We start from the raw sequence: 144,179 nt of genomic DNA on the forward strand, positions 1-144,179 counted from the left end.
CCTTTGTGTACAGAGACAGACAAGTTGCATGAAAAATGCATGACATTCTGAAGACTTTGTGTAAAAAATAGGTATCAGCTTCAGATCAAATACTTGCCTAAATTGCATTCCTTTAATTTTGGAATAGTTCCCTCAACACAAGAGGAAAAACTCTGTGCGTGTGCAAGAGTGTGAGTGAAAGAAAGAGAGAGATTTGGGTATTGAACATCCTTGACCGTGTGATTGTTTTACATTGGCAGGGAATATTTCTTCCTTAATTTATAACACATCTTGCCTCCAATTAGTTGAGGATTGCAGGAATAAATCATTTAACTTGGACTGATTCTGTTTCCCTGCCTCCTCCTTAAATTCTTTCAAAGACTCAGAGGTGCCGGATGTTCAAAGTCAGTTAGGCTAAGATCAAGTATTCTGAGGATGAGTTTAATATCTGATACATGCTTTTGTTTAGGACTGTACCATGCCCTGGAAGGGGAGAACCTCAGGGAATTAATGAATCTTTTTCATCCCTAACTGCCATTATTTGAGGCCCCAGGTGCCCTAGAGAAATCCACACCCCTGCACTTCCACATTTGTAATGACATGGCTGCTACAATGCAAGCTGCACAAAGAGCATGTATGGCAGGGTAACAGAGTTGCAGGGGTAGCATCACCATTTACTGGTATAGTACAGTGCAAATTCAGCTTTATGATGGTGCAGTGCCTCTTTAGCAGGGATGTGTGTTCAGGTGTTACACTAAGCTAGTTATTCCACACTGCTTCACATTTCCTTCCTGTACACTTTATACATGTTATATAGGGCTGCTTCTCAGCAACCAGGTTGAAAGTGAGGAGTTATACATCTTATAGAAAAAGTCTTCAGCAGAAGCATTCATCTGGACCTCAGTTCAGCAAGGCATGTAACCCTAAGACTTCACATAGATGTCAGCAAGGCTTCCTATATGCATACACAGATTAAAATACAATTCTGCAGTGAGAGTTTCAGCATTAACTTTTTTAATGCCTCCCAACACAAAAGCAAATAATACATGCAAAAGAAATCTGTTTTAAAAAATCACCAAGGCATTTGATTAATGAAAGGTTGAATTCAGTCTACACAGCCCTTGTTTTGTCATTTGTTTGGTCTGTATTATTCTGCCACTGAGTGCATTTCCTATTAATGTTCCATTTTAGACAATGTAGAGTACCACACGGATCAGCTAAATGGAGGATGTTACTGCAACAACCACTGCGTTGTGATTCAATGCCTTTTTAATATTTTAAGTACCAGAATGGTGTTCACACTCATTTAAAACTCCCTGGGCTTGGTGGTCTTCCAAGGAGATGAACACTGAATTTGATTCTGCCCCTAGTAAGGCCCTCCTTACTCAACTAGTTAAAAACATGCCAAATGCAGGACTCCAATTGAAAGAGTGACATCATCTTATGGTAGCCCATCAAGAGCAAAAGGATCAGCTCAGGGACTTCTGTGTTATCTTGAGTTGGTAGGGCATGGTGGGGTGAATGAGACCAGGGGCAAAATGCTGGCCTCACTGAAATCAATAGCATCAGACTGTCACCCTGGGAGTCTAATTCTAACTCCTTGTGTAATTTACTGATACTCTCTATCGATGCAAACTCAACATCAGGAATCTGTCCCACAGGAATTATTGCTTTTATCTACAGTAATACATTTTGGAGACAGCATAGTGGAAAGTTTTAGTATCTATTAAAAAGCCAAATAACTAGCTTAAGTCACATCAGTAGGGCTATGTACCACAATCACAGGTGTTTTTGGGGCACTGGACTAAAGCTGCTCTATTTGTAGCAGAAGGAGAGAAGTACATAAATCTCCACTAGCACTTGACAACAACAGGTAAGATGCAGAGTTGTAACTTGTTTAAAGCAGGAACTCAAAGAGCTGATAACAGTACACAAAGAATCATGCCTCAAGAAACATTCCAGAAATAGGCATTTTTTAAAAAAGCAACACAGGAGAAAAATGGTGTGAAGTCTGACATTACAATAAAAAGGACAACTGGAAACTTGGAAAGGAAGCCTTAGTATGTCAACTGAAAAGGAGATGCTGAATTTGGTAGATTTAATGGTGAAGCTTTTAGCAACTGCAAGTAATTGGGACATACAAGGTTTCAGTATTCATGGAGTGAAATCTCCATTTGATTCCTCACGGACAAGGATAGAGGAGATACATAAATGGCAAAAAATAACTCATGCTTCCTGGACTCTAGAGGTGTAGAGAAGTCTGAAAGAGCATACAGTATAGGGATGTAAAAACAGACCTGCAAGGGACCTCTCCTGGATTGTTGAGTTCCCTGAAGTTTTGGATCAGGAGAGATTTTCAGTAGATAAGTCACTTTCATCCAATGACACCATGAAATTGGACTTGTGGCCTCAGAAGCTGTCTGATAAGAACTCTTCTATCTCTCGCCAGGATCCTTTTAGGATGCTAATTATAATTCTAAATAAATACACAAGCCCATTAAGCCCTTTTTAAATGTGTTTCAAAGGGGGCAAAGACCCATCATGTGAGAGTGAGGAAACTCATCCCAGCCAGGATCAGCATGTGAAGGATCATATAAAAAGAAAATCCTCTGGGTGTGCCTACATGAGACATTTCCTTTAGAGCAGACTAACAGCAAATGTCACATATCTACATGTGTGCCCATATTAGGCTGGAGTAAACTAATTAACTCTGCAGCAGAATAGTACTTGTAAACAAGTACTGTCCTGCTGTGTTTTTCAGTCCACAGCAGTCCAGAGGAGAGCCACGCGCATGATCAGAGGTCAGGAAAACAGATCTTACGATGACAGGCTGAGAGCCATGGGACTCTTTAGCCTGGAAAAGCGCAGGCTCAGGGGTGATCTGATGGCCACCTATAAGTTTATCAAGGGTGACCACCAGGATCTGGGGGAACGTTTGTTCACCAGAGTGCCCCAAGGGATGACGAGGTCGAACGGTCACAAACTCCTGCAAGACCGCTTCAGGCTGGACATAAGGAAGAATTTCTTTACTGTCCGAGCCCCCGAGGTCTGGAACAGTCTGCCAGCGGAGGTGGTTCAAGCACCTACATTGAACACCTTCAAGAGCAAATTGGATGCTTATCTTGCTGTGATCCTATGACCCCAGCTGACTTCCTGCCCTTTGGGCAGGGGGCTGGACTTGATGATCTCCCGAGGTCCCTTCCAGCCCAGATGTCTATGAAATCTATGAAATATGTAGACGCTGTCTCGGCTGGCTGGGGCATGAGGGTGCTTCAGTGCGGGGGGTTACCTGCCAGGTAGCCCCACACTAGAGTACTTTCATGGTCCAGCCAGCCCCTCTTCAGCAGGTTGAGCTGAGAGGAGCAGCCCTGGGCTGGAGGCTGACCCTCCAGGCCCTCTGTCAGCTGGGGTTGCTCCAACCTGACTCAATGAGCTGCAGTCCCAGGTATAGATTCAAATGGTGCACCTGGGAACAATAAATTCAGGAACAATAAGCTCTGGAGTTTATTGCTTCACCTTAATTGAACATGTAGAAGTCCCCTTTGTAAGCTTCACCTGACTTCAAGAATAGATGATGGGAGATATTTTCAAAACCAAATCAGAGTCATGTCATTTGCTGTTAGAGTGACTCACTTCATGGTTGTGGTCTTCGTGCGTGCCATGATTTCAATCCAGTTCAACATGTCTGTGGACGAGCAAGGGTTGGGGACATAGGATATATCTAGGAGAAGCCAATCTTGATATGCTGCACTCAACATTGTTTCTTACTTCCTACCTCTTAAATGTTTGAATCAACCTTTTTGGGCCTGAACCAGGAAAACAGTTAAAAGCCTGTCTAATGTGCAGATAATAGGCCTTCAGTTGACAAATCCTTTAAGTATTTTCCTTTTTCATGTCCTTGTGTGACAAGGTATTTAGCAGAATTCATAGATTCATTGGAATCTGACAGTAATGTACTGCTATGAGTACTACTATGGCCTACCCTTTAAGTAGAAAGCGGGTAGATTGGTGAATTTGCATCTTGTGGGATAACCAAAGTAGTCTTTAAGCACAGGATTGCCTCTAATATTGAGTTGTTCCATTGATTTCAATATAAGTCACATAAGCACATGAGACTTATTGCTATTCAGCAAGCATAGGGATAAAATCCCACTGATATCTGGTGTTTAAGTAAGCGCCTTGCTGAATAGGAATGGACTTAAGCATATGCTTACAATTAAGCATCTGCATCAGGGCTTGCAGAACACATCTCTTTACAACCTGGTAAGGCAACTACACTAATACATGAATTGTGTGTGTGGAGTCTGGCCACTCACCAGGTATGTCACAAAGAATATATACAAATTCTTCAACAAGAGGAGCAATATAGCCCCTCTGCTATATGAACACTTGCAACTTGCAAGGGAAAAAAGAAAATAACTACCTGGGTCAGGAGCCAGAGAGTAAATACCATGGCTGTCATGTGCTCCCCATGAGCTCATGTGCAATATAAACAAAAACAGAGCAAGTAAAGGGGTCCAAAAGGCACTGAGTTGGGGGGGAGGGGTTGGGGGTCTGTTTCCACTGGCATCAGTGGGATCCTTGCTTTAAGCAAGCCCCCAGTGTGTAATACGATATGCTCCATCAAAAAGAAACTGCAAATGTGTTTCTGTCTTGAGCAAAGCAATGTCATGACCCAATTAAAACAGCATCTTTGATTACAAAAACAGAGAGAGTAAAGGGGACCTGGTTGAAGACTGCACCTTGCTTCATTCTGATTAGTCCATTTGCAATCCAGGGGCGGAGCCCTCGGAAGGTATAAAAGAGCAGTCTACCCAGCACATGGGTGGCTGCATCGAGGGATGGAGAAGAGCTGGTCAGCAGGGCAGAGCCAGTGCCCTGAAGAGCCAGAAGACCCTTCTTCACTGGATGGGAGTGGCAAGCGGCTGCATCCCCAGCCTGCTATGGAGGAGCGTAGCAAACGATGCACAGGGTCAGACCTCGGGAGCTGCACAACACAGCTCGGGTCTGCAACCCCTGGCGTGCGGCCAGGAATGCGATTCACAGGACAGTGCGTGGAGCAGGACCCTGGGAGCCACTTGAGGTGGCTCACGTCTGCAACCCCTGGCTCAGGGCCAGGCAATTGGTGTCAACACTGTGTCATGGAGTGGTCCTCAAGGGATCAGGACCTTGGGAGTCACTTGCAGGAGCTTGGGTCCGTGTCCCCTGGCACAGAGCCAGCAACCTGGTGCAGACAATACTGCACAGAGGGTCTGGGAATGGACTGAGCCCCAGTGTTACACAAGGTGACCCGGGTCTCCAACCCTTAGCACAGGGGTGGGCAATTATTTTGGGCAAAGGGCCGCTTACTGAGTTTCAGCAAGCCATCGAAGGCTGCATGGCAGGCAGCCCAGGGCAGAGAAATATTAATTTTCTAAAATTTTTAGGGGCCCTGTGGGCCAGATAGAACGGTCTGGCAGGCCACATCCAGCCCCTGGCCGCATTTTGCTCGCCCCTGCCTTAGCAGAAGGCAAAGCCCTGGGAGCACTTGACAATGCTCAGGGCTCCAAATGGGCGAGTGGTCCAGGAGTCAAAGACCCAAGAGGCTGCTGCAGGCAAGGAGCAATGCACCTGAGGGGCCAAGGACCATTCACTCTGGACCCCAGAGTCATGAGTTGCTGGGGAAAAGGATTACCACAGAGGAGGAGAAATTCCTCCTGGTTAGTAAAGGGCTCCAGGAGGGGAGGTCCTAGGGGGAGAGGGCCCCTCTGAGTTCATAAGCTTCATTGGAGTTTGTGGAAGGCCCAGGGGCATTAGGGTTTTTCTCTCCCACTAGTTCGCTGGAGTGCAGCCAAGACCTTAGGGACAGCCTGGGCTTTGGGGACTTTTGAAGAGTCAAGTTTATTTTTTATGTTTATGTGCCTTATATTTCATGAGAGAATGCCTCATATTTTGTAACACTACATCTTATATTTTGTGTATTTTTATAATTGTGTATTGGTAGTTTAATAGAATGTAGAATATATAACTCTTAGCCGGGGGTCTGCTGGGACCCCTTCCTTGATGTTTACCTGTGTTTACCTGTTTCAGATCAACTGCTTACCCATGCATTGTTTGATGCTTTTTGAGGTGGTGGAATCTTTCAGGTTTCATTTGTGGGATGTAATGCTATGTGACAATTGTATATTTTGTATATATGTTCCACACTATTAATTTCTTTAGATTTTGTATATATTAATAAACCTGTACATAGTTAAATGTTACTTGTCTTTGCCTGACTCTATATGGAATAGAGGGAACTGGTTTGCATTTGCAGATCCCTCTCACAGCATTCCTGCCTAGCCACCCATCCCTTCTGTTTAGAGAGGGGATCACATACTAGGTGAACCTGGGTTACACTTCAAATATGTTCGAAGGAATAGAGCAATTTATGCATTGTGCTGGGGCAAAATGCATTAACTTAATGTGCTAATTAATTACTAACTAGACCTCCAGGGGCAACTGAATCAGCAGAGAGTACATAATTAGACCTAAGACTGGCATGCATATATTTTAAATGTTCTTCAAAACTTCTCTTTTTTGAAAACAGGAGAAGAGAGGCACATGGCTGCTAATGAGAAGGCAACAGGAAAGTATACCATGGAATTTCAGCAGTGAGTTGCAAGATGAAGTTTTGGAGTTTACTGGACTATTTTGATTTTCTTCTTTAAAATGATGAAGCATTTGTATCTTCCAAGCAATGTTAAACAACTGCTCAAAGGCCTCATGTGATAAAAGAGTTAACAAAACCACACTGGAAGGCAGGAGCTAGCAAAGCACATAAGCATGGGGTAAATTCTGAACTGATGAACAATTCCAATAGCTTCCAATTTGTCCACAAGACTGTACATGCTGTAAAGTGAAGCATGTGCCAGAGTAGGGGCTATGTAGAGAGTGACAGGCACTGTCATTAAGGACTAGAGAAGAGGAAGAGGGATGGGGTGGCAGAGGAGTGGGAAAGGGTCGAGAAGATATAGGGAGCAGAGGCGGACCAGTGTGATTGTAACAGGTAAGGAGGTGTAGATGGGAGTTCAGGTGCATGGGTACGCAGGTGTGATTATTGTGATGGGAATCTGAGGCTGTAATGCTTTGTGTGCTAAAGCCTGTCAAGTGAACTGGATCAGTCATGAGACAGGGATGTGAAAGTAGAGGGGATGTGTGTATGTGTGTGTTTGTTTCTTAAAAGAGGTTCCCATCAGCATCTTGTCCCTTTGGCTAAGATCAAGCATCTTGGCACCAAGGGGAGGATGACAGAGCTGGCTCTGGCCCTCCCAGTGCTGGCCTCGTTATTGCAGTACTTTCAGGCCCAGGCCCAGGCCCCTCTGGAAGGAACACCCACCATTTTTTGTTTTAAGGGCCAAAAAAAATGGTTCCCATCAGCATTTTTGGCACCAGGGGGAGGGTGTTGTAGCTTCCTGTGGCCTCTCTGAGCAGTAGCCTGAAGGCAGCTGCAGCTCTTTCCCTTCCAGGGGGAGCAACTGCTCCATTTTTTTTTTAAGGGCCACAACAAGAAAAAAAGTTCCTGTCAGCATATTTGCCCAATATAGGCCATGTACTTTATAGTCATGCTCAGTGTTGTCTGCATTTAATCAAAATCATGGTTGGTTTCCATTACTGAGCAAGTGCTGCTTTTAGAAGTGTTTCAAAGATAGGCAATGTATTTAATACAATTTCTTTATATACGAATCTAAGACCCTCATCTTGTATTCAAGTAAATACAGTATTGATGCAAAGAGCAGTTTAATTTATATAGATATTACAACATACACCAAAAACTGACCTCATTTTAGCTCCAAGTAAAAAGCTCAGCCCTGCACTGGTCAGCCTGGAGGAACTTGGAATGGACTTCAGTGGAAAGAGACTCAGACTGTGGTGAGGAAAACAGACTGGATACACCTGTTTTGCCATTTACATTTCAGTGGTGTTTGCCCTTGCCTTCCCCATCTCTTCAGTGAATGCTTGCTGTGATTCCAAATTGTTAATCTGCATTAGGTATCCTTCACAGAGAGTCCTCTCAGACCAAAACACAGTAGCTACACACAGGGATGGGGAGAATAATTGAGGGGAAAACTCTTCCCCCCCCCAGTTCTAGCAGATTCTTATTCAGACTAATCCCATTGAGTCTTGGTGACTGCTTGGGTCAAAGAACAGCAGGGAAGTTGATGTTCTGCTAGACTCTCCTAGACCAAGTGTGCTATCAGGATTAGCTGTACAAGAGAAAAAAACCTAGAGAAAAATGTCACGGACTTAGCTTGAGATGATAAGACTCTGAGCTTCAGGGAGGCAAGAAACTTCTTACCAACCATCCCCAAGGAGAATATCTTGGAGAGACCCATACCTTGTCATGCATCCACAGATGCATCTCAAGCAGTTCCAAGGAGGTGGTCCTCCCCCTCTACGCAGCACTGGTCAGGCCACAGTTGGAGTACCACGTCCAGTTCTGGGTGCTGCATTTCAAGAGGGATGTGGACAACATGGAGAGGGTCCAGAGGAGGGCCACTCACATGATCAGCGGGCCCCACGAGGAGAGGCTCAGGGACCTGAACCTGTTTAAGCCTCCACAAGAGAAGGCTGAGGGAGGATCCAGTGGCCGTTTACAAACTAGTTGTGGGGGGATCAGCAGGCATTGGGAGAGTCCCTATTCCCCCAAGCACTACCAGGAGTGACTAGAAATAAGACTAGAAATAACGGTCACAAGCTGACAGAGGGTAGATTCAGGCTAGATATCAGGAGGCGCTACTTCACTGTCATGGCAGCTAGGATCTGGAACCAACTTCCAAGTGAAGTGGTGCTGGCTCCTACCCGGGGGTCTTCAAGACAAGGTTAGGTGAACACCTTGCTGGGGTTGTTTGACCCCAGTCCTTTTCTTGCCAAGGCAGGGGGTTGGACTTGATGATCTGCTCAGGTCCCTTCCGACCCCACAAACTATGAAACTATGAGGTCTACTGCCTGCCCAGAGCAAAGATTCAGGACATGATGGGGATGATCCAGGCTGTGATCCAGCCCACCGATTACTACCCCATGGTCCTAATCCACGTGGGTACAAATGATGTGTCCAGAAGTCCTGATCACCCGATGACGGACTACCACGCTCTGGGGAATGTGCTGAGGGAGATAGGGGCACAGGTGGCACTTTCTTCTGTCCTACCAGTGAGCGGACGTGGAAGACGACACAAGACCTGCATCAGAGAGACCAACTGGCGGCTTCAGGAATGGTGTCTTGAGGCAGGCTTCGGCTTCCTAGACAACGACCCACACATCAGGTCGAGAGACATGCTCGGGTGAGATGGGCTTCATTTTCCCCCCAAAGGTAAGGGTAAGCGTATGTTCTCTTCTAGGTTGGTGGATATCCTCTGGCAGGCTTAAATTAGGCTCATGGGGGGAAGAGGAAGATGAGGGCAGAGGAAGTCTTGGACCACTAAACTAAGTATCATCCACAAGAACAGCCCAGCCTAGACCAACAACAAGCAGAACAAATACCCAGGTAAGCAACAGGGGCCAGGACAGTACTGAGATTAGGGGGCCAGTGCACACATCATTAGGAGGCCTCAAATGCCTCTACACAAAAGCTCGTAGTACGGGGAACAAGCAGGAGGAACTTACCCTCCTGCTAGCTGACACCAACCCAGACATAGTGGGGCTCACAGAAATGTGGTGGGACCCAGTGCATGACTGGGCGGTGAATATCAAGGGCTATAGGCTGTACAGGAGAGATAGGACTGGTAGGAAAGGCGGGGGTGTGGTGCTGTACGTCACAGAGGAATACACAACCTCATCAAGTAGCACAAGGTCAGAGGAGGGGCACACTGAAGTGCTCTGGGTTAGAATACAAGGCAGTCGAGGGGAAAGAGACTTAATGGTAGGGGTCTACTACAGACCACCCAACCAAGGGAAAGAGCTAGCCCAGGAATTTTTAAGTCAGCTCATGGAGGTAGTTAGGTCAAAGGATGTGGTTATCATGGCTGACCTGAACTTTCCAGACATCTGCTGTGAAGAGCAGTCAGCCAGGTCTGACCGCTCACATAGGTTCCTAGCTGAAATACAGGACCTCCATCTAACCCAGGAGGTGCACAGCCCCACCAGGGGAGATGCCTTGTTGAACCTGGTGCTGGCCATGGGCGATGACCTGGCAAGGGGGCTGCGGGTGCTCAACCACCTGGGCAACAGTGATCATCGCCTGCTGGAATTCACCATCCAGCACAAGGTGGCAAAGGCCTGCAGCAAGGCAGCAGCCCTGGACTTCAGGAGAGCGGGCTTCAGTGAGCTAAGGAGAATAGTCAGGGAAGCACTGAGGTCCCGGAGGGGAGGGGAGGGGAGCCAGGTGTTCAAGAAGAATGGTTGCTCCTTAAGGAGACGATCCTCCAAGCCCAAAGGGAGGTAATCCCAACATGGATCAAAGGGAGCAGAAGGGTGCAAAAGCCCCCATGGCTCACCAAAAGCATCTGGGAACATCTCCTAGCTAAAAGGGAGGCGTACACCCAATGGAAGGGAGGGGCCATCACCAGGGGTGACTATACTTCAGTTGCTCGAGGATGCAGGGGAGCAGTCAGGAAGGCCAAGGCGGAGATGGAATTGGGACTAGCTTCCCAGATCAAGGACAACAAGAAGTCCTTTTTTAAATATATAGGGGGAAAAAGAAGGTTCCGGGTAATGTGGGGCCCCTGCAGGACACACTAGGAAATCTGATCATCACACTAGAGGACAAAGCTAACCTATTTAACAATTTCTTTTACTGCATTTTCCTGAGCAGGGACCGGATCAGCCCCCCATACCAGGACCCCCACAGGCCCCAGGGGAAGTGCACCTAGGCCAAGGGTCAGTGAGGATCTAGGCAGGGAACTTCTAGAGGGACTAAACATATTTAAATCAGCTGGTCCGGACGATCTGCACCCCAGAGTGCTGAGGGAATTAGCAGAGCTCATTGCAGGACCCCTGGCATGGGTTTATGAGCACTCATGGTGCTCTGGTGTGGTGCCAGAGGACTAGAAAAGGGCCAATGTGGTTCCCATTTTCAAGACAGGGAGGAAGGAGAACCCAGGAAATTATAGGCCAGTTAGTCTTACCTCGATCCTGGATAAGCTTTTTGAGAGAATTATCCTGACACTTGTCCGCAAGGGGCCAGCAAGGAAGATTATGCTTAGGGGCAACCAACACAGATTCATTAGAGGCAGGTCCTGTCAGACCAACCTGGAGGCCTTCTATGACCGGGTCACAAAATCCTTAGATGCAGGGATAGCAGCGAACGTAGTCTTTCTGGACTCTTGGAAGGCCTTCAACACTGTCTCTCACCCTGTTCTCATTAAAAAACTGGGGGACTGTGGTGTCTACACCTACAAGTCAAATGGGTCACCAACTGGCTGGAGGACCACACCCAGAGAGTGGGCTCAGTCCTCAGGCCTGCACTGTTCAACATCTTCATCAGGGACTTGATTGAGGGGGTAAAACGCATCCCGTTCAAATTTGCAGATGACACTAAGATGTGGGGGGAAGTGGGCACGCTAGAAGAGAGGAATAGGCTGCAATCGGACCTAGACAGGTTACAGGGGTGGGCGGATGAGAACAGGATGGATTTCAACACTGATAAGTGCAAGGTGATGCACCTGGGGAGGAACAACCGGAACCATACCTACAGGCTGGGGAACTCCCTTCTCATCAGTGCAGAGGCAGAAAAGGATCTTGGAGTCATCACTGATGCCAAAATGAACATGGGCCGGCAGTGTAGGGATGCGGGCAGGAAGGCCAACTGCACCTTGTCATGCATCCACAGATGCATCTCAAGCAGGTCCAAGGAGGTGATCCGCCCTCTCTATGCGGCACTGGTCAGGCCGCAGCTGGAGTACTGTGTCCAGGTCTGGGCGCCGCACTTCAAGAGGGATGTGGACAGCATGGAGAGGGTCCAGAGAAGGGCCACCTGTATGATCGGGGGCAGCAGGGAAGACCCTACGAGGAGAGGCTACGGGACATGAACCTGTTCAGCCTACACAAGAGAAGGCTGAGGGTGGCTGTTTACAAACTAGTCAGGAGGGACCAGCAGGCACTGGGGGAGTCCCTGTTCCCCTGAGCACTCCCAGGAGTGACTAGAAATAACCGTCACAAGCTGGCAGAGGGTAAATTCAGATTAGACATCAGGTGGCGCTACTTCACTCTCAGGGCAGCTGGATCTGGAACTAACTTCCAAGCGAAGTGGTGCTGGCTCCTACCCTGGGGGTCTTTAAGTGGAGTCTGGATGAACATCATGTCAGGGTCATTTGACCCCAATACTTTTTCCTTCCTATGGCAGGGGGTCGGACTTGATGATCTGCTCAGGTCCCTTCCGATCCTACCAGCTATGAAACTATGAAATCTTGCCTATCCATTTTTATCATTCTGGTCCTCAAAGTTATCCAGCTCTTCTTGTTCAATCCTCCTCTACAATGTGTGTGCCTCCCAACATTGTGTTTACCACACATTTCAATCAGCACATTCCCACTTTTTGTCCCACTGTCATTAATGAAAATATTAAACATGATAGATCCAAACACCAACCCTTAAAGAAGTCCACTCATCTCTGCTACAGTCTGACAGTGCCTCTTTCAACACTACCCACTGCTATCTCCCCTTCAGCTAGTTCATAATCCTACTGACAATCTGTATATTCCCACCTTGTCCAGCTTAGTTACCCATGTGTGGCATGTTATCAAATGGTTTACTAAAATCTAGAGATGATGTACACTTCATTGCCTAGAAAATAATTTATATTATCATAGAAAAAGTCCGGTTAGTTTGACAGGATATCTTTTGTAAACCCATTCTCCCATTTTATCCATTTTCCATCAACCTCCATGACTTTCATTTACAATTTGATCTAAAGCCTTGTATACCAGTGAGGGCAGATTAATGGGTCTCAGGATACCTGAACCAGTTTTTGCTCCCTTTCTTAAATACACGTACTACATTTACTCTTCTCCAGTCACATGGTACCACCCCCAAGTTGGCAGAGTTGTTACAAAGGTTTGATACCAGCCTTTGATACCAGAACTGTGATTCCATGTGCCAACTCTTTCAGGATTATCCAAGTTCCTCTAATTTGAGTGCATTAAGCTCTTTGGGACAGATCTTATTCCACCAATTAGGCATCTAACTGCGATCTTATTCTACCCTATTTGAATCCCGGAAAACAACTCAATTAATGCATCTACTTCTGTAACATGCTGGCATCTTAGCCTTAACACTAAGCGTCAAAAAGCAGTAGGAGGACTGGACCCATCTACCTTCTCCATTATGTTTTTCAGAGATTTGAGCATGGTGGGAAAGGATCAAACATTTTCAGTTATAAGACATGTTCATGTTCTCCCCACCCCATGGAGGTTTAAAATTAAGGCACATCTTTGCACACTGAAGCTACAAAACAAAAAATAATTTAAATCACTGTAACAATCTGACCAAATTGCAAATCACATGTGTTAAAAACCTCTCTACAATATTATTCTTTTTCAGGGGTGTCTTACACATAAGGAAATACAGTAAGCAGTAAGAGGTAATATAGGATCTGCTTTGAGTTTTGCTTCTGCCTCAGCTGTGATTTCCAGTTCTACAATCTAATGAGAATGAGAATGAGCTCTCCTATCTTTGTTCTCACCCTCTTTACTGAAAACCAAGATAAAATGTTGACTTAGCTTTTAATCCATATAAAGATCATCTTTCATCTCTTCCCTATCCACTGCATGGCAGCCCCTTTTCCTTCTACCTTGTTCTCTATTTATTCGGCTGATATACAGTTTGCTATTTAGTTTCCTTTTCAAAGCTCCTATGTGGTACCATATTGACTGCTGTACAGAAATTCAGATAGTTCTACCACATTTCCCTTGTACGTAAAATCAGTTATCATAGAAAGCTTATGATGTTAGTCTGGCATGGTCTGCTTTTGGCAACCTAAGATCCCAATTTATCCCATTTTATTCCCTCCTTCAAAATTTTGTCTAAAACTCTGCATACTATTCAAGGTCAAGCTAGTAGGTCTCTATTTGCCTGCATCACTGATCTGGTCCCCCCACACTAATATATTTAGCTGTCTGAACTTTATTCCCATCTCATATGTGACAACAGCCGTTTCTACACGCTTACTCCCAATATCTGTCCTGCCTTTCCCTCTCTGCTCTCCATTACCAAAACATTATTTTCATTGTGTTACCAGTTTGGAGAAGGTGTTCTCATGGGAAGAAACAGAAAAGCTGTCACACTCTGATCTCTCTTCTGTCAATTTATAGAGTTGCTGGGAATTATTAGAAAATATGGTCCAAGACTCAATTGGCAGGTTGATGACAAGTTCATATTTCCAACTGGACAAGAAAAATGGTTCCTTTTCCTTATCACTGGGTTTTCTGGCAGTGTTGCTGTACTTCACCTCTATGCCACTATGCACCAAAGTCAATAGCCCATTGTAGTAACAAGATTTAATAGAATACGTGTGAACTGGATAAATTGGGATACTTTCAAAGGTTCCTGAAAAAACAGGAGTGTACATCATTGCTTAGGTGTATCAACTAGGTGAAAAGAAAATGCTATTATTGTTGTCATCATTGTTATTATTTAGTAACTATTCAAGCAAACTAATTCCCCAGGAAACTGATGGCTGATGTTCTCCTGGCAATTTCAAAATTTATGAGGTTATGAAGTTCATGAGCTGTAAAACAAAAAGGCTGTGCGGTTCCTGGGTCAAAGTCAAGAGTTCAGGATTCTGTTTCCACAATTACTGGTGCCTCAGCTTTGATTCAGGGAGGGAGCACCTATTTTGTTCTACAGTGTGCAGAACAGACATTTAGTTCTTAACATTTAAAAAAGTCTTTTATAACCATGCTGAGGGTTTCTTTGCTCCTTCCTAAATTAACATTTCTCCAGAAGCCAGATTTGTATGTTGCTTCTCTTTTACAGTTACTCTGCTGGGCCAGATCAATTTGCTCTACAAAAAATGTAGAAAATGTACTTAAAAAAAACTAGAAAAAGCACAGCAGAGACAATGGACTATTGTTAACCATAAGCAGCATGAGTTGTTTCACTCCTGAATGAGGAATTACTTCCCAAACAGGCTGGCCACCTTGCACAGAGGCACAGAAGCTATCAAAACTAAAAAGGTGAGGAGTTTTCTGGACATGCACACACCAGGATTTTCAAAAAAGTAGAGGAAATTGACATTTGGCTCCTTTACATGATTTTAAAAAACATCAGGCCACCAACATCTGACACCAGTCACCTTTATATAACTGCCTAAACACGTCCTTAGAAACCTACTATTTTTGCCTGCCTTCAAAAATCTTGGTACCAGATAATGCACAAGTTTTCCACTGTACTGCCTTCATTGTTTTGAGCTTCCATACATCTAAACTGCTGTTACAGGTATTATTCCTTTATAAAGGACTGTAGAGGAGAAGGGCTTTTCCCTTCAGACCTGATGAAGAATATCTTGTGCTCGACAGTTTCTCTAATTTTATTCCACTCATGAAGTTGGTCCAATACAAGAGATCACCGCAAAAATTACTGGCCTCTTGCATCAGGGACTCTAGTAATTGTTGCCCTTGCTAGGCTTACTTATCATTCCTCACATATTTTTCAATTTTTAAAAAGTCCAGTAAAATTAAAAAAACCCTGAAAAGTGTAATACAGTTGATATTTAAAACACATGAATCTTGCATCACTCTGACTCACCCTTAGCCAGCTCCATGGCAGCTATGAGGTCACAGGACAAAGCACACCGGGGCATGTCGGCAGATGGAGAAATGGCCACCTGTAAATTCAGGGGTCTAAAGGAAAAATAAATTACCTTTGTTTCTGTGCTAAATGTCCAACTCTCTAGACTGCGACTCAGGTCACTTTATAAGCTAAGAGGTGAAATCATTAAAAAATGGATGTTGATGTTTCTCAATGTTCTTCTAAGCCTTTCAGGGAAATGCAAATATGTCTCAACGTAAATTCTGATTAGAACTTTAATTCTTCTTTTGCGTAAGATGCTCTGCAATATCCTGAACACTGAGAAAACACGTCCATCACTTTCCAGTGGGATGGAAAATGCTCCTCTTTAGCTCCATGTTCAGCTCCCAAAGCTTCATTTCAGAACAAACGATTTAATAAATTAACATTTACTGAAAATACCACATTAGTTTTTATTTTTCTTATTTAAACCAGTGCAAAATTAAGCTGTTCAACATCTAAATTTTATTGGGCTGAACTGAAGGCAGTTCTGAAAAAAATGAAAGACCAAATACACTTAAAACAGGATCAGACCCTTTAATCTGGTGGATATGAAGGAATGACAGGGAGGGAGGTAAGGGACAGAATTTGTTTGAAAGTCTGATACACAATCTATCATCTTCTTTGATAGGAGTAGGATCACTGTAGGGTACTCCTGTATATTAAAAGCCACTGTTTAGCAGTATAGCATGCATTTAAAATGGACAATATGGGGCATAATCCATTAAATACACCATCTGTAGACAGGAATCATTAGGGATGATAAAAGATTAAAATAAAAACAAAGCACCAGGGCACAATGGCCATTCTAAGGTGAAAATATTCTGCAGGAATGGTTTAATGCCATGGATCAGATTTCTACCGCAACATGCTATAGGGACTGATACTTGGTCCATGTCTTGCACATATTATTGTAGAAATGCACTTCTTTGGAAAAAGTGACATCATAAGCTTCGCAAAGGTCAGGAGGTCACATCACACACCCAGCTTATTGGCCTGGGTAAGCACAACTTTCAGCACTGGCATGAAGGCGGATGTCTCGCTGAAGTTGCTGGTGCTGACAATATGAGTGTGGATGTTCAGTCCCTCTGTGTAGTTTCTCGTTTCGATGCTCTTTGCAATGCTGTGCAAGCCATTGATGATTGTGGGGGAAAGCTGTAATGAAACCAACAAGACAAAAATGTTTAGCAGAAAGAAAAGCATTGAAGGCAGAAGACTGAATTAGCCGAAGCTGGACCTCAAACTGATGACTGTGTGGAAACCTGGATCATCCATCAGAAATGGCAAGCTAAAGCATCATAGGCTTGGACCATAATTTGGTGAAGATAATGGAAGTCTTTTTTCATTGATTTCAATAGACCCCAGAGCTGTCATTAAGAGCAGGGTGGGGGAAATACTCAATTAATCACCAGAATATTAGGGGGGAAAATTGTCTGGAAAACTTTGCTGAGGAGGGCTGGAAGATGAATGAAAGCCTGTATTCTCTACCACTGCAGAAAAGCCCACATGAGATTTCAATGTCACTTTGATATCTTATCTCCATGAGCTTGGAGTACCAATGTTAAATACTATGCTGAATAAATCATATTAGTGGAATTAAGTTACCCAGTTTTTCATTTATTTTCAGGTATGGCAGCTCTCCTGGAATTATTCCACGTATAAATGGAAACAAATATTTGCTGTTAAAGAAAAATGTTGTGGTTCAGGTACCAGACTGGTATTCAGGTGATACATGGTCAATCCTTGGTTCTGCCAAAGTGACCTTGAAAAAATTGCTTAGGCCTGGATCCTCAAGGGTATCTAGGTCCCACTGGTTTCAATATTGGTTAAGTACCTAAAAACCTTTGAGGATCTGGGTTTTTACCTTTCTGTGCCATTTTTGTAAAATGGGGATGTTATTTCCTTAGACTAAACAGACAAGATGGTCAATCAGCTCTCTGGGACACTTACTATAGATTTACCCAATACCTTGCACTATAGGGTCACTACTAGCACAATACACATCCTACTTATAAAATGCAACAGGTATAAAGTAATACCCTTCCCCTCCCCGCCCCCCAAAAGACTTACTGTCTGTTCCCTAAGTTTGTCATATAGAAACTCCAGACGCTTGTTTGCATCATCTAGCTTCCTCTTTGTTTGCTGTAACAGAAAAGAAAAGAAAGTAGAACAACATAGGAATAATAGATAAGCAGGGCAAGAGGGATTTTAGGAGGTCAATCTTGTCCAACTCCTTGCTCAAACTCTAGGTAAACTGTTGTTTTGGTGTTTACCAACCCTCTGAGTTTGGAGGTGGCAAGTTACACTAGTCTGAAGCCAGGCAGAAGATAGGGCAGTGCGGTGCTTGGTTCAGAGAGACATAAGCTCTCATAGGCAACAACCGACTTTGTCAAATACTAAAAGAGTTAGAAAAGTCTTCCTGACACGCAACGTAAGTTTTCTGTTTTTCAGTTACAGACCATTACTTCTAGTCTTGTCCTCTGGATACAGAAAACAGTTGATCACCATTCTCCTAACAACCTATTTTGTGAAGACTGTTGTAAAATCCTTCCTTAGTCTTTTCTTTTCCCCACTAAACAATCCCACTTTCTCAAGCCTTTCCTCACATGGTATGTCATCTAGACCTCTTATCAGCTTTATTGCTCTTCTTTGGACTCTTTCTAATTTATCCATGTCTTTCTTGGACTGTGGAGCTCACAACTAGATTCAGTACTCCAGGTGAGCCTCATCAGTGCTAGATAATGGAAGCAGCACTCCTTGTGACTTGCAAACACACCTGCTAATACATGCTAGTACACTATTAGCTTTTTTTGCATCAAAATTACACTGTTAACTCCTAATTTAGCTTGTGATCCCTGAGAAATCTCATGTCCTTTTTTGCAACATTGCTGCATTTGATTGCTCCTTCTTAAGTGCAGTACTTTGCACTTATCCTTACTAAATTTCATACTGTTTATTTCAAACCATTTTTATTATTTATCAAGGTCACTCTGAATCTTAATCTTCTCCTTTAAAGTGTCTGCTGCTCCACCCAACCTGGCGTTGTCCACAGATTTATTAAGGATATGCTCAATTCTATTCTCCAAGTACTTAATGAAGATATTGAACAATATTTGATTGAGGAAAACAGTCCTGATTTTAATTTGATGAAAGGTTTTAGCTACAAAAGGAACTACATAAATGGATAGCAGAAACTGAGATTCCTTGCTTAGCATTGTTTTAATTATACAGCACCTTCACACTGTTTGATGAGTACCTGTCACCACAGACGTTGCTGACATTATAAAATTTGGTTTTGCAGTTACTGGGAAATACTTTTTTTCAGATACGTAAAAATAATAGTAAGATTAAAATAGCCAGACATGATGAAGAGGGCTGAGGAATAGGCAGTAACAAGGGACAAAAATTGAAGAAATGTAGTTTGCTCATTCAGAACCTATTCTAATTGAAGGCTATTAAGAGTAGAAATAGGTACTTTTGCAAACAAATTCTGATTGTAACTCTGAAAATTAAGCCCTCCCTATCACAAGAAAAACAAAACCCCAACCCCCCACAAAACACCTTTTGTACTTAGTGTGCGTTTGCAATGAGAAGACAATTTACAAACACATTTGTGGTCATTTTGCCACAGCAGTGGTAAAATATTTCTTAGAATGGTGTTTTCTTTCACCTCGGGGAAATTTGTGTTTCTACTCCAGGGATGGGGTGGAATTTCATCATTTGCCACTAAGATCATCACACCATTGAGGGGAGAGGGACAGTGAATTTCATTCCAGATGAGGTTTGCCAACAGCTGTAAAAATATAAGCTTCTACACAAGAATAATCAAAGTATAAACTGCTATTTATAAGGTTTTAAATAGAACATTATGTGCTGCCACAATTGAAACATGAATTAAAATAAGCCAACAGCCCCAGAAGAGAGCATTGTTGTGGAAAGATCTTGGCATTTCTTCTCCTGGCCACTGCAAGAACCTTCTGGAACCAACATACTTTACTTTGCAATGAATAAGACACATATATGTATATAAGATGCACTCTTCCCAAAAAGGATAAGATTCTGGGTGAAAGTTTTAATATAAAATGTATTGAATTTTAGCCAACTTTTATTATACCAATTTCATGCATTCATTGTTACACATCTTCGTTGTATAGAGTTCTTTTTTCAGGGGAAAAAAATTCTGCATCTTATACATCAGAAAATATGGCGTATGCATATATGCACATAATACATTTCACTGAGTCAGAATGCATTCTTGAGTTAAATAATAGCAGAGAGAGAATTAAAAAGTCTAACGGTATGTTCCAGCAGAGATCCGAAGAGTAATGGATGGTTGAGGAATGGCAGAGATTAAAAATGTGACTGCTTCACATGGCAAAAGCATCAGAGATCATCATTCCCACTAGCACCTTTCAGCATCAGTTTGGTGGGATGTTGTATAGTAGCCCACGATTTAAAGGAGACAAAAAATGGGATCTCAAAATGAGTGGATGAAGGAAATGCCTCTTATGACTTGGTCTCTCAGACAAGAATTTGTGATGCTAGTTTCAAAGCACTTAACAGGATGTGGTAATATTCTCATTTTCCAGGTTGGGGGGAATTGAAGACCAAAGGGATGGAGTGAATGTGTATGTTCAGTAAACAGCATGAAGCTATCACCCAAGCCACTGGGACAACTGGAAGTAGATCTCCTGACTCCCAAGCCCCTGTTGAGCATATCAATTTTAGAACAACAGGTCCTGGTAGAGTCTGCTAATATCTGCCCACAAATATATGGATGGAAACAAAAATGCTTTTCCTGCTACTACATGGTGGGATATGTATTGCTCCCAAGAAAGTCTACGGGACTTATAAACAAATGACTATGTTGATATACTAGAAAAAATGTCTCTGATACAGGAAGGGAAAAAAAGGGTGTTGGTGACAGAATATGAATTTAACTCTTTTTTAATGAAGAAGTCATGATAGTGGGAAGAAGAGGACAAAGAGTTTATTATCGTTTATTAGCTGCCTCCCCTCTACACTATTTTCCTTAAAGCTGTAATTCTCAGCTGGGGAACTGGAGCACCCAAGGTGCTGCAAGATCCTTTTAAGGGTGCCATAGGGTGTACGGAGGTAAAGAACACACCCATCCCTGGTCAGCTGCTCCTCCTCCCTTGCCCACAATTGCCTAGCCACTGTGAGAGGAGGTAAGCACTGTCTGTAAGAAGGGTTCATTCTGATTCTGACTGGACACAATTTGTAAGCTTGACAATTTTCAGAGGACAGAAATGACATTCCCTGCCAATTCTTATGGTTCCCTTAATGCTGACTGAACACTGTCCTTCCCTGTCTCTAAGTTACAAACTTTCTTTCTGTTTGCTCTCACAAAGTGCATGTCAACTATTGAGAACTGGTGAATAATCTGGTGCTTCCATTCACTATCTCAGACTCAAGAGGCTGATACTAGTATCTACATTGGCAGATGGTGTTTCTTGCTCCCAGTTAAAGGAGCTGATTAAGCAAGCAAAATAGAAACATGACATACAGAATCAATTTAGTGTAGGGATTAATTTAGTGTAGGGGATACTTCACAGGTGTGTGTGTACGATGGGAAGAGACAGGAAAAGAACCCTTAATGGAGACAGGGGCAGAATTCACTCCACTCCCAAAGCAAGCCCAGTTCTTCCAGTTGGAAAAAGACAAGGGAGTCCCATTTAGTGCCCATCAACACTAGCATGGAAGGAGCTTAATGTTGTGTGACAAAAGGAATTCTTCTCTTCCCTCCCTCTCTCCCTAAAAAGTGGTGCTGTCTTGCCCTACTCCCCCAGAAAGAAAAGTTATGGAGACCTGGAAACTGGCCCCGTAGACAGTCAGGCTGTTCAGCACTACATCAAACAAAAGATCCTGGACAGAATCCTCAATTAATTCAATGGGAGTGTTTAACCCCAGGCTTCAGTGAAATCAGGATTTCACCCCTAGTTGCTTGTTTCCCATTTTACGTTCTTGCTATGTGTTTCTGAACAGCTGTTACACTTCACTCTCAGAACAGTGGTGTCACAGTGGCATGTGGGGCCCTGTGTATAAATTTGAGTTTGTGAAGTTTTCTGGAATTCTTTGGACTGAAAAATTACTATACTAATGAGGGAATATTATCACTGATTAATACACAGTCACCACCCTGTCCCACTAATTACCATATTTATTCATATACATGAGAAGGTCTCCTCCCAAATTGGCATGGGGGAAAAAAGCCCCTCATCTTATAATTATAGACAATTTATTTAGTGAGAGTTCCTTGTATATCATTAAATTCCTGCCAAAAGCAGCATGTACTCAACAATGGAAGCCAACTATAAAGTTGATTAAATGCAGTCAACACTAAGTATGACTATAACACACACGGCCCACGCTAGCTAAACATTGATGGAAACAGACCACAAGGATAGTTACTATAGCCCATATGAGGAAGACATATGGTGCTGCTCATTAAGCGAAGTCCCCCTCACCTCCCCCTCACCACTGACTTTTCAAAGTCATTGTGAGCCACTACATTTCATACATTTCAACTTCCTCTTCATTCCCACAGCTGAGCTGAGCCTCTCTTTCCCATTTCCAGTGATTCCCGTTTCTTCACCACCCTTAAATGTCTGACAAACATCACCAAATGGGGCCCCAAACAGTTCACTCAGCCTGGTGTATATGATTAGTGAAGCCAGATTAGGTTGTCCTGCACCTCATTTGGGAGGATCCCAGGACTAGTGACAAGAACAACCACCTCCAGTCATAAGTGGGGGCTAATTAACTCATGGATCCTTTTTGGGTTATTTGGAGGACACATACTAAGCAATGCTGAGCTGTGGGATCACTGTGGTTTGAAATATTGTTCACTCTGCTGGGGCTCAGCCCAGTGAACTTTGTGGTAAACCATGAGCCTCTGGCCTTGGACTAATAGGATGCACTTTTTATAATAAGTATAAGTAAGTTCTCAAGTGCTGCCCAAAAGTGTGTTTATGGAGTACCTGCGCTAAAACCTGCAGCAGGTTCAAAAAAAAAAAACGTAACATACATCAGTTCTGGATGAACTAAGTCTATGGGTAATACATGCACATTTCTACAGCCATGCTTTATTTCAAATTTATTGTTTTCAAATTTGCTTCTCACTTCTATGTGTTCAGGGAATGCAGGGTCTGAAAGTAAGGAGAGGGAAGCAGCTGCCAAGGGAAAAGACTGGGGGGGAAGCAGAGAGCAAAGGGTTACCTGACCCCCTAGATTTATTTTTTCCTACTGCAGCAGTCAGAGGGGGACAAATTCAAGGCAGACCTACAATAATTAGAGTCTATACCTGGATGTCACAGGATCAAGGAGGTGTCCTGTGACTAATATAGGGTTAAGGAGCTGCCAATCAGCATGGGCAGCTCAGGTGCCGGTTGCCGCAGCAACCAGACAGGTCAGGTGACCATAAGGGGGCCGGGCCGGGCCGGGCCTTTATAAACAGCCCGGCGGGAGCCTAGGGGGCAGTTCCCTTCTGGCAGCTGCAAGAGTAGGAGCTCTGTGGCAGGCCGGGCATATGTTTGCAGCCTGACTACCAGACTGGCTTGAGGATATGGACTAGAGAGAGAACTCTAGAAGAGGCCATGACTAAAGAGCCTAGTGAGTGCAAGCTTTGTGTTATAAGCTGGTAGGCTTCTTGTTTGTGTTGTAGCCGCTTGGCTCATGGTTTTGTTATGGTTAAACCGGAGGACCGGGTGAGGCTGTAGGGGTGTGAGGAGGCCTCACAGGGGCTCCCCAGTAGCTTGGGGGTTCCTAGTGCCCAGCAGGGGCACACTGAGCAGTGCCACAGTGGGCACAGCGTTTTGAGTGCTGGAGAGGCGCTCGGTGTGTGGGGGTTGTAGCCCCAGCTGCAAAAGGGCGCACAGGCTCCAGAGGGGCGAGAGCGCGAAAGGGCGCTCAGGCCCCCAGGGGGGACGAGAAGCACAGGAAGTGCGGCAAAGGCCCTAGAGGGGGCGAGGCGCTCCAGAGAGGGTGAGGAGCGGGGGAAAAATGCAAGACAGGCCCAGTGGGGCGAGGCCTGGGCACAGCAAGCCCTGAGGCACCAGTAGTGGGGTGCAGGTTGCAGCACCGGCCCAGAGGTGCCGGTAACGGGGTGCAGGTTGTTTAACCAGCCCAGAGGTGCTGGTAAAGGGGCGCCAGGTGCATGACCAGCCCAGGGGCACTGGTAAAGGGGTGCCAGGGGTGTGATAGGCCCAGGAGGATCGGAGAGGGGCACCGGGGCGTGATGAGCCCCAGGGGCGCCAGGTGGGTGACAGGCCCAGGGGTGCCAGAGGAGGGGCACCAGGGCGGGACGAGCCCAGGGGGCCCCAGAGAGGGCGCCAGAGGGCAAGGACAGAATAACGTCCAGGAATAGCTGCGAGGGGCAGGCTAAAGGGGAGGTAGGAGGCACGCATTGCCCATAAGGCTGGGGGTGTTGGAGCACCCCACTTGACACTGCACTGGTACTACCTCCGTTCCAAGGTGGAAGCAGGCAGCCTCCCTTACTGAACTTTATAAGAACAAAGACGTGGCGGGCAAGAAGAGGGTGCTGGATCACCTTAATTGACACAGCAGGGGGCACTAGTGAGCTCACAGCCGCTTGCAGGCCCCACTCCGTGGCACTGGATAGCAATAAATTTATATATTTTTCATTTGGAGTCCCTGGTGGTTCAGTGGTAGCATCCTTGCCTACCTTACAGCAGACCTGGGTTCAATGCCCAGACTCTTATACAACTACAGCAATGGAGGCACCAAACATCTGGTCTTTGGATTTTGTCGCAGTGGCCTAAAGGGAGGATGGAAGTTCTGAGCAGCCTCCACTCCTCCAAGAATTCTTGCCCAGGCATATGTATCAAAGGTCTAGGTGGACCTTATGCATACACCATGATCCAGGAGGATCCACAGTTGCCATCAATTTTTTCCATTTATAGACTCTAATTATTGGGAGGTAGTGTTATAAATCAGAGTCATTGTCTATTTGATTACATATGGTATAATACTGTCAGACACAAAATTACCTCACAAATGTATGATATAATGCAGAGACTTACTGGATCAGTGGCAGACAACAAGCATCTCTGGATGAGAGCTTCAAACGTGGTCTTCAGAATTAGATGCTCATCAGGTATAGGCTTCTTTGTTATCTTCTCTGTAGGCAATGACTGGACATGCTAAAGAAGAAGTGGTGTGTGAGCAGGTTGTATTTACTCAGTTATGTGTATTTTTTTTAATTCTAAGCTGGATCCAAGTTACTAACAATCTGAATACACTTATCTACTCCTTGCCTGCATACCTGTGAAGTTGATAACCCTGGGGGGATGGTATTATTGGTCTCTGAGATAAAAGGGGGCATATGATGTGCACTGTTCACAGGGCAGCTGTAACAATTCTTGGAAATACTGTTCATTTGTCTAGGCTGCCAGACTAAGCACTGTACTACATTCAGTGTATCAGCAACTAAACATTTGGTTATAAACACAAAGTTCAGAGTGGGGAGGATGGTTAAAAACTCAGACACTTAGATTCTTCTAGTTAGGAAAGTAAACACCTGCATGGGATTAGTAGTCTTCTTTTTTGAACAAAGGAGATAAATCCATTAACATCCGGGTTAATGGAAACAAACAAAGGATGATTCTTTTCTGGATGCTGCCTTTTCTCTCAGGCTTCATCTGCTTAGGAATACTGCATTTGTTTAACTCAAGGCAGTTTTTAAAGTCATTTAGCTAAACTACTAAATTTAGCAAACCACCATGTAAACACTCCTCACCTTGACTGAAAGAGGCTTGTTTCAGTTACAGTGCAAGAGATGTATTATCAGTTTAATCTAAACATATCATCTAACAAATACACTAGTTACACTTACCTGCATGGTATTGCCAATTGGGGCTCCTGGTGCCCCCTCAGTGCTGGGCTTTGAGACAGCAGGGGGCATGATCAATTGCCCCAGGGGCTGCTGAATAGGCTGGAAAGGGTTTTGTAAAACAGGCTGTCCCGATGGAAGGTGCGAAGGCTGAAAGGCAGCCTGGGCTGCAGGTGGTGCTGAAGTTGGAGGTTGCTGCATCTGGGATTGTGGATCTGCCAGAGGATTCATTATTGGAGATGTGATGGGGACAGGAGGCATGAAATTATCAGGCATCTTAAAATAGGAAAAAAAGGAGAAAGGGCAATAAAAAGTTTGCTTGACATGTGCTGTTTATCATTTCCCCAAAAGGAACTGTTGTACAATAATCCTATCTACTTAATATCCCATAGTAATACAGATATGTAAGATGCAGTCCCTTTCTCCCAGATGCTCACTATAAGTGCACAGGCCAAGAGTTGGCAACCTGTGGGCTGCATTCAGCTTGTGGCTCCAACGCTTTGCCCATGCTGTGGCCAAGTGGCAGGAAGTAGTGGTGGTGGCCAAGACCTTACACTGGCCTGCCCCAGACCTGAGCCAGATCATTGTGGCTGACTACTGTAAAAAGGTTGCTGATCGCTGGCCTAGGCCATGGAGAGTGCCATGCAAACAATGAACCATTCAAATGAGATTCAAGCCTCTGACAAAAATATTTCTATTATATCAAATTATTAGCATGTTTTTGAAATAGCGCCTAATTCTTTGTGGCCCTAGATGTTAAGAGACATTGTTTGACAGAGGAAAGAACAGTGACTAAATGGGATGCTGATCTTTGCTACAACTATAGAACACCAACCCTAAAGAGAATGTTGGTGCTTTTTTGCCTTGAGAGGGAACAATGGATGTTGAGAGGGAACCAAGATGTTGAGTGTTGACTGTTGTGGGAGGAGACATGTTTTGATCATAACTGAATAAAGGCAAAAGCTGTATTTATAGTTAAGTATGTCACAGCACTCAATTCTTAACAAACAAAACACTGAGTCACTAGTCATGGGATAATGATTGAAAAGTTATACCTCGGCTCCAGGAGGCAATGCAAAAACTGGCTCTCTTTATTCTTTAAAAGAATAAAGATTCTTGTAAAACCATTTACTAATATTTAACCAAATAGTTCAAAACTTGTTAAAACCCAATGCTGGACTACACTGAGTATGTGCAGGACCAATGCATAGGTGTTCTTGATGGAGTCTTGTTCAGCAGAAAATAGGGCACAGGGGACAAAGTCCATGACTCCTTACTTCAAAAAAAAAAAAAAAAAAATCCTTAAAAATCAGTTTCTATTACAGCAGTTATGGTGATGACAAAAGCATACCACAAGAACAAGAACAATCCAAGTTAAAAAAATGTTTCCTAATCAGTGTTTATTACTGCATCATCTTTTAGCAGCAGGAAATAATGTAGACTGGTACGTTCTCTCTTTCTATCTGTGAACCTTAGCCCTATCCAAAAGATCCTACTACGTTGACATTTTTGGGTTCTAAAACTCAGGAGCAGGCTCAGCACAGAGGGGAGCAGTGAAAATTTCCCCACTCCATTTTGGCAAAGTTTACAAATCCTGAATTGGAAAGACTACATGGCAGAGGTACAAGTTACTGTTGCTTTGCCTCCATGAACACTCCAAACCTTAGCCAGTGAAAATGCCATAATGGTAAAGATTCTCACAGGTTTTGTGCTAAAGGCATTTGTGCATGAAAATTGATCACAACTACCTAATTTCACCTGGGCTACTATGACTGCTGGCAGATAAAAGTTCAGCCTGAGCCAGTGGCCTGAAAGAGTCTTTCTAGCCTATTAGCATTGACTTTCTGTCCCCTGTGCTGATCATGCTGCAATTCCCCACCCTTGTTCTTTTATAAAAACTGAAGTTGATGTCATGCTCTCCATCACAATGCTTGTCTTATCTTTACTAGAACCTGGGGGCCAGATCCTCAATTATACTGCATGTGAGGTCATTGGAGGTCTGAGAATTTACATAAATTCTGGATCTAGTTGTAAGTAAAATCCCATGCACAACTCAGCAGCTTTTCCACAGACAAAAACAGCCTAAGGTATTGTTGTCATGATGGCTTCCCCAAAAATTTAATTGCTTTTGGATACATACATATTTTAGGAAACAATGTATGGTGAACAGTTATATCTTCCCTGAATGAATGGCAAGAGTTATTCATGGTACTATTAAATTGGCATTGGGCAGTAACGCTTCCTTTTCCTTCTTCCAACAATGGTTTTTGTAACTTTTAGTTAATAGTACTATTTGACTGCATTGCAAGTAATTTAGTAGGGACTGGACTTGATCCAGGTAGTTCCTTCCTGTCTTGTCCAGTAGAGCAGCCCATCCAAGTCCTACCTAGTCATATACCCATCTCTTACAGTACCTTCTTTTTCTTTGCAACTCTGTTCAATGCAGGAGGATCATTCCAACCATTCTGAGGTCCTGGAAGATCAACAAGAAGAAAAGAAATCTCACATTAACTGTTTGCTAGGATCCCAGAAGTTGGGCCAGAGGTCCACTTTCTGCACTACTCCTCTAAACTCACTGCCTCAGCAATATGTGCATCTCTCACATTGAACTGGCTCTCTTCCATAATTGTAAAACTGGCAGTTGGGGACCACCTAACTAAAACTGGGCTTCTCCATTTATGCACCATTAAAATCCATTATAGTAAAAATCACATATTCCCTGCACTATCCAGAAAGTCTTGAAATTCATTATAGTGAAAGTCCTTATGTTCTGAGTACCTTAGGTAGGTTAGGTAATTTTTCTGTTTAACAACTAAGCTGGAAAGACCTTATCATCTTGGGTGAGCAGTCCCCTCTCCTCCTCCTACACAGTATAAATCTTGACCCCATTAAATAATGTTTCTAGGATTCAACATAAAAAACTATTTAGCATTCTCCCATTTTCTAGGAGAGTGATTTTACATATGCAAACCCTCTAAAAATGGTGGCAACTGCTTAATGTGGCAAAAAATGTAGTTACACTTTTGCATCCCTGCCATGCAAGCAATGCAAGTTAACATGGTGTCAGCAATTTTATGAAGGTTTCATTTCTGTCCATTTTCCAACAGAACAAATCAGAATGTAATCAATCAGAGTCCTATTAATGTTACCATAAAAGTAAATCAGCAGCTGGTATCCCAAAAAACTTTGGGGGGAAAAAAGTTAATAAAATTCTTCTGAAAATGTTTTTTGAATCTTGCTACCCTCAATGATTATTGCAAGAGAGAATTAAATGGCCATAAGATGTAGTCCTAAACAACAACAGAAAGGATACTTCTAACAGCAAGAGGAATCTTAAAAATCCTAGGCCAGGTGTATCTGTACACTCTGGAGATACAAGGTGGCTGTCAGCCGGGGGTACCCAGCTCATTAAGTCATGATTACGAACAGAGTGGGTCCTGAAAGTAGGGTACAGTCTACAGGAGCAGACTAGTGAATCTGGTATCTTCTATAACCACAATGAAAGAACAGAAATATAGAAGGTATCTGCACAAAACCATCTTTAAATCATGTTATTTAGTATTTTTCCATAAGAAATCTGAAACATTTAAAAAAAAGCACTTCCTACGCATCCACAAAATTTGCAGTACAAAGCTGACATGAATTAGGAACTGTTCCCATCTTTTCATGATTCCTGTTTAATTGGGAAGAGTGTATTAGAATGCAACATTAATGCTGCCTAACTGAAGTAATTAGAATTGATTGCAGAAAGCCACCAAAAAAAGGCCAAAAGAAAAATTCAATGGACTTTTTCACCACAGTTTTTTAATTAGCACATGCCAAATCCATCTTCATGTAACAGACTGGATTATTTTAGGATAGAATTAACTTGTCTTCAGATTTATCAAGCATTTAAGCTTTTAATTTCATAGCCACTGACACTGAAGGGCCAGATTAAACAATTAAAAATCTCTTTTAGCTGAGTTTTTACTAACTACAGGTCAGTCCTATCCCTTGATGACATGATATCCAAGGTCTTTGTTCTCCTGCCTATCTTGAAGACTAGTTTCCAAAAGGTTTGGGGATGGGAAGCCTGTATACTATGGAAATTATTTTTTTAAACAACATTATGACTACCGTCAACCATTTCATAAAAGAGTACAGTAAAAAAAGCACCAATTTACTTCTGTGGTTAAAAATTCCATTTGTACTGTTACCTTTTAATTAAGATATTATAAAACTTGCTTTGATTAAAAATGTATTGATCATTATAGCACTGAATGTGTCTATATGCTGAGGCTTACATGCATTACTAATGACCATTCAGTTAATTTGATGCTGTGGCTTAATGATTTCAATGTTATGCTGTAGCTAGTTCACCTTGCAGGATAGAGGCCTGGTCTTGAGTAAACTGATTTTCTGCAGATAAAATACAAAAATGACAGATGTTTAAAAAAAAAAAAAAAATAGGACCTGACCTGTATTTGTAAGAAGTTGAGGATTGTGTCACCTGAGACGTGCCTAATCTAATTAAGAAACCAGTTTAAGTCTAGCATTAATTTGTGGTATACGTTGTCCGATCAGATGTGCACAATCACGTCTCCTCTACCCTCCCAGAAAACCAGGCTGCATTCTTTCCCATGGAGCAGATCATAATTTCAAGTTGCTCCTAATAATTGTTGATGAATCCTGGTTTCTTGTAGCCATGGACAGAAAAACAGTTATACTATTTTAAAGAAAGAAGGGGATTTACTATGGTTCATCTGAAAATAATCTTGAAGTTTAGTAAGCATATTTGATGATAACCCTGGTTTTTATAGATTTATGTTCTAGCACCAACATTTCACTGGACTAAGATATGCATTGCAAACAAGAAGAAAAACTAACCAAATGAGCTGGGTCCCATAGATCAGCTCCTTAAGTATCTGCTGTTTGAATTCAAAATAATTCATCTAATCAACCCAGGAAAAATGTATATGGCTCCCAGAAACCAACCTACAAGACTTCTCTTGCCATTCACATCCAAAACTTCAGCTGCGCACAGCTGGGAGACCTTACCTCAATTCTGAAAGTGCTTTACGGAACAGTTCACTGAAACCTTTAACACAAGAAACTTAACAGTGACAAATCTCTTAAGTGCATTATTATGACCCAAATATAATGGGATCCCATATAAAGTACATTAGAGGGGAAAAGTCCTGTTAAAGCAGTTTCCTGTTCCCTGCATTTATCTGAAAGTACAGTGACCATGCTGTCTGTATTATACCATGCATGCTGCTATACTTCTGCAGGGCTAGGAAACTCAGCAAAAGCTCCTACTCTATCCACTTCACTATCATTTCTTCCTCACACGAAAAAAATAAATTGTACACCACCAGTCCCACATGCAAAGGATGCCTTATCCCAACAGGCTAGGGAAAAGACACCCAGCCCAGAGACAGAATACAGGCGATAGATATCCAGAGTCTCCCTATGATACTAGTTCTCAACCTTTTCAAAGCTAGCGCTTCCCTCCACCGCTTCTGAACGTGTCAGCACTCCTGGCTGAGAACCACTACGGCTGCTGATGCAGCTTACCTCAGGGCTTCCCAGCTGGAACTGCCCTAGGCCTGTTGCACAGCCAGCATAGGAAAATCTGTGTCCCATGAACACACTTTTCCTGTATTAGGGCTCCAGTATCTGCTGAAAGCAGGCAGAAAGGCTGCCTTGGGATGCACAGCCCTTCCCAGTCATCCCTGCCCTGCTCTCCCTGCAAAAAGAAGATTGGACACTTTTAACCTACACCCGTGTCCAGATGGAGCGTAGGGGATGCTGGACTGTGAACAGCTACACAACTAATTAGAGCCCTAATGGAGAAATGCATAAGGCACCCTTGAGGGAGCCTCATGGCACCACAGTTGAAAATTGCTGCCCTAGGACATACCATCTACAAACACATTTCCCTACAGTGCTGCTGAGGCCCTGACAGGTCCCAAAACTGACCCCTCTTCCTGTGACAGACTGGATGTCTTCTTCCTACAATGTGTGTGTGTGAATGTAATTCTAATGAGAGGCTTGCATTCAAAAGCCTGTTTATTCAAGTAACAGGTGTCATCAGAACAGTGGCAAAACAAGCTTATCCCATGCTGTCTCATCCACATTCCTGGAGCCACACCATGCCCTTGGGTCAAGGGCACCTCTTTCCTAACCCTACAGACTGCAGGGGGAAGGAGATGTCAAAAAACAGTTCAGTCTCCAGCCCTTTCATCTATGACTTCTCCACCAAGGGACAATGTAACCAATTGGTGCCAAGTCGGGTTTACTGTGCATGCATGTAGATGGCACACTAAGAACTGAACCGAGACCAAATGCGTTTCACATCAATCACTAAAAAGCACTGGCCTTTCGGTCACTCCTAATCTGGGTTGGATTCCACATGGCAACCTGGAGGGCTCTATATCCCATTAATAATGCCCTGCATAATGCATTGTCTTCACTAGGAACACAGTAAGAAAGAGTGCCATGGTGAGGCCTTTGAGGCCTGTTAACCATGACACTAGGATGTTTGCTCAACCAGTGCCATGGTCTCTACTACACACTTTAGAGAGACAGGTCACCATGCAATAAATCACAAAAGCAGCATAAACTGAAAACACCAATCATGAATGCTTAACCTTTCTTGTTGTGTTATTTTGTCCTGTGCTACCTTGATACATTTTGTTACCATGCACACACCCAGAAATGCTCATGCATTCTAGCATCATTCACATGCTGTTTCTCAGCTTACAGAAAACATACCACCTTCAAGCGTTTCTAAACTGCTGAGGATTATCATTTTGGGCATTGGTAAAGTACACTAAATCCCATCACACTTGATGATTAGGAAAACAGAGCCAATGACTGAGAGGGTGCTCAAGAGAAAAGGTTTCTTAAATTAAATTAGCTCCAAACATGACACTTGCTCTGCCTTTCATAATCTTCCTCTTCTGCAGCTTTAACCTTTTGCAGGGTTGGTTGGTGGCTTAAATCTGCCCTCTCCACATTTTTCTGTTGTTGATCAGGATATGAAAAAATATTTTCTTCTTGTTTTCATATAGCCTTTCGTGTGTAAGCACTGTAAATCAGGAATAATATTACTGAGGGATTACACTGGTTAAATTGGGACACAAGAGAAGCATTTGGCTCAATGGCCATGCCACGGCTTCAGAATTTGCTTAAATTTATATACTGGTTCACCAGTCATATCATGCTGGTCTCAGAGGTATATTAATGTAGTCCCAACTCCGTTTTGCTGATTGGTGTTAAAGAAGGGTTCCCTCTTTCAGAAGCATGGTGCAACTTCCAGAACACCCGAGTTCGCAAGCTGCAACTATAGTACTTCCAAACTGTAGCAGACAAGGCTTTCCCACTGCAGGATGCCCAAAAGGATAATGCCATTTTTAGAAACACAGTTCATTAATACTACAGCACTGTAATATTTTATACTAATTAGTTCATCATTCACTGGGCAAACAAACAAACATCATAACCCACACAAAAGCAAAACAATCCCCCCCCTTTCAAGCGCAGACCTGTTCTTTGGGATGCAGGAAGCTCACTGGTGGCAGGCAGAGTACCTGTTGGTCCAGTAGGCAATGCATAAGCCACAGAAGTTGCTGGAGCTCCTGGCCTGCCATGCTGGAAGGATGCACCAGTTGAAGGAAGAGGGAAAGAAGCACCAGGATTCAAGCTTGTTGGAGAGGGCTGAGGCTGTGCTGGGTATAATGGAGAGGGCATGGAATGCGGAGAAGCAGAAGGCATGTAAGGAGGGTTAGGAGAAGGGTTAGGGTACGAAGCTGAAGCAGGAGGCACTGCAGGCTGTTGGGGCTGATAAAGAGCTGGTCCCCCTGTTCCAAAAGAATACTGCTGGGTTGGCTGATACGCTACACAAGGGAAGAAACGGGAGAGAGTTAGTTAGTAAACACATCATGTTAATATTTTTAGATTTGGAAAAAGCTACTCTTCTCAAGTTTTGATGGCCCATTTCCTCTTCCTGACTAAGATCACATCTTTCTTTCTGATTTGATCTGAATGGAAGCCTTCAGCCTCAGACAAGCTTGACAGCTTTCTGGACAGAAAAAACACTCGGTTACAAAAGAAGCCTGCCTTGTGTAGCAAGCTTGAGCTTCTGATATTGGTAGGGTCTCTCCTGAGCTAGCTATGGGTCTTGGTGCTAGTAGGTGATGAACTGGGTTTCCTACTTGTGTAAGGTAAGGATGGTAGCTTGGCCCTTTCTGTGGCTGAGTTTCAGACTGTACCCATCTCAGATTTCCTTAGTGGAAGTATTCACATCCTCCTTTCCCCTTCCTTTTGAATTACCTTTGTGGCAAGCCATTTCCTACAATGATCCAGTGCTTGTACCCTCAGCATCACTTTATTCTGACTTCTTATTGGAAGCAGGGAAAATTACTTACTCTGGCACCAGGCCCCTGACTATCAGAGGGCTATCTGCTTCTTGACAAGAACTTTTAGCTGTAAAACACACTCAGAATGAACACTAAGGGAAACATTTTAGAGAGATCAGGGTCTGTTTCTCTGAGAAACTTCCAGAACAATAATTTAGTCCCCACATTAAGCCTCTGACGCAGGAAAGTACTGTTTCCCTTAGTATGGTGAGTGACCACAAATGGTGTCAGAGAGACTTCAATGGATTATTCAGGGAGGATTGTTTTCCCTACTTGTGTGAACTTCCTAAATACTAGGGGTGTCCGGAGCGGGCCATATTTGATTTGGATTCAGCCTGATTCAGGGGACAGTGATTCAATTCACTGATTCGGATCACTGTCCCAATTCAATTCAGCTGAATCACAATCTGAAGATTCAATGCTGATTCAGAGAATCAGTGATTCAGCCACAGACACAGCTTTAAATGTTTTTTTCTACATACCTCAAGGTACTAGATGCGGCTTGTGAACACTGAGATGGTGGGGCAGATGGAGTGCCCTGCAGGAGCACGCAGAGGCCCCACCGTGTGCTTGGTCGCAGACCCAGAAGTGCTTCTGGTCCACTTCTGTGTTCACCACTGAGTGCGCTGGGGACCCCCTGCGCTCCCATGGGATGCTCCATCCACCCCAGCATCCATGAGCCACCTGGTGCCTTGAGGTATGTAGAAAAAATATTTAAAGCTGTGTCTATGTCCAAATCACTGAATCTCTCCAAATTGATTTGGAGGGTTCTGATTCAATTCAGAGAGATTAAAGGGTCTCCTGATTGGATTCAGAGATTCAGCCGCCAAATCGGGTCGAATCTCCACCGATTGAATCAGTGACCAAAGCTTTGCACAGCCCTACTAAATATAAAGAACAGAAGTGGTTTCCCTAGCAATCTTGCTCTTCTAAACAAACTCTTGAACCCCCTGTTTGCAAGGGAGAGATGAGAGAAGTTGTTGCTACTTACTCTGTGGATAAGTTGATAGTGCCCCAATTTGTGAGTACATGCTGTAGCCAGGAGATGGGGACTGCTGTGATGGCATGTTAGGATTAACAGTCCCTGGCATAATAAAACCTGGAGGTGGTGGATTGTCTCCCTGGGAAACAAGATTGCAGGAAAGAGAGAAAGAAAAAAAGATTAGATTTAGTTTGTGCCTGTAAAGAGTTGCTAAAGTAAAATCTTCCATTTAAAGGACTTGAATCACGAGCCAAAAAAAGCACTCAGCACAAACCATAATTATCTTAATCATTCTACCTCCATCATGTTGCCACTTTTGTGAGCCAAACGTTTTGCACCATAAAAAGGGGAACCACAACCAAAGTGACATAGTGTCATTTAAATAAGTAACTGTGAAGCAGACATTCTTGAAATATGCAGTCATCTATAGAATGAAGAGGTAATATGCACCAATACATGCTTAGTAGGTCACAAAAATCTGCTGTCTAGATTTTTCAAACAAGATTCTTTTTAAGGTGAAACCTCTTAATCCCGAAGTCAGGGAGAAAGGGGAAAGAAAACTCAATTCTTGCCACACCTGAATTACCCTACAGCCAAACAGAAGCTGTGGAAGTTAACATTTGAGCTCAATTTTATTAAGCACTGGCTGAGTGATGCTTTTGCAAAATTAGCCATCTGGAGCAATATTTGGAAATATATTAAGACTCGTGTGGAAAAAAAAAAAAATCAGACTGAACTTGAAAACCTGTTTCTGTCTCCCCCAAAAGCACCAGATTGCAGCAAGCGCACAAACTGTATACGGAATAATAACTGAAATGGTGCAGGAGCTCAAAGAGGAATAATGAATGTTATACCTGTGTGTCAGAGGGAGAGGCTGCAGGAGGATGGCTGGGAAGGGCAGTAGGAGTTTTGTTACTCCAGGTAGTGACAGTAGGGGCAATTCTAACCTGAATTGAACAAAGAAATACCAATCATGGAAAATAAAATTTTTTTAAAAGCTAAATAAAAATTTTAAAAAAAACCCTAAAGGGTATCACAAAACCAGATGCAAAGATGGTTTAGGAGAACTCTGTGAACACACACAATCCAGCATGCCTGCATTTCTAACGCAGCCAGGAAATCAAGTTCGGGGGTAAAAAGGAAAAAGAACCTTTATCACAGCAAACCAAAAAACAAACAGAAAAGAGGTTAGAAGTTCTGATTTCAAAAGGGAACCACAGAGGAAAGACAGAGCTCAGAGAAAGGAAGGAAAGCAGGCTGTGGTGTTAGAACAGTATTATACATGCTACTGAAGCCAGGCCTGCTAGAGTGGTAGTGTTACAGAACCCCTTTTTATCACATTTTCATAACTGCTACAAAAACACACCCCAGGCTAAGGTGTCACACTGAGCTGCACAGAAACCAGAGCCTGAAAGTTATAAATGTACAAGTAAGTGGAAGTTTACTGTCTTTATATAAGTGGGGTTTCTTTCATTAAAGTTTAAGACACTCCAAAGTATATTATTTTAAGAAGTTAATATTTGCAACTCAGCTATTGCACATGCATAATAATCTTCTTTCTTAATGTTAACCCCTTCACACAACAGAATACTCAGAGCCTCCTACTGGAAATGAAATTATCTTTCCTCATCCAAGCTCTCCATTTCAAAGTCCTTTAGCCCCATACTGAAGTCACTACCTTTCTGACTAAGAATAAATCAACAAAAAACTTTCCTTGGGGTCTATCTACTTCTTCTCTCCAGCTGCAGAGGTTGAGTGCTACTTAGCAACAGAAGCTACATTGAAAAACCGATTTTGCATTGCTTACTGCATATCAGTGAAGGGAGATGGGAGATGAGACAAAGCCAGATTTCTGTACACAGTAAAAGTCATAACACTAAGTTACCTACTGGCTTGGGAATGATCTTAGTAGAATGAACAGCAGCACTAGACTGTGTTATATTATAAGCCAAACAACAACAAAAATAAGCTTTTTAATAACACCCAAAATACCTATAAGCATGAGTGGCTTAATAATCTATTTGGCTCAATAACTCCTCCTTGTCTACTGAAAAATGGTGTAACATTCCATCAGAGACCATGGCAAGAAAGTAGCAGTTAAACACATGCTCAGTTGTGGCCCTGAATAGGGACAATGGACTTAACATATGCTTATATGCTTTTCTAAACAGTGCCAAAATGAACAAACCTCAAGGTAAAGACTCAACTGCTCCATTTTATATTGCTCTGTCTGGTCTACCTACTGCTCCACATCTGTCTGTAATAGCCCCTGTTAATTATGCAAAGACATAACTGTGCTTTCAACACAAAGTGCCTTCAGGTCAAAAATTCCTTTGCACAATTGTTGGTTTGTGTTAAAACCATAATTTCACTTGAATGCAAGATTTTTTTTTGTTTTTTTTTTTCTTTAAATAGACCAACACAGTTTTCCTTTCACAGCTCTTAACATTAAAGGTTAGAAAGTAAGCGAAGGTCCAGGAGAAACAGAATTTTCCACAGAAGAACATGAAGGTTATTATGACTACAGTATCACCTCTAAACGCAATTGGTTAGAGAAAGGGAGGTAAGAGACAGAACAAAATACCTGGTTTAATATTTGTAAGATGGTATTTAGAAAAAGATTCAGTGCTGTGAAATTTCCATGTATCTAATGAAGTTTTTTCCTGCCCCACAAGAAAGTTGCCTCTGTTTAATCCTACATCAAGGATGTCTTCTACGGTTAGCCAGTTGTAAGACAACCGAAGCTTTGCTATATGAAGTAACGCAACAAAGCCAGGCTTCTCTCATCCATCAGCCTTACCTTTCTTCTTTCTTTTCCCACCCTCAAGGAAGCAAGTGATTGTTTCCCTGAGGCAATGCAATATGATACAACATGGCCTCCCCCCCAGCCAAAAAACAAAAAAGTACTGGGAGACAGCAAATACTAAATTCTCCGCACAACGGCATTAATGCTGGGGAGATAAAGTGCACTGGTCCATCCATATTTCTGGCATCTGGGACTTGAAGAGGTAGCCCACAGGTAGGCATGATTTCCCTCTTCTCTCTCCAAACACAACCCCCAGTCCACATGCTTTCAGTTCTCACAGAAACAGTTCAAAACAGGTGTATATAGCAAGGCCACCTGATCAGCGCTGTTTTACTAATGATCACCCTGCTGATCGCCCTAAAACCAGGAGGTATCTACTACCAGGTGTGGGGTGCACAACTGCAGCTGTACATCCCACACCCTTTTACAGCAGCAAGAGCAAATCCATCCCACACTGTCTGATGTTGGGCCTCATTAAACTCCATTATGTCAAAGACATCCTACTTATTTATTTCTCATCTTCCTTACTGCACTCCCAACAGCTCCCTCCATAGACAAGGTGAAACTAGGGCATTCTTCTAGTTTATCTCATCCTCCCATGTTCCAAGTGTTCTTGGCTCCATCATCCCAATCCTATCTGTGACACACATGCTTTCCTCACACTGTTTCCACATCACATGACTGGGGCATGAAGTTTGAGGTGCTATATGCTGTACTGGCTACTACCCCTTAGTTCTGGCACCTCCACTCTCTTAATGCCCATCCCTTGTTTTACTGCATGTGCCAACAGAATTGATCTCTCATACTGTAAGTTTGCTACTGCTGCTGTACTGGAATGCCTGTCTCATTAACACAAAATGGGCTCCAGAAAAAGCAGCCAGACAGTCTCTAGCTAAAGGTGTGGTGACTGATACAGCTGAGTCTCAAAGACTGCAAAGCAGAGAAGCTAAATCAGAGAATGAGGCAAATTAAAACATTCTCTGCAGCCATATTTAATACTGCAGTATGCTGCATTAAAATCTTTAAAATACAAAGTAATAATAATAGCAACAAAACTAGGCTTCTTGACAAGGTACATGAGAGTTGTTTCCAAAAGAAGAGTAAAGAAGGTGGCACAAATGAGTTTTGATTTTAAAGGACTTGTGGAAATAGCATGAATACTGTTAAGATTAACAAAAGGGAAGGGGAAGGAAATGACACAATCCATCCTTTTCAAAAATTTGAGTACAGCTTCAGCCTGCCTGACAAAAACCATTTACCTGCTGATAATATTGCTGGGCTGGAACTTGGGGCAATGGCATTTGTCCAGCTGCAGGCCCAACTCTTCCTTTGGGCATGGATTGTCTCTCATAAGGTGACTTTTGTGCCTCTGGTCCCACTGGAAGTTCTCCTTGGGCTTGATAAAGTCTGTCCCGCAACTGCACAATATTCATCTGCAAACAGTAAATGGCAGCAAATGAATTACAGCACCAAAAGGAATCTGTGACATCAAATCAATGGATGGGTCTCATCTATGCTGCTTCCAAAGTATACTCCATCCACACAGATCCCAGAAAGGAGGGAAACTAGCCACTGTGCAGTTGCTCTGACCATGTGCCAATATTCACACCCCAAGACAGAGAGCAATGTTGGGATGTATACTCAAGTGTTCTTCTGAGATTGCTACACTGCCTCATTTCCAGGATTTGGCACAGTGAGAGCAGGAACAAGCGGGCTGGCTGTGTTTTATGGCTACACTCCTGGCCACAGCATAGAAGATATGCCCTAATGGATCAGCTAAAGCATCAAATGACCCTTTGGGAGAGGATAGTCTGCTCTATAGGAATGTGTGTTTCCTTCAGCTGAAATGTGCATATTAAAATTGGTTCAGGGACCAGGTGTCTGAATGGGATTCAGTGATGATTTCCTAAATTTAGTACATTCATTCTGTGTTTGGAACTGGCTGGGAAGTGTGACAGAAGTACAAATGGGAGGGAAAAATTGGGGTTCATGTTATACCTATGTCTGCAGCTAAAAATACAAGTGACTGGTTCTGAAGGAGTTCCCTTCCCACCCTCCCCACCCCCACCACATTGATGGCCACTTAAGCTCCAAAGGAAACTCCTATACTGCTGCCCAAAGGAAACTCCTATACTGCTGCCGAATTAACTGATAAACCAATGGCCACCTGTACAAACTGGGGATTTCATAGTAAGGATTCAAGAACAGGAAGACATTACTGAGGTTCTACAAAGCAGTCTCTTGGCTTTAAAAGCTAATTTCCCAAACTCCTTTTCATTTTTGAGGCTTCAAAAGACCACGTTCCCAAAACAAGCCTGGGTGCCAGTGACATGCATACAGAAATAACCTCACTCAGTACAAACAGACACTGGAGAGTTTAATTGACATAATTTTGTATGTGGCATATGTCACACTGAGGCCTTTGAGACAGTTGAACTGGCTCGGTGAGCAAGAGGGGGAAGCAAAATGAAACCAATTTACCTGGCTGGTGTTTGCAGGGAGGAAAGCCAAAGCAGCAGCAATACTGCCTTGCGCAGCCAACAGATTTGCATACTGGCTCATCTTCTCAGCCAATAGAGCCCCAACAGCATTAGGGTCCACTGCCTGTGTGAGCTGCACAGCCTTACGTAGGATTACTATTTTCTCAATCAAGTCCTGGAAGGTTGTGACAGAAGATGATTAAAATAACAGGCTCTAGAATTTCTACCACCCCAACACCAAAGTTAACTGATGCCCAATTATAACTTGCATAGAATTAGTTTAGAAACTTATTTTATGTTGTTATGCTTTTCTAGCTGAACTTCAGATTACCAAAACGACTTGTCAAACCTTTTTACTCTAGAAATGTCTAAGCTCTTAATTTGCATTTTGATTGCTTTGCTTTATCTGCTCTGACTGTAAAAACTCCACATCCTTTCTCCAACGTACAGTAAATACTGACTTGTGGCAATGCAAGTTGGCTTTACAGTAAACTACTTCTAAAACTAAAATCTAAAGGACATGGAACAAATTCAACTTATTTCATAGGGTGGTACTGTATTAAAAAAGGATGCACCACAGAGGGACTGCAACCCTCTGCAGTGGGAGAGGAGAGATTCACCAAGTGCAATGCTTTGCCTTAACAGAAATTCAGCGATAGCCAACATACTGTAGTCTAAAAATTAAAAACCACTCATAACCACTATTTTAAAAGTTCTCTTTCAGAAACAACTGTGAATATTTGTCTTTTATGTCTTTAAGCCCTGAAATTTCTAAACTATCTATTGTATAAGCAGCTATTTTAAAACATGACAACAAACTGAGGTCTCTATGAACTCAAATAATACACTGCCCATCATAATGAAAGTACATAATCCAAAACTGCATCAGATTTATTTTAGGAATTCAGGTAAATATTTCTGCACATATATTTTGCACTACAGTGTCCATATTTTATATCTGATTAAAAATACATGCGTCTATTACAGCAACAAATAACTTGCAAGCTGAAGAAACTTGCTTGGAGCAACTATGGCAAAAGTCTATATAAAAGTCTCAGGGGTGTAGGTTGTAGCTGTGCTGGTCTAAGGACATAGGCAAACAAGGTTCTTTGGGTAAATCCGATATCTTTTATTAGACCAACTCAAATAGTTGGAAAAATTCTTCTTAGCAAGTTTTCAGACACAAATGTCCTTTGTCAGGCTGAGGAAGCAAAGAACCTTGTCTGCCTATATAAAAGTCTGTACTTTCAAATTCAAACCCACATACTTACCATAAGCACCGTTACCATAGCAGGTCACACAACACTCAACATCTTTTTCACAGGGTCACTAACCTGAAGGGACAAGGGACTGCTTGCATCCTGAGCTTTAGTCCAACATGAAACTAGTTTCTCTACATTCCCAGCACAAATATAACACAGACAAGCCTGTGTTTGCAGGAGATTGTCCCCTTCATTTTCAAGTCTAGTGCCCAGCAAATCTGAGAATAACAAACAGAAAGAGTTGTCTGATTCCAAAACACATAAAACACTATTTATGATGCTTAGTCTAGCTCATTAACACATACACCACCATTCTAAACCCAGCTCAACTCAAACAAACACCAACATTGTAAATTCAGCAACACACAGGATAAAGAGGGGATCATTCTCATTATCTTGTTAGCATCCACCACCAGCAAGCTCCAGCTCCTGAAGGAATTCATACAGTATGAACAAACTCCCCAAAATTCCACTGCCTTCTGAAAGGATGGACAGTCTTACAATTAATGCTCCAAATCAGGCCTTGAGACACCTAAGTTTTGCCACAAGGAGCTATATAAGCATGTGCATAACAAATTCTGTGCACATTTCCACTAAACTCACCAGGATTGCTCTGGCATAGTTACATGTCAGCTTTTGCACCTTCCTGAAGCACAGCTATAGCCTTTTGTGCTTCTCTATTTGTGAACTGGGATAATATTTCCTTTCTCCTGTTTTTTTTCTGTTTTGTCTGCTTAAGTTCTTTTAGGCAAGAGCTGTCTCTTGCTACATATATGAACAGCACAAAGAGGCCCCTATCTCACTGAAAACTCTAGGCACCACAGCAGTACCTAATAGCATCACAGAAAATGAGACTTAGAAGGGACCCCAGAAGGTCATCTAGTCCAACCCCCTGCTCAAAGCAGAACCATCCCCAACTATATAATTCCAGTCAGGGCACTGTCTAGCTGGGTCTTAAAACCCTTCAATAACAGAACTTGCAGATACACAGCACAGCCAAATGGGTCACCAACTGGCTGGAGAGCTGCACCCAGAGAGTGGTGGTGGATGGGTCCTTTTCAACCTGGAGGGATGTGGGCAGTGGGGTTCCTTAGGGCTCAGTCCTCGGACCCGCACCGTTCAACATCTTCATCAGTGACTTGGATGAGAGGGTAAAAAGCACCCTGTTAAAACTTGCTGACGACAATAAGATGTGGGGGGGATGTGGGCACGCTAGAACGGAAGAATAGGCTACAATCAGACCTACCCAAGTTACAGGGGTGGGCGGATCAGAATAGGATGGATTTCAACACTGACAAGTGCAAGGTGATGCACCTGGGCAGGAAGAACCAGCACCATACCTACAGGCTGGGGAACTCCCTTCTCATCAGTGCAGAGGCAGAAAAGGATCTTGGAGTCATCATTGTTGCCAAGATGAACATGGGCCAGCAGTGTGGGGATGCAGTCAGGAAGGCCAACTGCACCTTGTCATGCATCCACAGATGCATCTCAAGCAGGTCCAGGGAGGTGATCCTCCCCCTCTATACGGCACTGGTTGTGCCGCAGCTGGAGTACTGCATCCATTACTGGGCACTGCACTTCAAGAGGGATGTGGAGAACATGGAGAAGGTCCAGAGGAGGGCCACCTGCATGATCAGGGGGCAGGAGGGCAGGCCCTACGAGGAGAGGCTAAGGGACCTGAACCTGTTCAGCCTCCACAAGAGAAGGCTGAGGGGGGATCTAGCGGCCTGTTACAAACTAGTCAGAGGGGACCAGCAGGCATTGGGGGAGTCCCTGTTCCCCCAAGCACTACCAGGAGTGACCAGGAATACCGGTCACAAGCTGGCAGAGGGTAGATTCAGATTAGACATCAGGAGGTGCTACTTCACGGTCAGGGCAGCTAGGATCTGGAACCAACTTCCAAGTGAAGTGGTGCTGGCTCCTACCCTGGGGGTCTTTAACACAAGGCTAAACAATCACCTTGCTGGGGCCGTTTGACCCCATTACTCTTTCCTGCCGTGGCAGGGGGTCGGACTTGATGATCTGCTCAGGTCCCTTCCTATCCTACAAACTATGAAACTATGAAACAACACACCAGGATTTGGTCCCGATCCCAAGTCCACCTGAGAGAATAATCACTATGATAGTCACTGAAAACACACCCCCGTGTATTAAACTTCTTAATGAAGGTAAGTTTGAACAAAAGGATAACATGTTGCTCAGTGCTTGGTTCCACAGAAGTGAGAGGGGGATAGAAATAACTAAAGTAAATTGAATAAACTTTTTGGAAGTGCCCAAGTCATTTGCAAAACCGCTGTCTTGTGTTAAATCAATGGGACTTTAGTTTCTAAGTCACTCAAGTGCTTTGGAAAAATGTCACCTTTGTTGTCTGCAGAGAAAACAGGCATGATGACTCATCACTGGCACCACTCAGCCAAACTGTCACAGAATTTATCCGTCTTGCAATCATTAAAAGTCAAGGGAACTCTCCTGACTGACAATCATGCCAAAAGAAGCACAGAGATGACAAACAATCATGCATTCACTTTAGATTAATGTGGGGGCTAGTTTCTTTCATAGGTCTGGGCCTGGAAATTCCACATGCTTGTACACTATAGTTTGTCCTGTAACAGAGGCAGAACTACCATGCCACTGGATAAAAGTAACACCAAGTCACTATTTGCTAATAAAGTCCCGGCAGATAATCTGGCTAGGATTTATAAGGGACCCATGGTTACAGGCCTTTGTAAATCTCAGACCATGACAATAAGCCCTTTACAAGTTTTGGACAAAAAAATAAATAAATAAATAAATAAAAAATATCAGGATGCAAGTCTGATATATTAGCCACGGCACTCTTGAATTATTATGCTATCAGGCCTAGATAAGGCAACGTAGTTTAGAGGAGTGAACACATGGTGTGGGTGGCTGGATTTCCTGAACATTCCTGGATCTCTTGCTGACTTGCTGCACACTAGTAGGCCAAGTCTCTTAGGACCTGTTCCTTAACCCACTGCTATCAACACAAGCAAAAACGGACCTTTAAACCTTCTGCCCCATCTGTGAACAGGCAGCTAGCTACATGTCCTCCAATTTTCCACCAGTCATTTCAAAACTAATAGATGTGCAAGGCTTTGAAGACTTAACAGTATATCTATACTGTGTTCCTATACTTAGGAAAAGCTGCTTGAGCATAACCCCACCCACCAGCTCCCCCTCTCATATGTCAAACCTGGCTTGGCCAGTAAAACTGCTTTGGGAATGAAGCCCCCCAAAGTCATTTTCAAGCACTCTGGGGACAGAAATCTTAAGAGCAGCCACAGAGGGTGTGCCTGGAGTGTCTCATTTCCAGGCGTGGGCCATGCAAATAGGCTTGCTCAAGAGTGGGCCTTTTCAGGAGCATTGAGAACACAGTGTGTACATATCCATAAAATGCTAAAGCATTGTCATACAGTGGCAACCCAACCAGACGTATTTCTGAAACACTGAGACTGGTATCCCAGACAGCATATTATATGCTATGTCCTCAATGGAGGCAATTGCCATGTTCTAATGGCCACCACTCTTCAGTTTACCAAGAAAGGGAACAATGACTCTTTTATTCTCAAAAACATTTGCAGCAGGAGAGCTATACAGCAATGCCTGATGAAAGGACTGCCTTAACAGATGGTTTATTTTTCTTCTGTTAAAAAAAAGTAATTACTGCAATGTGTTACGGAAAAGGAGGTCCAACCAACAGGCCTGGAGACAAAACAGCCTCCTAACCAGAAGACCAAGGCACTACTGGAAACAGTATGGACAGATTTCGTGGGAAGGAGATGAGAAATAACACTATATTGATTCTGAGTGATTGTCTTTTTTCAAAATTCCAATACTCCAAAATAAAAGAAATACCAATAAAAGAGAATAACCCCACAAATAATTTCACTGGAAGGAAAGTAATTCTGGAGGATTTAAAAACTGTAATTGTGCTAAAATGAAATAAAATAAGTCACCCCCCCATTCCATACAGTTTCCTTACCACAAAGAGCTGCAAACTCATCCGGCCTGGCATAAGTCAGCACAGCAGCCAAAGCCTCTCTCCAGTTTTGCAAGTCACAAGACTGAACTATCTCTTTCCAGTTCTTGGTCACAACAGCAGTGATGAGCTGGGGGGTGGGGAAAACAGAGAAAGATCTGAATGAGGACTGTTGGGGTATCTGGCCATACAGCAGACACCACCAGGATTCCAATTTTTTGGAAGGAACAGTAAGATTTGATTTACATGGGAACCAACGGAGTTAGGAAACAAGGCAAAAGAAACTTATTAACTAATGCATATGACATAAGTACACCTGAAATCACTGGTTTTGTTTCTATACTAATTCTTTGCTAACTGCATGTTTTCAATCCATTTACAAAGCTCAACACCTCTAAAAGAGTACTGAATTGCTGTTAAGAGAAACTGCCCCAAAGAGAAGCAAATTAGATTTGTATGAATAATACACTCTTCAATTAACTGAACAAGCCTGCCCTTTGTCCGGAGACTAAACTGCCAGTCTTGAAAGTCAAATTCAAATTTCCCTTCCCCATCTCCAGTTAACTCAACCTCAGATAAAATATTGATTTATTTGGCAGCTGAAATTATATTTAGTGAACACAGGGCTGATAAGGCCAAGTTTTAAAAGGCTGAACAAGCATCAAGTGAGCAGTTGAGAACCTAACAGAAGCAAAAGCAATTACATCATAAATTAGAAGTGTTATAAGTTTATCATTTCTTCGCTGACAGGATGCATAGGTAACAGGTCACTCTTCCTTGAAACTGTCTTTCTCCAAAGGATGGATTGCAGAAAGGAGTACCTGAAATATTTACATTATTTTTCTTTTCTTTAATCCAACTTTTTAAAGATGGTCTAGAAAAGACCTCAGAAAGATAAATGTTCACTTGCCTCCCACGACTAGTAGTAGAAACTAGAAACAGTGACCATGTATGTGTTGCAACCTTTGGCCCCAAGCCAGTTCACCTTGAAACACAAGGCCAATGCTTCAAGTTGAGCATATGCTTAAGTGTTTGCTAGATCAGAACCTTAAAATGGAAATAAAAATATGCCCAGTTTTGCCTCCTAAAGTTGCAATAAAAGTCCTTCTGATTCAAAGCGTTAGCAAGAAGTGATGCATGAAGATTTCTCCTATGACATGCATAGTGAACTTCAACTAGCAAACTGTGGCACAGTATTTCTTGATGGCTGCTCTTCTTGCTTTCATCACTTGCTGCCATTCTGATGCAAGTGAATGGCAGGAAGTACAGAACTGAAGGAGCACTGTCAGCAACTACCAGCAAAGCAAGAGCTGAAGAGAATAAATAACCAGATGTCCATAACGCTCTTCCTTGCAGATGATGTGCAATTAGATTAGTCATCTCCTGTTATAGTAGTGAAACCATTAAAAACAGAAAAAAAAAATCAGCAAAATCTCTGCTCCACCTGATCAGAGAGAAATGAACACACTGTCTGAGTGCTGAGGATGGACTCATCCTCATACTGTATATCAAAATGATAATCAGAAAAGACGCTGGCACATGCACTCTGCCAGTATTTAAGCTACATTTCTATCTTTTTTTTTATATAAGGGTTTATTTAATTTTATAAGGATAAGGAGAAACAAAAGAAATAAAGGTAAAACCTTTTCTTCCTATCTAATGATCCTTTTCTCTGTTAAATTATACAATAAAGCCAGGAATGCACTTTTATTTCCAAAACATTGTGAAAATTTAACCTTTGACCCATTCTCTTAGAAACCAATCTAAAAAAAAAAAGGAAGGCAACATCATCTACAGTACTAAGTGTCAGAAATGTATTTATATATATATATAGAGGTTCCTTTTTGGTTTTCAGTTGAAAAGCTACATACCCTGGTGATTTTGCTCTGCATCGTAGCAAAGTACTTTTTCTGTGTCTTAGACAGAAGCTCTTGTCCACCTGCTATGGCTAGTATGATAGCATCTGCCATACGGTTATCGTGCAAGCAAAGACTGACTGCACTGTCAAAGTTACCAGTCAGTAAAGCTTGGGTAATCAAACCATCAACATCTGAAACAACAAATAATTCAGTTTTTAAAAAAAAGTATTGCTGTAAAATTAATTTAAAATATAGAGACATGCAGTTAGTTCAGGTAACAACTTCTCATTACCATTCTGTAATGCGTAGCTGCTTTCCTCTCAAAGGCTTTATTTCAGGGAAGTGCATAAGGACAAGTATAAACTCATCTTGGGTCAAAAAGCAATTATGTGCATCTTGGAGAGGCGCTTTCCTGAATAAAAGCTAAAGAGCCTGCAGTATTACAGACCTGTGCTGTGGCTCCAAGAGATTTCATATACACCATGGTCAAGGGAAAAGAAATACTTAAAAGAGACAGGTCCAAGTGTACTTTGTAATTGTCATAGCTGTTGTTTCACTAGGTCAGTGGTTCTTAAACTTTTTAGACTTGAGGTAGACTCCAGGACCCCCCTGGAAAATGCCAGCTTTTCGATTTTTTTTTTTTTTTTTTTACTATGAAAAAATAACACAGCATTTAACCTGTTGCAAAGACCACAACAGGTCAGAATGTTTTTAACGCCATGGATTCCTATTTGAAACATCTGACTTCATCTTGTGAATCATGTTTGCACACCTAACAGTGCTGGGAGCTGGGGTGGTGTGGATGCTAAGGCGTATAGTTGACTACCCAGAGGTCAAAAATTCAAGGCCAAAGCAGAGTTTATGGTACAGCCTGTCAGATTCCAACAAAATCTGCAAATTCTGCTAAATACCTTGTGACAAGGACATGAAAAAGAAAGGATTTAACAGTGCTAACACTGCACAGCACCCTGGAGTATCCCTGGAAGGACCTCAAGGTACCTCAGGCTGCCACAGCACCCTGAGGATCAATGCCACATGATGGATGGGCCACATGCATCTGTCTCTTTCTCCTCTTCTCATCCATCTCGCTCTCTGTGTCTGTCTCTCTCTCTTCCGTCTCTGTTTGTCCGTCTGTCTCTCCCTCCCTTCAGAACCCAGCTGAAATTGTAGTTTGCCAGGAGCCCCAGCGCTCAGCTGTGGACCCAGGCAGGAGCTTCTACTGTGCCTATCAGGTAGCAGCATCACCTTCAGCCAGGTTCAGGAGGGACGGAGGGATGCGGAGAGGAACTGACAGAAGAGACGAGACAGAGAGAGACACTGCCACCCACAAGGTATGACAGCAGCTCCAGCCTGGGTCCATGGCTGACGCCTTTGGCAGGTTCTGAATTGAGGCTCCAGGCAGGAGCTTACACTGTGCTGGGAGGGTGGTGGGTCAGCTGTGGACACCACTGGCAGGTTCTGTGTCTGGGCTCCCACAGCTGATGCTGCCACCTGCCCGCTGTAGCAAAAGCTCTGCCCAGGTCTACACCTGATACCTGATGCTGCTGGGTGGAAGCAGTCCCGCCTGCCCAGCACCATGCGGCCTGCCAGCCTCACTTGCCAGATCCAGTAAGTTGGTGGACATCCACCCATGTGCCAGATCAAATATGTTGGCAGGCTGGACCTGGCACGCAGGCCATATTTTGCCCACCCCTACTCTTAACCAAACCTTTCCTTTAATTCAAGGGTGGGCAATTATTTCAGGCAGAGGGCCACTTACTGAGTATTGGCAAGCTGTTGAGGGCTGCACTGGTAGCCCCACCCTTTCACAGGTGCCCCGTCCCTTGGTTGCCATCTTGTGACTGGAAGTCCCACCCCCTAACTCCTGACCTTTGCCACCAGAAGTCCCTCCCCTTGCCCCAGAAGTCCTCCTTTCAGCAAGAGGTTTTGCCATCTCAGAACCAGAAAAATACCAAATTATATTCTAAAAATCAAACATCTACAGCATTCATTTGTTTGATTTCAAAAAAGATTTCTGACCTGATTTACATGTGTTTGTATAGTGCACATAGAAGTGACTGCACAATACGATAAAATTAAGTTTTATGCTTGTATATTGGGGGGGGGGGGGGGTGGCAGCATGGGAATAGGTTTGTGGGAGGCTGTTAGTGTGTGGGTATGTGGGGTGTGGGTACATGTGGGATGCATCCTGTGAACATGCACAGAATCTCTCCCTCCCTCATTGCTCTCTCTCTCTCTCTGTCTTCCCCTCCCTCATTGCACAGATGGACATCAGCACCCCACCCTCCCTCCCACTCCTGGCCCCAGGGTACCAGCATGGGCTCGTGCTCCTATGGTCTGGTTGGTGATGCATGTGGTGCTGGAGCAGCCTGAAAGTTGTGGCAAGTGGAGACTTCTGGTTGGGGGGTAGGGGTGGGAGGGGCCAGGGAGGTGGGGCAGGGGCACTGGGCTAGCCTTTTTGCTGGCTCCTTTTGGCTCCCCCTGGGTCCTACTTCCCCCGGCTCCTGTCATCTTTGACAGGCAGCCAGGAGCAGGAAAAAAAAAAAAAAAAAAAATTACATTTTCTAAATTTTTAGGGGCTCCACGGGCCAGATATAGTGGTCTGGCAAGCTGGATCTGGCTCACGGGCCATATTTTGCCCACCCCTGCTTTAATTTCAGTGTCAGTTGGCATAATGCCCCTCCTAATGTCCTCTCCTAAATTACCACATTTATTGCATGACACATGCACCTTTCCCCAAACAGTTAGCAATGAAAAATTGGGATGCATGCCCTAAATTAGGTAATTGATTTCCACAAGGGCTAGAGGTTCAAGTCTTGTGGGGCTAGGGCAAGATTCCCCCTTCCTCATCTCCATTCCCCTCCCCCCTGAGGCATGGACAAAAGCTACTGGTTTAACCCTCTCAGAACTGCCGCTGAATTGAGGCTTTACTGTCAAAGTGCCAATCTGCATACAAATAGGCTGTGAGAGAGTTAACCTGTGAGGAAGGAGGCTGATGAGAGGACTCTATGCTCATCCCAGCCCCTACAGAGGTAAGATTGCCCACTTCCTCTACCTTTTTCAAGGAAAAATCTCTTGTCATGGTGCATGTCTTATCTAGGGTGTGCGGTATGCAAATATATATGCTGTGCTGCATTTTCTGCTGTTGAAAAGATTCCATAAATCACTCAAGAGGGGAATGCATTTCAACATTGGGGAAAAGTGAGCTCTTCCTAGTTCCTCACTTGAGCAAAAAGGTTTTATGAAGCACTTTGAGACAGGTACACAGAAGTTGTAATAGCAGTGCAAGAAATTAAAATGTCTGGTACAGAGACAATAAGGGAAGTCATAATCATATTAGACTTTCTGACAGTCAGCACAGAATGCTCCTTATAAAGTAAATTTAGGTAAATGCTACAATTTTTACAGCTCAGTTAGTAAAAAACAAAATAGCTGCAAGTATCATGAAATTTATAACACAATTTTTTTTTACCGCCATTGACAGAGATGTTAAATGTTTCTTTTGCAGATGTCAGATCTTCAGTCTCCTGTTTAGTCTCTTTGGTACTCTATTAGAACAAAAGAGTGCATTTTCTTTAGGTTATGTAAACAATATCACTACATAGTCAAGTTTGAAGACGCACACTCTGTACTCCAGGACACAGTATGCTTTCCTACTGCCATTCTCCTAAGAGGCCATTAACTTCAAACAAAAAAACACTGTCATTGTTGGCATTTATTATAATAATGTTTCAACTTGGTGTAATTAACTTACCCCTGGTACTTCTACAAAGCAAATCCCTGAACACAACAGCAAAGCCCCAAGTGCCCTTAATGATCTACCTAACTATGCAAATGTACAAAAATAAACACAAAGTGCTGACAGACCACGGCTGGGCACTCTTAAAACAAGATAAAAGTGTGGGAAAAACACTAAACCAGGGGCTCATTTCAAAGGGGACTGACCTATTTAAGCATATGCATATATTTAGATGTGAAAAACCAGTTCCTATTCCACTTACTAGGCATCTAAATATACCAACACAAATAGACTTAGACACCTACATGCACTTCTAGTCCAACTTGCTCAAGTCTGTAAAGTTGTTAATATAAAAGATGAGTAATTCTTCCTCCTTGCTATTGTTTTGTGACTTAAACTTAAGGGCAATTTGGCAGTTTTTACAAAAGTAAATACATTAATGGATTTTTGGGACCCGAGCAGGGTGGAAAAGAATCATACTAGATGTCCAAGTCCATTTAGACACCCAACAGGTGGAAGAGAATTGGGTCCTATAAGCAACAGTATTTGAATAAAAAAAAAAGTGTCTGGCATTTCTGTGCATGCTACACAGAACAATAAAACAAAAACGTAGTTTAAAAACATTAACCCATTAATCTTCCCACGCTCACTGTGAAGTGTGTGACCAAACTAGTTGCATCTTGCAGAAACAGAAAACAAAAAAGGAAAGTCACTGGCTGAAGGTCTCAGAGGAGACAGCACCCAGGCATCTAACTGCTCTGGCAAAATGGATCCGGTTGGTGTGTACTGTTTTTAAATAAGCAGTTTCACCAAGAAAAAAATGCTAATCTCTGCACTAATGCTACTCAGCTTTCACTCAACTTTACTACAGGGAGACACTGTACTGCTCATTCTTGTAAGATATTGGGCACGCTGACCCATCCCCTCAAAGCACTCAAGCTTAACTTTGGACACTGAAATCAACTGGACTGCTCTCATGCTTGAAGGGCTTTGTTAGATAAAGGCAAAAATGTTCAGTGTCTTGCAGAAGAGTCCTGTGTGAGATTTTAATAAGACAGCGGAACACATCTATCCAGAAGCTTTTTATCCTAATTCTGGAATTTAAACAAAACCCATCTAAGAAATGCATAATCCCTAGTGAAATTCTCTTCAAATAGTCCTCCAGATTTTTAGAGCAGTGGTTCTTGATTTTTTCAGTCATGACACTCCTCCATCACTTTTCTTTTCAATGCAGTGACAACGCCAACTGAAAACCACTGTTGAGCTCAACTTGCTTCAGTGGTTCTCAACTGGGTGCTACTATAGCCTCAGTCAAGTAAAACTGCCCCATGTGCCTGCTGCACATTCAGACTGGAAAGGGCTGTGGCATGTGCAAACTCCTCCTGCATTAGGGTTCTCTTTTAACCCTAAAGTAAGCAAGAGAGCTGACTTGTACTGCCTACTTCCCAGTCCAACCTTGCACAATCTCTCTTCATAACAGGGGCAGCACATATTTCTGGGAGAAGCGTGCCAGGCAGTGGAACCAGGAAGGGCCAGAGTACAAACCGGCTTTTCTCCCTGTTTTAGCATAAGCAGAGAACCCTAATTCAGAAAGTGCACACGCACTGCAGCCCTGCATACAAGTTAGACTTTTCTGGCCACCACAGCAATGGCAGCACCTGTGTCAGCACCCCTCATGGAGTCTTGCATCACTCCAGTTAAGAACCACTGCTTTAGAGTATCACTCAAACCTATGCATACAACCTGTTCCATGGCCAATCCCTCCCTCCCCTATATCTTATTTGCAAAACAAAGAAATGAATGCAGGGATGTAACAGTGAAAACATACTATGGAAAAACTGCTTTAGGGAAGAAGACAGGTGTGAAATTAAGACAAAAAAAATAGAGGATTTTTGTTTTGGATTGGGGGGGTTTTGGTGAAAAATTAAATTTAATATTTGGTTTTAAGGATGGAACAGTGGTTACGGAACACTCTGATGTGTTAGCACTGACTTGGGGCCAAATCTCAAATATTTACTACTACCATCATACAAACACCTCACTGTTAGCTAATGCTGTGCTTGATTTAAATCTTCTTCTACAGAAAACATTAACTTGTAAGTCAATCATAGCTTCATAATTCAGCAGAGGCTATGTAATGTAATCATTATTTTTTTCCATTAAGGGTTTAATAAAATACAATAAAATATTTAGAATTTCAAATGACAGGCATATATAGACCTTACTGGGCAGTTAGAGGAAATCAAAGTAATTTAATACTGTTACTCTTACAAGCTATTAGCCAGAATTCAACACTTATATCCTAAGTTTGTCTAGTCTGTAAAAAAGGGCATGTTCTTAAATAATTAAGAAGATAAAGTTTTGCTAAAACTAATTCAGCCTCATCCAGAAGCCTGGAGCTGAATTCAAGTGGCTACAACAGAGTTAAAACAGACTCTCTCATCTTCACTGCTAGTTTAACTTATATAGCTAACAAGAATTAGCCAGCCAAATTAAAGACCACACCTTTTCTCTGTAGTGTACTTTAAAAATGGCACTAAAAATATTAGTAGTTCACTTGGCCAGAGTAACAAAAATGGGTGGTCTGGGTATGATGTGCCCAGAATGAATTTTAGCTGTGTAGCAAACTACCTGCATTACCAGAATGAATACCCACAAAACAAGCTGTAGAAGAATTTGGCCAATTTAATTAGTGCCACACTCAAGAGCAATAAGGGCTCTCTCTCTGTCATACTGATTACTGAGATGACTGGGAATAGGCATTCCTAAACTGTTTCACTCTCTTCTGTATAATTTGGAATAATCAAGGGGTTTTGCAGCTGGTAGTTTCATTCTAGACAAACAGCAGGGAGAGAAAAAAGAAAGACAAGAGAAGGAAATGAGGAAGGGAGCAAAACTGAAGAAAAGGACTAGATCAAGTGAAATGACAGCCCAAAACTTTGTGTATGTTTAATAAATGCTAGAGGGTGAAAACTGGTTGACTGAAGTATGCAAGGTTATGCCAACTGTGCTACTGAAGTAAGCCAATCAATCCACTCCCACCAAAATGAACATATACACTATTAGCAAAATCTCAGCCCCACAGGAGTTAATGACAGAACTCCAATCAACTTCACTAGCACTAGGATTTCACCCAATACAGCTTTGCACTTATTATGCAATATATTTATTATTATTATATATACCCACAGCATGTACCCATAAGAAAGCATAAGAAAGAGGCATTAAAAAGGAAGTAAATTGTTAAATGTAGTAGTTGGATGAGGGCAGACAAGGTTCTTCGGGTAAATCTGATATCTTTTATTAGACCACCTCGAATAGTTGGAAAATTCTTCTTATCAAGCTTTTGAGTTTAAAAACCCTTTGTCAGGCTGAGTGAGGAAGCATCTGCAGTTGGTGTGTGCTCTTCCTGGATGGAAACTTTTCCAACTATTTGAGTTGGAAAATTTTTTCCAACTATTTGATTTTGGTTTAATAAAAGATGTCAGATTTACCCAAAGAACTTTGTCTGCTTATGTCCTTAGAGCAACATGGCTACATCCTACATCCCTGTAGTTGGATGAATGAACGCTCAAAATGGTTAATACAGAGGGAATGCATACCTCTCCCAGGAACTGCTCCTCAGTGGTGTGACTTTCTTCACTGTCATTTAGTACTAACTGGTCATATTCTTTAGGAGCCTTATGCAAAGAATAGAAGATGACGTTTGGAGAAGTTATCACGACAGCGGGAAGAAGAAGTTAAGAAACAAAAATGTTTAAGAATGCATATAAAAAAGCACCATGACTGAGATTGCCAACTACCCATAAATGTATGGACAATCCCTAAAGAACAAGCTTAGAAATGCCTGACTGTAAAGTTGATTACAAAATGGAAATATCTGTAAAAAAAAAACTAAGAAACCCTGAGCTTGATTGAACTTTACCCAAAATAAGAGTGGAGGTAAGCCTTGATGCACCTGGTATATGAGTGGGCGTGCAGCACCTGAAGAAAGCACTCTTTCAGGACTTTGAAGCCTGTAACTTCCTCCCTCCTAGTCATGTGCTGTTGCTGCCACATTCAGCCACTTGCCTGTACCACTGGGTCACATGTAAGCAGACAGCAGTACTTCTTTGGAGGCCTGTGCTGAGAAAGGGGGAGTAGGGTTGGCTGGGGGAGGGGAGGTTGCAGCATAGGGTAGGGTGCAGTCAGGGGTGTCAAGGTATGGGGATGAGTGGAGAACCCTTGGGGTGGGGCCACTATAGTGTCAAACCATTTCTGCAGTCAAGCAGGGTTGCCAAGCTGAGAATTATTTTTATTCTTTTTACTGACAATCTACAAGCTTTTTACTGACAACTAAAATTTTTAACTATGGTTGGTGTTAAAATACTAAAGTTTGAACCTGACCCTAGTCCAGGGCCTGGCAGAAGGGCTACATTTACATTATGTAAAACATATCAATAAAAAAGTGTGGCTGTCAACATGAAGTTTGCAGATTGTCAGGATAAATAAATAAATGATTTTGGGCTGGCAACCATAATCTCCACTGACATTCAGGATTAATCTGCCAGCTGCAAGGGGAAATAAATTAATAAAACGCATACACTTCCGTTATCAGTTTTTAAATTAGCTACCTGTAGGCTTTTTCTTCAATTTGAAAAATTTTGATGGGAATAGCCTGAGTCACTCTAATGATGAGGTATGTTTGTAACAGGCAAGACAGAGAGCAAGAAGAAATCTGACAGAGAATGCAGCAAGTTAAGGGCACATTTCATTGCTGCTACAGACCAAAGCAATTAAGTGATGTGAGAACAATGCAAATCATTCCTCCAGGAATCTCAGAGTTAGCCAGTGAAAATGAAACCATCAGACCATATCCATGGCTATACTGTATACAGGAGAACTGAGCTAGAAGATCTTCTGCTATATCTTAATGAACTCCCTCAAGCCCCTACAAGTCAAGTACAGCAATGTATACTCTGCAGGCCACAATGCTCCCTTCGACAGCAGCATAGTGTGCTGACTGCTGATGCAATCCCTTCCTCCTCTCACACCTGAACCTAGCCTGCACTAGCAACATGACCTCTACATCATTATTCTATCCAGAGCTCCCTTCGCCACCTACTTTATTCTAAATGCTCAGGGCAATATTCTCCCTGCTGTCCATCTTGGGAGCAATGAGGGCTTACACAAACACAACTACATTTTTCCTCCAACCTCCCACTATCGTGAGTTACTACTTTTAACTAGATGTAGTCACAGGGCATCACCCTTCATTTTTAGTAGGTTTAAAAGTAGATAAAAACTGGATTACAACAAATGCGACTTGTGGAAAGTGGGAATGCAGGGAGAAGAGCTGCTTAGATTTGGACTAGTTAAGGAGATGGCTATTCGTTCTGTGGTTTCAAAGATGCTGTGGTTCCCCTCAGACCAGCAAAGGGAGGCCATACAACAGAAGTCAGTTTCTGTTGCAGTCCTTTTTGTTAACAATTTGGTGCCTGCAAAGGTGTCCTTTGCTATCTATGAAGTCAATGAAGTTGTCCTACTCTCAGAGGCAACATAAAACTCTGTAGCAGAAATTAACCAATGCATCAACATGGCAGAGCAGAGAAAGCCTCATGTCAAAATGAATCTCTCCCAAGGCAGACAGGGATCATAAAATAAACACAATCTTAACCACTAACTGGATGATAGAAAAAAATAGATAGTGAAATTTACATAGCAAAAATTTCAGTTTAAAAAAAATATATGAAAAGATGCCTTAATTAAATCTACATCAGCATACATATAATCTGGGCCAACTACTGAGCTAAACCAGAATTAAAACAAACATTTCTATTGCTCTTTGCTTACCTCTTCTTTGCTTACCTCTTCTTGCTCACCATCTGCTAGACGCTCTCTATTCAGAGCAGAAGTAATCTAAAAATAATTAAGACTTGTCAGTAAAAAGTCTTTTTATGTTAAGGGGTGTGTTCATAAGAATTAACCTCTCATAGCTCAGGAAACAGCAAAACTGGGGATGCAGCTAATACTAAGTTTGCAAAACAATGAAAATCATGCTGGAATTTTCTTTTATCAGCCTGGAGAAAAATTTACCTGAAAACCCACTGAAATATCTGCACGCTGAACTCAGTTTCTTATCCAGAACAGTATTTAGGGAGCATGCCCAACTACAAAACTAGAAAAATATTAATGGCATTAGAAAATCCACACTGCTAAACAACCTTTGATAGAACTTATTGCTACCATAAGCTTGACTATAGAAGTTTTCCCTTTTGCAACTTTGACTTCTTTGAGGCATAAAATTGTATTTCAATGATATTTTTAGCATAATAGGGCCCAAACTTGTCTGAGGTTTCTGGGTGTTACCACAGTATGAACACTGATAATAATAATACTGCAGAATATCTAAAAATATATATCTATAGTGTCTATAGTCTATAAAAGTGTATATAGTGATTAGTGAAACTGTACCATCAGCAATCATATTTTAGCAGCGGCTGTGCCGGGATGGTTTCAACCACAGCATGGATGAGGCCTTACAATTACATTTTTTTGCAATGTGAATCGTCTGTCTAATTCCCAGGATTCCCTTTGAAAAATCTCACCTTAATATAGAGATATATAAAGTTAAAATTTAAGATAACATCAGTCCATGGATGTTAGCATGGATGGGCAGCATGGATTTTCTAGTATCACTAATGTCATCTATTTTTTTTTTTAGCTTTATAGGCTCAACATTAGCCCTAAATGTTGTTCTAGATCAGAAACTGAGTTCAGTATGCAAATATTTTATGCCGGACCAGTGTTTTTTGCCTTCAGGTTACTACCAATACAGTAATGAAAAGTGATATTTTAGAAGTTCCCAGGGGCTGACCAAAGTGCTAGCTGAAAAAAGAATAAAATAAAGCAGCATGCTACTAGAACTTTATTCTGACAATCTTAAGGCAGTTGTCCTTTTGGTATTTATGGTAAGGTAAGGAAGCTAAAAATAAGTTGAGATTCATATGTCTTCATTTTGAAGAAGTTGTTAACTCTAAAGAAAGACAAGCCACTTTTTGTTGTATCAATAGAACAGAAAACATGGATTCAGTTCAAAGGGCAATTATGGCTGAAAATTTGCTATGAAAAACACTTTCTTCTTGCTCAACAAATATTTGTCTCATATATAGGCTTATAATGCAGTTCAGTATTTCATGTCACTTTACCAATACATATGTATTACTTTTGGTTCTTGTAAGCAGTGGATATGCAACTGAACTGTGGAAGGTGAGATGGATTCTAATTTGGATTATGCATAATTAATAAAGTTGTAAGCAAGGCTCTGAGTGCTAAGTCTCAATTCCCTGGTAGTGCAGAAGCCAGAAAAAATTCATCTGGACTTTCAGACTGCAATCAGACCTTACAGAATGGGCATTTCTCATTACAATGCCATTTGACCTGCATAACAGGATTGAAGGATAAGGTGTTAGGAAAACTCATGTTTTATTTGGAATCGAAAAATGTTTCAAGGGAAATCTGCTGAGACAGTCATGTTTCCTTGAAATCGCATTGTAATTTTATGGAGTTACTTTCTGGAATAGACTCATACTTCAACATTTGGCTAGAATGCAGATTACAATGAGTAAAATGACTGAACCAATTTAGTCCAAACTAAAGGAAGAAATCCAGGAGATTTTATGGGCAAAAGGAAAACTTCACAGAACATACAGCATTAGGGAAGTATGATAATGGCTTGAAGAGCCAGCCCACAAAGGCACATCAAATTTTAAGGGTTCCTAGGGCACAAAGGCACAGAAGATACCGAGAATTTTCTTCTATAGAATACAAAGATGCAAAGTATAGATACAGTGGAGTCATTTCACATTTCAGAACAAAAAAATTCACCTGAAAAATCAGTCAAGTTCTATTTCACTGTAGTTTAAAAATTGCACAGTCTATACAGATATCACTAAATCTAAAGATGTACAATACTGGCACATATTCCAGTACTTTTTAAAATTCTAAACAGTTTTATATTCTCTTAGTAAAATATATGAGCTTCAGTTTTAAAAACAAGAATGCAAAATTGTGGGTTTGCAAACGTCATCCCCTTATCTTACTTAGGCAGATCTTGTTTCTGAAGACCAAACAACTTCATCACTCCAAAAGCAGGATATGTTTTTAGGTTAGAAAGAAGTGAAGTGGTCCTAAATAACTCAAGATGCCAATTGCAAACCAAGGGAAACCTCCTCCCTTTCTGAACGCAGTTATGATTTTTATTACTTTTTCTTTCCTAAAGTTGCCACCAAGTTCCAAAAAGAGGTTCTGCTGTTACTTGTCACCTACAGGCCCCAGCTTGAACACATCACTGAAGGACCTCCAACCCCTCCCAGAAACTGATGACCATTATCAAGGCAGCACTTCGGGATATTCCTGTCCTGGTTCATAGGCCGCCCCCTCCAATCTCAAACAGCAGCTCACCAAGCCAACCAACCTTGCTATAAGCCCAGGTGGGCAGTTGTGGCCCCTCATCAAAACAGACCACATCATGACTGGACCAAGGATAACATCTGGAGTTCATTCATCTGCTCCTTACCAACATCATATTGCCATCACATGTTTACAGTGCCCCTCTGCCGTCTGTATTGGACAGACAGGGCAATCCCTAGGTGAAATAATGAACGGACACTGATCTGAGACCAGTTCTAGAAAGACACAAAAAGCCTGTGACAGAATACTTTAACCCCCCTGGACATTTCATTGCTGACCTCAGAGTGGCTGTCCTTAAACAACTTTAAAAACCAATTTGAACACAAAATTGCAGAACAAGAAATCATCTGCAGACTGGATTGTGTTAAGTATAATCTCAGGAGAGACTCCAGATTTGTGTCCCATTCCTTGGACTAGCTTTATAAACCCCTATGTCCCTCAGTGGGTTAATTGTTTCTCTTTTGACCTCTTCAGACCCCTCCTTTCCATAACCTTTTTAAGTAAATTACTTTATTCCTTTCTATTTTAGTACCCCTTCTCTCTGCAAGTCCATTCATAGCATCTGATAAAATAGGCTGTAGCCCAGGGGCGAGCAATTATTTTGGGTGGAGGGCTGCTTACCAAATTTTGGCAAGCTGCCAAAAGCCACATGGGTAGCTTGCCCCTTGACAGGTACCATGCCCCCTGGTTGTCATCTTGGGACCGCAAGTCCTGCCCCTAACCTCTGACCTTTGCCGTCAGAAGTCCCTCCCCTTGCCCCTGGAAGTACTCCTTTGGGGAAGACAGTCTGCCATCTCAGAATGGAGGAAAAAAAAACAAATTATATACTAAAAATCAAAAAACCAAAATAATAGATTTTAATTTAATTTAAAATAAATATATTTGTCCCGATTTGTGTGTTTGTGCTATATATGTAGAATTGATTGTATAATAGCTCAAAATGCAGTCTTACTCTTGTATAGTGTTTGTGGGTGTGCAGGGGTATTGGGGGTATAGGTGTGTGGGTATGGGAAATTTGTGGGGATGTGTGGATGGGTACGGTATTTGTGGAGCATGTGGGGGAGGGTGTATCTGTGGGGTTTGTGGGAAGGGTTTGAGGATATGTCTGGTGTACATGGAAACCCCCTGCGCATGCTTCCCTGAGCTGGTCAGCACCTGCACCCACCTCGCAACAGCTCAGAGCCCACGTCCTGCAGCCTCCCTGCCACCACCAACAGTACACAGCCCCAGCAGGCTCCACACCTGCTCTGCACAGCCCAGCCATGGCATGTCCTACTGCCCCTGGGCATGCAGCGAGGAGCAAAGCATGCAGCTGCGACCCTGTGCGCCCCATGCCAGCTCCGGGCTCACCCATTGGGGTTGAGCAGCAGTTGGGCAGAAACTGCTGCTTGACACAGGGAAAAGCGGCCCCTTCGCCTTGCTACCACTGGGCAGTTTTTGCTGTGGCTGTCCAGAGCCCACGCTATGCTGGCCTGCCCTGCAGCTCCTTCACCACTGCCTCTGGGCTGCCTGGTATGGCAGCAGTGACAGTGTGGAGCTGCAGGGCAGCTCACAGGTGGCAGTGAAGGAGCCACACCACACCACAGCCTAGCACAAAAACTGCCCAGTGGCAGCAAGGGGGAGGGACCACTACCAACATTCCCTCTAAGGTGCATGTGTGTGCAGTCACGCACAACTAAAAGTGTGGCTGTGCAGAGCCTTTTCAAGGCCACGCACCAGGAGAGGATGGGGCGGGAGCCAACACAGGCTCCGCTGGCTCCGGGGAAGTGCTCCGCTCCCCCACATCAGGGCCAGGGAGTGGAGCACTTCACTGGAGCCAGCAGAGCCCATGCTAGCCGCTCATGCAAGCCTCTATCCCAGCCTTGCCTCACCTTGAGGAGGAGCCACTGCCTGTCCCGAGTGAGGCTCTGCCAGCTCTGGGACGCTGCTCCGCTCCCCCACATCGCCTCGGGGAGTGAGGAGGCACATGGTATCAGGGCCAGGGAGCGAACCAGTGTCCTGGAGCCGGTGGAGCCTCACTGGGGCAGGCAGTGGCTCCTCCCCAAGGTGAGGCAAGGCAGGCATGGAGGCTGGTGTGGGCTCCACCGGCTCCAGGGAAGTGCTCCACCCCCTGGCCCTGATGCGGGGGAGCACAGCACTTCCCTGGAGCTGGGGAGCTTGCACCAGGCTCCAGCTCCAGCCTTTGGTCCCCGGCTCCAGCCACCAGCCCCTGATGCCAGCCTCCAGCCTCAGCTCCAGCTCCTTGGCTCCAGCCTCTGGTCCCAGCCCTTGGCTCCCGGCTCCAGCATCTGGCCTCTGGCCCCAGCCCTCAGCCCCCTTCAGTAAGTGTCCCACACTGGACTGAGGGGGCATGCTCACAGACCGAGGCAGCGCGCTCACGGACCAGTGTGCCTTAGAGGGAACATCCCCCAGGGCTAGGAAGGGCCAGGTGAGCCTTCCTGTTACAGGGTCCTGTCATGGCTTCCCCTGGGTCCTACTGCCCTCAGCTCCTGTCATCTTTGACAGTCAGCCAGGGGCCAATAAATATTAATTTTCTACATTTTTAGGGGTACTGCAGGCCAAACAGAATTGCCTGGCAGGCCGGATCCAGCCTGCGGGCTATGTTTTGCCCACCCCTGCTGTAGCCTCTCTGAAGCAGTTAGTTTATAAGGTAACACCTGTCCCACTTTCTGTCTAAGTTCCAAAAGGAATATCTTAGTATTTAAAACTAGTTAAATAAACAGTGAATGTGCTCAACTGTTCTTTAAACTGGGGCTCACATATATAGAGATGCAATTCTGTAACTCATATCACTAGTTAAAAGAACCAGACTGAAAATTTCAAGGCAGTCTAAACAACTAGACAACTGAGGTTAAAGATGTGCATCTAAATCCCTCAAACTCCTTTAGAATTGCTCAGCTGGAGTGCCAACACCAAGAGAATATACAGCATAAGAATTCTGCCTTGGAAATAATAAGCTCTACAAAGAAACATCCTCTGGATCTCCTGGGGATTTTATATGGTTTATTATTTACATCGTATTTCAAGAGTAGAGGTCGGATTTTTTTTGTGTCTTCTTGAGCAGTGAGCATATTGCTGGTGTTTCTTCAAGTGAGCTGTATTTAAAGAACCTGAGGGGACAACCTAGAAGGTAATAATTGCATTACAGCCTGCACTCTGACCATTTATGCCCTTCTAGTCCTACACCCAAATGACACTCTCTACCGTTTTTTTCAGATTTACAAGCTGTACAGTCAGTACAATTCCTTCAGCACAAATACATGACAATTTTCAAACACATTTACCTTCTTTCCTAGATCATCTTTCCTGTACCCCAAGAGTTCAAGGTACTTGACACGAGAATCTTCTTCAAAATTTACCTTTTAAAAAAAAAAACAAAACCCCAAAAGTTAAAAGAAGCCTATTTTAATTCCTGGTTTTATCTTCCACACTGTACTTTCAACTGATCTAGATAATTACTTATTGAAAATTAATGATCATGGACTTTAAACAAAACATACTAAAAAAGACAATTTAAAGTGGAATCTGGGCATTTGAGTAGCTACATACAGTGTGCGGACTCAGTCAAACAGTTAACAATTCTCCACCGATTCCTTATGTGGAGAAAATAAAGTGTTATAACTAATCATCAAGATGACATCTTCCTGTACCAAATGGTAAACCTAAGATCTTTAGTCATTTTCCCTAATAGAAAGAGGTACAAGAGGTACAAGGTGCCAGGCCAAACCTTTACAAAAGTTTGTAGGTCTTTACTTTTGCTAGAACATCTTCCAAGAGATGGCTTCTTAGATGCAATTTTCAGTCTAACTATTCCACAGACCGAAGTGAAAGTTCCCCCATTATCTTTACATAGTGTTTTCTGTACCATAATTCCGCAAGCACAGGTAGAAATATTTTTGTAATTTAAACTGTCAGACAACTGTTACCTTTAAGAAGGCCCACACATTTTTCTCAAAATCTGTCTGAGCCACTTCCATTTTTTTTTGACAGTAGCTGACAAATCCTTCGGACTGCACAGCTTCCTGCAGCTGATTTGAGCGGCTCAAAAACTCCTTCTCAGTGACAACCTGGCTCACATACACATGGTGGTGTGGTGGCTGCTCAGCTCCTTGCTGCTGCTGGGACTTTGTATTCTCAAATGTAACCAGCTTCCCTCCGAACTGTAATTGAATAAACAATGCACCATGCATTACACAGTGCAGTTATATATCACCACATACATATAAATAGACCCATTTTATCTACAATATATATGTACACATACATTGGAAACACACATGTACACACACAGAATTTGTGTGTGTATGGACAGACAGACAGACAGAGAAAGAGAGAGAGAGAATATGTATGTTTTATTTGAGGTTCTGGTCTTTCAAATGTGTACACATACGAGTACTTCCACTGAGTTCAACGGGATCACCTTCATGAGTAAAGTTATTCAAGTGCCTCTCAGATGAGGCACACAGCTTACAACAGCAGTTGACAATGTTTTTGGGTAGAGTGCCAAAAATACCAGCAACCTCAACTTGTAAGATGTTGGCACACCACTGGCAGATGGTGGGAGAAAAACAAGGGGCCTGGTCCTTGTGGCAGCACAGTGACAGCCCCTTCCTTCTTGGCCACCCTGAGGTACATATGCCAAACAAAATTCCTTCACATGCCACACTCTGGCACCCATGCCAGGGGTTGCCTAACCCTGGTTTATAAGCTCCCAAAAACAGCCACTATATGTAGTTCTACAATATTTAGCATGATGAGGCTCTGATTTTGGTTGGGTTCTTTGGTGCTTTTATAACAATTGTGAAATAAAAACTTTATGTATACACATACATAAATAAGGCATGATACGAGGTACCGAAAAAATATTGAGATATAATTAATAAATAAAATATAGGCAGAAGTAAAAGTAGAAAAGAAAATGCCAAGATCTGAACAGCCGTGAAAGAAAGAAATAAAAATTTTAACTGTTTACAGCTTTATGTAGAACAAGAGCCTACATGCATTGATACAAGTGGTGCAAAAGCCAGCATAATTAAAGGCAAAAATTACCCACAAAAGACAACCTCAAAGTTGGCTATCAAATAACCAGGATGAGGTAATGGGAATAAACAAGTATGTGAATCACTTCTAAAACAGCACAAATTATAGCCTATTGCAGAGGTCAAATTTCACATTAAGGTATCAGCTACCAAGTAAGTATGTACGTAGTGCTGAGAATAGATCAGTATTTTGGCATAGATATCTATTTTGAGTTAATTTAACACTGACAGAGCAAAAGTCTGATAACTATATTTTCTCAACCAAAAAAAAAGCACACCCCTGTGTATAGTATGCACCTGGATTTTGAAGGGAAGTCTGAAGTAAAGAGATCTGACATAAGTAGCAGCAGCTAGGGAACCAAGCCTGGTGTCAAACTCGAGTGCCAGATGGGGCCCACAGACTAACCCAGGGTGCTGGGGCTACGGTCACATGCAGAGTTGGATTCCGCAGGCTGACTCTGGAACTATGTGCTGGGTCAGACCCAGTGCATCGAGTCTGGGACCTCAGGCCAGGTCCTGGGCCATCTGCTGGCTCCAGAACCACATGTTGGGTCTGACCCTGCATGTTGACTCTGGAGCCATGTGCCAAGTCCAGGACCACACTCTGCCTCTGAAGTTACATGCTGAGTCCAAACCAGTACACAGCTCCACAGTCAACGCACAGTTCCAGACAGTGCACTGGGTCTGATCCAACACATGGTTCCAGAGCCAGTGAGGGGTTGGATGCAGTGTGCCAGATCTAGCTGCAGACCATTCCACGTGCCAGCTCAATCCAGCTTGCGGCTGGGGCAGCGGGCTTCCCAGAGATCTAGAAATTTGGCAGCAGGAGGGTGCGGTAATAGGAACAGTGGCAGCATTAATTCCCATGGCTCCCAGAGTCACCACAATTAACACTGCCACCACCCAACTGCAGCCCCCCTTTAAATTTCCAAACCCATGAGGATCCCTTTTCCTCACATATAATGTGCCCTCCAATTTTGCCCAGCTGGTTTTGAGGGAAAAAGGTGCAGGATATATACAAGAAATCATGGTAGTCTTCCTTTCATTAAAACAAAAGTCTGGACTGTTTACTTATTTTCAAAAGTTACAGTCAAAGAAAAGATGGTTCAGATGGACAGGAGAACCTAGGTGAATCTCACCTGGCTAATCTGTGATTTTGATAATCCTTAAGAAATTTAGCAGCCTCAGAGACTCAAAGAACAGCAAAATGCAGAGAGGTCTCCACTACTCTTACTAAGCAGACAGTGTACGTACTAAAACAAGCATCAGAAAACTAAAGCAGGCATATTAAAGTGTATAAACAAAAAGTCCGTGGTGATGCACTGGCTTGTATTAACAATTATTTTGTAAATTTTGTTCACTTGGCTGTCAATCAAGCTTTAAAATGTGGTAATCCACAGTAGACCTCCCAGGCATTACTGTAAATTAGTGAAGCTTTATTATACTAATATGGACCACAAGACTGAATTTCACATCTCTGCTCAACTCTTTATACAGAGTGTATTAGAAAAGTTACTGCAAAGTCAACTGAGTCCAGCCTGTAATCTGCAAAGAAGATCCCACACTTACTGAAAATGATGCACCCACAGGTCGTCGGATCCACTTGGGTGGCTTCTTTAATGGTAGAACACTGCTTTGTGGAGTTGTCTGCTGTGGAAGCTGCAATGGTGGGAGGGGCTGCCCTGTACCAAATGGATCAAGATTTCCAAAGGAGGAGGAGAGCTTTAAAGAGAAAGAAAGTAATTGGACACTGCCTGCCAAATTAAAATAAAAAAAAAAAAGAAATCACTTGCATTCAACAGGCTTCTTCATTACACTGGTTTCTATCCTTTGGCCATTTAAAAATTCTGGCATATGCAGGGCATCATTTTCCTCTGCAACTTCACATGCATAACTTAATACTTTTCAGTACCTTGTCTACCTGCTTTTGCCTCAAACCGTCTGTGCTTCCTCCCATGATGGAGTAAATGCTGATCCGCCCATCAAAAGAAGCTGCTGAAAGGACAGCAGGGTTTCTGGGACACCACTGAATGTCAAAGCACCACTGTGTGTTTGTGGGAAGTTCATACAACACCTGGGACAAAATAAAGGAATTTTATGAACAGTATTAAGATAATAAATAATAGTAAGCAGAACATGCATCTGCAGGACAGGAGACTATGCTTTAAAAGTATTTTATGGTCTGCTGCTTTAAAATAATCTCCAGGGAATAAAGGAAAGATGGGGCTACACTGGAGATAAGGCTTTAAAGAAAAGAAGGATGGCTCTGTGGTGAGACTGCAAAAAAAATGGCACTGGGAGTTCCAGGTTCCATGCCCATCTCTGCCACAGCCTTCCATCTTGGGCAAGTCCCTTAAGGTAACATTTTTACAAATGCTTTGGACACATAAAAGACTAAGTCTCATTGAACATCATACTAAGAAACACTGGCACTTCTGAAAATATCGCTAATTTCTCCGGACCTCACTTTTCCCTCTTTAAAAATGGATACATTACTTCTTTTCTTCTTTCTGTCCATCTCATTCATCTGCTTGGATTACGAACTTTGGCCCTTGGACTATTATCTTTTAAGATTATGGGCAGATAAACAAATTACTTCATGTCTGGACAGCTACAGGGACCCCAGATCATTTAAAGTTAATGCACTACACTAGTCATTTCTGGAACAACATGCAAGTGCCTGAAGCCTTAAAATCTCTATTCTGTCTTCTTCTGGACAGACCAACTGTGTAAATGCAGTATATAAATACACCCTTGTAAGGGGAGTCTTACTTGCACAGAAAAGCATAAAGAAATATTTTTTGTTTGCCGCACTTTAACGGAAAGAGCAAAGGAATAAAGGAAATTTGATTTTTACTAAGTTCTTTTTTAGGAAGAATTTGATCTGAAGCTATCAACTGGCTTCTGCAAGATATGCAGACAGCCCTGAAAATTTCCTAGTCACTATAGCCAGTTCAAAAAAACTTTAGCAACAAAAGCCCAAAACTCTATAAAAACTGTTGTAACTCAAATTCTTAAGGGGTTTTAAATCACTAGTTTTGATCCACAAAGCCTTGGTGTCCCCTTTAATTATGTCTTTTGAGGCACTCTATAAGCCTGGTGGCTGTTGCATGATGTGGGTGCAAGTAAAATGTAAGTCGAGATAAATGCTGGGGTGGGTGCTTTGCTTCATGTTTACTTTCACCAACATTTTGTGCATGGTTTAGGGACTTACAAAAATAAAATCAGACCAACATTTCTGGGCAGCTTGGTACAGGCACATTTAAATACCTAGAAAAAATGCATTTATAAGTTTTAAAACTTATTTTACTTTAAAGTTTTAAAACTTTACTACTACTCTCACTCTGTTTCTTTGGACCTATGAGAGCCCTCTGGTGGGCAGAATGATGTTACCTGTATATTTTCCCACCAATTGTAATCAAACACTCAAGTCTTCTTAATATAGACTCCATGCGCTTCTTTAGGAGTATTCATCTAACATCCTGCTAAGGATGAAAGTATTACGGCTTTTCTGAGCTGTTGGCTGTAGCCATTTTGGTCTAAGGACATAGGCAGACAAGGTTCTTTGGGTAAATGTGGTATCTTTCATTAGACCAACTAAATAGTTAGAAAAATTGTTTTTTGCAAGCTTTCGGGTACAAACACCCTTCTTCAGGCATATTGTGTTTTTTTAAATTTTACATCAATGCAATGAGAAATTAATTTCCACCTCCTCTTCTGCAAAGTAAAACACAGTTTGCAGTCAAAAAACACATTTTGGTAAAAAGTAAAGTCATTAAGGGTGTTTATACACATGCTCCGGGAGGTGGGAACGGAGGCACTTCAGAGTGGCTACAAGAGCTTTTTTAATTAAAGAACCCAGAGTGTCACCTGTATCAGTGTTCCCACACTGTAAAATGCTGGAGGGGGCATTTTAGCTAAAGCTTGTTGAATGAACTTCAGTTAAAACACCCCCACTGCCATTTTTCAGCACAGGGACGCTGATACACATGACGCTGGAGTCTGCTGGAGTGTGGTAACTGCCATGCTCCAGCAGACTCGATTAACCAGGTTTGCTCCAATGCACTGTAATTACAGTGTCAGATCTCCCTTGATGCACATGTATAGTAGGGGTGTGCAAAACGGGCTGTACTCAATTCGTATTCGTCCTGAATTGGAGACAGTGATTCGATTCGTTGATTTGGCTCACTGTCCCAATTTGATTTGGCCAAATCTGAATCCGAAGATTGGATGCCGATTCGGAGAATCAGTGATTTGGTCATAGACACAGCTTTAAATGTTTTTTCTACATACCTCAAGGTACCAGGCATGGCTCGTAAACACTTTGATGGTGGGGCAGATGGAGTGTCCCACAAGTGTGCAGGGGGACCCCCCGTGTACTTGGTGGCAGACCCAGAAATAGACAGGAAGCACTTCCAGTTCACTGCCGAGTGCACAGGGGACACCCCCCCACACACAAAGATTGGCTATTGGGGGACGCCAGGTGCCCCACTTAGACCCAGGAGGCACCAGTTGCCAAGCCAGGGTGGGGGGAAGGGGGTGAGAGAGGAGAGAAGGATACCCCATGCACTCCCCAGCAGACCTGGAAGTGGACCGAAAGTGCTTCCCGTCCACTTCTGGGTCTGCTGCTGAGCCAGATTTGGCCAAATCGGGCCAAATCAAATCAGCGACCAAAGCTTCACACAGCCCTAGTTTACAGGTGCCCATGGGTTCCAACAGAACAAAGCACTTCAGCAAATAGCCAAGTTAAATGGGACTTAGGAAACACGTTTAATCATTTGGATGAGCTGAACCCATAACATTTGGCCACAAAAGCAGCTGTAGTAGAAAAGGGTCTTGTCATTTAAATGGTGAAGTAAACCATGATATAACCAACCCTAACTTGATTTCTCCTTCAAATCAGACTTCTTGCACATGGCTTTGGAGGAAAGCTAAGTCAAGTCAAAAACCAAGAGCCAGAAAGCCCCTTTTCCTTCAAAATTGCCTTTTCTAAGAGCAAGAGCAGAGAAAGGGACTTTTTTAGAGACCACTTTGATGAAAGTCAATGGATGTGGAAGGAGTGTGATGCAGTCAAGACTTTTACTGTGTACACGGGAGAGGAGTTCAGGGTTCCTGTAAACATCACCTGTTTGGTTTGGGTTGCAAAAAGCAGAAGGCCAGACACATCCAGGCAAACATGGACAAAAAAAAGAGTCTGGAAATGGTTACACTTTACAAAATGTTATTAGCAGAGATGGGAGAAATAGACAAAACTGAACTGACAGTGTCCCCAGAAGTGGGAGGAAGTTTTCTGTAGCATGGTCTTATTTTGGTTTAATTTATAGAACTAGCAGTAGCAGCCAACTGATACCACTGGTGTTATGACTCTTAAGACCCTACGTGCTTTTCCTCATTTGGTTTGGCTGAAATGGTTTGGATCCGAGAAGTTAATACTGGCTTGAAGAACACATTAAAAGAACGCTAAATTAGTATGACCTGCTTCGCCCACATCACCATATCGTCTCTGCACAAAGTCAGGTTGTTCACCATAGCTACACACAACAAACGTAAGACAAATATGATCTTGCGTTTTCTGAAATTTAAAGATGGTTTGTACATAGTACCTCTCCTGTGTTAGGGTTAGAACAGAGAATCTTAGCATCCTTTCCGCAGCTGAGTAACAATTCAGAATCTGCCATACTCCAAGCAATGGTCAAAACACCCCTGAGTGAAAAAACAGAGCAAAATAAAAATTAATATAATCAGAAGGTGATTAATGAGGTACTCTTACATGGAAATGTCTAGAATATCTGACCTCTTCCCCTTTCAATGTCAAATTTTCCTCTCCTGTTAGGGTGAATGGGAAAGAAGATGATGCCAAGATTTGTTTTGTCGCAATAGGTTCTCTCTCCTTTCTGCACTGGGAGTCATGAAAGTGCAGCCAGCAGTTAAAAGCCCAATCCAGCAAGGAAGTCAAAATGTCACCTCCAAGGATTAAAAAAAAGATGTGGATATCACCAGTAGATTGTCTAATAAAATGTATCATTGGCATACAGGTACACTACAATATGGCTATATGTTTTCCAAAATAGCAGGGTAAAAACTGTGTCCTTAATAACTTTCTTTTTATTACTAAAAAAGTTAACATTATCAGGTCATCCTTTTGGGTGTGCCTACAGCACATGTTCTTGATGCCTTTTACCCCTAAGAGTAACAAAGTCCTATGCAATGTTTTCAGACTACTCATGCATCATGCTGGCCAGAGAAACCAGAGCCAAGTTTGTGGAAAGCTTTATCAGGGTATGCCCAAATTTAAACAACTCATTATTATAATGAGACAGAGAAAGAGGAGAGAGAGAGATTGGTTAACCAACCCCTTCCACAGAAGTGAAGTCCCACTAATTCTTATTTTGCCTCTAACCTGTCTGTATTTATTATTTTTAAAGTTTCAACATCGTCTTCTTAAAGATGACGAAAAAGAAAAGGGCTAGACGTTATTTTTAAATCATTTTGCTGGGAAATTTTCTTTGCAGTTTTAGTTTACTCAGTCCAGAGAAATGGGTTTTGCTGGATGTGTAGGATAGCTCAACTGTCAGAAATCTGTTAAACCCTACAACAGTTGCTTAGACACCTGCACTGAAGTTTAAAGGTAGGCTTACATTAATACCAAACAATAAAGGGTAGAATTACAATGAAGTCCACAAACCATCACAGCATTAGAATTCTGAACCCAAGATTTGTAGACCACTGGACAACTATACCTGGTATGATTTTCCAAAACACGAAATGGAGAGGAAGCAAACCTAAGATCCCACATCTGAATCACAGGCAACCTGTCATCTTCTGAAGCCAGGACCATCTGTGTAGCCACATCAGGATGCCATGCCAAGCCTGAGCAATGCATCTGATAAACAGAAAAATGCATGATAAGATGATAATCAAGGAATACTACAGAAAAAAGGAACTCTTTGAAACAATTCTAGACTTGTGGAAAAATGTAGGCTTAAACCAGGGGCAGGCAAATATGGCCTGCGAGCTGGATTAGGACCGCCAGGCCATTCTATCCAGCCTGCAGGACCCCTAAAACATTTAGAAAATTAGTATTTATCTGCCCCTGGCTACCTGTCAAAAGACACCAGGAGCCAGCCGCAGTAGGACCCATGGAGAGCCAGCAGCAGGAAGGTAGGCATGACCACCCCCTGCCCCAGTTCCCCTCCACACCGCCAGCCAGAAGCCTCTGCTTAGCAGAGGCTTCTGACCTGGGACCCTAGGGCTGTTCCTGCCTCCTTGTGCCAGAGGGATATTCATATAAGAAGGAGGTGGGGGGAGGGAGGCAGGGGAGGATCATGGACGATCGCCCCAGTCCTCAGGGCTGAGCTGGGCTGGCTCCTGTAGTCAAGGCACTGGAGCCAGTAATCACGTGGTGCCACAGCAACTGGCGGCCAGTGTGGGAGTGGGGAAATGGCTGTGGAAGGCAGGGAGAAGGGGCAGTGAGTACGTGTGTGGAGCACAGGAACAGCTGGGAAGGAGTGCAGGGCCTACACCCATGTGCCAGGGCCAGCGTCAACGGGGGCCCAGAACAGGGTAGTAGGAGCGTAGGGCCTGAGCTGGCAAGGGATCTATGGAGTCAGGCTGGCTCCCTCCTTTCCTGCCTGTCCAGCTGTTGCTGCGCTCTGTGCATTCTATGTCCCCACTGCCTGCCTCAGCCATTTCCCTGCTTTCCTGCCCACAGCTGCTGCCGCTCTAGCACCATGTGGTTGCCAGCTGCAGTACCAGGCTGCAGGACTAAGCAGGAACTGGCCTTGTCCCTGGGATTTTCAGCTGGCTCTGTGCAGTGCCAGGCAGGTTATTCTGGTTCCTGCTGCGTCCTGCGGTTTTGGCCATGCAGCTGGTATGTGGTGCCACAGTAGCAAGTGGGGGTGGGGGAAATGGGGTGGCAGCATGAGAAGGGCAGCAGTGGCAGACGGGAGGGGGAAGTGGTGGTGAGCAGGAGCACAGGACCTGCGCTGGTGCCCTGGGGCCAGAAGCAGGAGGAGCATGGAGCTGAGGCTTGGAGCGGGGTCTCTGCCTGTTGCAGGGGAGCGGGGGGAGGCAGGACAGCTGTGGGCAAACCCTCCCCCTCCACGCATGCCACAACCCTCCCCAGCCACCCTGCCCCTACACTCACATCCCCCCAAACCCCAGACCTACCCACACCCCACATACCCCATGCTCCTCCACCCCATACCCACATCCCCCACAAACCCCACACACCCACAGCCCCCGCCCAAATATACAAGATGAAGGCTTCATTTTAAACTACTGTGTAATCAAGTTAATGAATGATGTACAAATTTGATTTTTAGAACATAATTTGTTATTTTTCTGGTTCTAAGATGGCAAACTCCTCTGCTGAAAGGAGTACTTTTGGGGGACAAGGGAAGGGACTTCTGGTGGCAAAGGTCAGGGGTTAGGGGGTGGGGGAGGCTACCCTTGTGGCCCTCGATGGCTTGCCAAAACTCGATAAGAGGCCTTCCACCCAAAATAATTGCTCACTCCTGGCTGTACTGAACATCTATTGCCAGCATGTAGCTGTATTATTCTGTGACAGGACTGCTGGACATATTACAACAGGTTGTGATCAAAATTCTCTCGTCTTGCTAAAGAACAGATAATTGATGGGTTGTACCCAGCATCCTCAAGTTACCTATGGTAATTCTAGGCACTAGGGTGAAATAAGTTCCCAACTCAGCTCCTTACAATATTCATTTGTATCATCTAGAATGTTATTTGAAATTAGAGCTTCATTGTATCATTCAAAGGATCACTACCACACGGTTCTGGTTCAAATTGTATATTTCAGTACAAAATATAAATGAAAATGCATACATAAAAACATCTATATTTCAGCAGAGAATATTGTATAACTATTTTCACACAAAGTATGCAGATTTTAATGAAAACCATTTGTTGGTATGTAATGGTTCCCTGGCAAACATAATAGCATGACTCAAAGTTGAAAGAGACCAGTCCACCAGTCATGGTCTTTACTGACGTATACACAAAATGCAGATGGTAAAAAGTAAATCATATTAAGACTGAAGTACCTTATTCAAAAGTTTATTTTTAAACTGCTGATTCCTCTCCAAAGGCTGTTACAGGTGTTGAATCCTTTACCAATATAAGCATCTATTTATACAATTAACTATTTTTCTTTATGAATTTGTTCATAAATTTAAGATGGCCAGCAAGCAGCACAAGTCCTTATGTAGAAAGATACTGCCACTGGGTGTCCTATGGCAATCAGCCTGATGTGGAATTCCCCTTTATGCTATCACAGCACAGCTCACTGCTCAGCAATGCATTCAGGTGAGTTCTAGAAGGAACCTTGCTTGAGGAGGTCCTCTCTCTGGGTGAACGGGACATTTCCATTTCTACATCTCCAACATCATGCTCCTCCCCGTCCCCTGCCAACACAGCAACAGGAGGCATGGATTCATACCCCCTCCCCCAACTTCCTGTGGACAGCCTTGAGTAAAATCAGTTCCTGCACTCCTGACTGGCTACTGTGCACCAGAGAAAACAGGAGTTCTTTGAACCTTCCACCTGAGCTACAAGATCCCCTCATTGTAGAAACAAAATATTTAAATCCACTCAGAAATAACAATCCACTTTAGTCTCCTTCAGATGCACAATTTTCAAGACTATGCCATTTCAATCTATTTTAATGAAGTCTTTCTGCTGCAGCACTGAATGAATTAATACTGAATTCATCAATATGGTGCATTTCCCATAACCCACCTAAATTCTCACTGGTGAAAATACTACCCCTTTTCTTTGCTTGAATTCTAAACTTCCAACCATCTGGGCCAAATTTTAACGGACTAATTTGCAAAATTAATAGCCTAAAATACTATACCACCAGATAATTATTCCTTAAAAAACTAACAGATCCTCCATCAGTCTAAAAAGAGAGGCAGATATATAGGTCCCTGAGTCACTTAAGAGTTAAAGGAGAATCTATGTGGTCATCTGTGTTAGTTAACATGAATAAATCTAACATTTTTGCAGGATAACTCATAAAGGCTTTTCAAAGGTTAATGAATTACCCGGTTGCTGTGGTCGCTGACTTTGATGATTGGTTCATTTTTCCTGAGATCCCACACGGTAGCACGGCCACTAGGACTGGCAGATGCCAAGATGTGCTGGACTTGCTTGTTCCATGAGATACAGCTGATGTCTTCTAAGGGCTGTTGGAAGCAAAGCATGTCTCAACAATTACCTTTTGCAAAAAGGAACTTGAGTCTTTTTATTTTAGAACTACATTAAAAAAATATTTTAAAATTTATGGAAGAATATAAAATGTTTGTATGGATCTTATTTCCAATAGAAACGTGGGTAAGTATTTTAAGGAGCATCTCTCACCTCATCAGGTGTTTATCAAGGACTTAAATTCAAGGTAATCCTTGCAATATGCAATTTCAATTTTGCAAACAATGATTACTACTTGGAACTGATTCAATTCTGTATGTTTCCATGAGATCTCAATTCACTTAAATAATCTACATATTTTTCAGTTAGATTCCTTTATTTCATGTGAGAAATACAAATCTAATACCTGCGTCTTAACTCCTGGTGTCATTGGCGTGGCAAAGTTGTTCAAATCCCAGATATAGATTTCAGACTCATTAGCACCGGAAGCTACAAGATTTGTCTGAGAAAGACACATACCAATAAATGTTAGAGTATTTCCAGCTTTAGCCTTTACCTTCTCAAATCTTGTACATCAGACCCTTGGAACCGTATCAATATATACAACTCAGGATGTAACTATTTATGCACTGTACAAAAAAATCCAAGGTTCCTTAAAATTTCTAACGATATTACTGATCAAGGACCTATGCACCTTGCAGCAAGCTGGACCTAAATTCTAAGGGCAATGTCCATGCCTTCTAAAGCATACTTGTGCAGCAAACTGACATGAAAGCAGTGGAGCTGCATAAAATGACCTCGCTGTGCTAGTGCCCCAATTAAACAAACAGTTAAACAGGTGATTAACTACTTTCATATTACTAGTCCCCACTGACTTCTATGGGCCAACACATGTGATTAAATACATGGTTAAATGTCCATCAGATCAAGGCCTGTAAGAATATTTCCTGGATTAGAAGCAGCTTTCAAAGCCACTTTGTAGACAGACGATGAATGCCACATTAATAGCAACAGAAACTGAGAAAAATGAACTCAAGAGACTACAGTTACTTAAACAGTAGGCTTTGTTTGCACTTCAACGCTGTTGGCAAAACAGGGTCCCAAACATGTAGCACACCAGAACAGAAACAATGGGATTTAGGCAAAGCATAGTGAACAAATTATTTTCTTAGTAAAAGTAGTTCAAAAGAAAAAATAAAACGTGCTGTTTAGTAAATCAAAACAAATTAATTTGTCACAGAACAATCATGAATTAAAAAAGCTGCTGTACCTTGAAGGTAATATAGGTTTACTGACAATAAATTATTAGGTTGTGGTTAAGCCTTAGTATTTTCAAGAACTCTATTCTATGCAAGAAACTACGAGTTGTAGGCTCCAACATTTTCTGGGTATTTATTGAAACCAAAAATACAAGTGGCAGGGTCACAAAACTTTAAAAAGTAAATATTTACTTTTTAAAGCTTCAATGATGACAAAATTTAGGAAAAAATAAATATTTGCTGCTGACTAGGAAAACTCGGAGGCAGCAAATTAAACTGGAAAGTGACACTGACTAGAAACAATGAAGTCAGCTTCATTTCAGGGTCTAAACTGAGCAAAAAAACAGCCTAAATGCTGAGAACAAATTTGCACTTCAAACTATTTTATTTGAATTAAATATACAATAATTATACATATATACATATACACATATATATACATACATATACATATATACACACACACACACAATACTACCTTCAAAATTTTGCAAGGGAAATCATTTATTTTAGTAATGACAGTGTACATTGAATGAAAGAAGTCTCACCTGGAAAATATTAACATCCAGAGCTCTTACTGGTCCAGTATGCTTGTCTTTCTGGGCAATTATGACTTCAGTGTCTCCTGCTATAATTTTAGCTGGCTCATACAAAATAACATTTCCATTTTCACCACCTGCAATCAGAACTCCTGAAAGACTGCCATCTGAAGCCATTCGATGAGGCCCCCATATCAGCTTATGGTACCTAAAAGATACAAATTAAAATAATTTAAGAAAGTGCTCATTGACAGATTTGATGTACATCCTGTTTAACTTTTCAGACAACATAATGCAAACTCTTAAACTGGTGCAAAAACTAATGCACTGAGCAAAATAAATTGTTTTTGAAACATACTTCGTTTAAGTACTGATACTCAAATATTTTTCTTAACAAAGAATATTTTAAACATAAGGAAAAATGTTGCCAAGTGGTAAAACTAAAAGCAGAAGACTAGGGATGCCTAGGTTTTATAGGAATCTGTAACTGACTCTCTTTAGAGCCCCTCTGTTCATCTTCTGTCCACCTCAGTACAAGACTCCAAAAATAGGTCAATGCTTAGCTAGTTCACAGAGGTTTTGAGAAAATGTTTGCAAAGAGGACCCTAAGTGAAAACTGTAAGCATGCCTAGCTACTAGAGAAATCAAATCTCTGATATTTGTCACCACTTGTTTGAGACAGATGGAGGCCCAGGGAGAAGAGTCTCCCTGATACACAAGCTCTTCTCATCTGCATTTTTGCCATTTAAATCATATTTTGTACTTCAGGCGCATAAAGTGGTCCAACTTGCCTGTGTATGTCAGTTTTCAAAGTCAGCACGCTGGCCAGACCCTGCAACACATTTAACAGGGGTGGGGCATGCAGACATTTTACCAGAAATGACATATGGCAAGACCCAAACACATCTCAACACTACAAATCTTAAAAAGTAAAGAGATGTGGAGGAAAGATTTGAGTTAACTCTGTACAGTGATTTTCCTCCTGTGTTCTGGTCTTTGAAGTATGCTTCCAAAAGGTTCAGGATGTTTCTGATAACAAAATACTTAGCAAATCTCAGTATGATCTTATTTTTTAAGGCCTCATCACTGGACCACGAACTGAACCTGTTCAGACTTCACAAGAGAAGGCTGAGGGGGGACCTGTTGACCATCTATAAACTCACTAGGGGGGACCAGAAGGGTTTGGGAGAGACCTTGTTTCCCCTTGTGTCCCCTGGCATAACAAGGAATAAGGGCCACAAGTTGTTGGAGAGTAGGTTTAGATTAGACATCCGTAAGAACTACTTCACAGTTAGGGAGGCTAGGAGCTGGAACCAACTTCCCAGGGAAGTGGTGCTGGCTCCTACCCTGGGGGTCTTTAAGAAGAGGCTTGATGACTACCTGGCTAGAGTCATTTGAGCCCAGGCAGGGGTCGGACTTGAAGATCTACAAGGTCCCTTCCGACCCAACTCCTATGACTCTATGAAATATAGGCTGATGCATCTGTCAGCAATTGGGATATCTGTTTCTTTTTTAAAACAACAAAATTTGGTGCAATATATTCCATGGGGCAGATTACCTGGGCAATGGGGATCAGGCTCAGAATTTGAAGGCATGTAAAGGATGTCTCAAAAATCTTGAAATTGACTGAGCTGAGGGAAGCAAACTCTTTTAGGAACCTTTAAAAAAAAATCTCAGGGTTTTAAACAAATGTAACCATGAAACTAAAAAAGAGCACAGTCTAAAATCCTTCTCTCAATGAAGTCAGTGGCAATTTTGCTTTTGACCACTGGCAGAAGACTGAGCAGCAACTGCACGCCATTTTGCTTCTCACAAGCTACAACACATCAGTAATACCAGGGTCACAAGCCACAAACAAGACTTTAAGAACCCCCAGCCATATCCGCAACCAAATCAACCTGGAAACGATAGTTCCAATACTGTACATTAAAACAATGGCTGCAGTATGCTAAAACTCATGTTCACCCTGCCACAATGACCTTAATAGTCAGGCAAAAGGCAGGGTAGAGTGGCACCTTATAGATCAACTCACTCAGAAGCATAAGCTGTCATCAGCAACAACTTACTGAGTCAAAATGCTATGAATAGACCTGCAAGGAGGAGAGGTTCTAAATAGAAAGCAATCATTTAAAGTTTAGGAAAGAGGGGAAGAAAGGAGAAAGGGCACTGCAAACGTAGCAAACAAAAGCAGAACTACAGGGATATTGGGGTTACAGAAGCTAGCCCAGGTAATGGGATAAGAATCCATAGTCCCTGTTTAGACCATACTTAACACAATCCACAGTCCATGGATGATTTATTGTTCCACAATTTCACATTCAAGTCAGTTTTTACATTGATGACATCTTCATCATATGCACACATGGGAAGGAATTGCTACAGAAATTCTACCAGAACTTTAAAGACTTGCATCCCTCCATCAAACTTACTATGAAATTCATTCCTTCAATGCCACTGTGAAAGCTAAAACGACTACATCACCACTGTACGGTACTGGAAACCCACAGCCTGCTCCAGCTACGTTCACAACACCAGCCTTTATCTGAAGCATACCACTAGATCCATTATCTACAGCCAAACTCTATGATACAACCATACCTGCCCAAATCCCATCAACCAGGATGCACACATTATGGATCTGGAGCAGGCATTTCTACACTTATAATATAATCCCCAAACCACAGCATTCAGATCAACAAAGCCAGACTCAGACCCCACTCTTAACTCGCACAATGCCAACTCTATGATAAGAACAACAGAATCCTAGGGCACCTGCACATGTGCAGCAAGGCTGCTCCAGTGCACTGTAATTATAGTGTGTTGGAGCAGACTTGATTAATTGAGCAGACTTGAGTGTCATGTGCATCAAAAATGTGCTGAAAAATGGGCAGGGGCACTTTAACTCAAGCTCATTTGAAAAGCATTTATTAAAGACCCCGGCGACATTTTTCAGAGTGGGGGCACAGATACACATGAAGCTCTGGGAACTTTAATTCTAATTAAAGCAGCTCTTCTGCGCCCCCCACCAGGCTTGTGTATAAATGACCCTGGTCATCACCTACAGCCCCTATCTTGAACACCAAAGACTAATGACATTCAACCCCTCCTGAAAAAACAGCAATCATCTCAAGGCAATCCTGGGGGACACAGATTATAACACCTGCACCTCTACCAGCTATGTCATCAAGTGTTTACAGTGCTCCTCTGCTGTTGACATGGGACTGATGGGGCAAACCCCTCCATGAAAGAACGAACATCAATTTAACATCCATTCCAAAAGACACAAAGGCCTGGGGCAGAACACTTAACCTCCTTGGATAGGCCATCACTGACCTCAGAGAAGCTGTTCTTAAATAACAAACCTTAAAAACTAACTTGAACTTGAAAATGCAGAACAAAAAAAATCCATCCACAGACCGGAATATGTTAAGTATGGTCTAAGAAGAGATCATAGATTATCATCCTATTACATGAGCTATCTTTTATAACCCTTATGCCCATTTTTCTGCTGTGTTTATCACTGTTGCCTCTCTCAGCAGTGCTCTCTCTCCTTTCCTTCCCCCTTCCCTATCGTTTAAATGAATATTTTCTATTTAGAACCCCCACTTGCTGCAGGCCCATTCAGAGCGTCCAACAGAGCAAGCTGTTGCTCACAACACTCTCTGAATTAGTCTATAAAGGTGCCACCCTGCCCAGCTTACTGCCTAACTTCTGATTAACACAGCAAACTACCTATCTCTGCCTTCATTTCTCTTATCTTCATTATGTTAATTAGCTCAAGCCCCTAATCAGATTCAGGAGGTATTGCAGTAGCTGCTATAACAAGCACACAGGAAGACATAGTTCCTTCCCTGGAAAGCTTACACTTTAAATGGTTGATGATTACTAAAATGTCAAGCAATTGTGATAAGTTTAAAACTTTGTAAACCAATCTGAGCCTTTCAAGTTTTAAAATGCACCATGGAAAATAAAACAGAATATATTTCCACTTATGGCATAAACTGACATTAGATGTCTACTTTATCCATCCAATGATTTGGATTTTTAAATCTCAAAACCTCACTGAGCTATAGTATTCTATAACTCTACAATAAACATTTTTCATAAAATGATGCATTCACGCTGCTATCATAGCATACTCACTGACTGAACAACTCTCAAACTAAGTATTCCAAACACCTTCAATGACAAAGTTACTGGTCAGCTGCAGGACTAAGGTTTGTGCTGACATTGTATCCGGCATGAAAGATACATGGATCTGATCCAATGCCAATGGAAAGTTTTCAGCTCCCTTTCTGTTGCCAAGAAGAGCCCTTCATTGCTTTCACTGACATTGTTAATTTGCAATGATCAAAAGCCACTACACAATAGTGGTGTGCCATCCCAAAAAATATTAATAGGCTGGGTTTTAGTGTTCATGATGTCCATTTTTGCTATGTATACACATGAATTTAAGTCACAGGGGTCTAAATGAAGCAAAATCACCAGAAACATTCAGTGTCCAGGTTTAAGTACTGATCTATATTTTGAATCTAATGAAAACCATTGAGCACATTGTGCAAGTTCTACAGTATTACAACACCTAAACACAATGGGACGAAGCAACATGCAAAAGCTGTAACTGTACTGTCCTACTGTTAAAAGAAATAATATATTTAATATTTTCCCTCTGCTCTCTCCAAATTCCCCAAAACTTTCATGGGATTACAGCTGTCCCTCAGTTGTACATTAACCAACATCAACCCAAGATACTAATGGACAAAAGGGAAGTGAAATGAACTCTTTAAAGTCCCAGGCTGCAATCCTATCCACAAGGGCCATTCTTCCTTCCTTTAAACTGCAACAGCACTCATGCAGCTACAATCTGTACAGCAAAGCTCTGTTGTCTCCTGAGTAAATGAAGTCAAGAAGAGTTAAACCTCTGCACCTTGTCCACTCCCTCCAGATGATGAACTGTAGTTCCCATAAAGCATACATTTGTACCAAGCAGAACATAAATGTAAAAGCTCCAGTTCACACCTGTGAGAGGAGGAGAATGTAGCACAGGACTTCATATCCAGTGAAGGGTCAGACAAGTCCAGCTCAAATATTTCTAGGGAGGCACTGGTACTGAAAGTTGCATCCAACTGCTGAGCAGATGTACCTACAGAGAAACACATTATTGTAAATGATATGCATTAAAGGCACACTATTGTATAAGAATGGAATTGCACATCATTAAAGGCATTAACAAACACAATGCGAATGATTCCAGATTCTAAGGTACCTACAACATGAAATGTGGGCAGGGTTTTTGGTGGGGGTTTTTTCTTTTTTTTTTTTAAAAGAGTTGAAAAGTAGTCCTAGTTTTTTCACTTTTCCCCAAATTTCCCTTGTTGGTTTTAGAATCTTTAAAAGAGACGGAGACAGCACAACAGGGAAAGAAAAGTTTTTCTTTTCCCTGTGGTTGTTTTTGTGGGCTTTTCACACAAGAGATGTAATGGAAAAGCTGGCTGATGTTGAATAGTTTAGGCCAGGGGTTGGCAAGCTATGGCCTGTGGGCCAGATTCAGCCCATAAGGCCTTTTGATCTAGTCTGCAGACATGGGGCTTTGGCAGCTTTTGGCAGCTGGGGGTTTCAGCACCAGTAACTTTCCTCTGCCGCTGCAGGGAGAAACAGTGATGATCGGCATTTTTCCTGTGCTGTTGCAGAGAAAAGCAGCAGTGGCAGCTCGGTCCTAGTACCAACCTACCTGCCTACCTCTGACCCACACTGGGCAGCCTAAAGAAGTGGCAGACAGCTGGTTTGGGCTACCAAAACTACTGACTAGCTGCTAGCATTGGTAAAAACAAAGAACTATAATCTCATCAGTTGAGAAAGAGGAGCTTTGAAATACAGTAATCAAGGTTGTATTATAGATAGGGGAAAATGCATTTTTACAATGTGTAAAAGCATAGGCAGGTGAGTGTATGATTTATAGGGAAAGCTGCTGTCACGACTTGGAAAGTTACCTTCAGTAGACACTGTACTGCATGCTCAGTTATTGTGTCAAACTTCAGAACATTCATTTTCTATTCTAAGGTTCAGCTATAGCCACTGTATCATAATATAGGCTGTCCATAATTACAAAGCCCCTCTCATACCATAGAGGTCTTCAAGGACTTACCCGTGGCCAGGTAAATGGGATGATGCTGGGCAGGACTCCACGCTTGAATAGCAGTGCGATCAATCTCCTTGAGCTTCATCCTGCTAAAAGAAGGTAATTTTTTAATACTACAGGGACACTAGACAAAATGGTACCAAGATAACAGTGAGGAAGTATACTGCACATGGAGTGCTAGGTATGGCAGGCTTTTGTTGAGAGGAGGATAACACTGAAAATTTAGCTCAGTTCAAAAGAAATGAATACTTGCTAAAGAGATTGAAGGTATCCCAGCTAACTTGGGAATTACGGCATCACACTTACAGATTGGGAGATGACTTTCTAAGCAACACAGCAGCAGAGGGGGAACTCGGAGTCATAGTTGACTCCAAAATAAACATGAGTCAACAATGTGGCAAAGTGATCAATAAAGCTAATCACACTTTATCATGCATTAACAAGTGCATCACAAATAGGTCTAAGGAGGTGATACTTTCTCTCTGCGTGGCATTGATAAGGCCGCAGCTAAAGTACTGCATCCAGTTTGAAGCGCCACACTTTAAAAGGGATGTAAACAACCTTGAGAAGGTCCAGAGGAGGGCTACTCGGTTGGTTAGGAACCTGCAGGTAAGGTCCTATGAGAAGAGATTGAGGGACCTGGATCTCTTTGGCCTCCATAAGAGAAGGCTGAGAGGTGACCTACTGGCTGTCTACAAGTTTGTCAGGGAGAGGACAGCAAGGAATAGGAGATGCTCTGTTTGCCAGGGCACCCCTTGGAATAACTAGGAACAATAACTAGAGGCAGGTTCTGTTAGACCAACCTGGTGGCCTTCTATAACCAGGTCACCAAATCCTTAGACGCAGGGGTAGCAGTGGACATAGGCCTTCCTAAAGTCCAGAAAGACTTCAACACTTTCTCACCCTGTTCTCATTAGAAGACTGGGGGACTGTGGTGTCGACACCTACACAGTCAAATGGGTCGCCAACTGGCTGGAGGGCCGCACCCAGACAGTGGTAGTGGACGGGTCATTTTCAACCTGGAGGGATATGGGCAGTGGGGTCCCTCAGGGCTTGGTCCTCAGGTCTGCACTGTTCAACTTCTTCTTCAGTGACTTGGATGAGGGGGTAAGAAGCACCCTGTTCAAATTTGCTGATGACACTAACATGTGGGGTGATGTGGGCATGCTGGAAGGAAGGAATGGGCTACAATCGGACCTAGACAGGTTGCAGGAGTGGGCAGATGAGAACAGGATGGGATTCAACACTGACAAGTGCAAGGTGATGCACCTGGGCAGGAAGAACCAGCACCATACCTACAGGCTGGGGAACTCCCTTCTCATCAGTGCAGAAGCAGAAAAGGATCTTGGAGTCATCATTGTTGTCAAGATGAACATGGGCCAGCAGTGTGGGGATGCAGTCAGGAAGGCCAACTGCACCTTGTCATGCATCCACAGATGCATCTTAAGCAGGTCCATGGAGGTGATCCTCCCCCTCTGTGCAGCACTGGTCAGGCCGCAGCTGGAGTACTGAAGCCATTTCTGGGTGCCGCAAGAGAAATGTGGACAACGTGGAGAGAGTCCAGAGGAGGGCCACTCACATGATCAGGAAGCAGCAGGGCAGGCCCTATGAGGAGGGGCTCAAGGACCTGAATCTGTTCAGCCTCCACAAGAGAAGGCTGAGGCCGGATCTAGTGGCCTGTTACAAGTTAGTCAGAGGGGACCAGCAGGCATTGGGGGAGTTCCTGTTCCTCCAAGCACTACCAGGAGTGACTAGAAATAATGGTCACAAGCTGGCAGAGGGTAAATTCAGATTAGACATCAGGAGGCGCTACTTCACGGTCAGGGTGGCTAGGATCTGAAACCAACTTCCAAGTGAAGTGGTGCTGGCTCCTACCCTGGGGGTCTTTAAGACAAGGCTAGACAATCACCTTGCTGGGATCACTTCACCCCAGTACTCTTTCCTGCCACAGCAGAGGGTCGGACTTGATGATCTGCTCAGGTCCCTTCTGACCCTACTAACTATGAAATGGCCACAAACTGAGAGGGGGCAGAATTAGACTAGACATTAGGAAGAACTTCTTTATGGTAAGGGTTACCAGAAACTGGAATAAGCTTCCAAGTGAAGTGGTGCTCTCCCCTACTTTGGAGGTCTTTAAGAAGGCACTGGAAAAACACCTGGCTGGGGTCATCTGATCCCAGCACTCTTTCCTGCCCAGGGCAGAGGTCAGACTAGACTGATTGATCAAATACACAATTTCAATACCTTAAGCTTAGATAATGGATCTGATTCTATTTTTACTTGAGTCTTGAAAATTCTCTGTCCGTTCCAACAACATAGACCCAGATTATAATACTAGAAACACTAAGTGAAGTATGTACTGTATACTCTACTTACATGCATACAGGATAAGTAGGAATACAGCATGATATACATACAGCATAATTTGGTTATTTGTATACCAGTTGAGTGCATAAGTTATGCAAGTGTGGTCCATCTTTTCAAGCCCTGCTGTCTTCTTTGTGATGCAACTCCAATTAACAGAAATGTGGAAGGGAAGCAGCTGTAACAGGACTGCTATTAGAAGCCTTGAAAAAAAGTGACAGGAGCTAGCCACTTCTGCAGGTGTCAATAACTCAGCACTGACAGTGCAGGGTACCTGCTGGGCTCAGTTTACATCTAGCCTGAATAAGTGAATACTCTGGGCTAAGCACAAAATCTTTTTTTCAGTCCCAAAGCTATGCATTTAAACAGAACATACTGTACATAATAATCTGCCTTGGGTGTTTTCAGATGATTTCAAGACAAAAGGTCTTTCCAGCTGTGTTCCTGGTAACTCCTTATGTCATTCATATGAACTGTGTATTCTTTAAAGGGAATATTTTTATCAAGTTAGTATGTAACATCTCAAAAGGAATTTAACAAATTGCATTTATCTACATAAGTAAACTGGAAGGCCAACAGTAATCGTCTCCCCTGTGGATACTTCCTTGCAGATCTCCATTCTACCCTTAGCTATGAAACAGTGTCAAAAGGTTTACAGTTTATGTCACATCAACCCAGAGGTACCTTACGAGTTTCTACCATCCTTATCCCTGTGCAGCACAAGGTAACGCCACACAGCGGTACCCAAACTAGCACTGTAGGCCCTGGCTCTGGAATGAGAAGTAATACAGCCATATTAGCACTAAGGATAATCATCCTGGCTGAGAAGCAGGGCACAGCAAGGCACTAATATGGCTACACTGCTTCTAGTTCTGCATCAAGGGTGTACAGAGCTAAGTCAAGTATCTCTACAAAGAGCTGCCTTGGGCTGTTAGAGATACTGGTACATGTGCTGGAGCAGTGTTTCTCAACCAACATGTCCCACTGGTGGGACATGAAGGTCATGTACATGGGACTTTTAATGTCTTTAAAAGTTTCCATTAATGATCAATATAATACTAAAGTGCATGTAAACATAAGAATACACTTCTTGGAAAAGTGGGGTTTTGTTTTTATCATAGTGGGACCAGGATTTTTGACAAAATGGCTGGTGGGATGCAAGGGGCAAAAAGTTGAAAACTGCTGTGCTAGAGTATCTCCTGTTCAGCATGACTCCCTTGTAGTACTGAGTGAAAACCTGCGACGTAAGCTGCAGAAGCACTTTCCAAACTTCAGGAGACACAGTCCAGTTGGCAGGTTGGCCCTGAACCAAGTGTGCTCCAACTTACTGGAGCAGAGAAGACTATGGATGGATTCAAAAGGACTGAAGTCCAAGGCTGCAGTCACTCTATGAAATACTAAAGGAAAAAGGTGATTATACTTGGTATCAAGCACATAAGGCCCTAAAGTGCATCTGGAAGATGGACTACTCACACTGCTCCATCTAGGGGGGCATAAGATAAGAATCCTAAAACACACAGAATTTTTCTATATGTTGTATCCCTTCATAACAACAAGCACGTATAAATCCTCCTCTTATTTTTACCTGGCCTGTAACTATAGTGGCAGATGGCTGCCCACTCTCTATTAGGGGGTACTGCATCCCTTAACAGAGAGATCATGACAGCCATGCAGACCCCCAAGTGGTGCTTTTAATGACTGATGAACCAATTGGCCTTCCTGAAGAAAATGCAACAAAACACCTCAGTTCCCTCCTACAGCCTGCTCTCTCTTGCAAACTTCTGTAGACAAATCTATGGCTCGAGGACTGGACTCTTCACAGTTGCCTTAATACTCATCCAAGGAGCTGTGGGAGAGTTCACCCTCAAAACTGTGGGCTTGCCGAGAACAGGAACAAAAGGTTAAATCATACCAGCCCTTTAGTACCCCAGAGCAGGCTGGAAGCCAGCCTACAGAGTGGATGCATTCTGGTGCCTGTTCCAGAGCCCAGTCCCGAAATAACTTTTTCCCCAGTCGCATCCTGAAATTGCCACCCAGGGCAATGAAAATCTGGCCCGACGAACCTCCTGATTGCCATGTTGGCGCTGGGCCCTGTGCTGTCGACAGAGCTCGGCACAGGCATTGGAGGGGTGGACAGAGCCTGGTCCCCAGCGACTCAGCGCTTCTCAGGGCACATGCACCAGCGATGCTTCCTGCTTTCAGGGCCAAAGCAGCGCAAAGCCAACGGTGGGGGAGCTCCCAGTGGTACTGCTTACTGCAAAAGCGGGGGGGGGGGGGGGGGGGGGGGGAAGAGACACCCTCCTTCCTCAGCACTGCCACCCCTTCTGCAGCCGCGACCCCCAAGCCCTGCCCCAGCCCGCTCCCATGCGATGCGCAGCGCTACAGGAGGCTGAGAGACACCAAGGGGGGGCGGGGGGTGCCTGTGCCTGCTGCCCAGGCTGGTGGCTGGGAGGCGGGGCAAAGCCAGGCCAGGCCGGGGCGCAGCAGCACCCCCACTCCTCACCTGGCCCGAGCGAGGCGCCGGCTCCTGCTGTGACTGCGGCCCGGCCCAGCGGAGCTTCAACGTGGCAGCCCCGGCCCCGCCCGCCGCTTTCCGGGTCGCAGCGCCCGCGCCGGCGCCTTGCAGCGGCCCCGCCCCCGCGCCGCCAGGCCAGGAGGGGCGCCCTCCGCGCCGCAGCTCCAGCTCTGAGGAGCCCTGGCGGGGGCACTCGCTCCCTGCCCCCAGCTTGAACTGCGACTGGAAGCTCAGCCCCCAGGCCCAGAATGAAATCTAGGCAGCGTGTAGCTTAACCGAGAAGAGGATGTTTTGTTAAATAAACATAAAAGTGTTATTTTGCAAGACTTTGGCCAGTTGTGAGGTTCTAGGACTGCCCTGCAGCTGAGGCCCTCAGCCTAGTGCTCCACCCCCCACCCACACAAGTTGAGGCATTGAACTCCTCCTGTGCCTGAAACCTTGCACAGAACACTTTCTGCCCAGCTGTTTAGTAAGTCTCATCAAAAGGTATCACATCTACCCCAAAAGAAGCTTGTCTGCCCCAGGGGGTAGACTGGGACTGGAGTGGCTCCTGCAACAAGCACCACACTAGTGGCTATAGATTTAAAAAAAAAAAAAAAAAACAAAACACCAAGGTGGCAGGCATTTCTACCAAGGAGAGTCCCCAATCCCCTCAAAATGGTGGTACATTGCAAGGGTTTCTCTCAGAGTCAAGGGACAACTGAGGCTCCTGGAACAACGTGTATATTTTATTTTTTTTAATCTAAAAGTTATTTTGCAAGAGCATATGCAGTTATAAGAAACAATCCCCTCTGCCACTGACTCTTTCACCCAGAGTGCCCATTAGTTTCCCCATGAGGTGTCAGCTTGGTACTGCTATCTCACCCACAAAAAGCACCACAAAAACTGATCAAAGATGAAACCATGGCACCATGTATTTCAACTGACAGCAGGTTTTATTTATCAATAGATGGAAATGTTATTTTCCAACAGCATATCCAGTTATAATAGACTGCAATACAACTCCCCCCCAAGTGCCCCCAGTTTTCCCCATGACAGGAATGCTGAGGTTGAATGCATTTCAACCAACCCGCTCGCTGTCCCAACAACCACCATGTAAGAGACCAAAGATGAAACCAAGGCAACATCTATTTGAGCCACAGAAAGCATATTCTGTTCAATTAAAAAAGCAATTTAAAACAAAACAGCAGATACAGTTATGTACAAGGCATCATCCAAGATTCATGGAGGCTGCTGCAACATTTTTTGAATATCTTGCTTGCGCCCTTTAAGAGCAATTTTTAAGAGCTCCTCAAAGAGCTTTCAGAGTTTTCATGATCTCTCACTATTTGAAGATGACATTGTGATCCATTTGAACTTAGCGCTTCACAGCTCCCTGCTGGTACCTAGAAAACCAAAGCCACCTTGATTAAGTCATGCTCAGTAGAGGTCCAATCCAAGTTTACTGAAGATCAAAATCTATATTCCATTGCCTTAGCTCACCAAAACAAGAGCCAAGTTCTTCTTAAATAAAACACATTTATAGAGTAGCCAGTTGGAACAGAAGAATTTTTAAACCCATCTCAGGAAAAAAAAGTAATGAAATGTCTGTACACCCATTTCAGAAGGCATGCCACTTGTGGTCAGATAGTTTCAGATGAAATGGCTTATTGCCTTGCACAGATCTAACGACTTCATGTGTCAAATCCTCCCTCAAGTTATATCAAACCGATGGAGAAGTCAAGCAAGAGGGATAGCAGTTCATACCCCAACAGGTGTTGAAATAAGTGAAGTTAAAAATAAAAAAAATCTGATTTTGTTGAACCCATGCAAGTCACTAGATGAAAATCCCTCACTGTTCCAAGTCATATCTAGGCAGAGACTTGGAAGTTTACAAGATTTAACAAGCAATATAGAACTTACCCCACCATCCACAGTAAGAACAGGAGCAAGCCTCAACTGAGCTAACACACAAAAACAAACAAACAAAACAAAACAAAAAAAACCATTTTAGTTCCTGGAAGGAAACAACTTTTATTTAGGCCTAAGTCAATTCCAGTGAAGAGCTGAGATATAGCCTACCAAGGTTTTACTCTGTAATATTACCCATGTCCTCATCCAGTCAAGTGCTAATCACAGTGTTTCATGATGTGAACAGCAGTAGTAGGTTTTAATCATTGGACAGTAGGGAAAAAAAGAAAAAAAAAACAAAAACACACACAACACCAACCCACAACAGCATGTTAAAGTACAACACCGGTGTTTGAAAGTCATCTTTTACACCAGCTCAACAAGCAAGAATAGCCAGTTGGTCAAGTCAAACAATTCTTCTTGAAGCCACACACATGCACTCCCACCCTCTCCCATTTCCAATTGTGAAAATTCTTGCATCAGTTACGGCAAAAAAAAAGTAGGGAGGAATGAAGGAACAGTCAAACTTATTTACAAGAGTGGAAACAAACATTCAAGAATCTGGCTCTGAGTGCTGGCTCCAGAACTTGTCCAATACAAAACCAGTATCAATGTCTTCAGTTACATTCCTGAAGGAGCAAAGAATTAGGTAGGAGATAAATCAGGGCCAACTGTAACTAGTACAGCTGCTTTAGAAAGCCCTTCAATAGGCAAGTTTTAAAGAGATGCAGTCCTCACTTGCAGAAGTCAAATCCTCCGGGGGGGGGGGGGGGGAGCAACAAGACCCCGGGCAAAAAACAGCCTATTTACAGCAAGTAGCTTAGATGCACATGCCATTTAAACCACACAGTTCAGTTGGAGAACTGAAGGGTAAAAAGATATTACCCAAAGCTTGTATGTGGAGTACATACTGCTCTGGTTCAATTAGGATACTGCACTAGGCCTTAACAGACAATATTTTGAACATCCTGGACAAAAGCTTCTCTCTCACCTTGTATTCAGCCATTTCCTGAAGTGGAGCCATAATGCTCATTTAAGAGCGTGCTCAGAGCTAAGGCAGCCAGGAAGGACTCAGGCTTCAGACAAGGATACACATTCAGGACAAAAACAGAAAGGATTTCTGCCATAGCAGCTATTATTCACAGGCAAGCATGCAGCCTTAAGGTCAGAGAGTATATTGGGTAGTGAGATATTAGGAGTAAGTCACAGCACTTGCACACATACACTAACAAGCAAGAACATGCTGCAAGCAGCACAAGAGCCACCATAAGGACCAAGCAACTTTACACAGCTCCCAACCCACCCCTTTCCCCAGGTGCCAGCACGGCAGGTTGCACGGGGTACCCCACAGCAAGTTACCACAGTACTCCCACCTGCACCAGCCCGGGCTATGCTGCCAGATCCCTTTCCGGGTATCTCTCAGCAGGGGCTTCTCCCCAGCCCACGAGAACGACATCTCCACAGGGGCTGCAGCCCGAGGCCGGCGCCAGGCCCTAGGCTTGGCCAGAAGCCCTCCCCTGCAGGAGGGCAGGCGGGCAACAGGCTCCGGCGCACCCTGGGGGAGGGAACTATGTCAAAGGAAAGCAGTACGACAGCGAGGAGACCCCCTCCCGCCCCAAAGCAGCAGAAGCTGTAGACGCCCAACCCGCCCACACCCCAGCAGAGAAATCGGACCGCTGCGCCCCCCAATATATAGCCGGACAGAGCCCCGGTCCCATTGGCTTCGCGCGTTCCTGCTACTCATTGGCTGACCCCTCCGCTTCCGCCGCAGTTGATTGGGTTCAAGGCCCCTCCTTCATTTCCCCCTCCCACCCCACTTCCTTCTTCCGCTCCGCCACGTGAAGGCGGGGTGGAATCCGCAGCCAATGAAAAGTTCCCTTTCATAGCAAGACGTAAAGGAAGAGAGAGCCAATGAAAAGCGGCATAGGAGCGGCATTAGCCAATCAGATGATTGGCTCCTATGAGCGAAGGTGGTGCTTCTGCGGGGGTCAGCGTGTAGCGCTGCGCCCGTGTGCAATGACCCGCAGCTGCTCCGCTCTGGGCTGCAGTGCGCGGGACAACGGGCGGAGCCGGGAGCGGGGCATCTCCTTCCACCAGTGAGTGCGGTGCGACGCGGTCCTGTCCCGTCAGCGGGTCGCGTGACTCCGAGAGCTCGAGATTTGCGGGGGACCAGGAAGCGCCGGGGAGCCCGCGCTGAGCCCCGCTGCATGGAACGGGCGCCTACTGCCTTGACATGGCCTCTGCACAGGTCCTATAGATGTACATATATGTGCACACGCAGCTGTATGTGTGTATGTATGCATACAGATATGTCCATATTTGTGTGTACATATGCGTGTGCCTGCATACGTGTATATATAGATGTACACATATATATGTATACAAATCTATGTGTGTAAGATCATACAGAACTGGGCTAGACATTGGTGACATGTAGGGGTACACACAGGTGCACCCCCAGAGAAAAGCAGTGCTGGTGGCACCTGTAGGCAGTAGCTACTCACCACCGCTGCCTCCTCCCCCTGCCACCAGCACTGCTGGTGGTGTCTGCGTGTGGTTGCTGATCGTTGTTGGCTACTGCTGATGCTGCTGGCAACCTCTGTAGATAGTTGCCAAATGTTGGTTGGCATTTATCCCTTCCCCCACTCCCACTCCTGCTGTTGACACCCCCGTGGCCATCTGTGGGAGTTCCCTGCTTGCTGCTACCTGTGGGCAGTTGCTGTACACAGCCAGCCTCCAGGGACACACATTCATGGGGCCAGATGCACCTAAGTCAGACTATCTGGCCCTCTGTCCCAATGGCAGAGAGCAGATGCTGAAAGAGAGTGTGACTTGAACATAACCGGTGGTTTCCCACTGTTCTTCTCTCACTTGCAGACTCCAGCATTTACATTCTAGGAAATTCTGATTCAGAGGCTGTGCCCCTGTTTCCTGTACTCAATAGCTACTGATGCCCCTTCCCTCCAAGAATGTGTCTCTTCCATGTTTTGAATCTGGCTAAACAGGCAGCTTCCACAACATCTGGTGCCTGGGAGTTCCATGCTTGGCTGACACACTGCATGAAAATGAACTTCCTTTGGTTAGTTTTAGACTTAATAATGTGCTAGTTTTATTTTGAGAAATTTCAAAGCTCAAGAGGCAAGGCTTGTTGTGGGTGAGCTCTCTTATTAGACCAGCTGCAGGGGGAAGACGTAGGCAAGCTTTCCAATGCAAGACCTTCTTTAGGTCCTTGAATGTGTTGCTTGAAAAGCTTGCATAAGTAGTCACATATTCACTGGCAAAGATTGCAAATCATTGGAGATTAAAGTCAGTCCATACTGAAGTTAGCACCATAACCCTCACCCAAAAGGGAGCAATTCTGCAAAACTGTGAAGGCACTTAGGGCATTTATAGATGGGGAGGGGCAGCGTTTTAATTAAGACAGCTCCAAGAGCTGGGCTGATTGAAAGTGCCTGGAGCATCTCATGTCTCAGCATCCCTGCTCTGAAAAAATGGTGGCAGGGCACTTTAAATTAAAGCTCGCTCCGATGAGCTTTAGTTCAAAGCACTCTGTTGCTGTTTTTCAGTGTGAGGATGCTGGAGCATGGTAATTACCATATTCTAGCAGATTCAATCGAGTCTGCTCCCTGCATGTGTATAGGAGCCCTTAGGTACTAACCTGCTTGAATCTGCATTTTCCTGTGCTTTAACTGGCCTCAGTAAGTGTTGAGCTGAATTTCTAATACCATCCTTACTTTATCTCAACCGTGCTGTTGGCCCAGTAGAAGATATTACCCAGAAAATAATGGATTTTGCGGACAGGGAGGAAAGGACTCTTCAGTCAAAAAAGACTACACAATATTTCAGCAGATTTTGTCTTTATCTTTCTCCAACAAAATTACTTTTTGTTAGAGACCAATCCAGTGCCATTTCAGTATGCCAAACCTCAGTTCTTCAGAGTGAAAGTGATATTAGGAATACTCTGACCTGTTCCCTAGTTAAGGGACTTTAGGACAGTCAAGTTGTAACTTGCTAAAACCCAAATGTTGGTATATGAAGGACTCTTTCCGTTTCACACACCTTTGTACATTTAGAAGGCTATCTTGGACTCAATGGAATCACATGGGTTTTACACCAATGTAGGGGCAGAATTTGGCTCTGATGGAGGTACAGTTATAAGACAGCTCTGCTACTTTTGTTGCAGGTTTCCCATTGATGCCATACAGCGTAATAAATGGATCCATGCTGTTAATCGAGCAGACCCTAAAAGCAAAAAGGTTTGGATTCCAGGGCCTGGAGCCATCTTGTGTTCCAAACATTTTGCAGAAACAGACTTTGAATCATATGGCATGAGAAGAAAATTACGGAAAGGAGCTGTGCCTTCTCTTTTTCAATACAAGGTAGCTGAAAAGAATTGTTAAGAAAATTGCCATGCTTGAAAAGGCATAGAAACTTGAAAAATAAAAGATAAAATGACAACAAATGTTTTGCAACTCGGGTAAAGCCACAGCAGCACAAATTTAAATCTCTGTAGGTGGTTTCCTGTCAGACACTTTTGAAAAATAAACCAAAATTAGGAAAATATGGAGGGGGAGGTTGCATTTCTTTCCAAAAATGAATGCCCAAATTTGTTTGCTATGTAGAATTTTAAAAAAGCACCTCACAACAGTGTTGGGAGGTGTGAAGTCCTCAGTGTGAAGACCTTATTTGCCAAAAGTGTTGTATGATGCACTGTTTTATCCAATTGTTATAATATGAGCTGATGAATAATAGCTCTCTTTCTCCAATTCATGTCAGATGTATTTCTGTTAATTAGTTATTGACTGACTATAACCAGCTTACAAACTGACACTATTTTATCACTAAATTTAAATGTTAACTGCTATTTTCATGAAACTGTAAGGCTACCAAAGCTGGTCTTTTAAATGTATCCGATTGCATCTTTCTGCTCATCTGTCACACCTATTTTTATATAATAGACTTTATTTTACCTTTATTTTTCCTAAATACATCTTCCCCCCGCCCAAATTTCAGATAATGTCTCCAAGCTTCTTATTTCTCCTCACATTTGAACAGTTTTCCACTGCCTACCATAGCTTTGCTTTTCATTTGGCAAGGCTCTTTTTATAACAATGACAGTGAGACCATTTCTCTGTCTTTCCGTGTAGTTTAGATTCTAGAGACCTGACAGCATCTTTTGTCCTATGTTGTGTTTTCTTCAAAATAATAATACTCTTCTTATGGCAGAATACCTTGTACACTATCCCGTGTTCCCCATACATTGGAGAGAGATCCAGTTAATCAAAGATTAGTTACAAGACCAAAAACTTGGGCTGCATTGTTAGTTAACTGTAACCATGTGCCTGTTTGGATTATCTTACCTCTGTAGTAGCCTCCAGATCCTTTTTTTCTTTTTTCCTTCAGGAATCTCCAAGTACACGCCCTAGAAACAGAACATCTAAGAAAGCATTAAAGCAGCCGCTGTTAACCCATGTCCCTGATAAGGAGGCCATTACCGAAGACCACAACTACAGTTTAAAGGGTGTGACAGCTGCTGAGCAACAGACAGAGATGAAAGAAATATTACAGTCACCCACAAGAAAATGCCTTGCAACACAAAGGTGCCTCCCACACCAAAAAGGAAATGTAATCAATGTCATCAGTGAGCTGGCAGAGAAGCAGCTGCTCTCTGAAGAAGCTGCAAATTTGCTGAAAGCCCAATTTTCAGGTACTGTGAAGGGTTTTCTTATAGGCTTTTCAGGAAAGGGACTGCATTAGAGTACTTTTTACCCAGTGTATAACCGAGTCAGAACTGGACTGACCCCATTGGGGCACCTTGGTTCTGCTAATCTGTGAACAACTGCCATAAGCAGAGGCTTTGGAGAAAATCTCTCCTTTTTTTGTAGATCTCTTAAATCAGTTGCTCAGGTAACTTGCTGTCAGCCTGATCCTGCAGGGTGCTGACCTCCTTTGACTCCTGTTGCAGTTATGGTGAATTGATGGACTCACCTGGACCACGAGTCCCAGAAACCATTTAGACATTGGGAGTCTGTTCCGCTCTGATCACCAAACGATTGGTCTTTCCTTGTCTTCTGCATTTGCCTGGGTTAGGTTCAGGCCTTCCTCAGCCTTGTAGGATTCAAGTCCTCTTCCTATGACCCAAGGGCTTTCCTGGGCCCACCTATATAGTCCTTTGAGCTTCAGGTTCTCTCTCACTGTCTGCCCTCCTGGTCTCTGGGCCTGCCTACCCAGTCCTGTGGACTGTAGGCCCTGGTCCCTAGTTTGCAGTCTGACCCCATCTCCACTCCCCACACAGTAGCAGAGACTCCCCAGGCACTCCCTGTGGCTTCAAAACCCCCTCAGAACTGCTTTTGGTCCTCCAGCCTTACACAGTAGTAAAGAGTAAACTTATGACTTCACTTCAGTGCAAAGCATTGCTGAGCTTCCTTTGGCCTCTGTGGTCTGGAGCGCCTCCTCCCTGGCTGGTCAAAGCCAGACTGAGACCTCAGCAAGGATGCCTTATAAAACCTATAACCATGCTCCCCTTCACCCCGGCTCATCTGACTAATCACTTCCCCATCAGGCCTGCCAACCATGGCCCAGGGTCCCACAGTTTCTGTGTTTCAGGTTCTGATTGCTCTTTCTGCACCTGGGGTGAGCAGCTGTTTTTGAATCATATGGCATGAGAAGGGCCCATTACAATCTTTCAGATCACCTGCTATGGCATTATGCTGTTAGCCTGATCATGCAAGGTACTGAGATCCTTTGACTCCTGTTGTGGTCACAGTGAATTGAGGGGCTCACTTGGACCACAAACCCCAATTAGTTCTATAAGCACTTTGCATCTGTAGATCCCAAAGGCAGGAGCATCTCAACAGCTCTCTCCAGCAACTTGAGAGGCTGGACCAACCATGCGCTCCATACTGTGCATATACAGAGAGACAGGCAACATGCCAAGGAGTGCAAAGTCTGAAAAGGAAACAAGTCAAGACAGTAGTCATTGGCCACCCACAGAAGAGGACAGCCCAACAAGGATATCACAGGTGCAATTTCTTGGGTTGTGTCCTCCTTGCAGGGAGAGAGAATGCATTAGCAAACCTGAATGTTGCTTTTTCACAACAAATGTACTCAAATAAATGGTGCCACTAGGATTTAGAGCTGTGTCTTGTCAATCACAGCTCATTCTTATCCCACATCTCATGCCAGTGCAGTTGTGCTTTTCTTCCAATCTACTCTTCATGCCTCTTACCAAGGTGCTTTTTATTTCTAAAAACAGATTTGCCATGGGGATTGCCTAGCTGGAGACAGATGGCAAAATACTCCGCAGAAATGCGGCAGTTCGCCTGCACACTCCACATCTACAGCAGTAAAGCCTACGATTATCTAAGAAAGACTTTTCCCTTGCCTCATCCTTCCAGTTTAACAATGTGAGTCTTCATTCTCGCTACCATACTAGGTTTCTAGGTTTCCATAAAGTAAGAAAGAGCTAGACTGCAAATGCATGAAACAGGGCTTGTTTAGAGGGGGAAGTTAAGTGCAGTAATAGTGCATGAATTTATAGCATGCTAGATACTCTGTGCTAACTCAGTGCAGGGACACATAGTACACTTGCAAAGTGGAGTAAGCTGCCTTGCAGTTAGTGTGTAGACAAGCCCTGAAAATAGCAAAGAGAGTATTGTGAAGAAAGGACTGGCCAGGGTTTCAGGCAGGAACAGCAAAGTATGAAAACTGGTCTTCAGGACAGTAGTTGAACATCTCATTCTTTTGGGTTTCAGTGCCTTATATGCGGTTTCTGAGTATTAATTTGCATTGAATATCTGTTCTGTTTAACACTTTACCAAGTCATAAAACCTGTTGTCTCTATCTCCTTTAAAGTATCATTCCTAATTATTTCCTCCTTTTCTCTTCCAGTTGGTTGTCTAGTGATGATGCTAATCCAGGCTTCAGCAATAGCATCTTTTCTCGCCTGCAGGAAAAAGTGGAGAAGGGTGAACAGGCCTATCAATACTGTTCCCTGCTAGTAGATGGTTTGGCTCTCAGGAAACAGTTGGATTGGGACCCCAGGATTCAACATTTGACTGGGTTTATGGATCTGGGAGTAGGAGTACTAGATGCTGATGAAGCACCGCAGGCCTCTGAAGCTATAGTCTTAATGGCAGTAGGGGTTCTTGGTCGCTGGACAGCTCCTTTGGGTTATTTCTTTGTAAATGGAGCCACTGGCCATATGCTAGCTCAGCTGCTGCATCAGGCTATCAACAAGCTGAGCAATATCGGTATTGTGGTTCTCTCTGTGACTTCTGCTGCCAGTGCTCATGGCATGGAAACAGCAAAGGCACTGGGTGTGCGCATGGATGTTGACAATATGCGGTGCACTTTTCAGCACCCTCACAGCTCCACTCATCAGATCGCTTACTTCTTTGACACTTGCCACCTGCTGCAGCTAATAAGGAATGCATTTCAGTGCTTTCACAGGATAGAGCACACCTGTGAAACAGCCCACTGGCAGCATATAGTGGACCTAGCAGCTCTGCAGGAGAAGAGATTATTACGCACCAGCAGCAGCTGCTTGTTGGGCTCACTCACAAACAGGGAGAGCTGTTACTTGAAGGTGAACTATGCTGCACAGCTGTTCAGTGATGGTGTTGCGAGCGCACTGCAGTGGCTCCAGCTGTCTGGCCTGTCTTCATTTCAGAATTGTAAAGGTACCATCAGACTCGTGCACTTGGTGAGCAGTCTCTCTGACATTTTTCATGTCAGGAGCCCTTATGGGAAAGGATTGAAAGGGCCTTTGTCACCCAAAAATTATGCCAAGATCAACTGCCTCTTAACTGAGGCCAAGAGCATCTTTGTCACATTAACTGATGCTACAGGGAGATGTGTTCTGAAAAGCAAACGGAAATTAGGATTTCTGGGCTTCCTGCTTAATGCTGAAAGCTTAAAATGGCTTTATGTCAACTACATATTGCCAGAGAGCACAGCATTCTGCTGCCTCCTAACTCATGCATTCAGCCTAGACCACCTGGAACAGTTCCTTGGGACTCTCAAGCAAGCATGTGCAGGTAGCAATCCTACATGCACCATGTTCCAGGCTGCTTATCGTCAGCTGCTGACCAGGGATAGTTTGAGGCGAGGATCCCAGGAGAATAACTTAGTAGGTGATACAAGCACTTTAGATGCTTCTCTTCTTCGCAGGAAAAACTTAACACTTCACAAGACACTTTCTCAACTGAATCTGGGTAGGACGGAGAGTACATCAATGGATTACATGTACTCTGCTGGCCTTGTTTCCTTGTATTCCCCACTGAGCAATGTGTTGCTAGATCTGTCGCTGTATGAAGAAAGCATCACTGGCACTGCTGGCTTTGTTGCTGAGAAGTTAGCAGCTCTTAAAAAATGCGAAGCTTGCTTTGCTTCTCTTTTTGAGTTGGATCATGAAATCCTAAACTGCGGTTCTCTGTTATGCATAAAAAAGATAGGTGGCTTGAGTTTGCCTTCAGAGAGTATGCGTCAGATTGTCAGTACTGCTGAGCAAGTCCTGAGGACGCATGTGAGAATGGAAGAATCTAGCTTAAACCCAAAACAAAGGGATTTGTATCTAGAACAGAAAATTTTACATGAGCTTTCAGGACACACTCCCTTCTTCCCCAGCTTAACTGATCATCTATGGGATGGGGAATTGCATGTTGTCAATCACTACACAGTCCTGTTAAGGGAAATAGTACAATGTTATTTACATATCAAAGCTGAACTTGCAAAAACATGGGGTTTGGAATACTGTTCTGGAAGGCATGGATTGAAGAGATTGCCTAAGAGAGTTTCATGTTCATCCTCATTAAAGACTTATAAATCTATTCAAATCTTACCTGTGCCATAATGACTCATTCATTTGTTACATGTTAACAGATCTCCCCTTGAGTAATGTTTAGATAAGGTGCTCTGTACAGTTCAGCTATCAGAGAACTGAGATGGTGCTTTCCATTCAATATCTCAGTAGAATTGTCTCTGGATGGTTAATAAAGGGAGTCCAACAGGGACAGGCAATCTTGCGTTAGAAATGGAAAGCAGTTTGATTTTTATCCTACATTCCCACTTAAAAGTACTACAAAGCTACTGCAAAATATAGAAAATGGCAGGCCTTGATTTTGTTGGCAATTGGAAATGCACATTGAGCTGCAGTTAGTTGCTACCACTCCCCTCCACTGCCAGCTTCTTGGGCCCAGGGGGATGACATCGTCCTGTGGTCAGAGGGGGTTGAATACCCCTGATATAAATCACTCTATGCTTGCCTCAGGCAGTGGTCAGTGAACAAGTTCCCTTTAGTTGCTTTAATAACACATATGAGAAAAGATCTTGATTTTAGGTACCTCAATAGGAATAAGAAAACTTTGTGGTGAGCAGTAAAACTAAATGGGAGAGGACTGGGGGCAAAGAAGCTGTCATGGAGCTAGACATGAGTAGAGTGAGAGCTTTTACATGTTTATCTGTAAATCTATATCATCCTATACAGAAAGTGGGAAGTCACTTGGTTAATAGTTACAGGTGTGTTTGACCCTGCCATGCAGAGCTTGCAGTATGAAGACAGGCACAGTAGAATACCTAGTGGAAAGTAATACTTGAGAAATCTTTGCTTTGTAGTTCCCCCTAGCCCTAAAAAGTGCATTGAAGGCAGTGCAGATGGTTTGACAGCCAGGGTCATGATTTGCAGATTTTATGAAAGATGCGAAGGAAAGGGTGAGCTGGAAGATTGGTCTGCACAGAAGGGGAGCAGAAGATTAAATGGAGGGAATGTTGGACAAAGAAGGGACGAGATAAGATCATAGTTGCACTAACAGCTGAATCTGCAAGATGCTGAAAGGCAATTGAGTACCTAAGGTGGAGTAGCTCATTTGGAAGAAGCTATGCACAGTAACCGGGACTTGAGAAAGCAGTGTATAGGCTATCATATGCATGCAATGCCATGTATAGCAGCCTCCTGCCTTCAATTGGTTTACCTGTGTACTAAAGTAACCTTGGACAGTAAATGTTATCAAATACATAAAATAATAAAAAGCACCTTACTTTTTTTTCTTTTGGTTTCTTTTGTTTTATATTCCCTCAACCACCCCCCCTTCTCCCTAGGACCTTATTTTAGTATTCACCTTTCTGGTTCTGTTACTTCCTTCCGTTAACATGTTTCATGTTCTTTTACTCTAGGGATGACCAACCTGTAGCACGCATACCGTAAGTGGAACAGATGTTACCCAGATTACAGGTACCCTTGTGGGTAGATTACAGAAACAGGTCTACAGCCCAACCTTTTATTTGCTTCCACTTTAAAACATGAAAACAAACATTTATCTGAAATCTATCTTGCTACCTGCAACAGCACAATATAGATCTCACCTATATCAGCTGGGGAGACTGGAGGGGTGGGAGAAGGGTGGCACAGATTGGCAGCTGGTCTCAACTTTGCTGAGTTCTGCAAGTTTCCTAGTCTATGCCCAATATTTATAGTTGGCCAATTCTAACAAATGATCTCGGATTGGTTTTAATTTAAGTTTCTTTGCTTCACTGAAACTTTTGGAACAGGACTGAACCTCTAGATCTCTTGTGGACTTAGAAGGTGTCAGGATTTATATCTTTGAGAAAGAAAGAAGGAGGGTTTCTTATCTCCTTTCCTTCCCCATTGTGGAGTGTTGCTCGATGCTGGCCTGTTTTTATTTGTTTTTTTACCTTAGTTTATGTCTTCTCTGACAAGGCTGTTTTGTTTTTGCAGATTAGCTAAACATCATTATGTTAAAAATATATCTATTATAGCAAAGTAACATCTGATACATTTAGTTGCATCATTCTGTACTTCTGTTTTAAGATAAAGCTATGATATACTGTATTTGGATTACTTAATGTGTGGCCCTCCCTTGTAGCCTTTCAGGATTTGTGCCTCGTTTAATTGTGTTTGTTTGATGGCTTCCTTTCATTGCTAAGTTAGTTGTCACATCTCCAAAGGGTCATGCTATGGTCACTCAGAAACAGGCTTTGGGCCTTCTGTTTAGCAACACTGCAGCTTGGCAGCACAGGGCATACACCAGATCTGAGAGGAGGAGACAGAGCAGCAGATCAGGTAGGGAGCAGAAAGAACAGCAGGTCAGGCAGGGGAAAGCGATCAGAATGGCACTTTGGGATGGTGTAGGGCTAATTTGTGGCACTCCTGTCAAAGGTTGGCCCCCACTGCTTTATTCCATGCTGTTAACAGTTAACAACTCTTACATTTTACTCAGTAGTTCCTTTTTTTGTATAGCTCCTCCTCTCTCTTCATCATTTAATTTCCTCTTTGTGGGGAATTATTATAACTTAATGCATCCAATCCTGAGAGGTGCTGCATGCTTTCTAGTTCAGTTGACTTGAGTGCACCTCACCTGGTAGGAGCAAACCCAGTAATGGTATCATGAAAGAAACATCCCAACAGGAACTGGTTTTAAGAACAGAAAACCCAAGAGCTCTGTATGCCTTTTAAGATAAGAGTGTATGTACAATGATAAATAAAAAGCAAAGATTTGGACTGGGAACCTCAGATTGTTTACACACTTTAACTCTCCTGGTATACTTGTCAAGTAGATGGGGAGGAGATATATTGGCTGTTTCACATGCCCCTGAAACAGTCACCTTTCAGGGAAGCACATAGTAATGTTACAGAATGGCATAAGACAGGACACAGCAAATCCCATACCCACTTTAAAGTCTTGGAGAAGCCTAAGCAAAACCTGATTGCTCCAGATTGGTCAGTTGAGCACCAAAATTAAGTTTCTTTCCTTTCTTGCCTAAAATGCCCCCAGAAGTCTAATAATCACAGTACTTCAGTCCCACCTACTAGAGACTATCAGTGAGCATACACTTAACATTATACTTCAGCTTTGATTGAAGTATCAATTCCAAAGACAGCCAGCTCTGGAATCACCAGTTTCACTGCCAGTGAGGTAGTGTTATATGCAAGTAGTAGCCCAGCCAAGCCAGGTGAATCTTGGATAGGGTAAGGGACAGAGGACAGGGCAGCCTGGCTATAGGCCAAATATTAAGGGCCTGAATTCAGATCGTGTTATAAAACAAGAATGGAGAAGCCCAAGGTTGCGTGCTCCTGAGTTTTTATGCACATTACTGAAATAATGCAAACCCACAGAGCAGTCTGTTTTGCCAATTCAAGAACTCCTTTGCATGCCTCTATCACCTATCACACATGAATGAGGCTCCTAGACTAAAAATCATGGGCTATAAAAGACAGTTACACTGTTGGAATGAAGCTGTACATTTTCCTTCCTTCCTCAAAACAAGAATCTATTTCATAGATTTCATAGACATTAGGGCTGGAAGGGACCTCGGAAGATCATTGAGTCCAGCCAAAGGGCAGGAAGTCAGCTGGGGTCATAGGATCCCAACAAGATAAGCATCCAGTTTGCTCTTGAAGGTGTTCAATGTAGGTGCTTGAACCACCTCCGATGGCAGGCTGTTCCAGACCTTGGGGGCTCGGACAGTAAAGAAATTATTCCTTATGTCCAGCCTGAAAAGGTCTTGCAGCAGTTTATAACCATTTGACCTCGTCATCCCTTGGGCGCTCTGGTGAATAAATGTTCCCCCAGATACTGGTGGTCACCACGATAAACTTATAGGTGGCCATCAGATCGCCCCGAGCCTGCACTTTTCCAGGCTAAAGAGCCCCATGGCTCTCAGCCTGTCGTCGTAAGGTCTGTTTTCCTGACCTGATCATGCACATGGCTCTTCTCTGCACTCTCTCAAGCTTCTCCATGTCCTTTTTGAATTGTGGAGCCCAAAACTTGTACTCCAGCTGTGGCCTCACCAAGGCCGAGTACAAGGGGTCCTGTGATTTGCTTGAGAAGCATCTATGGATGCAAGCCAGCATTTTGGTTGCTTTACTAGCCACAGCATCACATTGATGGCTCATGTTCATCTTGTGGTCAATGACGACCCCCAAGTCCCTTTCTTCCGTAGTGCTAGCCAGCGTAGCACTGCTGAGCCTATAAGGATGCTGCAGGTTTTTCCTCCCAAGGTGGAGAACCTTGCATTTTTTGGTGTTAGACACCATCAGGTTATCATCCGTCCATTTACTGAGCCTATCCAGGTCAGCCTGGATCACCCGCCTGTCTTCTGGTGTAGATGCTTTGCCCCAAAGTTTGGTGTCATCGGCGAACTTGGCCAGTCCGCTTCTGACTCCAATGTCCACATCATTAATGAAGATGTTGAATAATATGGGTCCAAGGACAGATCCTTGGGGGACCCCACTAGTCACAGGACACCATGACGATTGACCACCCTCTGGGTCTGTCAATTACCACCCTCTGGGTCTGACCATGGAGCCAGTTCTCCAGCTAGCAGATCACAATGGACCCAAGGCCACAATTGGCCAGTTTCGCCAAGAGGTGATCATGGGATACCAGATCAAAGGCTTTTTTGAAGTCAAGCTATATGACATCTATCTCTTCTCCCTTGTCCAGGTGATGGGTCACTTGGTTGTAGAAGGTAATGAGATTGGTCAAGCAAGACCTACCTGCAACAAACCTGTGCTGGTTATCCCTCAGGATGTTGGCATCTGCCAGTCCATTAAGGATGGCCTCTTTAATAAACTTTTCTAAGACCTTCCCTGGGATAGAAGTCAGGCTGATAGTTAGCTGGATCCACTTTCCTCCCTTTCTTGAAGATAGGCACCACATTGGACTTCTTTCAGTCTTTGGGCACTACACCAGAGCGCCAGGAGTGTTCAAAGATCCGTGCCAGAGGCTGGGCTATGATGCTCGCCAGCTCCTTGAGTACCTTGGGGTGTAGATTGTCAAGGCTGGCTGACTTGAAGGTATCCAGCCTCTCAAGGTCAGCATTTCATAGAGGTCAGCATTAATGGAGGGCAGGGGATCTCCCTCACCTGGATCTCCCTGTCCCGTAGCAGGTATAGGTGTCCCATGGGACTGATGAAAGACCAACACAAAGTACCCATTTAATAGGTTGGCTTTTTCCTGGGCGTCAGTTGTCAGATGTTCCGTCTGGTTTATCGGGGTACAGTGTTGCCCTTGCTTTTCCTCTGGGTCCCCACATATCTGAAAAAGGACTTTTCGTTGTTCTTGGTGCTGGAAGCTAGTTGGAGTTCAGTTGCCTTGGCTTTCCTGGTTTGCTCCCTGCAGGACCGGACCAGTGCAGAATATTCCTCCTTGGAGGTGAATCCCATCCTCCATCCTTTGTGGGCCTTTCTTTTTAGCCTCAGGAGGTGTGCTAGATCCCTGGAGAGTCAGGGGGGCTGCTGTGCCTTTCCTCTGAGATGGAATAGACTTAGCTTGTGCATTGAGGATCGCTCCTTTGAGGAGCCACCACTCTTCCTGAACTCCCCTCCCCCTGGGGTCGTGGTCCCTTAAGACCTCACTGACAAGCCTCCTGAGCTTGTCAAAGTCAGATTTCCTGAAGTCAAGGACTTCAGTGTTGCTGACTGACTTGCCAGCTTTACGGTGGATGGTGAAGGTAATTGTGGTCGCTGTCACCCAGCTTCCCATCAATCACTAGGTCGCTGATTAGGTCATCCCCAGTAGCCAGTACCAGCTCGAGCAGTGCTTACCTCTCATTGGCCTGTAGACTTCTTGAGTCAGGTAGAGGTCATCCATGCACAATTGGAAGATTTACGACTGCTCCGATTTTGCTGAGTGATCCTCCCACGAGATGTCCGGGTAATTGAAGTCACCCATGACAACCATGGTCCTGGAGCATGTGGCCTCAGCCAGTTCCTGGGCAAACTCCTGGTCAAGCTCAGGACTTTGAGTGGGAGGTCTGTAGTAGACTCCCACCCTTGTGTCCCCTGTGCCGTGTTCCCCACAGATTTTAACCCAGAGGGTCTCCAATCCACTCTGGTCCCCAACATCAGCTTGCAGGGACGCATAGCTTTCCTTAACATAGACAGCTACACCCCTGCCCCTTTCATCTACTTGATCCCTCCTGTACAAGGTATAGCCGTCTATACCCACAGTCCAGTCATGGGTGGAGTCCCACCAGGTCTCCGCTATCCCTATGACGTCGTAATTATTTGCATTAAGTAGGACGAGTTCCTCCTGCTTATTCCCCAAGCTCCTGGCATTAGTGTACAGGCAGGCAAGTGTCCCCTTGGGGGCTCTTGCCTTGCCCACAGATTGTACCAGGGCTGGGGCAGGTGTGGGCTCCCTTAAGTGCCTTGCCCTGCTGGCTTTGCAAGGGTTGCTCGGTAGCGGTAGTCCCCCCATCCCCCAGCAGGCTTAGTTTAAAGCCCGGTGGAGCAGGTCAGCCAGCCTGGCTGAGAAGAGCCTCCTCCCCAGGGTAGAGAGGTGGAGGCCATCTCTTCCCAGCAGCTCGCTGCCTCTCTTGACAAAGAGCGGGCTGTGGTCTTCCCGATGACACCAGCACCGTAGTCTTTGGTTAACTATGTGGATCCTCTTCTCCCTCCTCAGACCATATCCCAAGACTGGGAGGATCAAAGAAAACACCACCTGTGCCCCCAGACCCTTTAGCCCCACTCCCAAATCCCTGTAGTGCCTCATGACCTAGCTGGGAGCACTCTGAGCCCTGTGATTGGTGCCCACATGAATAAGGAGCATGGGATAGTAGTCTGTGGGCTGGAGGAGCTTAGGGATCTTCTCTGCAATGTCCCAGATGCGGGCCCCCGGGAAGCAGCAGAGTTCCTGGACTAAGGGGTTGGGGCAGCAGATTATACCCTCAGTCCCTCTCAGGATGGAGTCTCCCACAGGGCAGTGTTTCTAGAGCTCAGTTGAAGCCCCTTTCCCCTTGTGTAATGTCAGTGGTGCTGTAGAAGCTCAAAGCAGTAACATATACCAGGGGGAGGCAACCAGCATCCCACGGGCTAGATTTAGCCCACAAAGAGGTTGAATCCAGCCTGCAGCAGGAATGGAAATCAGGTGGCATGAAGTTGTGCTGAGCTACCTGTGCCCGCTATGGCACTGTTCTCTGTAGCCCTCCCTGCTGTTTTCATGCCTGCTCTTACCCTTGCTTCCAAAAGAACAGGTATCTGCAGTGATGTTAAACTTAGGCTGCTTGAGGAGGAGATTTATGGCTATGGTCAGCAGTAGGGAGCCAGGTGCAAAGTTTGGGGGATGTGGGGGGAAGGAGGTGGCGGAAAGGTTGCTAACCTCTGATCTAGGGATGTATTTGGTAGCAGTGTTGGTTTGAGACAAAAAGAAATGCAAAACTCTAGAACTAACTCTTGGTTCACAAATGATGCCTTCTGTCAGACCAACTAAGAAATTGCAAAAAAATTATCTTTTTCTGCAAGGTTTCGGGCACATGCACCCTTTGTCAGGCTCAGGGGTAATTAAAAATGGTAAAGTCCCCATAGGTAGAAAATACACATCATTTTGCAGAGGAAGCTGAAGGTGGAAGTCTGTTCCTCTGGGCCCATGAGAGTGTCTTTGTGAGTTGCTTTTTGATGTTCAGATAAGGCAGGATTTCTTCCCCAGTGGTGGCAATCCCTGCTGTACATATTTTTTGAATATTCTTATCCTTCCATAAATCAATGTTAGGTGGCAGTACTAAGGCAAGTAAAATGCTACTTTTATCTTGCAATCTGCAGGTGGCATCTACTGCACCTTCCTCTACTGCAGTGTCTCAACCTTTTTAGAGTCAAGGCACCCCTCAGAAAATGCCAGCTCTTAAGAATTTTCATGCATTTTTTACTATGGAAAAAATAATACAGCAATATTTCTGTTGCCAAGAGCCCAAAAAGACCACCACAGGTCAGAATATATAGATTCTTATTTGAAATTGTTGGGTCCATCTTGGGAGTCATGTTTGTACATCTAACATTATGTAGCGATCTCAAGGCACCCCCGGGTGGCACAGAACCCTGGTTGAAAAATCACTGCTCTACTGTGATGGGCATCTAGGTGTGGATGTGGTCCAAGTACTTCTTATGTGCTATTCAGTAGGACCTTAGTTTCCCCACAGCTAACCCATTGTGTGATTTATCCCTCAGAACAGGTCACAAACCAGCCTGTTTGTGGAAACTGATGTACAATAAAGTGACCACCACTAATTACTGATTGAAATTACACTGCCAGCAGGCAGAGTACTTGAGTAGGCTTCCAGGACTTCACATGCAGATGACTTCTGTTGCAGGGAAGCTCTCCTTGCATACAGTACTTAGTGTTGGATAATAAAAGCCTTGTTGAACTTCTACTTAGTTACTCCCCCTTGCCAAGTAGGGTGGTAGTCATATTTGCTCTCAGGTTATGTTCTTGCTGCATATCTAGATAGCAGAGTATCTGCTCTAATAATCTACCCCATTTCAAGGCAGGGATGAAATTGAGCTTACTGGATCTACAGCAAGGATAGCATCAGTTTTCTCTTGTAAACTTGGTCATAAACGTTTGCATGCACTACTATAATAAATACATGGAGCTGTATGTTAAGCAGTAGCAGCACTGACTTCAAACAGCTTGCAGGGCATTTTTAAACTGGAAGTAACAAGCATTGTTTCATTTAAAACTGGGACAAAACATCCACTCGGGAAAAAAAAATCACATAGGCCACAAATATTCAAAAGCAGGATAAAGTGACAACATGCAAGAACAGGGCTGCAAGAAACAACATTATGCTGCTTTGCCAGGGAACGTTGTTTCCTTTCCCCATTCAAGACTGCCTTTTGAAGAGTGATTTGCTGATTTCTGGCCAATCTTTAATGATCAAATAGCCTACCTATGTGCCATTACAAATATTCCCCAGTTGCCTTACGTCCATCTCTTGAAACTCAGCAGGACAATAAGGCTGACCTTCAGCAGAAGGCTGTTAGTGCCCTGCATACCAGCTTTGGTACCATTCCTTGTTAAAGCCCATGAGGAGTCCTGCCATTTACTTGAGTTAGAGAGACATTGCTCCCCCATGGGGCAAATTCAGCTCAGGGGAGCCTGCAAAGCCCCATCCTTACTTAAGTTCTTTATGTACCAGGGAAGTTATGCACCTCTGTTGTGCATGGAATGAACTTTTATCTATGGAGCTGTTCTAGTCACTAATGGCCACTGAACAGAACAGGAGACTGAGAACTCAGAGACTTGAGCACTGTTCCCACTTGCTCAAGGTGACAGTTGTACTTTTGGCTGTTTCCCTCTTTAAAATGGAAGTAAGCAATAGTCTTCTGTGCAAACAGCTTTGAAGGGGAAACTACTGCATTGGAACTTGTCATCTTCCATCAAAGAAAACAGCAAAATGTTGTTGCAAGTTCAAGACATTTGCCTTCTAACAATGATTTGATTAAAGAACAATCTGCTATTTAAGTATAACCTGAACATTAGTTTTTAACAGTGGAAACTAAGCAGATGTCACTTGCTTGTGAGAAATCCACGTTTTGTTTGTTACTCTCCAATATGTTTCAGTAGCAGAAATTACCAGCTCTCACTGGAACCATCAACCTCTCTCCTAAAGCAGCATTTCTCAACCTGTGGGTTGCAAGAATATATGAAAGGGTTGTGCGCAAACTTTAAAAATAGATTCTCCTTTAAAGGAGAAAAATGTGGGAAATGGTGTTTTTCCCTTACAAGCTGTCAGCTTCAACCTGAGAGGCTGCTTCCCGCCCCCCCCCCCCCTCCATCCTGCCCCACACATGGCACTGGTGGGGGGGCTGGAGGCAGGAACACTGGGGACTGGTCATTGATAACAAATGGGTCCCGGTACAAAAAAGGTTGAGAACCACTGTCTTAAAGTAGCTCCAGGAGACCACAAGACACTGACCCTGGAAACAGCTTGCTACTCTACACTATCCTCCTGTCCCTGCTTTAAAATAGACTTCATTAGGAATGCTTCATATCAGGGGTATCAAACTCATCTGACTGCCAGAGCCACTGGTGTGTCTGTCTGCACCATGCACTTCAGACCAGCCCTGTATACTGGACCTGCCACACAGGGCTGGTGCATGGACCTGATCTAAACCAGCCCTGGATCTAGCATGCCAGACTGGCATCATTGGGTGAAACAAGTAATATTAAAAACAACAAAAAAACAAAAACAAAACACAACTAAAAAAAAGTGCTCTATCAAGATACCAAAAATCACTGTAGAATTAAATATATCCATTGAAACAGAAGTAGTGTTGGCAAGCCAGCCAATTGACTGCCTATTATTTGATCAAATATAGGTGGCAGTCTACCTTTTATATTGCATCATAGTGTAATTTGTTAGGAATAGTAAAAGTGAAGGGTCCTTGATCCTCAGTCCTGCAGGAGTCAGGAAGAGGTACATCCTGCTCCTCTCTCAAACTCTTCCAGCTGTCTTCTCCCCACCCTTTCAGTTGCACAGAGCTCCAGGAGCTGCTCTGTGCTTACAGAAGAACCAAAACCGGCAGGATAGACAAGTTTCTCCTATGGTCATCTGCTGTGATGGCAGGCATCTTCAAATACAAAATGCTTCAAGAGTTGGCCTGCTGTTTACTTAGCATAACTACACTTAAAAAAATTGACTTTTGTCTTTTATAGTTGTTCCATGGATTTTATTTCTGTCTAATTTTCATTTTGTTTTTAATTTTTTTAATTGTTCAAGCTGACCCTGGAGTCTCCGGATGAAAGTCAAGGAAAAGAAATACTGTTCAGTCTTGCATATTGTTCACATTTACACTTGCCTACAGTAGTGGTTATAAACATTCATTACAATGTTTTAAGAGAATAATTTAATTGTTTCACTATAACAGGTCACTTTTTGTAGTTAGCATAATGATGATAAAACATCTCTCTTTCCACTGTTCTAGTAAAATTAATGCTTAAACTAGTTGACCATGATTTGACAATACCAATTGATCAAATGCCCAGGCCTGAACAGAAAACTGGACATATTTTGTACTTCAGCGTATCTTGAACGTATTCATGCACTTCCTTGGTCTGATCCTGAATCTGTGAACTCTCGTCCTCGCCATGTCCCCATTGAATTAACAGGCCTAAAACAAACTCTTCAAGTTCCACCCAAACCCTCTCTTTCCCATCCTTCTGACACTGCTCTGTCACTCAGACTTATTATCCAGTTATCTTTGATCTTTCTCCTCCCACTACTGAGTAGGTTCAGACTATGTCCAAATCCTGCTGCTGCTTCTCCTTCATGTCTATATTACAAACCCTTTCTTTATAGGTTAATGCTTTCCCAGACCCTGTTACTTCTTGACTAATGACAGTCTTCTTGCCACGCCAACAATCCCCTTCATCCAGTCCATACAAAATTCAGCTGCCAGTCATCCTGACCATGCCATTCTTCCTTTGAATTCTTCTACCGCCTTCTACCACACCAAGGTTGTTTCATCTCATCTTGCAGACCAAGTACCACAACCAACTCTTTACTTACTTCCCTGCCTTGAAGCATATTGCTCCTGAACTCTGTTATTTCACCAGTGCTTCCAGACTTCAGTTTGTCTGCTTCTCCCAGAAGGCTTGATGCTCTCTCATATCTCTGCTCATGATTAGGTCAAATCAAACCAAGCTGCTTTTCAAGGTCATGGTGCTCTTCCTGAAGATCCACCCAACATGCCTACAGGAAGCCTGCTAATCATGGCAAAAGCAGCACAAGATCATCCATGAAACTACAATTGTTTTTTTTAAAGCTACTTATATGCCAGCTGCTTTCCCCCTGTCCTTTGATCGTTACATCTTTTAGGGTATGGACTGTATCTTGTATAATTTTAGAGCATCTAATATAATTCAGTTTCTGCCAGAGACAACTGTAACACTTTGACACTTCAGCTGCCTCTGTTGAGAGCAAATTAAGATGCTCATGGCCAGCTTATGTTAAGTTATGGGACCAGGACAGTTCAAGCTGGTAAGGTCATTCACAAATGAGATTGTAAGTAGGACAACTGATGTCACACTAGTCCTAAGTCTAGTAATTTTCCATACAACGCCCTTAAGTATAATGGATAGAGTGTAGTATACACATTTTGGGGATGAGTGCACCATCCAAAGAGCCATGTGCACTGGCCCTTTAAAAGGTCTCTGAGTGAGGGGCTTGGTGTGTGCATGCGTGTGCATGAGGTGGCAAGGGTACACTTGTGGACGAGACTGTATAGGAATGCATGAGGGCCTTGTAAGGATTAATAGAGACAGAGATTGAGAAGACCAAGAGAGGGTGGTAGCTGGTGTGAGTGGGTACAGATCCTCCGCAGAATCTGGGCCCTCTGCAAGGAGCAAGGATCCCTGGAGCAGTCAGAGGCCACTCCTCAGCACACAGCTATACTCAGCCAGAGGTGGGCTCCCTGACATTTTCCCGTCAGGTGCTTAAGGGCTTTGGTAGTGGCTTCAGAGTATTTGGCAAGTACCCCCTCCATACCGTGGGAAGGGATACTGTTGTGGGCTATCCTTCCTGTCGTAGACCCTTATAAAAGACCAGTGACCTGTAATAGGGTAAGGTAAGCCCTGGCACTGGATCGGAAGAGGCAGACAGAGCCAACAATGGCAGTAGTCCAATAAATCTCTCTCATGATTGCTGTCCCTTTGTTCTGGTTATAGGTTTTGTAGAATTTATACTTAGTGTTAATTGTTACTGTTGTCCTGTATAATATATATATTAACAAAGTAGTGGCTGTTCTGTGTTTCTTTAATAAATAGTGTCATTTGTGTACCCAAGTCATCCTCTTAGTGATTTTTAATTAAACTGGTGACAGATACAGACATGGCCAAGACCCACCTTACCTTTCAGGGAGAAACCTGAGAAGCAGTTATTTAGGCCAGCAACATTTTTTTTTTAAACCAAGAGTGTTATTTCCCTCCCCCCCAACACCTCTAGGTCTAGTTCCCAAATATAGTTAGTGGCTCCTTCTAATCCAGAAGGATTGGGTCATATCCACTCACTGCCTACTTAGTACTGACAACCTTTACTTAATGGAAAAATACACATATGCTATCCCCTGCCTGAAACATGTCCATAGGGCTGGAGCCACTGGCTCAAGGCCACGAGTAGGCAACCATGGGTGCCAGAGCGTGGCACGTGAAGGCCTTTTGCTTGGCAGACAGTGGGGAAGGGACCAAGGCTCCACTGACACAACAAGGATCTGGGCCCCCTCACTGCTCCCCCACTGTCCACCCTTGGCATGCCAGCATCCTACAAGTTGAGGTTGTGGGTGTTTTTGGCACTCCACCCAAAAACATTGCCAACCTCTGCTCTAGGCAGTAACATCCATCCTCCATTTCCTTGATCACCAATTTCATACCAATGTAAAAAACTATAGAAAAAAGCCCAAAATGAAACAGCCAACAAAAAAAGAGAGAGAGAACACAAGAATCCAAAAATAGAAATTATTTCACTTTGTAGTAAGCAGCAGCTACTTTAATTCTAATGAACTTCCAGTTCTTAGGCAGTAAAGTAAACCTTGTAAAGCATTGCCAAGAACCTTCTCCTCAAGAAAGATAAAAAAAGCCAAGTCCCAAATAATCAAAAGCTACCACCACCAAAGCTTAAGCTGACCATTTTGCCCTTGATTTTGCAGATGTATCTCTGGGGATAGACTCTTCCTGCCTCCATGAAGTTCACCTAAATCCACTTGAGTCCTAGATGGGCATATGAGTCTACCTATGTAGGCTTATTTGCTAGATCAGGGTCTGATGTTTCTACAGGCACTGCAGGTACAAAAAATGGTCTTTCATGCACAAGAGAAGAAAGTTGATTTGTTATGTTAGCTTGGCAGAATGTAAGGCTGGGTAGCACCTTAGGGACTCAGAGTAGCGTGAGTTTTTGTAGGCAACAGCCTACTTCTTCAGATGTTATGAGTCCTGTTGCCTACAAAAGGTTCATGCTTCTCTGAACCAGTTAGTCATACAGGAAAGGTAACAATACCTTTGCCTGTTTGAGCCAAATTACCTACTCTTGCAGGTATATATTTTGGCCCATTTCCAGATTATTTAAGCAACAGCTTAAATCCATCATCATCCAACACAACTGTTGGAATGTTTTGAAGTCTGACTGATTTCCATCACATGCTTTGAGCCAAGCAAGAGGTCTGCAGAATCCAGAGTCTTAATGGCAGCTGCTTTGGTGAGAAGCAGACCTCTAATTAACAACTCAGGTATCCAAACTAAACTATAGAGAGTTCATATCAGCTCTAAAGGAAGAGTGCAAAAATAACATATACAGAATAGTATAAATGTTTATTTTTCTTTGCAATTTGTCTGACTGCTCTGTTTTTACAATATAGAAAAGTGTGTTCTTTGAATAGGTCTAGTAAATATAAATTTTAAATTTTTCTACTTTGATGCAAACAGACCTAGAAAATGAATCCCTGGCTCACCCCAAATGTTTAAAATTACTGGATGAACTTGACTGTAAATTGTGTTCCATAGTTTGATGCAAATGGCTAATGAAATACAAAAAGCATTGTGTGCACTGGGGACAGGGGAAGAAGGAAGGAAAATTCAAGCTTAACGTTGAAAAAGCTTGTTCAAAACAAACAGAACTAAAAGCATTTGATTGCACCTTCAAAACCTTTACAAGCAAAATATTCTCAAGCAATAATGCCATCATACTTCATCTACAACTGTAATCCAAATTTCACAAACATTTTCTGCACATCATACATAAATACACATCACAAAAGGTGCAATTTAGAATAAGATGGATTATGTACAAAATTAACATAAATTTAGTTCTGGGCAAAACAAGGCATATTGCAATCTGTTTGAAAAATAACTTGATTAGGTATTATTTTATTCACTTACACTAATTTACATTTATACAAATTTTACTGGACATACTATATTGATACACTGGAAGTAAGCTGAATGTCTATACTATCTACATTTAAAGTTACTGCCCTGACATTTATAAATCCAAGACCTAATTGTTAAAAAAAAATTGTACTTTTTAAATGAATGATGGATTCCCTTTTCAGATGTGTGTGTATTTGCTACCCATACACACATGGAAGAGTATGTTATATATACAGCGACACACTGAGAGAATAAAAAAAATCCCTTTTGGAAAAAAGAGTAGCAATCATTCTGATAGACAGCATTAAGATATTAAACGAAAATGCCTGTGAATTTAAACATGGTTGTTTTGTTTCCATTAAATGTTAGAGCTTAACAAGTTCAGCTTGTTAATGTGCTACATTATCAAAACAAGAGATCGGAGATCATTTGTAACAAATGCTGTAAAAAGTTCGCACTCTGGAACATTTCTTTACACAGTTATGTTTGGTGTCCTCCATTCCCAAGGCGTAAATATCTCTGTTTTCGATACCCTTAATTCTGCACCCATGTACTTGTATGTCCTGATTCAAATGGTAGTCATCTAAATAGCACTTAAAAAAAACAAGCCAGTATGACAGGAAGATTAGAGAAGCAATATCAAAAAAGATCAACTCTACATGGAACCTGGTCTCACAAGTGTTCTCAGAATAAAACTGATGCAGGTAGTTTGAAATCTGTCATGAACTGTGATAACTTTCTCTTATCCTAGTGGATACACATGATCTCACTTCCTATCATTAAAAATATACTTCCAGATGGATTCTGGAAAGTCTGAAACACTGTAAACTCTCCTCAGATTCAGTGAAGGGTTCACCAGGTAAGGAACTCACAAGGTCAAGCTCCACGATACCAGCTGGATGGGCAGTATTGCACATGGCTCTTTTCAAACACAAAACCTGTCTGTCTCTTAAGTTCCATTTAAGACTATCTGAGCCAGTACTGAAGATTTGGTTATAAACACCTTTAATATACCCTTCACTTGAAAAACCATGCCTTGCCCTCCTGGCCCACTTCTGCCAGGGTCTTCAATACAGACCCAATAAGAAACATTTTGAAGTACTGCTGATGTGCGTTCACTGTCTGAATGCTTAATGCTACAGAAGTGCTTCAGGCCCTTGCTGAATTTGGTTCTCAATGCAGATTTCTTACTTTCTCCTGGAGATGTGCTACTCTCTCAGAATTTCTTTCAGCCAACTCTTTCTTGAATATACTGATACCTGTCCTTTAGGTCTGTTGCCAAAAATGTCTGTTTTCTGACTGTCTATCCCCCCACCCCACCATATGAACAAAGTTATGTAACTCTATACATTGTAAATAATATATTATAATAATTTATATATACTCTTCAGGAAATTATATGAGAGAAAGAGAGAGAGTGAGAGAATTTACCTTTACATATTGTCATAACTAGACGATGATTTAACTAAGATTTAAAAGACTCTATTCCTTGTTATAAAAGATTTTCTTTTTTCAGTATTATGCAAGTTAATTTAAAAGAAGCATCAAATTAAATGAAATATTATTAATAAATTCTCTGCTGTGAATCAAAGTGTCCCTGTGCCTTAAGTGTTCTATTCAGTCCAATTTATCATGGCTCCTGTGCAAGAGTCAGCAGTTCATAGCACAAGGGTCACTTTTGGACTTTCCTGCAGAGTTAATTACTTTCATCAAACAACGTCCAAATTCCTCCAGTATCATGCGCTCTGCTGCTGTTTTTGACTTGCCCATCTTCTCAGCTTGCTCAGCCTGGGCAAGAAGGCAATCACAAGTCGCATCCGCCACCTCCTTGGTTACAAATGTAAAAGGCAGTCTGAAACAAATACAGAAAACCCAGAACTGTTATCTATAATAGAGCTACAAAGCACATGAACTCTGAGAAACTTTTTCTGAAGCAAAGACGACAAGGGAAACCTACTGACTATTCTCTGCAACAACCACAATACTTACTAATATTGTAAAACAGGGCTTATTATGCTTATCTCCATTTTCTTCTGTGAAGATCCATGCAGCCTAACAGCTAACTTTAAGGCTACACCCTTACAGAGTGAGCGAGAGCAAGCACACGTTCCAAGCTTTCAATCACTGATGATTTGAGCAGGATGAATCAGTGCCTATAGCTTCTGGGACACATCTGAGATTGCCTCAAGCTGGAAGTGCTGAACAAGCCCCAGCTACAGACAAGCAAGGAGAGAATGCCTTGACTGACAGCTTCATGGATGCCTCCAACTCTGTACGCTTCAAGAAAGACTGCAGAATGACCACACACAGAATTTTCCACATCTTTTTGGTCACAGACAAAAACTGTAAATGAAGTAATTGAATTTAGTGCAAGTTCATCTATTCTTATAGTACAATATGAAAAACTACATTAAGACAATGTTCAAAGTTGCATGATTAATCACTCAAAAAATGTGGCAAATTCTAGGTAGCATATGTAACTAATTCTGCCCCTCCATGGACACACATTTTGATACAGTTTGCCATGGCATAGTTGCATACTCTCTCAAATCCCAAACAAACATTTTCCCTATGATTCCCAATGCATCTTGTACTTTTTTTTTTAAGTTCCATTTTCCTTACTCTAAGGGTAGTGACAGAAGTTAACAACTAAAACCTTTCAAATATCTTTGAAAGATTTCAAAGAGCCAGCTGTACCCACGCACCTGCCCTTTGGAGCATTTCACTTTGCTACTTGTGCATGGACACAGGTGCTCAGGCTGGGCTGCACCCCTTCCCTTCCCCCTCTCCCCCTGCCGCTATCAGATCTTACAGCCCCAGTTCTCTCTGTCCCTGCCTCTGAAGGTGAGAGGAGAGGTTTGGGGGATATTCAGGAGGGAACCCGTTTCAAAAGTTACTTCTACCTGTACCCTAAATTCATTGCCATAATGCCCAATACATCTTGTGTGGTATATATTTAGTCAAAAGCCATGTCATATAAATCTCCTTTCTATCCCTGAGCTCTGAGATGTATCCATGGAGATAAATTAGCTTCACAGATAAGTTCTTTAACTGCAAACTTAAGCAGCTTATTTCTGCTCAAACTTTTTCAGCTATTACTCAAGGTTGAGTATATGCAGCACCTAGCACCAAGGGGCACCAACCACAATTGAAGTCTCTGGTTGCTATAGCAGTACAATATTAAACAGTATTAGCAATAAAGAAGTAGTGAGGACAAAGGTCAAAGGCTGCCATAATTTTAGCTTACTAGGATCCAGCCTAGCAGGATAGCAAGCCAATTGTGTGTGAAAACAATGCTGAAGCCAGATTAAAAAAAACAAAAAAATGACGCACTAACTTACTTCCCCCCTCCACTACTGAGTGCTGGTGTTGGCCTTGTAAGCAGATCGGAGATTTGTGAGGATAACTTTGTCTTTGCGGCTGTCTGTTGCTGGACTCTGACTTCTGCTGCATCTGCTAAGTGCATCAATGTCTTTCGCTCTGGACTTTCTTCAAAGTTTTTACAGCCAATGCATTTACATATTGAGGAACACATGATCTTTGCCTGGAAGAAAAGGGTAATTCACCTAACATTACTTTATATCCCACTGCTGGCTCAAACTTAGCATGCGCTAAGAGAAAAACACCAAAATAAAAGGTGTTTACAATGCATATTGTACAGTGTAAATGTCAGCTATTCTGCAACTATGAAACATAACTGTGTAAACCACACTAACTAGGTACAATTCCGTCCTCATTTAGGGCAAAAATCAAATTAGAACGAGGCCCAAAATTTCCGGGTTTTGTTTTTTTTTAAAATGAGTGAGCCATTGAAACAAACTCCCACATGAAACAGTAGATTTTCCCCCTCAAAACCTTCAAATTAAGAGCGTTTCAGATTCAAGACACTCCTCCATAACTTTTCTGAATTCAGCGGCACCCTAGCTGAGAACCACTGTTGTACTGACTCAGTTTACCTCAATAGTCATCAACGAGGGTGCTGCCACTACCACTGTCAGATGAAATATCAGGAAGTGGCTGTGGCAGAAGCAGGTCCTCCTGCTTGCATCAGGTTTATATGATAAGCTGAGACAGCACAACAGAGGCACACAGGGCAGTTTCACCTTGCAGTGGCAGTACCAAGTTGAGAGCCACTGAAGTAGGCTGAGGCAGCAACAGTTGTTGTTCTCAATCAGGGTGCCACCACGATCCGCTGGCTGGGAAATTGGCTTGGTGGTCGGACCCAGAGGGTTGTGATTGATGGCAGTCACTCATTGTGGTGCCCTGTGACCAGTGGGGTCCCTCAGGGCTCTGTCCTGGGACCCATACTGTTCAACATCTTCATTAACAATGTGGACATTGGAGTCAGGAGTGGACTGGCCAAGTTCGCCGATGACACCAAACTTTGGGGCAAAGCATCCATGCCAGAGGACAGGCGGGTGATCCAGGCTGACCTGGACAAGCTCAGCAAATGGACAGACGAGAACCTCAGGGTGTTTAACACCGAAAAATGCAAGGTTCTCCACCTTGGGAGGAAAAACCTGCAGCATCCTTATAGGCTAAGCAGTGCTACGTTGGATAGCACTACAGAAGAAAGAGACTTGGGGGTCATCATTGACCACAAGATGAACATGAGCCTGCAATGTGATGCTGCGGCTAGTAAAGCGACCAAAACGCTGGCTTGCATCCATAGATGCTTCTCGAGCAAATCCCGGGACGTCATTCTCCCCTTGTACTCGGCCTTGGTGAGGCCGCAGCTGGAGTACTGCGTCCAGTTTTGGGCTCCACAATTCAAAAAGGATGTGGAGAAGCTTGAGAGAGTCCAGAGGAGAGCCACGCGCATGATCAGAGGTCAGGAAAACAGATCTTACGATGACAGGCTGAGAGCCATGGGACTCTTTAGCCTGGAAAAGCGTAGGCTCAGGGGTGATCTGATGGCCACCTATAAGTTTATCAAGGGTGACCACCAGGATCTGGGGGAACGTCTGTTCACCAGAGCGCCCCAAGTGATGACGAGGTCGAACGGTCACAAACTCCTGCAAGACCGCTTCAGGCTGGACATAAGGAAGAATTTCTTTACTGTCCGAGCCCCCAAGGTCTGGAACAGTCTGCCAGCGGAGGTGGTTCAAGCACGTACATTGAACACCTTCTAGAGTAAATTGTATGCTTACCTTGCTGGGATCCTATGACCCCAGCTGACTTCCTGCCCTTTGGGCAGGGGGCTGGACTCGATGATCTCCCGCGGTCCCTTCCAGCCCTAATGTCTATGAAATCTAAACTGAAAGTTATGGAAGCATTCCTTGAATCTAAAAAGGCTGAGAACCACTGACCTACACAAAGGTATCAAGGAGATGATACAAACCAATTTCTGCAGAAGACATTACTTCAGACAGTCTGAATTTGCCTTTTTATACAGAGTCATAATTACTATTCAGATATATACAGGGCTACAAGCAAAGCAATCAGTTTCCAGGATAGGCTGCTATGTGCACAAACAGAATTGCAAGGCAGGGTTACACTCCAATAATTTAAGGAGATTCACTTGCTATGCTCCAAAGAAACCCTTGAGCACATTAACAATATCTAATATGTTGTTACAAGATACAACTGTGAAGGATCAAATGTAAGTTTTACCATGTGTAGTAAAAGCCAAAGAGTAGTTATTATGCTAGGTACCAGACAAGTTTTGGGTAAACAAACAGTCTAAAAACATGAAATTAGTCAAATTATTGAAACAATATTTGACAAGCTCTAGTAGTCGTAGTTGACTAAAAGCTCTGAAACAGAGACAATGCAATGGGGATGAGTTGCATTTTGAAAGATGAAAACTCAATTTCTTTAAGTCACAGAAACGCATCTTACCTCATAGCATTCACAATAATTTTTGAGACACCCTGAACGTTTGCAGTTGCAACCTTTGCTATGCCGTCTGTCTGATTCCCCTTCTTTTCCTTTCCCTATTTTGGGCTTAAAGGCTTCAGGATTTCTGTCAAGGCAGGCCTGCAAATGTAGATGCGAAAGATGAGTCATCAAAATGTGGAACAGGATACAGAGGCATTACCGCTGTGCGAAGCTTTGGTAGCTAATTCGATTCAGAGGAGATTTTTCTCAAATCAGGGACTGAATCTCCAAATCTGAATCAAATCAGGAGACCAAGTATATCAAATCGATTCAGAAATGCTTCGGAAAAAGATTCAGCTGATTCGGAGATTTGGCTGTGGACTAAACAGGCAGTTAACAGCTGCCTCCAGCTGGTAAGTCTGTTGGGGTTGGGAGAGGGAGGAATTGGGGCTGGAGCTGGAACAAGCTGCCCAGCTATGGCAAGGGGCACGTTGCGGAGGGGGGACACAGGATGCAGGCATGGCAGCACTGGGAGCAAGGGCTTTGCCCTGCTGCTGTTTGCCTAGCAGGAGTGGGGGCGGGCGGGATTCGGGCATGGCTTGCTCCAGGCAAAAGGGGGCAGCAGGGCAGAGCCCCCAGTCCCAGCTCTGATGCAGGCATGGAAGCACTGGGAGTGGGGGCTATGCCCTGCTGCTGCCTGGAGCAAGCCACGCTTGCATTGTGCTCCCCCCCACATCGGCTGATAGCAGCAGGGCAGAGCCCCTTCAGGTCTCCCTGCCGGGGCAGAGACAGACACAGCCAGAGGAATCAAGGAAGAAACCCCCATGACTGCACTGCCCGGCCCGAGCCGCCCAGCACTTAAGAAAGAAAGCCCACATTCACTGGCTGCAGGAGCGGCGACTGGGGCCCCTGGACGCTTGTAGCAGAAGCCCCCCACGCAGCGCGGGGCAGTGGGGGACAGCAGGGATCACCCCCACCCTGTGCTGCACCCACGGCACAGGTGCAGCATGGCTTGGCAGGGCACCTGGGAGCTGGGACAGCTCAACCTGTTAGCCTCCCAGTTGCATTCCCCAGCTCTTCCCGGGGGTGCGTGGGCCCCCAGATCTGCATGCAGCAATTGAGCAGGCTGCTGCCACCAGCTGTGGAAATAGCTCAGAGTTGCTGCCATCCCCAGCTGACAATGGCAGCCTGCTGTCATCCCGCAACATCCGGGCGCCTGCGCCCCGCCAGGAAGAGCTGGGGGAAGCAATCAGAGAGATTGGTGAAAGATCAAGGAGCTGGGGTATCAAACCGGGAACTGGGGGAAAATGTTCAGGGACCTGAACATTGCCCCAGCTGCCCCTTTGATTCCCCAGCCCCCAGTTCAATTTGCCTGGAAGCTGGGGAGGCTCCATGTATCAGCTGGATCCCAGCAGCGCTTAGCCCCAGCATCCCCAGGCTAGCTCCTACACAGTGCGCGAAGCCACACTGGACCCGCACCATGGGGCAGCTGCCATATGGATGCCAGGCTGGGGGGGGGGGGGGCGGGGGGGGCGGAAGCCCCACTGCCCTGCTGCACAGGGGAGCTCTGCCACAAGTGCCCAGAGGCCCCAATCGCCAATCTAAATCACTGAATATCTCCAAATTATCACCAAATTGATTCAGGACAGTGATCTGAATCTGAATTGAATCACTGTCCTCCAAATCAGAATCAAATACTTCCACACTCGCACAGGCCTCCAGAGCATCAAGACAGCAACTACAGCCAAAAAATTCCTCAGGAAAATTCAAGACTTGGTTCTCCTGAGCCCCAAGAGACATAGGTTACTACTTTCATCCTAACAATGGAGGAGGGTAAACAAGAGGTCAACTGTCCAATTTCAGTACACCGAACTAAGTTTTGCTGACTTCAAAGGAGAAAAGACAAACTCACCTTTATAGCTTTTTGCCTATCGTTTTCATGTTCCAGATTGTTATAACAATTTGTACAGTTGCAGTTATTGCAGAATTCACCATTTGCAAAACAATCACAGTACCTGAAATAAGAAATCCAGAAAGTATTTAAAAACATGGCCAAAGATATCACACTAGCATTATTCTGTCAGCAGTAGCAGCAGAAACCACTTGTATTCTAGTAGCACCATTACCCAATTAACCTTGACCAATAACCAGGGTTTCACAGACTTTGTGAAAGTGAGTTTATAGAAAGGATATGAAGGAGGATAAAATACTGACATGTGAATCACGTCTTGTGTGTGACGCTGTGAGAATGAAGAACAAAAGTTGCCTCTGTGAGAAGCAAGTTGTGTAGCTGAGTTATTTTTTATTACTCCCTTTACTGTAATGTTTGAGCATCTCACCATCTTTATTTTACCACCCAACTTTGTGAAGTAGAGAAGTACTAATTTTCCCCCCATCCTTAAAATGGAAATCTGGACAAAGAAAGACTAAGAAATAGGCTTTTTAAAACATGCAGCTAGGTACTCAGACACTATTTACGCTTGCCATTTCCAGCTGAACTCAAAAAGTATTAGGAACCCAACCTGTTTAGGTGCTTCTGAAAATCCCACTAGATACTTATCTGTGTTTTTAGGAGCCTAAATACTGTTGAATAACTGGCTTAGTGACTTGCCCTGGGTCATATGGGAAGTCTGTCATATGGGCAGAACAGGGAATGCCTCTGCAGGTCCAAACTAGTACCTTATCCACTAGATTACTGTGAACTAATCCAATTGCTTCTAGTTAGTTTTAGTATGCTGTATGAGCTGATGGATTGTTTAGGCCAGGCATGCTCAATCCCCAGCCCATGGGCCAGATCCAGCCCATGAGGTTCCCCACAGGTCCAGACATTTGGCAGAAGGCAAGCTGGCTGCCAGATTTCCAGACCCACGAGGTGCCCCAGTTCACGCACACTGCATGGGGCACCAAATCCTGGTGCTCAGGGCCCCAGCACCACAATCCCAATGCATGGGGTAGGGGGAGCTGGTACCTGACCCAATCCCAGAGTGTGGAGGGTTGGAGAGGGCAGTACTGAGCCCTCAGGACCCAATCCCAGCATATGGGGCAAAGAGAGGGTGGTGATGGGCCCTAGAGCCCAATCTGGCCTATGGACTAGCATCATGCCACTCATCTGGTGTGCAGGACCAGAAGGTTTAGGTAGACATCTTGAGCAGCATGTAATACTTGTGTAATTGTGTTTTTCTATTACTTTAATAAAAGAGCGGTCCTCTGTTTTAATAATAATAATAGCTTTGTGACCAACTCTACCAATGGTATCAGGCAAGTCGTTTAGCCTCTCTGTAACTATATTTTTCAGCTATAAACTTGCCCACCTCATTAGTAAAATTTGTCAAAATCACCCTGTTGCAAGCAGGGACAAGTACTACTGGTACAAATGGCTGCTTCAATAGTGCAAGACGACAATTCACAGTGCACCAGTGCTTGGCCATTGACAACTATAACTGAAGCAAATTAAGAGATGAATGGGGCCCAAGTTAATTTCTGTACAGTACACTGAAGATGCAGTGTGCTAAAAGTCATCATTATTTTCTCCCCTTTAGAATTCACTAGCTATTTTGGAAACAACAAAACCCTAATTTTCCAGGCATCTAAGCACACATTTGGTGCTGAATGTTACAAAATATCTGACTGGGAACTAAATATCTTCTAGTGCAGTGAAGAAATTCTAAGAAAGGAATGAGTGTGCACATCAATATTATGAATATGACATTATTTTTAATTCAGTATGTCAAGATGACAAAGGGACTGGTATCTTAACTGGGGCTCAAGTTTCTATCTTATTGCCTTCTCTGTCAATAGCATGCCACTTTGGCCCTCCCTACATGTGCAGGTAAAGGCTCAGTGAAATCTAATGTGCGGTTCACACAATTGCACCTCCTGCCATGCCACACGTGCATGGCAGGAGGCGTGATTGTGGGATTGCACATTAGATCCCATTACACCTTACTTTTGGTGCAAGGGAAGACCGATCCCAGGCTCCCCTGCACTGGCAACAAGCAGGCTCCTGCAACTGGCTCCCAGTTGGGGGGCTCCCAACTGTGAGGGAATGTCATGTACCTCTGGGACTGGAGGGTCACTGCTGCAGCCATCTCCCTCCCCTGGGGATGTGAGAAGACCCCAAGCCCTGGGAATCATAGCAAATTAAAGCTCAATAACAACCAGCTATAAAGTCAGTACATATTTTCGAGGTCTAACTTTATGGCTGGTTGGAGCTTTTTATTGTGCAATAGCTATTTTGCATGTGTAGCTGGTCTCCAGGTAACTGCACAATTAACCAGTTACTTGTGCAATACCTGCAATGTGTAGAGGGGGCCTTTGATCTCTTCATCATCCAAGTTGTAAATGCTTCCTTGCGAGGTCTTTTACTTTCTATCTGTTGGAAAGTTAAGACATCACCCCACCTAAACATAACCACCTACTTATACAGATACTAACACAGACATTATATCAGACCCTAACCCACTGTATGGGAGAAACTTCACAACAACATTAGAAATTAAACATTTTAAAGGCCTTGTCCATACTAGACTACTTTATTTAAACCTTCCACTGCTGATACCACAGACAACTCCGCTAGCAGCAGTAGTGACGGGAACTGTAGTGGTGATCTTTGTCAGCACTGGTACTTCTGCATCACGTGGTTTAAATGCCAACATCCAGCCCAGCCCAACACACTCACCACTGCGACTTAAAAAGCAAGGTGGAAATTAAAAAAAACACTGGGGCAGTGTCAGCAAATTTCGCAGACAATGCAACATTTCCACTTGATTGAGTTATGGATGAACTGACATCCTAAGTTGGAATCCTTTATATAAAAAAAGAGAGGCCTCACAACCTGGTATTACTTTAAGATTTCTTTGTCATCTTTTGTGCATGTGCACACACACTACATATGTATATAAAATGCTGAAGATTTTATCAGAGTATTTCAGTTATACTCACAGTTTCAAACACAGTGACTTTGTACAATTGCATGGCTTTCTGGGACGATTTGCAGATTCAGATGGAATTATTCTGGAAAAGAACCATCAAATTACAAGCTTCTTTTTCTGTATTTTAAGTTCAAGTTAGATACCATTAATGGAACAGTAATTAAGTGAAATCCTATAAGCCAAGCTATACTTTTCCCCTCTAATATGCTTTCATAATATTTGTCAAAGATTAAGAAATACAGCTATTATGAGAAGGGTACCCTGTTAAATCAAGAAAGAAAGGGGCTATTTGCCAAAGATCTGGCTGGACACTGGAATAGAATGGGAACTGAAAGCCAAAGAGAACAGCCTGGGAGCAGAAGAGTTGACCATCCCGCATCTGTTACGCTGCATAAAGGCCTCTCAGTAGGGACTATATAGGGAATGGAAAGGGCTTCATGATACCACTGTTGTGCATCTGAACAAGCCCCACAGAGTAGAGAGATAAATGCAAACAGTGCCTGTCTCCAAAACGTATTATAGCAAAAATTAAGAAAGAAACAACAAAAAACAGTTCTACGGAGACCAACGAGAATCTGAGCAAGGAGCAAGCAGGGCAGAAACTGCATCATGTAGTTTAAAGAACCCCTTCTTTGACAGAGGCCAGCTTTACCTATCCCAGAAACCTAGGAGTTCTTCTTATAGTAATTTGATCTGCAAGCTGCATCACAACCATATTTAGTGCCCCCTTCATATAACGCATCTCCAGAAGATTAAAAGAACACATTATAGGAATGTTTTCTATATGAATTTGGGATTAGCTGAGTTAAATAGTCCCTTAATCAGTAATAACCAAACCAATACATTTAAATGCAAGCCTTTCAGGAAAGGAAAAGCTCAACAGGACTGGGCAGGGTTCTCCCTCTACGTGGGAGGAGTGGTTGTGGGGAGCAATGTTGTTTTTAAACATGTCCACCTTCACTAATGCATTACCTTGAAAACTAAGCCAATGTTTTCAAGGGTAGAAGGCTGGACAGGTCACTACCTTACAAAATAACTCAGTTATAAGCTTCCATAGGCAAACAGGCTACTCCATCAGATGCTATGGACTAGTTATAGACATCTACATATTTACTTGGATTTTGGCAAGTTCTAAATAACTAATTGTTTTACCAGATTTAAACGCACCAAGAGAAGTCTGAGAGTAGGGCTCCTAGGTACTACTAAAATGCAAATATTAAATAATAATGGGCTAGTTCTCTGCTCAAAATACCCACTACAGGATATTGCAACAAAAAGAAAAGGTTTAAGTCAAAGAAAGGTGTTCCTTATTCCAAAAAACACAGTAACAGTAGGCTACCCACCTGCCTTGCTGTCCCCCTACTTCCCCCATCAGTAACTCTGGAAACAAGGATTAGTCTGTCTCCCGTAAATGTACCAAACCCATACCAACATTTTGAACAAGACTGCAGCAAGTTTTTGTTTGTTTGTTTTAAGCCAGTTCAAGTCTCTTCTATACACTCACCCATTGAATGGCAGCCTTGCTTGAGTCTGGATACTAGATGTCCCAGTAAAACCAGTGTTACTTGCTATAGACACATATGACGACTGCTGTAGCTAACAAAACCAAAAGTACATTATTTACAATATTCTGTATGAATGTTTACAGTTTCATGCATTGGGCTTTGCAATACACTTTTTATTAGCCTCCCTTATGCAGCTTTGTAAACTATATATTCTTCTAGTCCCAATTTTGAGACTGGTTTGAATTATTCACAACTCACAAGACTAGAAGTAGTCTTAGGACTACACTGCAAAAAATGAGGTTGGAACTTTAGGTTCAAAGTTCTAGGTTAAATATTTATAAACTACTGATTTTTACATAATACCTTCACTATGAAGGATGCTAAAATGCTTTGCCTGCAGTTGATATGCAAGTTTTCTACAGGAATATGTACACAGGTGAAACGCAAGTGAGAGTCTGGAGCCTAAAAATAGTCCTAACCTCTTATATCATGGTCCAAGGTCAGTTAGAATCAACTTTAATGAGACTAAGAAAATGCAAACAATTTGTATTGGTTGTGTTATGTGGTATTTCCCTGCATGCCAGTGCTCATCAGTTCCATGCTGAGATTAGCTAGGTGCAAAAATATGGAGAAGTAATGTCTACTGCCATGACCTTTGTAATTTTTTTCACAGGAAAGAAGTGCTAAAAGTGCATTCATTCACAAGAGTTTCCACTTGACTGCTTTCTGTTTCATACGTGTGCATGTGTGTCCCATTCTCAGGCCACACTTTGCTGAGATTTCACAACTTAACAACTTCTATGCAAGTATTTGAATGAAACAGTAAAATTTTCTGAAGAGCTCAGCAGACAATAGTTCCCTGTGAACACAATGGCAGCAGTCAGTGTCTTGTGCACTCCTAAAAATGTGACCACTTTATTCTGATGCCAAAACAAGGAGGGATTCAAAGTTAGGCTCCACCTCTGGATGTAGAGTCCTTTTGAAAACCTGGACTACTGTCTTTTTCCCACTGCTTATTTGAATGAAAGCTGGCCTTGTCTCCATGTCATTTTCCTCTTGGCATTTGCACACTACTATTTCATTTGTATTCCTTCTCCAACTGTAAAATGTAGGCCATCAGGGTAGAAACTGTAAAATAAGGCGCCTATCAACAACATGCAGGCCCCAGACAAAAAATAATCCCTGAATACATTGCTGGACTTTAAAAATTTTAAACTGTGAACTGAATTTCTATTTCTTTTTATCCTAATATTTGATCGAGCTTTGCAATAAGTAATTGCATCAATTCAAATGCCTAAACCACAAGTGGGGACAAGGCGGTAGTGTCATTTGTAAAAACCTGCTATCTCCAACTCCTTTTGTAATAGTCACATGCCAACAACATACCTGAGTAACATACTGGGCTGGAAGAACAGCATAGCCTACATTTCCTGTGCCAGGTGCTGGTGCCAAAACAGTACCCGGAGGGAGGTTAGTGAGGTTTGGTTGTATTTGTGGCAGTGGAGTGGCTGGCATAATAAGTCTTTGTTGGGGCTGACTAGTGGTAACAATCTGTGAAGATGGGTTGATTGGTTTGGGCACCACCTGGAAAGATACAAAATCCTTATGACATCTTCAACATATGGTTCTTTACCTTGTATGTGTGGTGGGGGTTTTTTAATTTGTTTTGAAGACATGAGTCTGTGCAGAAGAGTGTAAAATCATTCTTTATTTCCACAGCTAGATTTTTTTCATCTGCTCACTAGCTGAAATGATCCAAAAACAGAGAGATCACATTGCACTCACCTGTTTGACAGTCTGTGCTGGTACTATTGGGACAGACATCCGCACTGGGGTTGCATTTACCACCACTGGCTTAGCTGTTTAAAACAAATAAACAAAACAAACACAAAACAAAATCAGCAAGTCATGTATAACATGCCATCTGCACACTTAACAACATGTCTCTTCCATTTAATCCTGTAGCATTTCCACATACCTAGAATGAAAAATTACTATTTTTGTGTAATGTGATAGATTTATTGCTTGGGTTTGTTTTTCAGGATTGTATTTGGGTTCTTCATTGTTTATTTTATTCCATTTTATATGCTGTTACATTTTAGCTGTACATAAATCAATCCCATTTTTAATGAAGTTAATGCAAATCAGTTTCCTTCTTTAGACTTCTTTGAAAACAGTCCAAATTTGTCATTTTCAAGAAACACAACTACAATAAGCTATGGGTAGATGCTTCTTAGATCTCTCTTACTTTGGCCCCACCTCTTAAAACACTGACACCCATGAAAAGTACTACTGACAGTTACTCAAGTGCTCAAGCCGACAAAAGTTTGGCTAAAGCTGTTTTCAGCAAAACCCAATTTTGATCTTTTATTTCTACTTTAAACAAAACTTCCTAAATAGCCTCTCTTTAACTCTGATTTCCAACTTATTCCTTTGTGCTTTCAATTTATGTCAACATAATGTATTTACTAAATATGCAGGGTTACTACCAGAGTACATTGCATAAATATAAAAAAATATTGTTTTTAGCTGATGTGTACAGCTCTCCTTGCTATTATTGGGGAACAGTCACATTTTCATTCATTTCTGTTCATTCCATCACCACTACAATGCACAGTAATAATGGCAGATATCACTGTAGTTCTATCAAAGGATCTCAAAGTGCTGAACAAACTTTAACTCAATAACCCTCAACAACCCAGTCAGATATACACAGTTTCATTTTGACAGAGAAAAAGAGTAAATGACTCATCACAAACCAAGCAGCTGGTAAAGTGACTGATATTCTCTCCTGGGAATAAATGTTCTCTCTTGACTGAGCAATGAGATGGCAGAGCATTTCCAAACACATCCCTGAAGAAGGGCAATGGATATGTAACATCCCAAACCCCGGGGGTATGGAATTAAATTTGCTCAACTGGCAATTGCCAAAGACTAGAACAGAGGTGTCAAATTGGATCACCCCACCAGGCCAGATTTGCACTGTAAGGAACCTTGTAAACATAAAACCAAATAAATAAAATGCCATATTAATGACACCACTGACCTTGCTGAAGAGACTGTGTGTTGGTACTGGGATTTTGACTGGCTGACTGAGTTGAACTGTTGGCTGTTGTGGCAGTGACAAGCCTGACATAATGGAATTTGCTTCCAGGTACCTGAATCTGCTGAACATTGGGTGCTGTTGCCAAGGGAATGATGGTCTTAAATTGAGAAGTACCCACTCCTCCTACAGTGATGGTCTGCACTGTTGATTTCACAGCCTATTATACAACATAGATAGCACCGAGTCATTTATAAAGTTACTTCTATAATGGTAGTTTCATTCTTTCTAACCCTTGATTTACCGAGCGATTCATTAAATTCTCACAATACCCATGAAGAAAAGGTCAGCATCAGCATCCCTGGTTTGCAGATTAAGACAATATAGCACAAAAAGGTTAAGTGCTAAGGCCATGAATGGAGTCAGCAGTACAGCAAAAGGGAACTTGGGTCTATCCTCAGAGTCCATTATGCCAGACTCCCAAATAAACTAATTAGCAAAGTACCTGACCCTCAATTGAGCATCCCTGTAAAAAACAAAGCTCATTGTAGGAAATGCAAGATCTTTGGTTTTATTTACATTCAAAATCATGGGGTATAGGGGAGAAATCAATTCTGCACCTCATTTTTAGAAATCTCCGGTAGGGGTGCACCAATAGAGATTTTTGGGGCTGATACCTGACTTTTAAGGAGGTATATCGGCTGATACTAATCCAATTTCCGATACCAGCCCGGCAGCTGGTAAAGTCTGGTGTGGGGAAGGGGAGGGAAGGAGCGTGGGGGGGCAGATCAGGGCCCCCACAGTGGAGGGAGAAGCGGGGCTGGGGCAGGGGCTGGGGCAAATGCAGAAGGAGCCACAGCTAGTCTGCAGGGCATGGAGGAGGGGGCTGGGAGCAGCTCCTGCCACTGTGCGCTGCTGTTCCGGGAACCTTGGTCTGGTGCTTGCCTGCTGGTCCAGCAGTTCCTGCTGCTGCTCCTACTGCTTGGCATGGGGTGGGGCCCTGGATCTGTGTGGGGTAGGGCAGGGTGAGCTGGGAAGAGCCCTGCACAGCTTAAGCCTGCTCTGCCCTGTGCGGATCCGGGACTATCCTCTCCTCCCCCTCCCCCCCCCCCATGACTCTCCAGACAAGCAGCAGTGGGAGCAGCTGGATCAGCAGCTCCTGGACAAGTGGCACGCAACAGCAGGAGCCACTCCCCACTCCCTGCACCCCCTGGACGAGCCTGCCCACCCCAGCTGGGCAGTGCTTTCCCCAAGCCCTGCCCCAGCCCTTCTTTACTGCAGGGGCCTTGATCTGTCCCCTGACATCCCTTCCCACACCCCACCCCTTCCACCACACCAGACTTACTAGCTGCACGCTGCTCTCCAAACTGCCAGGCTGTGCTCCTTACCGCCTAGGTGCTACGCTGTGGCTGCACACAGGCACGGGCATTTATCAGCTAATTAATCGGCCACATCAGGCTAGTTTCTGGTACAATCAATTTTCTTTATATCTGTGCTGATCTGATATCGGACTGATGTACTAGTGCACCTCTGCAATGTGAGAATGGGTGTCCCCAGCTGTTGCACCGTCATCCTACCACTCAACTCTGCATCTCTTGAGATGCCCTGTTCCACAGCCCACAAGAAACCACCCATGTGTCAATATGTAGCCTTGAAATTGAAATGGAATGGAGGTTGTAACACTCGCGTGGGGAGGAAGACAGCGTGGGTTGGCTGACAAGGGTAAGTAACAAGAATGACTGAGAATATGGCAAAAATTAATTCAAGAAAATCACTGGCCAAAGCCACAGCAAAGACCATCTGTAAAGGAGAGAAGAGAGAAAGGATTCGGTACATAATGCATATGTGATACCTCAGAAGACAACAGTGTATTTAGAACATATAAGATTTTAATTTCTAGGTCTTCCCAATCTACAGACAAATAGAGATCAAGTGTTTATTTTCCAGACACATTTACTACTACTATTACAGTCTTTGTCCCATGACTGATCACAGCCTTACCATCCTTCTCATTTCTCATGCCCCAAACTTTATTTTTCTTCTCTCCTCACGTCTCAGCTTTTACAAATCAAGCAAACAACTTAGTGTCTTTCCAGTCAGTCACATTTATAAAAAGCTGCCCTACTTTATTTTTTTTTTTTTAAATCAACCCCACTGCAAAACTTCATTTGTACCATAAATCCCTCCCTCCCCTCCAGCTTATCTCTTCTTCCTCTACGTATTTAATTTTCAGCAGCTAGTTTTTTAACATGAGTGTAGATCTACTTCTTTTCTACTAAAAGAATAAACCTACTTATCTTTATTTCTTTTAAATATTTTCATTGACGATATTTTAAAAAACTTTTACATACTACAATGTCCATGGTCAGATACATCTGCTGTAACTATGGTTACAGATGTTGAAGTGCTGTTATCACAGACAGAACAATGGGGACAAAGAGTTTCTTTGCTTCTTTCATGACTGATCCATGTCACAGACAACTGGAGGAGTTACAAAATTTAAATAGAGTTGTTTAAAGAGCCAGGGCCAGCTGAGGTCAATGGAAACCTCATGTCACTTCAAAGAGCTTTGGACCAGGTCACACAAATTTTAATATTTAGTTTTGGTTGTCTTGTTGCTTGTGTAAAAAGGTTTTTATAAGGGTACTAGATTTGTAAAAAATTTAATCTAGATTATATTTAAGCCCTTAAATCACAGTTCAAGTTCGTAAAATATAAATGTAATGGTAAGAGAAGATAGTCAAGATAAAGCTGTTATTGGTACTGTATTTGTGAATACAACTATATGCCTAAGACAAGTGCCCCAATCTGACCTGTCACTGCACACCCCTCTCTCACAAGCCTACAACTCTCTTTCCTAGAAGCCAAACCTGTAAAATAGTAACATTATTGCAAAATACAAACATGTAAGATTATAGAAGAAGAAGATTATTACAGCTGTGACTTGGGTAAAACCTTCTATATGCCCTTATAAAAAATAAGGCTATAATATTTTCTAATTTAGCTCATGAGAATCAAATTCTTCAACTATGTAGAGTCTTGGCTTTTTTCTAAAAGCAGTGTTAAAAAGTAATTTACTTATAGCTAGAGCTCTGAGTAACTGCCTCTGCAGATTCTGACCTTGATAACATATACTTAGTGTTGTAGGGCCCAGAAAAGCCTGAAAAATAGTAATGTATTTACCCAAAGCTAAGACAGCCCCGAATTATAATTTTGTTATAAATTTTCCATGTAAAGTTTCTAATTATTGGAGGATAGTCTTAAATTTGTCTCTACCACCACTGCAGTTGGGAAAGCAGTGGGAGGGGAGCAGGCAGTGGGGGGAAATAGAAAGAAGGCAGGTGGTAGGGGGCAGTGAGGGGACAGGTGGTACAAAGCAAGCAGCTTTGCTCCCTTATGCCTGCCACACCCCACTTATCCCCCTCCCCATAGCCTATGCCCTGCAGCCCCATTTTCTCTCCCACGCCGCTTCTGTGCCCCTTCCTGCAGCCTCAATCCTATACCTCCCTCTCACCCCACAGCCTCTACCCCCTGCTGCCCCTTTCTGCTTACCCTTGCTTCTGCACTAGCAGCCTCTGTCCCTGCTCCAGCCTGGAACATGGAGTATAGAGCACAACCCCAGCCAACTCCACAGCAGTGGTGTGGAGCCAGCACTGCTGATACGGGGGCAGGTTGGAGCCATGCTTCAAGCTCCTGCCTGGAGTGGAACAAAACCTGCCAGTACTGGAGCAAGGGTAAATGGGAGGAGGGATCAGGGAAGATCAGAGGGGAAGGGAGGAATGGGGAAAGAGGAGATGGGGAAGGGGCTTGAGGCTATTGGGGGAGTCAGGGGGTGCAGAAGCAGTAGGAGGACAGAAAACAGGACCATCTGATCAAGAATTAGAGCCAAAGCTGCAGCAGCTGCCTGCCTCCCAGCTGCCTCATGCTTGATTCCAGGATAAAGTTTTTCCCTCCCAACGTTAAATGGATGGTGGGGAAATGAACCTCATCTTGGAATAGAATAAATACGGTAACTGTCAGCACTGCACAAATCAGACATTATACATCAAGCCATTCAGTGCGATGATGATGACGACAGTAAAGAGCTGCAGACTTGGCTGCCTCAAATTCTTTTCCTACTGCTATCAGCACCCTTTTTGATTGCTCGGGGGCAAGATGCAGAGGCATGCACTCTCAAGAACGAATGACGCTCTCCAAAGGCAATTATCAGAAACCAGTATGGTTCAGTCGCAACAAAAACCAAGTGGATAGGCAGGATCTGACTCCACAGTGAGCATCACAGACAAACCCTTGATCATGTCAGGATCAGGGTCAAGGGCAATCAGCAAGTCATTCTTTCCCACTTTAATCCTAGGACTAAAAACTGTCAAACCTCAATACATTTTATGTGGCACAACCCCTTGTGTTCCCTCCAAAAAGCATATCCACATATTAGGACATGATTCACTCTCTAAGCTCTTATTGACATACTATCCTGGAGCGTACATTTTACACATTCATCTTCTGGTTTTGGACAGTTAAAATCCTGGAGGAGTTCAAAAGCTACATGGCTGGGTGCATTGGTATTTCCACCACTGTGGCAATCATATTAACTGCTACAAAATGAAGAGTGGAGATCCTATAATCATTATAAAAAGGGATTTATACGAGTAGGGATGAAATTCTGTAGCCACTATGAAAGCACAGATTATTCACAAAAAAAATCATCACAAACTCCAATTGAGCCTAGAATTCGACTACCATCTACAGCCATATTTATTAATGATCAGATCATTATATACAAGTCAAGCTATTCTGTTTCCATAACAAAACAAAATCAGCTGGTCAGTTACTCAGACAGGAGTTGGCAACCTATGGCCTGCAAGCCAAATCTGACCTGCACAGAAATCTTATCTGGCCCACCAAGCATGTCAAAAAATGATAGTCACAGAAATTTATTTCCTGCTATTAGTTAAATTTTGTGCAAGAATGTGCCACCAAGGATTATAGGAAAATGTGAAGGAAGAGACCTCATGAGATCACTTAGTCCATCCCTGGCTCAAGGCAGGATTGTCCCTGACTAAATCATTTTAGACAAGTGTCTGTCCAACCTGCTCTTGAAAACTTCCAATGATGGAAATTCCAGTTTTTCTAGGCAGCTTGTTCCAAAGCTTGACCCCACTCATAGTCAGAAAATTCCTCCTAATTTCCAAACAAAATTTCTTCTGCTGCAGTCACTAGAGTCCATTGCTCTTAGTCCTGTCCCCTATGGCTACACAGAAAAGGCTAATCTCCATCCTTTCTAAAATAACTCTTCAGGTATTTGAAAGCTGTCATCAAATCACCCCTCAGACTTCTCTTCTCTAGACTAAATAAGTTATATGTAGCGGCTTTCTTTCAGTCTTCTCTGAAGTCATGTTCCCCAGACCTCCAATTATTTTTGTTGCCCTCCACTGGATTCTGTCCCAGTCTTCCTTGAAGTGTGGGACCCAAAACTGGACATAGTACATCAGGTGAGGCCTTACCAGTGCAAAATAGAGTGAAAGAATCACTTCCCTTGGTTTTTAAGAGACAAAAAACTGTTAATACAACCCAAGATGAAGATTTTTTAATAAACATACCTGTAGTAATTTGTACATAGTATCTATAGTCTTAGTTCATCCAGAATTGATATGTTTGACCTTCTGCAAATTTGAAACTGCTGCAAGTTTTAGCATAAGTAATCCATAAAACACACTTCTAAAAGCAGAAATTTTGTACCCATTTACAGATGGTACAAACTATGCATGATATTAGTCCAAAGCAAAAAAGGCTCATTATTTAGTATATAGTTCACTGGGCTGGAGAGGGTCAGCAGACTCGACACATTTCAAGCCGTAGTGACCCCAGGTCAGCACTGCCCAGTATGTGTGTATACTCTAAATACCCCCACAAAGGATCCATGTGTTAGTTAGCCCCCCCACTCATGACTGGAACTGGGTGTTCTTGTCATGATTCCTGGGATCCTCCAAATATTTATATGCAGATGAAGCGCAGAACAATGTGGTCTGGCTTCACTTTGTGGAGGGTGGGGTCACACTATTCATTTGCAATTAGAAAGGGTGACAATGATTCTGGGGTGAACTGTTTGGGGCCCCAATTGGTGATGTTTGCCAGACATTTAAAGCTAGTGAAGAAACAGAAATCAGTGAAAATGGGAAAGAAAGTAAGGTGCAGCTCAACTGTGCAACTGAAAAGAAAGTTGAAACAGACAATGTAGTGGCTCACCATAATGTTAAAGAATTAATGCTATGGGGAACTATGCTCAGCGAACACTACCATGCATCTTATTCAGATGGACTGCATTTGGTAAAACAAGGGTGGTAACACTACATGGATCTGAATGATTGAATTCTCTCAATCTATAGGTTATAAAACTGATTTAGCTAATTTGACCTGGAACATGAAATGGAAGAAAAAGAAACAAGGATGTTCAAGACTTTTCAGCTAGAGGAAGACTAGGGGGCATCTGAACCCCAAGGCCTCTAGGCTTGGGACTTGCACACAGGATGCCTGCTATGGATTTGGGAGCATCTGAAACCCCAGGCTGAAGAGTCTGGGGGGTAGGATACTTGCTGGCGGTAGTGCCACAGGCTTGAATGTGAGCTCAGCTCAGTCAGTAGAACTCAGAACTGATTTGGCCTGAGACACAAATCAACACATGTACACACACAAAGTTTTGCATATTGAACATCCATGTAAGGTGATAAGTGCATTTTTAACAAAATTTTGAAAATAAATAAATAGCAATTAAGAAGGGTTTCCCCATCAGCACGTTTGCCCAATATGAGCCATATGTTTTATGGCCATCAGTGTTTCCAGCATTTAGTCAAATTCATTACTAAGCACAGGTTGCTTTTGGCAGCAGCTTAATGATAGACAATGTATTCAATGAGGTTTCTTTGTATGGGAATATAAGATGAGGAGCTTTCTTCCCCCATAAGCAAGGCATAAAAAAATCTCAGTAAATACAGTACATTTAAAAACAGGGAGGGAGACCCCAAAACCCAGCAAGAACAACAACTAACGGAAGGGACCAACTAACAGAGTCATATGAACAATGTCTTGTTGTATTCTATCACAAGAGGTCCCAGAGCTAATTCCCAAACTTCAGGATGAACAAGCTGATCCAGACTCCACAATTCCCTCTTTTACATATGTGCATATAAAGCCTCTTTTACGTATGTGAGCATGTATTATGCTCAAGCTTTCTGGGCTATCAAACAAATAGCTGCTATATGAAAATCTATCATCATCATCATCATGTATAAACTGCAAGAGTCTCATCTGATACAGGCATAGCAGTCTGGAAAAACACTTCTCTTGCGTACCAGAAAGAATCAGGGATGGCTTTTCCCATTTTTAGCATGGACTCCTCTTGTGAGTGAAAAATTAACTTATCTTACAAATGGGGGGTACATGTGATGCTGGATAAAGCAAAGAATGTTAAGAGTGAATTCAGCAAAAGTCAGACTCCAACACTGCTTTTAAAAATCCAAAATCTCCTACATTAATTTAACAGGGTCTTCAAGATCAAGGCTCTTAGAGACAATACAACATATGGTATGTAACAAACCACACTGAGATAAATGCTGCTGCTTTGACAAAGTGACACCTCAACTCTCTATCCACACTTTTGTTCATTTGTCAGTCCTTACTATTTAGACATATTGATTGTCATCTGATTTTGAAATTCCAAGTTATTCAACCATACTCTGAGATCTTTTCTACTAGTCCTTATTGAAACAAAACTATACATAACAGATAATACCACCTATCTGATAATGCTCAAATAGTACAGTCATGATGAAAGTAACAAATACTTTCAGTGATGAGAGTGGTATGTGGCAGAAGGGCTAGGTACTGAGGCTACTGGCTCTTGCAACGCAAAGCCAAAGGCTGGTGACTTGACCCTTACTATTAGGCTCAATTGTACAGTCACTCTGGGGACAAAAATATCATTATGTTCAAAGACTGTTCCGCATATGAAGTGGCTGCAGTTGGGATCTGGAACAGGGACAGCTTAATAGCCCAAACAAACAAAAAAAACAGGAGAAAATTAACAGAGCCGACATCAAACAAGCAACAAATCAACTAGCTGTTTTGAATGAAAAGTCTATTTCCCAGAAAGATTATGTGGTCTTGCTCTATATTTTAATACAACACTCCTCCTTCATTTACCACAAGATGTGAGAGATTGGATGGGAAGAATAATAATAATCATAATCCCCCATAATTAAGGCTGTTGCTGTTACTATATTGTATTCAGCAGCCTGAAAACCCTGATTAACCTTCACTGGATGAACCTCTTCAAAACATCTGTATGCCTGAACACCACTACCATTTGACAGAAGAAAGTTACATGCCAAGTAATGGTACGGCTCTACAAATCAGTCTGATCTGCGGAAAAGAGGACCTGCACATACCTGTACACACACAACACGTCTAAGCCCTGAATTCTGAACCAATCCTCCAACCCAAGCAGCTGACAGAGATATCATGCAACTGCAACAGAATAATGAACGTTCTGCAGCACCTCAGAACTGCCATTTGAATGTAGTTTTCGTAAGTATTTCAGTCACTATCTCTAGAGAAGCTAAATAATGCTATTACGTACTATATTTAAAGGACAGAAAGTAACCTATACAAGCGAATTTTGTTAGGTCAACCACTCCGCAAAAGCCCAAACGTTCTACAGTTACTGGCAAAACAAGATTAGAAGCTCTTTCACACATTTAATTGCTTTATCTTCCGTTATTCCAGCTAATGGATGATTCAACTTCCTAGTTTTGGTACACTGTTTTTTGGTCGGCCTCCTTAGTACAATCAAATTTAATAGCATTCATCTTTAGATTGCCCTCTTCACAAGGTGATACTTATGTTGCTTGGCAGAACTCATTAACACGCACACAGTGACAACTTGCTAACAAGTGGCTTCTGGCTACCCTGTCAATGGAAAGAGAAGCTGGGACATGATTGAAGAGAAAACCACAGAGCATAAGGAAAGTCACTATATACCTGAGCAGTTGTGTGGTTGACTATGGCCTTGCCAGGGGAAGAGGATGTTGGCTGCTGCACTGTCAGGATCTGCTGTCCTAAGGCTACATTCACGGGGACACCCACAGTCTTCTGAGGAGAATTTGGAGGCTGAGAGGCCACTGACACCACAGTTAGCTGCTGAACAAAATGAAGCTAGTTAAAAAAAATTTTAAAAAAAAAAAATCACTGCACAGCAAGTTTCAAGCAACTAGAGATCCTTCAGTCCACTGCCAGCAAGCACATTATAGTTGCTACATCAATGTGTCCTGTACCTCTCCCAACTTAATTAAGAACACCAGGTTTACCAAAACTCCATCCAACAGAATTGTAGTACCTCCTGAGTGCAGGTGCACACACACAAACACATATTAGAACAAATGATAAAGAAAGCATTACCACAGTACATGCAAAGTAAAAGGCAGCTTAGAAAGGCAATAGGGTTATTACTTGGAAAACCTTTTATATGGTAGCCTAAGACAAAATTTCCAAATTGCATTTTCTAGTGAACATCTTCATACACAGCATCCATTCATTTTCTTTCTTCACAAACAGAAAAATGGGGAAAAATCCACCCAGAAGATTTCAGATTTACAATGTTAATAGGTTCAGAATAAAGGGATTTCATTGGTATTTCCTAAACTCAGTTTTAGATATATGTATGCAAACCAGAGAGGCCAGATTTTCTTAACAGATTTTTGGAGAGAACAAAGTATTTAAATTGCTTGTGTTGTAACTCTGTTACTTTTCAAACTCTCAACATCCTACTATTTTAAGTGTTTCATCTGCTTTCTTTTTTATATACAAAATCTCTGAAGTCATTAAATTGTGTGCATTTGTCTCTCTTCTGCAGTATACTCAAAATATAATTGAAAAAACCTTTTGACTGATAATGTTCTATCGCTTATTTTATGTAGGTTTTATTCTTTCTACACACACACACACACACACACACACACACACACACAACACTTAAGAGACAGAATAGCAAGCCCCCTATATTTGTGCAATGCTACATTGATCCCTTAGTAATGACAATGAAGGAAAACTTTTCATTCTTACATCACTGCCTCCAGTGGTATGAATCTGAAACAGAGCATGAGACGCACACAAGCCACCACTCTGCAGATCTTTCCAACAATGCCCCTCACTCCCATGGCTACTTAAGTCTAACAACATAGGGTATACAAGGGAGGAGTCAACAGGAGGTCCACCCTGTGGCACATGCAGGCCCCCTAACTTTATGGTGCATAAGTTTTCCTCCCTACTTCTTCCCCCAGTACTCTTTATCTGTACCAAGTCACCCATCCTGCGTCTACTGTAGAAAATAGCAAAACTGCTCATTTCAAATAATGAAGCCTGGTATAACAAACACCTCAGAGCAAGGAGCAGTTATTTAATTTCTCTGTGCACTGCCATGCATAGCAATGGTCGTTTATATGAGTGTTCCATAAACTGGCTGTTTTCATATGCAAATTATTCATGCAATTGATGCATTCAGAAAGTGTCAAAACACTAATATTTACTACAATGTGCATGTATTTCCAATCACTAGAGATATATGGGGTAGAAGTTTCAGAGACGCAGTGGTTTTTATTTAATTTCTGCAGGATCCAAATAAAATGGAAAGAAAAGATAGAAAAGGCATCCAAGCCAGTGAAGGACTGTTTCCCGATGCATGTTATTCTAAGACTATTAAACACCAGACTGGACGACTCAAGAAGTGGGTCTTTTATAAAGCTTCTTAGGAAGTGTCAAATATGCCTTAATTTCTACCCTTTGGACTGAATTTAAAAAAAAATGTTTGTGAAAAAAATCATTGAAAATACTGTCTATGCATATGCAAAGGTTATGACAGACTGTTTAATCAATTAACGATTCGTACTAGACACAGGGTGAAAGACATCATGGGAAAAAAATAGAAGCAGTGCCTCTTTAAAGAGCTGTTTTCCATGCAACACCTTACAGCAGGCACAAACATCTGAAAGGAAGTTAATAGCATTTCAAAAAGGTACTCTTGTTCCAGCTTCAAGTACCTGGGAATAGGGGACCATGAGATACAAATGCAGGCTGAGAGGTCATTATTGTGTGCTACACCAAAGAGGAAAGGGGAGGCTAGGACAGGAAACAAACTGCAAGGAATATAGGAGAAATAACCACAGGTGATTTTATCCAAACTGTATAAAAGAAAACTATCCTGAACTGATTGAAGAAATCACATGATAGATGTTACAAAAATGTCATCTCTCATCAGAAGAGTCATTGTTATAAAAAACTTCTAAGAAAAATATCTGGGATTATACCAAACCCCTTTAAAATCAACAAGGCTCAAGAACGACACCTTCCCTGGAGACTTTGGGCTTTTTATTTACAGTCTTCTACCACCATTCCACCTGCCTCTCCACTGAGAGCTGTTAACTGCAGAAGCACAGAGACAGGACCGACACTTTGGAAATAGGAGAGATGTTGAAGAAAAAAGCTAGTGTAGATAAGGCTTAACAAATTGTTAAGGAAGGAAAAGGGAAAAGAACTGGGAACAAAGAAGTACTCATCAGCTGGATCCATCTTTGTCTTTATACTGAGGCAAGAGTACCCATCAACCCTCTTAGTATTTCATACATGTTCAATAAGGTTTATAAAACCATTTATTTTACAACTATTTTCATTGTATATTCTTCTCAGAACTTGTTTTTTTTCCCCTGAGATTAAACCTGAGCACCTGGAACATGATACATTTACACCAGGGCTGGGCAAAATACAGCCTGTGAGTCAGATCTGGCCCACAGCACTCTGCATGGGGCTGAGCCCTGCCTGCTCCTGCCCAGGGCAGCCCTTGCTGTACTTCTGCCTGTCCTGGCCCCAGCCAGCATGCACAGCTTCCTGGTGGGGCTGCTGTTGGTGCAGCTACCTCCTGGGTCAACTGCTTGGCTGCTCCCACCTCTAGTTCCTTCTCTTCCTGCCCCTGCTGCACCACTCCAGGCAGCAGACAGTGCAGTGAAGCTGTGGGGATGTGTGCCAGGCAGCAGATGCCCAGCCGGGGGTGGGGCTGCAGCTGGGTGGCATCTGCTCCAGTGCATGGGGCTCTAGCTCTCAGCTGCCTTCCACCCACTCTGCTGCCCACATATGGATACTTATCATGTCAGACTGACTTATTATTTTGTCAATTACATTACTCAAAAAAACATAAAAGATCAGGACAAAAAATATTTTTTGAAATCCATCTGGATTTGAAATCTGTCTGGATGAATAGCTATCTAGTTATAGCTGTCCACAGTAGGTACTATTACCATATTTTCTCATATAATAAAACCCCCAGATTTAAACACACACCTTATTTTTGGAAGGCTGCAAGAAGGAAAGAAGTTCTTACTCTGGAGTACAGGCAAGCACCTGAGGCCTGGGGTCTGTGGTGCAGCAGGGCCTGACTCTGCACACTAGTTCTGGGGCCACTCAGGAGGGCCTGACCTGGCACATGGCTCTGAAGCCAGAGTGCAGACCCAGATTCAGTGTGCCAGACCCAACAGGCCACAGCAGTCTGATCTGGGCACATGGTTGGATAGGGTGGCTCTCCATGGGTCCAGAAATTTGGTGACAGTAGTGGGAGTGATGGCACTTAACTGTAATTGCTGTGGGAACTACAACATCACCAACACCAAATTTCCAGACTTCTAGGGAGCCTTTTACCTTGTGTATAATGTACACCCGATTTTCCCCAGATGGTTTGGGGAAAAAGATGCAAGTTATATGAGAGAAAATATAGTACCGCACCTTGCTACCAGATTGGGGGAGGGGCAGGTAGTTGGTTTGCCCTGAGAAAACAGTTACTCCTAAATAAGCCACAGGCAAATTAATACCTACACCAATTTTCCTGAAGGTTATTCTGTACCAGATTTGAATTAATTACAGTATGGTAGGGCTGTATGTCAGCTTTCGGAGTAGCACATCCAACCTTAGAGATTTTTGAGGGGCGGGGTTATTTTTATTTTTGTGGGTCATTAAGATCTATTCTTGAAGATGAAACAGCCTTTTAACCACTCATGGCAGCAGGTCTGGAAGAAAATGGTACCTATTCTAGATCATATAGCTTACTTGGGAGGGACCTGACCAAGCTAATAACCACAAGAAGCTTCAGGAATGAAGAATTAGAGGTTAGAATAATGCACATTTTAAAAAACAAAAATAACAGAACCAATTAGGTTATATTTAGCTTTAAATTAACTGCCAAGAACTGTAATAGATAAGCAGCACTTTGTGGCAACAGGCCCTTAAGGAGTTGGATGAGAACAAGGAAAACTTATTAAATATGAACTTCAAGAACCAAACACAGAACAAGATGAAAGGGGGGAGCTACACTCAGGACCTTACCTTATTGGGGGACTTCAATGGGGAGATAGCTATCTTATTTGGTGTCTGTTGTGTTGCTGAACTTAAAGATGACCCAATAACTCCACTCTCAGAAATTGTTATTGTCTTCGGTGGTGTTCCTGGAGCAGTCTGTGAAAGAACCCTACCTGTGAATAATACACATTAACAATTTAATTAATCTTCTGTTTCTTTATAATAGCCTTTCAAGCAAAAGGTTATTTAGAAATCCTGGGTGCTAGCAGTCTCTTGGCCCCACCTCAAAAGGATACTTCCCTTGATATCAGTGGTGCGACACCAATGTTATGCAGGTCATGTTTAATAGGCAAAGAAATGCAACTTTAGAAGGAAAAAGAATTGCTTTGGATTGTTTTCCAAATAAATGTCATGTCTATATATCTTGTGAAAAGGCTGGTATTTTAAATAGACTTCACTAAATATTCCTTACTCCTAGAACTGAGTTCTAGTCTTCTCTGTTCTACTCCAACATCACAGTACCCTATGCAAAAAAACCAAACAAACCTAGTTTTGGCAATTCACTTACTACCAACAGCCTCAATGCCTGATATACACGCATCCAGAAGAGCCTTTTCAGTTCCTTAGGAATCAGAGCACATTTAGAAAAGTGATTAGCACAATAAGGGATCTTTTCTGGGGATACTGTTTTTAAAAATCAATTATAATGGAATTTTTTAGAGGAATTAGAGAACTATTTTTCAGGTTTATCTGTATAAATCAAGCTGCAATATTATTCCTTTAGGTTTGGTTTCTCATATGTTGGCATTTGTAAACAAATGAGTAATGTTGCTGTAAAACATGCCATACACACGTGCAACTTGAATACACAAACTGTTCTTTCCAAAGCAGCCAGTGTGATCAAGCTTAAACATCAACTAGCATCACCATCTCATTTGTATTTGAGGGACTGGATGTATTCAAATCAGCTGGGCCGGACAATCTCCACCACCGGGGTACAGAGGGAATAAGCTGAGGTCATTGCAGGACCCCTGGCATGGCTTTACAAGCACTCGTGGTGCTCTGGCGTGGTGCCAGAGGACTGGAAGAGGGCCAATGTAGCTCCCATCTTCAAAAAAAAAAAAGGGAAGGAAGAAGGACCCGGGGAACTATAGGCCTTACCTCAATCCTGGGCAAGCTTTTTGAGAGAATTATTCCGGCACATGTCCACGAGGGGCCAGCAGGGGAGATTATGCTTAGGGGCAACCAACACAGGTTCATTAGAGGCAGGTCCTGTCAGAACAACCTGGTGGCCTTCCACAACCAGGTCACCAAATCCTTAGATGCAGGGGTAGCAGTGGACATGGTT

At 43.1% G+C, this 144,179-nt stretch overlaps 3 protein-coding genes and 1 long non-coding RNA gene across 30 annotated transcripts in view; 1 reads left to right on the forward strand and 3 right to left on the reverse strand.

The window, feature by feature from the left end:
* Positions 1–16,243: 16,243 nt before the first annotated feature.
* On the reverse strand, positions 16,244–87,704 carry SEC31A (SEC31 homolog A, COPII component). Of its 17 annotated transcripts, none has more exons than XM_090036933.1 (29): positions 87,583–87,704; positions 82,722–82,801; positions 81,596–81,719; positions 76,586–76,784; positions 75,185–75,280; positions 74,676–74,816; positions 71,349–71,491; positions 70,212–70,311; positions 66,521–66,682; positions 66,178–66,330; positions 63,496–63,729; positions 62,854–62,928; positions 56,951–57,016; positions 54,721–54,798; positions 50,852–50,927; positions 47,392–47,570; positions 45,524–45,650; positions 41,596–41,741; positions 40,263–40,436; positions 39,041–39,214; positions 35,830–35,922; positions 34,985–35,114; positions 33,121–33,471; positions 29,951–29,989; positions 28,006–28,064; positions 25,595–25,867; positions 24,783–24,902; positions 17,791–17,862; positions 16,244–16,875 (listed from the first exon to the last, which is right to left on the reverse strand). In XM_090036933.1, exons 2-29 carry the CDS (start codon positions 82,798–82,800, stop codon positions 16,696–16,698), a joined length of 3,843 nt encoding a protein of 1,280 aa, XP_089893059.1. In that variant the 5' UTR covers position 82,801; positions 87,583–87,704; the 3' UTR covers positions 16,244–16,695. The 17 variants fall into 17 exon arrangements, with proteins under 17 accessions (XP_089893059.1, XP_089893060.1, XP_089893062.1 ...); XM_090036934.1 differs by having other exon boundaries at positions 56,966–57,016; positions 82,722–82,804; positions 87,583–87,691; XM_090036936.1 differs by having other exon boundaries at positions 33,166–33,471; positions 82,722–82,804; positions 87,583–87,691.
* An 806-nt stretch (positions 87,705–88,510) lies between these two features.
* On the reverse strand, positions 88,511–91,159 carry LOC149870845 (uncharacterized). The gene is made up of 3 exons (XR_016440499.1): positions 90,858–91,159; positions 89,497–89,537; positions 88,511–88,979 (listed from the first exon to the last, which is right to left on the reverse strand). It is a non-coding gene; the product is annotated as an uncharacterized LOC149870845 (long non-coding RNA).
* Positions 91,160–91,439: 280 nt separating this feature from the next.
* On the forward strand, positions 91,440–101,906 carry THAP9 (THAP domain containing 9). Of its 3 annotated transcripts, XM_090036951.1 has the most exons (6): positions 91,475–91,580; positions 92,362–92,563; positions 93,668–93,863; positions 94,888–95,191; positions 96,740–96,890; positions 97,375–101,906. In XM_090036951.1, exons 2-6 carry the CDS (start codon positions 92,454–92,456, stop codon positions 99,335–99,337), a joined length of 2,724 nt encoding a protein of 907 aa, XP_089893077.1. In that variant the 5' UTR covers positions 91,475–91,580; positions 92,362–92,453; the 3' UTR covers positions 99,338–101,906. The 3 variants fall into 3 exon arrangements, with proteins under 3 accessions (XP_089893076.1, XP_089893077.1, XP_089893078.1); XM_090036950.1 differs by lacking the exon at positions 92,362–92,563 and having other exon boundaries at positions 91,440–91,580; XM_090036952.1 differs by lacking the exons at positions 91,475–91,580; positions 92,362–92,563 and adding an exon at positions 91,590–91,732.
* An 11,642-nt stretch (positions 101,907–113,548) lies between these two features.
* The window catches only part of LIN54 (lin-54 DREAM MuvB core complex component), a 74,491-nt gene continuing 43,860 nt past the window's right edge, over positions 113,549–144,179 (reverse strand). For 7 of the 9 annotated variants that reach the window (XM_090036959.1, XM_090036956.1, XM_090036954.1 and 4 more), the window contains 11 exons: positions 142,859–143,004; positions 138,476–138,634; positions 129,443–129,659; positions 128,182–128,255; positions 127,783–127,980; positions 126,396–126,487; positions 124,902–124,973; positions 121,873–121,975; positions 119,982–120,119; positions 117,482–117,684; positions 113,549–115,992 (listed from right to left, as the gene is read on the reverse strand). In XM_090036959.1, the coding sequence (XP_089893085.1) occupies positions 115,791–115,992; positions 117,482–117,684; positions 119,982–120,119; positions 121,873–121,975; positions 124,902–124,973; positions 126,396–126,487; positions 127,783–127,980; positions 128,182–128,255; positions 129,443–129,659; positions 138,476–138,634; positions 142,859–143,004 (1,604 nt within the window). In that variant the 3' untranslated portion in view covers positions 113,549–115,790. Of the gene's footprint in view, positions 115,993–116,129; positions 116,484–117,481; positions 117,685–119,981; positions 120,120–121,872; positions 121,976–124,901; positions 124,974–126,395; positions 126,488–127,782; positions 127,981–128,181; positions 128,256–129,442; positions 129,660–138,475; positions 138,635–142,858; positions 143,005–144,179 lie in introns of all 9 variants that reach the window. The other 2 variants (XR_016440852.1, XM_090036961.1) reach the window with 2 other exon arrangements.

This window comes from Crocodylus siamensis, chromosome 2, assembly GCF_052110815.1.
Source record: "Crocodylus siamensis isolate JL-2025a chromosome 2, ASM5211081v1, whole genome shotgun sequence".
In the NCBI taxonomy this organism is placed as follows: Eukaryota; Metazoa; Chordata; order Crocodylia; family Crocodylidae; genus Crocodylus; species Crocodylus siamensis.

Excerpts from the sequence above, each read along its gene's own strand:
- SEC31A (XM_090036933.1), bottom strand. The coding sequence starts at position 82,800 with ATGAAGCTCAAGGAGATTGATCGCACTGCTATTCAAGCGTGGAGTCCT. Across the intron at positions 74,817-75,184 it reads CACCAGGAGTTAAGACGCAG|CCCTTAGAAGACATCAGCTG; the intron begins GTATTAGATTTG and ends TGCTTCCAACAG. Across the intron at positions 66,683-70,211 it reads CTAACCCTAACACAGGAGAG|GTGTTGTATGAACTTCCCAC; the intron begins GTACTATGTACA and ends ATTTTGTCCCAG.
- THAP9 (XM_090036951.1), top strand. The coding sequence starts at position 92,454 with ATGTGTCTCTTCCATGTTTTGAATCTGGCTAAACAGGCAGCTTCCACA. Across the intron at positions 92,564-93,667 it reads ATGAAAATGAACTTCCTTTG|GTTTCCCATTGATGCCATAC; the intron begins GTTAGTTTTAGA and ends CTTTTGTTGCAG. Across the intron at positions 96,891-97,374 it reads CATCCTTCCAGTTTAACAAT|TTGGTTGTCTAGTGATGATG; the intron begins GTGAGTCTTCAT and ends TTTCTCTTCCAG.